General features: G+C 40.7%; 3 protein-coding genes across 9 annotated transcripts in view; 1 reads left to right on the top strand and 2 right to left on the bottom strand.

Annotated features, from left to right (window-relative positions):
• Positions 1 to 15,244: 15,244 nt before the first annotated feature.
• Positions 15,245 to 106,250, bottom strand: LOC118884682 (major allergen I polypeptide chain 1-like). Of its 2 annotated transcripts, XM_036832437.1 has the most exons (5): positions 87,876 to 88,082; positions 87,274 to 87,400; positions 85,663 to 85,758; positions 16,286 to 16,447; positions 15,245 to 15,319 (listed from the first exon to the last, which is right to left on the bottom strand). In XM_036832437.1, the coding sequence occupies exons 2-5, from the start codon at positions 87,305 to 87,307 to the stop codon at positions 15,315 to 15,317; spliced, it is 297 nt and encodes a 98-aa protein (XP_036688332.1). In that variant the 5' UTR covers positions 87,308 to 87,400; positions 87,876 to 88,082; the 3' UTR covers positions 15,245 to 15,314. The 2 variants fall into 2 exon arrangements, 1 of the variants encoding a protein (XP_036688332.1); XR_005017344.1 differs by lacking the exons at positions 15,245 to 15,319; positions 16,286 to 16,447; positions 87,274 to 87,400; positions 87,876 to 88,082 and adding exons at positions 81,423 to 81,458; positions 105,691 to 106,250.
• Positions 28,499 to 115,458, top strand: ZNF181 (zinc finger protein 181). Of its 6 annotated transcripts, none has more exons than XM_036832430.1 (6): positions 28,499 to 28,641; positions 32,341 to 32,467; positions 107,319 to 107,394; positions 111,629 to 111,749; positions 111,993 to 112,091; positions 113,404 to 115,458. In XM_036832430.1, the coding sequence occupies exons 3-6, from the start codon at positions 107,386 to 107,388 to the stop codon at positions 114,888 to 114,890; spliced, it is 1,716 nt and encodes a 571-aa protein (XP_036688325.1). In that variant the 5' UTR covers positions 28,499 to 28,641; positions 32,341 to 32,467; positions 107,319 to 107,385; the 3' UTR covers positions 114,891 to 115,458. The 6 variants fall into 6 exon arrangements, with proteins under 6 accessions (XP_036688325.1, XP_036688328.1, XP_036688330.1 ...); XM_036832433.1 differs by having other exon boundaries at positions 28,501 to 28,641; positions 111,996 to 112,091; XM_036832435.1 differs by lacking the exons at positions 28,499 to 28,641; positions 32,341 to 32,467 and adding an exon at positions 106,433 to 106,723 and having other exon boundaries at positions 111,996 to 112,091.
• A 13,511-nt stretch (positions 115,459 to 128,969) lies between these two features.
• ZNF599 (zinc finger protein 599) overlaps positions 128,970 to 129,396 on the bottom strand; it is a 14,429-nt gene continuing 14,002 nt past the window's right edge. The window contains 1 exon segment of the mRNA XM_036832429.1: positions 128,970 to 129,396. This exon segment is cut by the window's right edge and continues 789 nt beyond it. The gene's annotated coding sequence lies outside the window, so the exon portion shown is untranslated.

Here is a 129,396-nt window from a genome sequence, read left to right as displayed (position 1 = left end):
ACAAGATATGTTTTAGATATAGATTTTATAGGAAATCTGGTGGATTTGATATGAATGATGAGGGAAGGGGGGAAATCTAGGTTCTGGGGTACCATTTATTGAGATGGGAAAGACTTCCTCATGGTTAGAAGGACGCAGGTTATTTGTGGGGAAATTAGGAATTACATTTTGGACTTTGGACAAGCTAGATCAGAAGTATCCGAGAGCATCCAATAGGAGATTTCAAATAGGCTGTTAGTTATGAGTTTGGAACTCATAGATATGGACTGAAGATACAAACTTGAGAGTTAATACCGTAAAGACGGTGTTTTAACTTAATAATATCCATGAGATGATACGGGGAGAGAAAGAGGAAAGAGAAGAGGGTAGGTAGCAAACATCTCTTGTGCACCACTTTGAATCATGTCAACCTCACCTGTTACTCTGGCCGCTGCTGAAACTACCAGTTTCATGAAAGTTTAGACCATCTCTGGATTAGGAAATGCTTTGCGTGGCATCAGTAGTATTCCAGCCAGCATCCCCTCTGGCCAAGGACTCATTTTACAACAAATGTAGTGTGCCAGTTGTCTCATGCTTATTGAAGTTACTGGTCTTACCATGTTTCCCCTCAACCAGAAGCAGTTGGTTTGATAGTAGATTGCATGGCCTTTTGAAGAGTCAGATATACATGATGCTAGCGCGGTAGTAACACCTTGTGGGGCTGGCACAGTGTCTGCCAGGATGCAGTGTATGCTCTAAATCAGCAATCAATATATGAATAACCAATCTACTGACTGGGGGAGGAACGTCAACACTTCTTGGGGTCTTCTTGCAGGTTTCTTTTCCACATAGCCTGGATTCAAGGGTCTGACAATTAAGGATTGGCTGCTCTCACTATTACCCCAAATGATCCAATAGCAACTTTTTCTTTTTGCTTTCTGTCCCTGCAACTTTGGGATTTAGAAGTTTTAGTTCTCAGGGACTTCCCTGGCATTCCAGTGGTTAAGACTTCGCCTTCCACTGCAGGGGTTGTGGGTTCGATCCCCGGTTGGGGAGCTAAGGTCCCACATGCCTTGGGGTCAAAAAAACAAAACATAAAACAGAAGCAATATTGTAACAAATTCAATAAAGACTTTTAAAAAAATGGTCCACATAAAAAAAAATCTTGAAAAAAAAGAAGTTTTAGTTCTCAAGAGAGGAATACTTTCACTAGCGGACACAGCACTGGTTCTAAGTTGATTCTACTTCTTGCCAACTTTGGTCTCCTATCCTAGTGACCAGGCAAAGAAGAAGTTATTGTGCTTACGGGGGGGATTGGTCTTGATTACAGAGGGAAAAGTAGGTTCCTATTACATAATGAGAGTGAGGAGAAGTATGTCTGGAATACAGGAGATCTCCTGTGGAGATCTCTTGGTGCTCCCTTATATTGTATATGTATATTATCGTATTAGTATACCTTGTATATATGGTAAAATTAATGGAAAATTACAACTCCCCACTACAGACAGAACTGCTGATGGCCCAGACCCTTCAGGAATAAAAATCTGTGTCACTCCACTAGGGAAGAAAGGATGACCAGCTGAGGTGTTTGCTGAGAACAAAAGGCATATGGAGCGGGACAGTGGAAATGTAGTTAGAAATATAAATATTAGCTATGATCACATGAGCAGTTGCAGAAATAAAGACTGTAATAGTTATTAGTATTCCTTGTTTTGATTATGCACGTCTTTGCGTGAACATACTTGTCTCCATAGGGCAAGTTCAGTTATAAAAAGTGAGTGAGGGGAACATTCTGAGAAGAGGCTAGAGGACAGTTTGCTGATGGCAATCGGAGTTCCAAAGAAACAGAAAATGGGCTTTGAGGGGTTTGGAAAGGGTGGGGTCAGACTGGCAATGAGAACTCAGGTGGAGACTGAGGTCAGGAGACCGAACCACAGTGGGTCAGCCCTGCAAGTCTCTAGGATGAGGGAGGACAACCAGGAATGTGGTGATGAGTATGGGCTAGGAGAGGCATACCAACACTTCTTGGGATGTGGCTCTCTGCAGCTAGGTAACAGAGTAAGTTTTCTTTTATGATATAATTTCCTCCAGCTTTCTCCAGGTAAAGGTGTATGGTGGGGAACGCAGGTGCCGGGGAAAGAAGCAAAGCTTGGCCTTTCCTGCACCACCATTGCTGATGTCAGAGCTGAGATTGGAGGGGAAGGATGGCAAGTTTTTATTCCTGCCTGTGCCCAGCAACAAAGAGAGGTGTCCAGAGCAGACCCAGGGCCAGAGGGGCAACCTGTGCTGTAGCAAAGAGGCCACCAAGCGAGGATACTCAAGCGCAAGTGTGAACCATTCTCTATGCCAAGTGTCTGAGTGGAAGGTGGCCCTGAGGCCTGCGGGCGGGTTGAATCAGGAGTTAACCCAGCACCTGCTTGCTGTCAGACATGTGTGTGCTGCGGGATGGAGGGGAGGGGACACTTGGGGAGAAGGCTCCCACTGTGGGCTAGTTGCAGAGTGGTGGTGATCAGTGGTAGGTGAGGGGCCGAGGGGTCAGTGTGAGAACCAAGCAGGGTGAGCCGGGGAACAGAGGCATAGGGGAAACAGGCCTTTCCTGAGGGCCGAGAAGGGGCTGGGGGCTTCTCATATGTGAGGCCCCAGAGGGACCTGGATAGGGAGTTTTCACAACACAATATAACACAGCAGGACATGACACAATGAAACACATTAGAGCAGCACATAGTTCCACTCACCTGTAGCAGAGAAGAAGGGCTGCAGGGGTCAGAGGAAATCATGGGGCAAACTGACTGGTGTTGGGCCCCTCAGCCATGCCCCCGGGTCCATGGCCTTGAGTCACGCACTTCCTTGTGTTGACTGCAGAGCCCCGATCTCCTCGGGGCTGAGAGCGGGAGCTGGCGCTGGAGTCCAGGGGGGAGGTGTGGCATTGACTTCCCTGCCTCTAAGCCCAGGTCATTCTGGGAACTGGATGGTCTTCCAGCTGAGCCAAAAGTGCTGATGGGTATTTCTGGGCACCCTCGGCCAGGCTTCCTGCCTGCCCGGCCAGACTGGCTTCTGCGTGAATCTGGTCATGGGACTGAATGCCCTCCATTTATGGAGCTGTGTGATTTTTCAGCCGGGGGCTGTTGGCCCCTGTGGCCAGGCTGGGCTGTGGAGAAGAGCCCCGGCCTCAAACAATGCATTCCTCACACAGCTCACTTCCTTTGCCTTTCTGTGGCCCGGGGGGCAGGGAGTCGTATGGACATTGAGGGGCTGACCTAAGGATTCTGGGGCAGGAGTCGGATAGGGGCTGTCACGCAGAGACCTCAGTCTGAGATTGGACCCTGCTGACCAGGGAGTGAGCATGATAGCACAGGGGCCCCCCGGAGGGGGCGGGATGGGTGGGGACCCTGGCGAAACCCTGGGGAGGCTGCCACTGGGAGCAGTTCGTTTGGAAGTTTGGGCCTCAGCAGACTTGGCAATCTTTGACTGCACCTGCAGCATTTGCAAGAAGTGGGATAGGCACTTTGTTGTTCCAGCTTCTTGCTTTAAGCTCCTGAAGGGAGCCGAGAGGGTAATCGCATACACATACACGTTCAACATGCACAAAGCATGCCTTCCATAAGAGATGTGGTGTCCAGAGCTTTTACACGCCCGGCTCAAACCCTGCCGGGTTGAGGGCACCAGGCTGAGTGTGGTCATTGAGGAATTCAGTGGCAGCGATTGAGAGAAGGCCATGAAAGAGCGTAGACCACCAGGAACCTGTTAAAGAGTGAGCTTCTGCTTCTCCCTTCCAGAAAAGGAGCGCTGACTGGGGCCAGCACCTTTGTTGTCCCTGCTGCAGCCGCTGGTGCTCATAAAGGTGGCCGACCCAGGCTGCTGGTCCACTGGCCAGGTGCCACCTTGACCTCTGCCATTTGCTCCAGCTGTCAGTTTCCGTAAGCAGCTCTTTGACCCTCCGCAGTCTAGATTTTGTAGTAACCTAGCTGACTTCCTTCCTTCCCTTCCCAACTTTTGTATGATCTTCTAGAAAAAAAATATTTTTAACATTAAAACAAAAACGTGGTTGCATCAGTGTACATCCCTAGTGGCAGTATATTCATTCCTGCTGCTCTGCAGCACCAGTAGCTGGTATTATAGGACGTTCTAATATTAGCTGCTGGTAGGGAGGTATGCAGTGGTATCTCACTGTGCTTTCAGTTTGCTTTTACTGATGTGTTGAGCACTTCTTCATACATTATTGATAATTTTATGAAATGCCAGTGGAAGTATTTTCCCCATTTATATATTGCATTTTCTTTTCTTTTTATTTTCCCCCCTCTAATTGACTTGTAGCACTTCTTTCTATATTCTGGATAAGAGCCTTTCATTGATTATTTGTTGAAAATATCTTCCCCAACACAGTGAATTACCTTTTAACTCTCTTAATGGTATTTTAATAAACGGAAGTTTAAAATTTAATATAACTGAATTTATCATTGCTACTCTTTAAGGTCAGGGTTTGTGTATGTGTGTGTGCGTGTGTGTGTGTTTTGTATAAAAAATCTTGCTGTTCCCAGGGTCATAAATATATTCTCTTGTATCCTTTCTAAAGGCTTTGTTTTGCCTTTCCCATTGAGGTCTATAATCCATATAGTATTAAATTTTGTGTGTGGTTGTGAGGTAGGAGTCCAGTTACTTTTTCATGTAGACACCTTATTGTCCTGGTACCCATAGGAAAATTTCATCCCTTTCCCACTGCTTTTCAGTGCCACCTTTGTCAAAAAAGGAAAGTGCCTCGTGTAGGAATAGAGATTTACTTACGTGTGTTTTATTTTATTCCACTGTTGTATTTGTCTGTCTCAATGCCAATACCATACAGTGTTAAGTACAAACTAAAGCTTTAGTTCTTGACTCTGGTAGAGAGAGTTCTTCCGTTTTGGCCTTGTTCCAGAGTGTCTGCTGTTTTGGGCCCTCTGCATTTCCATGTAAATTTAGAACCAGCTTGTTGAGTTTGACCTAACCACACATTAAATCTGTAGATCGATTTGGAGATAATTTAAAAAAATTTAAGATATTTAGTATTCCTCTCTATGAAGATGGTACATGTCTCCATTTATTTGTCTTCATTATTTTCTCTCAATAAAGTTTTATATATCTATATCTCTATATATCCATCTCTCTATATCTATATCTAGATCTCTTATTCATTTATTAGTTCATTTATCCTAGGCATCTGTTATTTTTAATGCTGTTGTGAATGTTATCTCCTTTTAAAATGTAATTTTCTAGATGTTTGTGCTGCCATATAGAACATTTTAATTATTCTATACTGACTTACATGCAGCATTTAAAAGACTGTCTAATACTTTATCTGTAGATTCTTTTGGACTTATATAACTATATCTAATACCTGTTCATTTCTTCCTTTTCAATCTACATAGATTATTCTTCTCTTGCATTTGTAGGATCTCTAGTACAATGTTGAATAACAATGGTAAAAGTAGGCATCCTTATCTTCTATCTAAACCCAAAAGAAGGTTTTTGCTTTGTTTTATTTTGTTTTTGACAGCTTTTTATCTTATATTATTATTGTTTGTTTTGGCATAATTTCAGGCTTACAAGAAAGTTACAAAAATATTATGAAGTATTTCTGGCTACCCTTTATCCACATTCAAGAGGATAGCTTTTGGTATTTCACCATTAAATAGGAAGTTTACTGTGGGAATTTTTTCTGGTAGACACTTGTTATTAGATTAAGGATATATTCTTTTATTTCTACTTTCTAAGAGTTTTTAATTTTTAATTATTTTATTTATTTATTTTTTTGGCGGTACCACGCGGCATGTGAGATCTCAGTTCCCCGACCAGGGATCGAACCCGCGCCCCCTGCATTGGAAGCATGGAGTCTAACCACTGGACCGCCAGGGAAGTCCCTCTAAGAGTTTTTTTAATTCAAGAAAAGATGATGAATTTTATAACACATCTTTTCTGCATTTATTGAAATAAACATATACGTTTTTCCCTTAGTTCTGTTGAAGTGATAAGTTACATCAAAGGTTTTTCTAATATTAAACTTACCTTGCATTTCTTGTATAAATTCTCGTTAATCAACATATAGATCCTTTTTTTTAGTCTTAATGTTTTTTAAAAAATATTTATTTATTTATTTGGTTGCACCAGGTCTTAGTTGTGGCAGGCAGGCTTCTTAGTTGTGGCATGTGAACTCTTAGTTGCGGCACGCATGTGGGATCTAGTTCTCTGACCAGGGATCGAACCCAGGCCCCCTGCATTGGGAGCGCGAAGTCTTATCCACTGTGCCACCAGGGAAGTCCCAACATATAGTATCTTTTTGATATGTAATTTCATATACTTGTTAATATTTGGTTTAGATTTTTTTGTCTATGACCTTGAGTAGTTGGATTTTGATGTCATGACACTAGCCTCATTACATTAATTGGGGTATTTAGTGATGTTTTCCATTTGTTCCAAGAGATCTAGTTTCCCCCTTTCCCCAACCTGCTCTGTACCCCAGGATATGGCCTTTTTCGGATTGTGTCACTGGGTTACTTTGTCTTTTGGTTTTTGGTTGATTGGAAGGTGGGAGATATGGCAGGACATTGGAAGGCAAGAGGAAGGTGAGATTGGGTTATTTATTTTTCAGCTGCTTTCCTTCAGGGCTGCAGTTGGCAGTGGCTGCATTCCTCTCCTGGAGGCCAAAGGTCCTTTTCTTCAACTACAGGTATCATTGGATTTTAGTTAGCAGCTTCTTTTCCTTGCCTTTCTTTAGGCATTTTGCTGTTGCTGGCCATGAGTGTTTTTGTTTTTGTTTTTGTTTTTAAATTGGTTTCCCTTGGCGCTGCTCATATCACAGCAATAGGCCATTCATTAAACTCTTCATGAATCCTGTGCAAGTGTCATTTGTTTCCTGCAGGGATACCGACTGATACCCTATTTGTCTATTCTTTGGAAGCATTTGTACAATACTGGAGTTATTTCCTCATTGAGTGTTTGCTGAAACTTACCAGAAGAGCCGTCTGCATCTGGGATTTTCTTGTGAGAATTTTTAAAAATTTAATTCAATTTTATAAATAGAGGACTGCACAATCCTCAGCAATGGTCTCAGATTCTGATTGGCAATAAAACTCACAGACACAATAGGCATTCATCTGACACTAAATTTACTTACATTTATGAAAGGATAAAAGGGCATACTACATGCCCAGTATTTTCAGTTTTATTCTGGGGTCCAGCAGTGGTCTAAAGTTCCATACCACCACACAGGATGATATCTGTTTGGGAGTTAAAGCCAAAGTGCATGTGGTTCACCTAAGCATATTGCAACAGTATTATGCTGATCCAGAACATCTAACAAAATAGGAGGACAGCTCCTGTGTGCTTTCACTGCATGGGGTACAATCATTTGTAAGATATATATCAATTGCCCACTTCAGTTCAAGGAAGTCATTGCCTAGCTTTCCAACAGCCTTTATATCATCCTAATCATACAGTCATTCAGTATCTATATACCAGTCATAGCTCTCCCTGTTCAGGTACAGTCCCCAAATAAAAGATTTCCCACTAAATAATATCTCAGACACAACATTTCTCATTTATCTAAGCACATTTTAGGGAGCCAGTGCTGAAGGAAGGTAAAACCAGTATCATCTTCCCAGGACTGGTTCTATGGAAAGATCCTAGGACAGCTAGCACTTTGCCCATAAGAACTATTTGGGGTTTCTCTTTCTTCTCATGTCAGTTTTTGGGATGTTTTTCTTGGAATTTCTATGTTTTATCTAAATTTAAAAAATTGTTATAAAGTTTTCATAATATCTACTTATTTTGATGACTAAAGGGTCTTTAGTGAAGTCTCCTTTTAAATGAATAATATTGCTTATTTGTGCCTTTTAAATGTCCCCATCCCCACAGTTTTGTCAGTTTGTGGTAGATTAAATTATTGCTCAAAAACATTTACTTTGTCTCTGCAGCTACACTGCAGCCGTACACTTCCTCACTCCATTGATACTAGGCTCAGCTATGTCATGTGATTTGAACAATGGGATGTGAGCAGATAATAGGCAATCAGTTGCTTCAATATGATTGTACAGTTGGTCTTTCTTCTCACATCTCTGTCATCACTACGAGACTATCTTTCCCCTGGTATATGCTGGTTCTTTAGCTTGAGCCCTGGAATGAGCAGGTGTAGATCAGACTCGAGCCCAACCTGCAGGAGGAGCCAAGTCCTGTGAGACCCATACCTTGAATGGGTATGGTCCAGCCAAGCCCACCTTTAATCAGCTGAAATTCCAGCCAAACTACAGCCCACGAGTGATCATAAGTGATTCATATTTTAGTCCATTGAACTTTGGGGTTATTTGTTACACAGTAAAAGCAATCCACTCTAATCATTAATTTCCATAGATATGAGGATTTTCTCAACATTTTTTGCTATTGATTTCTATCATCATTGCATTGCTCTGGATGATTATATGCTCTGGATGATTTTAAAATACTTTGAAATTTGAGGCTTACTTTATATCCTTAATACATGGTCAATTTTTATACTATCCTACATATGCTTGAAAACAGGGCATATTAACTATTACATGCTGCATTCTATGTGTCTATTAAGTTGTTTCTAATTGTTTTTTTTTTTTAATTTTATTTATTTATTTATTTACTTATGGCTGTGTTGGGTCTTCGTTTCTATGCGAGGGCTTTCTCTAGTTGTGGCAAGCGGGGGCCACTCTTCATCGCGGTGCGCGGGCCTCTCACTATCGTGGCCTCTCCCGTTGCGGAGCACAGGCTCCAGACGCGCAGGCTCAGTAGCTGTGGCGCACGGGCCTAGTCGCTCCGCGGCATGTAGGATCCTCCCAGACCAGGGCTCGAACCCGTGTTCCCTGCACCGGCAGGCAGACTCTCAACCACTGTGCCACCAGGGAAGCCCTCTAATTGTATTTTTAAACCTTGCTATATTTAATTAAATTTTGTTGTTTAAGTAGCTTTATTGAAGTGTAATTGACATACAGGAAGTACATATATTTAAAGAGTACAATTTGTAAATTTTGACAGTTGTGGAAACTGGAAAAACCACCATGATCAAGATCCATTACTTCTTTTTTTTTTTTTTTTAAGCGAGATTTTTTTTTTAAAGGTATATTTATTTATTTATGGCTGTGTTGGGTCTTCGTTTCTGTGTGAGGGCTTTATCTAGTTGCGGCAAGCGGGGGCCACTCTTCATCACGGTGCGCGGGCCTCTCACTATCGTGGCCTCTCTTGTTGCGGAGCACAGGCTCCAGACGTGCAGGCTCAGTAATTGTGGCTCGTGGGCCTAGTTGCTCCACGGCACGTGGGATCCTCCCAGACCAGGGCTCAAACCCGTGTCCCCTGCATTGGCAGGCAGATTCTCAACCACTGCGCCACCAGGGAAGCCCTGTTTGTTTTTTTAATACTGAGCAGCATGAGCTGTTTCTATATTTTGGAGATTAATCCTTTGTCCATTGATTCATTTGCGAATATTTTCTCCCATTCTGAGGGTTGTCTTTTTGTCTTGTTTGTAGTTTCCTTTGATTTGCAAAAGCTTTTAAGTTTCATTAGGTCCCGTTTGTTTATTTTTGTTTTTATTTCCGTTACTCTAGGAGGTGGATCAAAAAAGATCTTGCTGTGATTTATGTCAAAGAGTGTTTTTCCTATGTTTTCCTCTAAGAGTTTTATAGTGTCTGGTCTTACAGTTAGGTCTTTAATTCATTTGGAGTTTATTTTTGTGTATGGTGTTAGGAAGTGTTCTAATTTCATTCTTTTACATGTAGCTGTCCAGTTTTCCCAGCACTACTTATTGAAGAAGCTGTCTTTTCTCCATTGTATGTTCTTGCCTCCTTTGTCATAAATTAGGTGACCATATGTGCGTGGGTTTAACTCTGGGCTTTCTATTCTGTTCCATTGATCTATATTTCTGTTTTTGTGCCAGTACCATACTGTCTTGATTACTGTAGCTTTGTCGTATAGTCTGAAGTCAAGGAGCCTGATTCCTCCAGCTCCGTTCTTTTCCCTCAAGACTGCTTTGGCTATTCGGGGTCTTTTGTGTCTCCATACAAATTTTAAGATTTTTTTTTCTAGTTCTGTAAAAAATGCCATTGGTAATTTGGTAGGGATTGCATTGAATCTGTAGATTGCTTTGGGTAGTTTAGTTATTTTCACAATATTGATTCTTCCAATCGAAGAACATGGTATATCTCTCCATCTGTTTGTATTATCTTTAATTTCTTTCATCAGTGTCTTATAGTTTTCTGCATACAGGTCTTTTGTCTCCCTCGGTAGGTTTATTCCTAGGTATTTTATTCTTTTTGTTGCAATGGTAAATGGGAGTGTTTCCTTAATTTCTCTTTCAGATTTTTCATCATTAGTGTATAGGAATGCAAGAGATTTCTGTGCATTAATTTTGTATCCTGCCACTTTACCAAATTCATTGATTAGCTCTAGTAGTTTTCTGGTGGCATCTTTAGGATTCTCTATGTGTAGTATCATGTCATCTGCAAACAGTGACAGTTTTACTTCTTCTTTTCCAATTTGTATTCCTTTTATTTCTTTTTCTTCTCTGATTGCCGTGGCTAGGACTTCCAAAACTATGTTGAATAAGAGTGGTGAGAGTGGACATCCTTGTCTTGTTCCTGATCTTAGAGGAAATGCTTTCAGTTTTTCCCCATTGAGAATGATGTTTGCTGTGGGTTTGTCGTATATGGCCTTTATTATGTTGAATTACATTCCCTCTATACCCACTTTCTGGAGTGTTTTTATAATAAATGGGTGTTGAATTTTGTCAAAAGCTTTTTCTGCATCTATTGAGATGATCATATGGTTTTTATTCTTCAGTTTGTTAATATGGTGTATCACATTGATTGATTTGCGTATATTGAAGAATCCTTGCATCCCTGGGATAAATCCCACTTGATCGTGGTGTATGATCCTTTTAATGTGTTGTTGGATTCTGTTTGCTAGTATTTTGTTGAGGATTTTTGCATCTATATTCATCAGTGATATTGGTCTGTAATTTTCTTTTTTTGTAGTATCTTTGTCTGGTTTTGGTATCAGGGTGATGGTGGCCTCATAGAATGAGTTTGGGAGTGTTCCTTCCTCTGCAATTTTTTGGAAGAGTTTGAGAAGGATGGGTGTTAGCTCCTCTGTAAATGTTTGATAGAATTCACCTGTGAAGCCATCTGGTCCTGGACTTTTGTTTGTTGAAAGATCTTTAATCACAGTTTCAATTTCATTACTTGCAACTGGTCTGTTCACATTTTCTATTTCTTCCTGGTTCAGTCTTGGAAGGTTATACCTTTCTAAGAATTTGTCCATTTCTCCCAGATGGTCCATTTTATTGGCATAGAGTTGCTTGTAGTGGTCTTTTATGATGCTTTGTATTTCTGCAGTGTCCGTTGTAACTCCTTTTTCATTTCTAATTTTATTGATTTGAGTCCTCTCCCTCTTTTTCTTGATGAGTCTGGCTAATGGTTTATCAATTTTGTTTATCTTCTCAAAGAATCAGCTTTTAGTTTTATTGATCTTTGCGACTGTTTTCTTTGTTTCTATTTCATTTATTTCTGCTCTGATCTTTATGATTTCTTTCCTTCTACTAACTTTGGGTTTTGTTTGTTCTTCTTTCTCTAGTTGCTTTAGGTGTAAGGTTAGATTGTTTATTTGAGATTTTTCTTGTTTCTTGAGGTGAGATTGAATTGCTATAAACTTCCCTCGTAGAATTGCTTTTGCTGTGTCCCATAGGTTTTGGGTCATTGTGCTTTTGTTGTCATTTGCTTCTATGTATTTTTTAAATTTCTACTTTGATTTCTTCAGTGATCTCTTGGTTATTTAGTAGTGCAGTGTTTAGCCTCCATGCATTTGTATTTTTTACACTTTTTTCCTGTAATTTATTTCTAATCTCATAGTGTGGTGGTCGGAAATGATGCTTGATATGATTTCAATTTTCTTAAATTTACCGAGGCTTGATTTGTGACCCAAGATGTGATCTCTCCTGGAGAATGTTCCATGTGCACTTGAGAAGAAAGTGTAATCTCTTGTTTTTAGATGGAATGTCCTATAAATATCAATTAAATCCATCTGGTCTATTGTGTCACTTAAAGCTTGTGTTTCCTTATTAATTTTCTGTTTGGATGATCTGTCCGTTGGTGTAAGTGAGGTGTTAAAGTCCCCCACTATTATTGTGTTACTGTCGATTTTCTCTTTTTAACAGCTCTTAGCAGTTGCCTTATGTATTGAGGTGCTCCTATGTTGGGCGTATATATTTTTATAATTGTTATATCTTCTCCTTGGATTGATCCCTTGATCATTATGTAGTGTCCTTCCTTGTCTCTTGTAACATTCTTTATTGTAAAGTCTATTTTATCTGATACGAGTATTGCTACTCCAGCTTTCTTTTGATTTCCATTTGCATGGAATATCTTTTTCCATCCCTTCACTTTCAGTCTGTATGTGTCCCTAGGTCTGAAGTGGGTCTCTTGTAGACAGCATATATATGGGTCTTGTTTTGGTATCCATTCAGCAAGCCTGTGTCTTTTGGTTGGAGCATTTAATCCATTCATGTTTAAGATAATTATCGATATATATGTTCCTATTACCATTTTCTTAATTTTTATGGGTTTGTTTTCATAGGTCCTTTTCTTCTGTTGTGTTTCCCACCTAGAGAAGTTCCTTTAGCATTTGTTGTAGAGCTGGTTTGGTGGTGCTGAATTCTCTTAGCTTTTGCTTGTCTGTAAAGCTTTTGATTTCTCCATCGAATCTGAATGAGATCCTTGCCGGGTAGAGTAATCTTGGTTGTAGGTTCTTCCCTTGCATCATTTCAAATATGTCATGCCACTCCCTTCTGGCTTGTAGAGTTTCTGCTGAGAAATCAGCTGTTAACCTTATGGGAGTTCCCTTGTATGTTATTTGTCGTTTTTCCCTTGTTGCTTTCAATAATTTTTCTTTGTCTTTAATTTTTGTCAATTTGATAACCGTGTGCCTCAGTGTGTTTCTCCTTGGGTTTATCCTGCCTGGGACTCTCTGCGCTTCCTGGACTTGGGTGGCTATTTCCTTTCCCATGTTAGTGAAATTTTCGACTATAATCTCTTCAAATATTTTCTCGGGTCCTTTCCCTGTCTCTTCTCCTTCTGAGACCCCTATAATGCGAATGTTGTTGCGTTTAATGTTGTCCCAGAGGTCTCTTAGGCTGTCTTCTGCTATTGATTCCTTCTAGTGTATTTTTCATTTCAGTTATTTTATTGTTCATCTCTGTTTGTTTGTTCTTTAATTCTCGTAGGTCTTTGTTAAACATTTCTTGCATCTTCTCGATCTTTGCCTCCATTCTTTTTCCGAGGTCCTGGATCATCTTCACTATCATTATTCTGAATTCTTTTTCTGGAAGGTTGCCTATCTCCACTTCATTTAGTTGTTTTTCTGGGGTTTTATCTTTTTTTTTTTTTTTTTAAAGAAATTCACGTTCTTTTATTTATTTATTTATTTATTTATGACTGTGTTGGGTCTTTGTTTCTGTGCGAGGGCTTTCTCTAGTTGTGGCAAGTGGGGACCACTCTTCATCGCGGTGTGCGGGCCTCTCACCATCGTGGCCTCTCTTGTTGCGGAGCACAGGCTCCAGACGCGCAGGCTCAGTAATTGTGGCTCACGGGCCCAGTTGCTCCGTGGCATGTGGGATCTTCCCAGACCAGGGCTCGAACCCGTGTCCCCTGCATTGGCAGGCAGATTCTCAACCACTGCGCCACCAGGGAAGCCCTCTGGGGTTTTATCTTGTTCCTTCATCTGGTACATAGCCCTCTGCCTTTTCATCTTGTCTGTCTTTCTGTGAATGTTGTTTTTGTCCCACAGACTGCAGGATTGTAGTTCTTCTTGCTTCTGCTGCCTGCCCTCTAGTGGATGAGGCTATCTAAGAGGCTTGTGCAAGTTTCCTGATGGGAGGGACTGGTGGTGGGTAGAGTTGGGTGTTGCTCTGGTGGGCAGAGCTCAGTAAAACTTTAATCTGCTTGTCTGCTGATGGGTGGGGCTGGGTTCCCTCCCTGTTGGTTGTTTGGCCTGAGGTGACCCAACACTGGAGCCTACTCGGGCTCTTTGTTGGGGCTAATGGTGGACTCTGGGAGGGCTTACACCAAGGAGTACTTCCCAGAACTTCTGCTGCCAGTGTCCTTGTCCTCATGGTGAGCCACAACCACCCCCCGCCTCTGCAGGACACCCTCCAACACTAGCAGGTAGGTCTGGTTCGGTCTCCTATGGGATCACTGCCCCTTGCCCCGGGTCCCGATGCGTACACTACTTTGTGTGTGCCCTCCAAGAGTCTCTGTTTCCCCCAGTCCTGTCGAATTCCTGCAATCAAATCCTGCTAGCCTTCAAAGTCTGATTTTCTAGGAATTCCTCCTCCTGTTGCTGGACCCCCAGGTTGGGAAGCCTGACATGGGGCTCAGAACCTTCACTTCAGTGGGTGGACTTCTGTGGTATAAGTGTTCTCCAGTTTGTGAGTCACCCACCCAGCAGTTATGGGTTTTGATTTTATTGTGATTGTGCCCCTCCTACCATCTCATTGTGGATTCTCCTTTGTCTTTGGATGTGGGGAATCTTTTCTGGTGAGTTCCAGTGTCTTCCTGTTGATGATTGTTCAGCAGTTAGTTTTGATTCTGGTGCTCTCGCAAGAGGGAGTGAGAGCACGTCCTTCTACTCCGCCATCTTGAACCAATTAGCTCACCCATTATTTTACTTTGGCCTCACCACAGCCTTGGAGATTGGAGGTATTTCAATTTTGTAAGTGGGAACCAGAGGCCCAAAGGAGGCCTGTAATATGTGCACAGTCACACAGTGAGTTAGCCAACCTCATCTCCCCAGCAGTGGACGGGTGAGGGAAGCTATGTCATCTTTGGCAAACGTTTTATCCCCTCTGAGCCTCAGTTCCTTCCCTTGTAAGACTAGGATGATTACTCCTATCCCTCAAGGTTGCTGGGAGGCTCGAATTTGTTCGATAGTGCACGTGACCTGTGGGTCCTGGTCACAGAAATGATCAGACACTCTGGCTGATGTAATTATCATTACCCCTCCCCCTCCCATTGAATTTGTGGAGGAGCAACATCTGACAGCATTAAAATCCAGCTGCAGTTGGAAGGCACTCTGATGGTCTCCACTGTGGGCACATCCTCCCTCTCCCCCAACTCCAAAGCCCAATCTCCAGTGAGTAAGCACTCTCCTGTGAACTGCAAGGATTTTATTGCTGGAATCCTCTAATCAGACACCTGGACATGGCAGGCTGCTGACACTACTCAGTGATCAGGCAAGTGGCTTCCTTGGGGTTCCTGGCAGGGACAGCTCCATCAACACAAAGGACTTGAGTATATTTATCCTGCAAAGAGAAGGTCAGGAAACCTGGTGAGGCCTCTGGGGTCCCGGAGACATCAAGCTGCACTGAACACTGGGGAGAGGGCTGCAGGCTTATTTGGAGGGTAGCCTCTGGATCTGAGCAGGTAAAGGTGGATGCCTCCCAATGAAGCTTCCTCCAGTGGAACAGAGAAGAGGGGTCTCCCTGGTGGGTTGAGGGCAGTCTGGGATAGAGTGGGGGAGGCTGCTGAGGACCACCTGGCAGGGCTCCACAGTGGCCCCTGGGAGTCTCCAGGGATGAGCTGACCCCCGTCTGTTTCCCCCCTCTGCCCCTTGGACACCTGCAGCTGAAGCAGTGGCTTGTTCCCACCACCTCTTGGGGCAACAGAGGGAGGATTCACTCTGGTCCTCCACTCTGGGCATCCCAGGCCTGGGGAAGGCAGGAGTGGAGCTTTTGGACTCAGCCTCCTCTTATGGCATTTGAGGCACAGAATGGCCCTTTGGGGTGCAGGGAACAAGGGCAATGTGGGTTTTAGGTGGGATGGAGTAGGGGACTTGAGGCACTAAGGGAAAGGAACTGACGTTTGGAGAAGGCAAGGACTCAGTGTTAATGGTTTGCAGAAGATGCAGGTCATGGGCTGGAGAGGCTGCCATCAGGGAGGCCAGTGCTGAGGGCCTGACACCAAAGCCAGGTGGTGCCACAGAGACAGGAAGGCCTAGTCAGGGCCAGCTCAAGAGCTCCAGGGCTGGACTGAGTCTTCCTACCCGAGCCTCTCCCGTGCTGTGCGCGTCTGCCGCATCCTCTCTACCTCCTCATTCATGAGGCTCTTTCTCCTCCCAGGTTCCCAGGGAAGGGCCCTGGTGGAGAGGAAATGAGCTCCCCCACCTCGCACTGCCCTGAGCAGACCCCCCTCACCTGCCCCAAGACAGGTGCCAGAGGCACAGACACGCACAGCCGGACCCACCAGAACACCGAGAGTGTTTTGCCTACCCTCCTCTGTCAACTTCCGGTCAGCGCAGCTCTTCAGTTGACTGGCAGTGTCCAGTACCAAAGGGTCTGTTTCATACTGTCTCACATTTGCCATATAGTCCTCAGGGGTTCCCGCCACGAACAGGCTAAGAGTCTCCTTCAAGGCAGGGCAAATGTCGCAATCTGAAACACAAAGATAAGGTGACCCTCCCTGGAAAGGCACCCATCAGAGCACACTCTTCCCTTCCCCCTCCCGACATGCTCAGTGCTGCCCTGGGAAGGTGTCAGAACGCTTGGGGAACCCGTGTCCCAGCCACTCACTTCCGCCCGAGATCGGGAGCAAGGCAGTGCAGAGCATCAGGAGAGCTCCAGCCCGCATCATGGGGCAGGTGGCAGGTGATCCCACCCACCTGGACCCCCTTTATACCTGCCCTGGGCCCCACAGCGGGGCCCAAGCTTGTCTGACACTTCTTTTTCCAGGAGGTACTGCCAGGCCTCTCCCAGGCCACAGCTTGGAGTTGCCCGGGGCTGCACAGGGAGGGGCTGTGTGTGACAGCAAGATGCTGGTCCTTCGGTCCACAGAGCGCACTGGCTCAGCCTCCCTCCCATCTGGGGGCTCTGTGGGAGGGTCAGCTGACACGGGAAGCTGAACAACTGAAAATCCCCAGGTTGACCAGAAAAGGGGCAGAAATGGTCCCAAATCAGGCCTCCTGAATGATGGCCCATGGCAGCCTGTCACAACTGCATGTGACTTTGAAAACAGTCTGGTCTTGATGTTATGGGTTTTTCAGGAAGCTCAGTGCTTACAAATGGTCTCACAGGTAGTAAGTGCCAGGAAGGCCAGGGCACAAGTCCTGAACCCTTGGTCAGGCTCTCTGGTGGCTCCTTCCCTGCCCTGCTTTCATCACAGTGTCCTTGATCTTGTCAGTGGCCTCTGTTGAGCCACTCTCCCGAATTTGTTTCTGGAGCCCCGAAACCTCCCCTACATGATGGCCCAGAAGTTCTAGTTTTCTTGTTGATCAAGTCCTGCCACCTGGTGACTTTGACAGTGTTACCAAACTCAGGCCTGGCTGCTCACCGCTTGAAAGCCAATACTCGAGAGGTTGGAAAGGAAAGTTTGCTTTATTCCAGAGGCCAGCAATCAGGGGAGAGGACAGATTCCTGTCCAAAGGGCAACTCCTAACTGCCGATCAAGGCGCAAGAGCTTTTAAGTGGGGTTTAAGGGGTGTATAGGCGAGGGAGGGGGCAGAGTAGCACAGTCAGGTCTGACAGTCATCTTGAAATTGGCAATGCAGTGGTCTGATCACCATCATCTTGATTGTTTTAAGTACAGTTAATCTTCAGTTCCAGGATCAGTTTGTTCCCATTTCCTTGAGGCCTGTTCTCAGAATTGTGTGAAATGGGGCAGCTTGTGTCGTGGCTACCATCTGGTCATCATGTACTCATCTTCCTCCACCTGGTGGGGCTTTAGTATCTGCAGAACAGCTCAAAGGATATGGTTCTGAATATTATCTATAGCCCCTGAGGAGTAACTTGAGGACTAGACTTTGTTTAATGACTAAACGATTATTTTGTCTTGTGTAGAGGCTTAGAGTTTAAAGTATAACTAAGTTCTAAGGCCATGGGGGTGGTTACAACAGCACCTCAATCTACACAGGAATATTTTCCCCAACCTGCTTCTTCTCTTGAGTGTCTCTGTACTGTTCCCCCCATCACCTCTCCAGAGCTCTGACTTCAGGAAAAGCCAAGCCCCTTCTAGGCCCACAGTCCCTGGGCCATTCGCACAACCAGTCCCGCACCCCCGCTGCCTCTGTGAACTTATCCCTGCCTTTCTTTCCTCCCTCAGTGACCTCCTTTCTGCTTCTTAACCAGCCCGAGTATGCTCCTGTAGCAGGGCTTTTGCATGTGCTGCCCTCCCTGCCTGGAATGCTCTTCCTCCCAGTGGCTGCATGCTTCGTTGCCTCATTTCTCAGGTCTGTTCAAATATCACACGTCAGAGAAATTTCTCCATACTCTTTTTTTAAAAAATACGTTTATTTATTTATTTATTTATTTTTGGTTGCGTTGGGTCTTTGTTGCTGTGCGCGGGCCTTCTCTAGTTGAGGTGAGCGGGGGCTACTCTTTGTTGCGGTGCACGGGCTCTAGGCACGCAGGCTCAGTAGTTGTGGCTCGCGGGCTCTAGAGCACAGGCTCAGTAGTTGTGGCGCACGGGCTTAGTTGCTCCGTGGCATGTGGGATCTTCCCGGACTAGGGCTCAAACCCATGTCCCCTGCATTAGCAGGTGGATTCTTAACCACTGCGCCACCAGGGAAGTCCTCCCCATACTCTTGATCCCTTACATCAAAGGCGCTGGTCCCCTCCTTCCCCCCATGGCACTCTCTTTTTTCCCCCTACTTCATCTTCCTCCATAGCACTTTTGCCATTGGTTGATTGTCTTTCACTCCCTCTTAGATGCGTAAAGAGCTGCAGGAGAGCGAGAGCTTTGCTGTGTGTGCTGCTGCATCCCCAGGACTAGGACAGGGCCCAACACTCAGTGGGTGTTTCACAATGTTTGTTAGAATAATGGAAGGAATATTCCATTTCTCTGGAGTTGATAAACAAGAATATTTTTACTTCTATTTGCCGTAGATGTGCTTATGAATATTGCCTGGGATTAATTAAATTAGGTGAAGGTTTAAAATATTTTGATAAGTCAGAATTAAGTAACTTTTTGTTGGAGGCCCCTGGCTGGCCTTTTCTCTGAGTCACCTTTGGCAGAATAAGGTTTGCTGAAGCCCAGATTTGAAGTTGGGACACAAGTTGTGTGACCACAATCAGAACCTTATGCCAGATAGGATTCACATCTGGTAACTGCTCTTGGCAAGGAGGCACCAAGTATTGAGCTCCAGCTGTCAGCTGGTCTCTGTGGAGCCCTCCCTTGCCATGGCTACTGATGCCTGGGGGCCATACCTCTGAAGGTCACCCCATGAGGGGCTCAGGTGGCTGCAGATGTACCTCAGAGTTCCTGGGCAGGAACGTGAACACCATATGGCCCAGGCTGCACGTGCTTGCCCTTTGTCTGTGTGGGGCAGGACTTCAGTGTGGTGGGACACCTGGGCACGGGTCACAAGCCTCCTGTCCTTCAGAAGACACTGCCCTCCATCCCCTCCCCAGCTCTGTGAGATGAGGACGCCAGTAGCTTGGAGTGCTGAAGTAACACAGGTTGCTGCTATGGATCCAGCCCAGTGCCCTTCCGAGGATGCCACAAGACCATCTGAGACGTCCCTGGATGGTGGGGACATTTGGTGAGGTCAGGGCAAAGTGCTGAACAAGGTCAAGAGAGGAGTTGCAGCAGATGTAGCCCTTTCCTAATGCAAGCTTTTTTAAAATAAAATTTTAATTTGGGATAATTTTAGACTTATAGAAAAGTTGCAAAGATTTGTTGAAACTGAGAATCAACATTGGAACATTACTGATAACTAAACCCTACACTTTATTTGGATGTCACTAGGTTGTCCACTAATGTCCTCTTTGGGTTCCAGGATCCAATATACAACCTACACACACTGCATTCATTGTCTTGTCTCCCCAGTCTTCTCTGCTCTGTGGAGTGACTCATTCTTTCCTTGTCTGTCATGGCCTTGGCAGTCTTGAGGAGGACTGGCCAGGTATTGTAGAATGATCCCCAAGCTGAGTTTGTCTGCTGTTGTTCTCATAATGTAGACTGGGGTACAGACTTTGGGTTTTGAGAACACCACAGAAGTTAAGTGCCCTTCCCATCACCTTTCATCAGGGTATATATGGCAGCAGTATGTCTTACCACTGGGTATATCAGCCATGATTACTTGACTAATGTTGTGTTTGCCATGTTTCTGCACTATTTTCCCCTTCCCCTGCTGTTTTCTTTGGAAATGAGTTACTAAGTCTAGCCCACTCTCAGGGAGGTCAGGGCAGTAAGTTCCCCCTCCTGGAGGGGATAATCTACATATATGATTCGGGATGTTTCTGTAGGGAATGTTTGTCTCTTCTCCCCCATTTATTTATTTAATCATTTATTTATATCAGTATGGACTCACACATATTACTTTATACTTTAGGTTATCATCTAATATTCTGTTATTTATTTTGTTGGTCAAACTGTTTCCAATTTGGACATTGGAAGCTTTCTCAGGCTTCCTTCTGCTAGAGTTTTCAAGGACCATCTCATCTTGTTTGCACCAACAAACTGCTTTCCTAGAGTGGAAAGTTGAACTTGACTCTTGAGAGAGTTTTCAGCATGTGGAGGGGCACCTCTGGTGGACCCAGCACTCTGGGCCTTAGGACTCCCATCCACAGTGGCCTGTAAGGCTGTGGGCCTCAGAGTCTCTGATGCAGGAGTCAAACCCCACAAACCCACAGCTGTTTACTGATGCTTCTGGATAGGCTATGCAGTCCAAGCACCTCTTGGGACCAGGTGCACTGATGGAGGAGGGCGAGACAGCCAGGAGAGGGGGCAAGGCTGGAGCCACTGGGAGTCAAGAGCGTGCCCAGGAACTTGCTCCCTTAAGGGTCTGAGAAAAGCTGGCAGCACGATCAAAAATGACAGAACTACCGGCCCCTAAGAAAACCCACGTGGCCACAAGTCCTGTGACTTCCCTGGTAGGGAGTGATTCAGAGCCCAAGGCTGGTGTCCGCCAGTCCTCGGGGCCCAGTCCAGAGACTGCAGCAGTTAAGATATTTAGGGGGCTTTGGTAAGGTCCAGCTCCTCATTCTTATCTCCAGGACTTAACCTTGGGGAAAAGGTAAGGATGCTGGATGACTCCCTGTAGTGGTGTAGACCTGTCCTTGACCCTCCTGTGCTTTCCTCTCCGCAGTTCGGGAGAGTACTGCCTTTGGAGCCCAGATAGGCTGGGGGGAAGGATGACCAGGAAAACAGGTGATGGCTGGGGCTGGGACAACAGAGCATTTGGCTCAGAATGGAGTCCCTTAGAAATGTCAGCTCCAGCTGTTCTTTGGCAAAGATACCACCACGTCTTCTCCAGGAGCTGTGCTCTCAGAGTAGGAAGGGCTTCCCACACTAAACACCCGCGAGGGCTGAGGGAGCCACCTACGCCAGGTGCCTGCCCACAGGCCTGTGGAGCTCCCGGGAGGGGTGTGGGCTGGGCTCAGGGAGCTAGTGGTTTATAAAGCAGCAGAAACCCTGCCCTGAGCAGAGCATCCCAACGCTGACACGATGAAGGGAACACTGCTTGTGCTGGCCTTGCTGGTGACCAGAGAGCTGACCTTTGAGACGGGTGAGGGTAGGAAGGAGGGTACAGATGGTCTTCCTGACCCTTGCCCCATGCCATCTCACTGCATCCTTCCATAGTCATCTCCAGGCAGCTTCTAGGGACAGATTTAGAGGGCAGCTGGCAGATCAGTGCCCAGGAGTCCTGCAGAAACCCCCTGAGGCTTTCGGTCTTTGAATGCAGGGGGAGGTCATTAGCTGTGCACACTATGAGGGATAGTTAGTTGGGGGTAGTGGTGCTTATTGGAAGGGAAGAAGCAGGCAGGCTGGTATGCCTGGGGGCAGTGGTCAAGGGCAGAGGGGTCGCCAGTCCTAGCCCCTCTAGCTGCTCCCTTCTGCTGGGAGTGCCTCATAGAGAATGTTTTCTGTCTGGGATATAACAGTCCTGGGAGAGGGTGGATCTCAGTGGGAGGTGAGTCTGGAAGCATTGGACATGTGAGTTACTATCAAGTGGTGGGGAAACGGGAGCCGCCTACCCCGGTGATTCCTTTGATGAAGTGTTTTCTGTCTGTGCTTTCAGCGGAAGCTTGCCCTATATTTTACGGAGTGGTTAGCACCGTGGTCCTCGGAAAGCAGGACACTGTTGGACCTAGCCCTCGAAACCGTCGGCACTACTGAACGGGAAAAAGCAGCCATAGAAAAAAATCCAGGATTGCTACAGTGAGCTGGGATTTCTGGACAAGCTCAAGCCTCTGAAACTCATGGTAATTTACTCTCCCCATCCGCCACCCTGACAACCACATGCAGCATATTGCAATATGCCACGTGGTAATAGACCGTGCAGTCATGGGTTATGTGAGAGACAAGAGCTATAAACAATGAAACACATAAACCTTTGCTCCACCCTACGGCACATATGATATGCAACCACAGGCCACCTGCACAGCGAGCCTCTTCTGCTACCGAATGTGTCCACAGCATGCCAATTAGCTCCCACACAGCAGCGGACTGATATCAACGCAACATACCAAGTGTGTTGACACGTGATTTTTTTCTTGGTGAGGGGAATTAGCATTGGAGGAGCAGAATTTTAATCTTTGTCAGGAAAGGAAGAATTCAGCTCACACGCACTAGGAGTCCTGTCAGAGCTCTTTTAGGAATATTGAAAATGACCCCCTGCCTTTAGACTCTTTTCCCAGGAAGGGACTCCCTTGGCTTTGTAAGGTTTCTGGCTTGTGGCCACTTCACTTCCTCTTGTGCCCACTTTGATGGCTATTCCTCTGGCTCAGAGCCCCACTTCCACCGACATTGTCTCAGTGCCTACAGGCCAGAATTCCACTCAGGTGTTTTGGGGCCTGAGGCTCCTGAGGCAGCTTCTAGCTTCATGCAGCTGCTCAGCTGCGCTAGTAATGTATCTCCTGAGGAAAGATCTTTCTTTCGTTGTTGTTCTTGTCATACCTCATACTACCAGATAGGTAGTCTGCCTTTTACCCTATTTTCCTCAAAATGTTGATACTGCATAGCGAGACGTTTTCCCATAAAGCAGAGTTTCTTGCACTAATATAAGCACACAGGGCACATGGGGTTGTTTACAACACCTGCATGCACCTGCATGACAGAAGGGGCTCAGGTGCAGGAGATGTGGCACAAACCCAGCCTCCGCTACCTTGCTCCTCCCTCAGGACCAGCCCCTGCTACGCCCTGCAGAACCCTTGTCATCTCCTCTCCTCCCTGGCATGGCTCGTTGCTCTGTCTCCATCCTGACACCTGTGCACAGGCGATTAGGGAGCCATCCTCCTCCTGGCCTGCCTGATGGCAGCCCCCTCTCCACTGGTGGGTCTGTGGGCCAGAGGTTCTTGCTGGGGATGCAGCTGAATCACTGAGGGTGAGGTGTGAGGTGATCCTGGGGAGACAGGGTCGCCCTGCTGTGGGCTCAGGTCCTGTCCCTCCTCATCCTACTCCCTCCCAGGGTTCCATCCTCCTCAGCGACGAATGTGTTAACTTTACAGTGTCCACGGCGATGGATGATATTCTAGGAGACATTTGTAAACTGCTCCCTTTGGGGAGATAATCTTTGCGAGTGATGCCTGGTCTACGCTTGGTCTTCCTGCCCTGTTCTCCTTATCAGCTGCAGCTAGAATCCAACACCTGTCCCCACCTGACTCTGATAAAATAACTGCCGCTTCGCTCAGTGTGCCCATCGTCTGCGTGCTGTGTGGGGAGGATGTGAGGCCCAGCAGGAGATCTTGAGAGATGGTGAGAAGTGACACATGTGGTCATTGAGAGCATGGGGACCGGAGTCAGAACCAGGGTAAGCCTAGGCTCTGTCCTTGGCAAGCTGTGGCACCATGGGCAAGTTTGCTGTAACTTTCTCAGGCCATTCTCTCATCTGCGAAATGGGGATTGTGTGTGAAGATTAAGCAAAATAACACATATCTAACCCCCGACTTCACCAGCCTGGAAAGAAAAGTGTTGTCCGGGGCCACAGATAGCATATCTCCCACTCTGGCCTTTATCACAGTTGCAGAGTTTCTAGTCCTTTAAATGTCCCTCCGGTTATTGGAGGGCGACTCAGGAGATGACCTGAGTAGGCTCATCACAAGTCCCCTCTTTTTCCCAGTGGCATTCGCCATTTTCTACTTCTTAGGTGGATGTCTTCTGAGGACCCTGACCTTTCTTCAGGGACACTTAGTACCACTGCTGTCCTTGGGTTCTGCCACTGGGACCAGGACCCCCATGAAGTCTTGGGCCAGGAGGAAGGGAGTGGATGGAAGAAGCTAACCCAGAGGCAGTGTTGTTGTCATGGAAAGAGCTCAGGCTCTGAAGTCTTAATTGCAGGATGTGCCACATGGGGCACGTGTCCCGAACCCTCCGAGCCTACTTCTAAAAGCATGAAGTGAGTAATTGCGTTACCAGTAGGAGACTTGTGAAGCTACAAAGAAGGGACTAGGTTTCACCTCTCTCTCCTAGGGTCTAGGGCAATGTCAGCTACAGTGAGCATGGCCCACAAAAAGAGTGGCATAACTGGTAAAATCTCTCTACTGTCTGGCCAGGTGAGCAAAATAAGGTCACATGCCAGGAGCTGAACTTGAGACTTGGGGCTAAGAGGCCAGGGCCTTGAGTCCTGGCTCTTCTTTGACCTGATGGCTGAACTTAAGCATTTAAATTCACCCGTTTGTCCATTCTACACCTTGATTTTACATCTGCCAAGTGCTGGATGCTCTGCTAGGCTTAGTATTAAGTGTTCAGGTCATCCTAAAAAGATGTAAAATTTTGTTGAAAAGTACAAAATAAAATTTGAACAGATAAAGAGCTAAATCATATCCTTGTATGAGATGAATTGACATTTTAGAAATGTCATCTGTTCCCAAACCCATCTAAATTAATCTTTGTTCGAATGAAGATTGACTTAATATTTGCCCCCCAAAATAAATGCTTGAAGTCAACCAAGGAAATTTTGAAAAGCAGGAGCTGTAAAGAGGATTGTTTTCACTGGGTAGTGCAACAGAAGTATAAGTCTCCAGCTAATAAATACTCTAGCTTTAGTGGAGGAATATTTAGGTGGTCATTGTGACAGAAGAGAAAACACATGGATAGAGTCAAACATAGTTTAAGATATAATAATAACAATTTATTGAATCATGAAGAAAGAATGGATTTTTAAAAAATGGCATTGAGGGGCTTCCCTGGTGGCGCAGTGGTTGAGAATCTGCCTGCCAATGCAGAGGACACGGGTTCGAGCCCTGGTCTGGGAAGATCCCACATGCCGCGGAGCAACTAGGCCCGTGAGCCACAATTACTGAGCCTGTGCGTCTGGAGCCTGTGCTCCGCAACAAGAGAGGCCGCGATAATGAGAGGCCCGCGCACCGCGATGAAGAGTGGCCCCCGCTTGCCGCAACTAGAGAAAGCCCTCGCATAGAAACGAAGACCCAACACAGCCATAAATAAATAAATAAATAAATAAATAAATAAATAAACCCAAAGTTAAAAAAAAAAAAAAGATGTAACACTCAAGATTTCAGCTTTAAAAAAAAAAAATGGCATTGAGAAAGATGGCCAAAGATTAAAACAATCGAGATGGATCTACCAAGCCTTTTCCTATGGATTTATGTGGATTAACGATTTAATTAACATTGCTCCAATAGTTAATTATTCATCAGTCACAACTGGTTTCTCTGTCTCTCTGTCTCTGTGTTTCTCTCTCTTTCAGTATGACATTCATGATATCATAAATACTTTGTCTCCTGGGGCAGAATATACAATGGAGAAAAGACAAACTCTTCAGCAAGTGGTGTTTGGAAAGCTGCACAGCCACATGTAAATCAGTGAATTTAGAACACATGCTCACACCATACCCAAAAATAAACTTAAAATGGCTTAAAGACTTAAACATAAGACATGACACCATAAAACTCCTAGACGAGAACATAGGCAAAACATCCTCTGACATAAATTGTACCAATCTTTTCTTAGGTCAGTCTCACTAGGCTATAGAAATAAAAGCAAAAATAAACAAATGGGACCTAATCAAACTTACAAGCTTTTCCACAGCAAAGGAAACCATAAACAAAATGTAAAGACAACCCACAGCATTGACATACATACACTACCAAATGTAAAATAGACAGCTAGTGGGAAGCAGCCACATAGCACAGGGAGATCAGCTCCGTGCTTTGTGACCACCTAGAGGGGTGGGATAGGGAGGGTGGGAGGGAGATGCAAGAGGGAGGAGATATGGGTATGTATGTGTATATATAGCTGATTCACTTTGTTATAAAGCAGAAACTAATATACCATTGTAAAGCAATTATACTCCAATAAAGATGTTAAAAAAAAAAATAAAGACAATCCATAGGCTGGGAGAAAATACTTGCAAACAATGTGACCAACAATGGCTTAATTTCCAAAACATACAAACAGCTCTTACAACGCAATAACAAAAAACCAAACAGCCCAATCAAAAAATGGGCAGAAGACTTAAATAGACATCTCTCCAAAGAAGACATACAGATGGCCAATAGGCACATGTAAAGATGCTCAACATTGCTAATTATTAAAGAAATGCAAGTCAAAACCACAATGAGGTACCACCTCACACTGGTCAAAATGGCTATCATTAAAAAGTCTACAAATAACAAATGCTGGAAAGTGTGTGGAGAAATGGGAACCCTCCTACACTGTTGGTGGAAATGTAAATTGGTGCAGCCACTATGGAAAATGTTATGGAGGTTCCTCAAAAAACTAAAAATAGAATTACCATATGATCTAACAATTCCACTCCTGGGCATATATCTGGACAAGACTATAATTCGAAAGTGTTCATAGCAGCACCATTTACAATAGCCAAGACATGGAAGCAACCTAAGTGTCCATCGACAGATGAATGGATAAAGTAGAAGTAGTATACATATATACACACAACGGAATACCACTCAGCCATTAAAAAGAATGAAATAATGCCATTTGCAGCAACATGGATGGAACTAGAGACTATCATGCTAAGTGAAGTAAGTCAGAAAGACAAAGACAAATACCATATGATACCATTTATTTTATTTTATTTATCAATTTTTAAAATTTACTATTTATTTATTTATTTTTGGCTGCATTGGGTCTCTGTTGCTGCCCGTGGACTTTCTCTAGTTGCGGTGAGCAGGGGCTACTCTTCGTTGTGGTGCACAGGCTTCTTATTGCAGTGGCTTCTCCTGTTGTGGAGCATGGTCTCTAGGCACGTGGGCTTCAGTAGTTGTGGCACATGGGCTCAGTAGTTGTAGTGCACGGGCTTAGTTGCTCCACGGCATGTGGGATCTTCCTGGACCAGGGATCAAATCCATGTCCCCTGCATTGGCAGGCGGATTCTTAACCACTGTGCCACCAGGGAAGTCCTATTTATATATGGAATCTTAAATATGACACAAATGAACTTATTCGCAAAACAGAAATAGACTCACAAGCATAGAGAACAGAACTGTGCTTGCCAAGGGGCAGGGGTGAGGGAGGAATCAATTTGGAGCTTGGGATTAGCAGATGCAAACTATTATATATAGACTGGATAAACAACAGGGTCCTACTGTATAGCACGGGAACTATATTCGACATCCTGTAATAGCCATAATGGAAAAGAATATGAAAAAGAATATATATATATATATATATATATACACACATATATATACACACACATATATATATAAACTGAATCACTTTGCTGTACACTAGAAACTAACACAACATTGTAAATCAACTATACTTCAATAAAAATAAATTAAAAACAAATAAACAAACCAAAAAACAAAACCTTTGTCTCCTAATCAGATGCTTGGAGATGGTCTTAGGACATTAGTGCAATTTTCCCAGGTTGCCGCCTCCTGAATAAAGCAATTTTTCCTTTTCCAGCAACTCTTATCTCGCCAGTATCGACCTTTCCAACAGTGAGCAGCTGAATTTGGGTAGGGTACTGGCTTCCTCCAGTTACACTCCTGGGTTGAACACAGTCACTGACTACATAGACAGGGATGTTTACTGTGGGAACGGCAGCAGAGCTCCATACTTGATCACCTGCTCAGTCACCCAACATCCCTCCCCCATTTTCCCCAATATGACCCTGTCTAGAGTTTTCCTCTCTTGTCACTGCCCAAATATACTGTAGCCCATAAAATCGACTTCAGCCCACATGTATTTGAAGAGAAATAAGATAGTATTTATTAGCTTCCAGATAATAGGTGGATGCACTGCGTATGGAAATGACAAGCTTTAGTGTGTCTTTTGATTTTGTAGCTTTGTGAAGCATAATACAATGTCTCTAATTATTTCTGTGATCGGTTGCAGAGTACACACCACGGAAATCTTTGTGCGTCCCTTTGAGAGGAGCGAGACCCCATCTCTTTATGGGAACTTCGGGGCACCACTTCCGAGAGCCTATTGCTGGGCATCTTGGCCTTTGCCGAGAGGTCTGGAGAGGGCGCCCCTAGCCAGCGTCCGCGTCTGGGTGAAAACTACATTACCCAGATGTCTCTGCGCTGCGCGTCTGCGGCGCTGGGCCAATGAAGGAGAGCGTCCGAGGAGAAGGACGCTCTCATACTTTGCGAAACCTGTCAAGGAGGGACTTCCGGCGTTCTCCCGGCGGCGGTCATTTTGGTGACCATGGGTCGGCCTGCTTGATCCGGTTCTGGAGCTCTTGGTCCGGCCCGAGGTAAAGTGAGCGGGAAGGGGCGAGAGAAGACGTTGTCTGCAGCTCATAGAGGCGGGTCTGTGGCTCGGAGAGGGCGCCGCCTGGGGTGACTCCGCCCGGGGGCTGGGGTAGGGGCTTGGCTGAGCCCGCGGCGCCCGGGCTTGGTCGCCCGACTCTCCCGGCTTCGCTCAGCCACCGGCTCTCTGGCGGCTGTGCTGAGGGACCCAGCAGAGGTTGATGCTCTGTGCCGCAGGCCTTCACCTGCCCAGACCCCCACCTCCGAATCCTAAAGCTTCGAATGAGGGGTGCCTGCTCGGGTCACTTCAGGTTGTCCCCTTTAAGACAGTGGAGCGTTCCTGGGTGGAGTCCCCATTTCTGACACCCAGTGTAATGAGTAGAGGACTTTTACATGCAGAGGGACCAACATGTGCAGAGCCATGGAGGTGCGATTGAGGAGCATTCGGGAAACCTGGGGCGAGTCTCCTTATGGAAACATTGTGAGCGGATGAGCCCTATGTGGAATGGTAGTTGCCTGAGCAGCTGGGCCTGCATTCTGAAGACGCTGGTTAGCCACGGAGAGTTGTGAGCAGATAGACTAGATTTGAGCTAGAATTCTAAAAGTTTCCTAAAGGATGCTGAGAGATAAAGCTGCGTGCGGGGTAGAGGGTAGGGGTGGGCAGTTGAGGACAAGTGGATATAGGGTGACGTTGTGGAGGCTACTGCAAACAGACCAGAATTACCATGGAGGCTGGACCGGAGAGGTGGCTGTAGAGTGGGGAGAAGTGATCCAATTATGAGAAGTTTTTTTTTTTTTTTTTTAAATTTATTTATTTTGGCTGCTCTGGGTCTTAGTTACGGCGCACGGGATCTTTGTTGTAGCATGTGGGCTCTTAGTTGTGACATGTTTGCGGGATCTAGTTCCCCGACCAGGGATCGAACCCAGGCCCCCTGCATTGGGAGTGCAGAGTTTAACCACTGGGTCACCAGGGAAGTCCCTATGAGAAGATTTTAAAGGATAGAAAAACTAGCATTCACTCAGCCCTCTTTCCCCATTTTTAACTAGGTGTTTATGAAACAACCACTCATTTCAACACTGAGAGATCAGTATTCTAAATGTGTAGGTATAGGTAGGCATTTCAATTCAACACTGAAATGTATGAATTTAACAAGTTTATGCAAACACTTAACATTTGGTTCACACCTTAATATACCATAAAGCAGTATATTAAGACACTAAAAAGTCTTAAATATTACATTTTCTCAAATACTCTAAAGGTTAATATAACACACATCTAAAATTTCAAAATCCATTAAATCATTTGCACTGAAAACATTGACAAAAGCCTTAATTCTGTGGATGGTAGTTATAGCTCATATTTAACACTTGACATACACTAAGGCATATGATACCAACATCAGCCCTATGAGGTTGGTACCATTTTTATGCCCATTTTACAGATAAAAACACTGAGGCACAGGAAGATTGAGTCCTAGTTTAAGGTTACACAGCTAGTAAGAGGCAGCACCAAGGACTGAAGCCCAGAAGTTAAAGTCAGGTCATCTTGCTTCAGGGTAGGCATAGGAGGTTGGATCAGCCCTTGAGACCCCACCATGGATGCCCTTCCTTCATAGTCTCTTCCCACAGGTTTCCATGGCTTCAGAAGCACTTATGAGCAATGCACAGGTGACTAAAGATTGTCTCAGGCCCTCACTCTCCCCATCTCCCACTCATGGTCTCCAGGATGTGTCCTGGGACCCCCTGCTGCCACTCTACTGTTGTCATTGGTTCTGAGGCCTCTCCTCAGACTCAAGACCCTGAATTCAGGCCAGGGGTTATATGGAGGGGTCCCTGGTTTCTGGCCACTAATAGTCTATCCTGTAGAAGGTATTAAATGTTTGGGAATCACCATGTGCAAATGCTTAGAGGTGAGACTGAGTGGCAACCGCAGTTCTCCATTATGTCTTACGGGATCAGAGAGCCGGGGTGCAGGAGTCAGGCCTGAAATGGCAGGCTGAGGAACTGTGCCTCTATTCTGGGGACACTGGGAGCCATGGAAGTTTTGGAGTAGAAGAGGGTCTGAATCAGGTCTAAACAGACTTTCTCTGGTCGCAGAGTGGAGAGCAGACAGTAGGAGCGAGGGAGGCTTCTGCAGTACTCCAGATGAGTGTGGTGACAGCTGGACCAGGTTGGTGGCTGGATCAGGGTAGTGGCTGTGGATGGGGGTTTGTGGATTTGTTTTTAAAGTAGGTCCAACAAAACTTTCTGACTAGAGAGGGGCGTTGTCTAAGTTTTGGCCTTTGTAGCTGGAAGGAAGGAGATGCCATTAACTGGAATGGGGAAATCACTTGTAGGCGTAATTTTCAAGAGGGAATATTAGGAGTTAGATTTTGGCCATGTTGAGTCTGAGATGCAGAGACCCCCCCCCCCCCCCTCAGGTGGAGGCATTGAGTGGACAGCTGGACATAGGTCTGGATTTCAGGGGAAGGATTCAGGTTGGAGACACCACAAGCTGGTGGCCTGTGTGTGGACTGGGGTGGAGCTGTGAGTCATTTAGGAGGGGGAGTCTTCAGATCATGGTGACAGTGTTGTTAGGGGACAAGGAAGAGGAGGGCCAGATTGGAGGACTGGGCCTCTCTCTTGAGCACGTGAATGGGGCTGGTGCACATCACAAAGGCAGATGAGGGAGAGTAGCGGCCGTGTGGGAGGAGGTGGGTGTGGGGGAGAGGTGGGTCTGTAGGGGACCAAGGCTTCCAAGGGGGAGTGCACATGAGGTGGATGTGGGAGCATAGCAGTAATGGAGGTGAGATGGCAGTGAGGCCAAGGGCTACTCCCCCCTCTAAAAGCACGCTAGAGTTTTGTGGTGACCTTTGGTGAGGCCTGCAGGGTTTCGCTCAGGCTGGCAGATAAGCTCAGGGGCAAATGGGTCAGCTGGGAGAGTAGCTAGGCCTGGGCTGGGGGATGGGAGGTTCTGGGTTTTGAATGAGGCTTGAATGGAAAGAGGAAGGCCGAGACTGGTGAAGGGACAGCATGTGTAACACAGCAGTAAAGAGAACTTAAAGTATGTGGCACCTGCATGTGGTTCTAGGTGGCTGAAGCTGAAGCAAGGGAAGGGCATGGTGGAGAGGCCTTTAAAGCAGGGCTAGGGGCTTCCCCTGCCAGTGTGGGCCATCAGGGCTCTGGGGCAGGATGGATCGTAACTGCGTTTGGCAAGCACTCTCCAGATGCCTTGTGCAGAGTGGCATGTGGGGAGGCCAGGGAGATGCCTTTGGTGTGGGCTGAGGTGGAGGAGGTAGCAGTGGTGGTGGGGGGTTGGAAATGTGGGGGAGGTGTTGTCAATGGAGTGATGTGCTCAGTGGAGAGAGCGAGAACTGAAGGTCCCAGGGACTTGCTCCCGGCAGCTTAAAGGAAGAAAACTGAGCCCATGTTTGGTGTATCTGGGAACCCTTGGGGAACTTGCTGGCAAGAGTGGAGGTGGAGACTTTCATGCCATGCCCAGTGCTTGGATGGCATTTATTTATTTGCCCACATGCCTATCGTGGATGTGGGATGGCACATTGATCAATAGGAAAGAGGAGAATCCTGGCACCAGTGGCATCTGGGCCTTGTATATCCCGAGTTTTGGAGCTGGAGAGGAGTGGGGGCAGGGAGTGGATGTTTGGGGGACTGAGGGTCCTGGTGAGAGAGGCTGCTCAAGGACGTTGCCTGCCCCATCATGGTAGGGCACTGTAACCTTTGAGGATGTGGCTGTGGACTTGTCTCAGGAGGAGTGGGAGCTTCTTGATGGGACTCAGAGACTCCTGTACCATGATGTGATGTTGGAGAATTTTGCACTTGTAACCTCACTGGGTAAGTCCTTCACACTCAACTGAGTGTCTTTGACTGGGTTCTTTCCTTCCTTGTTTCTCCAGGGGCCACTCTTTCCTTCACACAGCCAGACTGTGGACATTGCTCCCTTCCTGTGTTTTCTTTCATAGGTGCTGTGGGTGCCAGGCTTGGCTGAGTGTACTTTCTCATCCTCTCCCAAGCAACCCTTCAGCATCCCTGAAGCCTTTCAGGGAAGGATATGGGAGTAGGAAGTCTGCAATGAAACCAGTGGATCCCAAAGACTTGGTCACCCTGGCAGAGTGACTGTCCAGATATATTGCAACTCTCTGCCCCAGTTCTGCCCCCTTCCCTCCAGCTGGCATTTTCTCATGCCTGACTGTGCCAGGAATTGCAGGCACCAACATGGTCATTACTTGTGGGGACCACTGGGCTATTCCTATAAGATACTCCTCCAAGGTTCTTTCTGTAACATTAGTTTTTTTTCCTGTGGTCATGGGGTGGGTTGCTCTGCACCAGTGCTGTCTACTCACCTGCCTTGTCTTTCACTTAGGACTTGCGTCTTCCAGGTTCCATGTTGTTGCCCACCTGGAGTTGCAGGGAGAGATGTGGGTGCCTGACGGGGCAGGCCTGACTCCAGCCATAGCAAGAGGGCCCTGGAAGGGGACTGGCCTTGGGAGGTGGGACCTGAGGGATGGCTCCATGTCAGGACTGGGTTCACATCATACCAGGAACCTCTCTAGTGCCCATTGTTGTTTTCATGCCAAGGTCAGGGGCCATAATTTACTTCTATCTTTTAATCTCCATTCTTTTTTTTTTTTTTTTTTAATTTTTATTTATTATTTATTTATTATGTTTATTTTTGGCTGTGTTGGGTCTTCGTTTCTGTGTGAGGGCTTTCTCCAGTTGCGGCGAGTGGGGGCCACTCTTCATCGCGGTGCACGGGCCTGTCACTATCGCGGCCTCTCTTGTTGCGGAGCAGAGGCTCCAGACGCTCAGGCTCAGTAGTTGTGGCTCACGGGCCCAGTTCCTCCGCGGCATGTGGGATCTTCCCAGACCAGGGCTCGAACCCGTGTCCCCTTCATTGGCAGGCAGATTCTCAACCACTGCGCCACCAGGGAAGCCCCTAATCTCCATTCTTGACAATTTGCCCCTTTATCATTTCTATTCTGACTTCTGGCCAGGGCTAATCCATGCCTGTCTGGCCTTCAGGTCTCCCCTGTTCCTCTCCACTGCTCCCTCGGAAGGGCTCTCCAGCATTGAGCTACACATAATGTATTGGTGAGATGTACACATATTCTAAGCAGTACATGAACACCAGCTACTTGGTTGCAGTTGATTTCCCCTTTTGTTCAGTGCTCATGTCACTAGCAGACAAGCCCCTGCTGAAAGCCATTTGCAGAGAAGTGAGTTGGGAGACCCAGCTTCTCCTTCCTGTACTGCATCCCACCTGTTTCCTTGCCCGTAGTAGACCTCCCCATTGTATGATCTTGCCAGGCTCAGAACTGCACAGCAGACCCTTTGTTACATCACTTCAGCCCCTTTGTCCTCCCAACAGTCCTATGTACTAATTCCTGGGTTTGTAAGAAGTACATTTGTGATAGGGCTGCCCCCTCCCACCAGAGGCTGCATGCTTTCAGATTGTTGGTTTTGAATGAAGGATGAGGAGGCACTTTCTCAAGGCGTGTTACAACTCAGGACTCCCAAGGCAGGTCCAACCACCCAGAAGGCCTACCCTTGTGCGATGTGTGGCCCAGTCTTGAAAGACATTTTGTACCTGGCTGAGCAGCAGGGAATATACCCCAGGCAGAAACTGCACATATGTGCAGCATGTGTGAAACAACTCTGGTATAAGCATTCACCAGCAACAGAAGCAGCACAGTGGAGAGAAACACCTCAGAAGGGTTGAGGACTGGCTTTTGTTTGTTAAGAATTGCAGAGTCCACATGTCAGAGAATCCCTTTATGTATGGGGATGGTAGGAAGGACCTCCTGCCCACCTTGGGCCTTCTCCAGCACCAGACCACTCACAGCAAGGGGAATTCACCTAGAAGCACTGAATGCAGGGATACTTTTCACAATGGAGAAGGGCATTATAGGTGAATGTGGGAAAGCCTTTAGCCACAAAAATAGGCTCGTTGAACACCAAAGAGTTAACTCTGGAGAAAGACCTTATCAGTGCATTTAATGTGGAAAATTCTTTAGGCACAACTCTAGACTTATGGTACACCATAGAGTTCACATGGGTGTAAGGCCTTACGGGCGCAGTGAATGTGGGAAAGCCTACAGCAGAAGTTCCCACCTTGTTTGGCACAAGAAAGTTCACACTGGAGAAAGGCCTTTATAAGTGCAGGGAATGTGGGAAAACCTACAGCAGAAGCACCCACCTTGTTTGGCATAAAAAAACACTGGAGAAAGGCCTTATGAATGCAGCAAATGTGGGAAAGCCTATAGCAGCAAACACACACTTGTTCAACACCAGAGACTATACACTGGAGAATGGCCTTATGAATGCAGTGAATGTGGGACATTCTTTAGCCACAAGTCCAGCCTCATTAAACATCAGAGAAGTCACATTGTAGAAAAGCCTTAAGCTAATGGCCTTTCCTCATTTGTTACCAGAAAGTTCAAACTGGAGAGAGGCCTCTGCAGTGCAGGGTGTTTGCTCTCTCCTTGGTCAACGGGAATGACACCAGGGAGAAGTTCTGAGAGTAGTCTTTATAAAGTAGCCATCAACCAAAAGTTGTATCTCATACATCTGAACATCCACAGTGGGGAGATTTCGTATGAGTGCCGGTTATGTGGGAAGCTCTCAGGACCTGTATTGCAGTTTGGCCTGCTCAAGGCCCTTGCCTGAGTTAAATCACTGCCAGTACCTGTGGCAGAAGCCATCTCGCCTCTGCCTGCTGGCTAATGTGCATCAGGTTACCCAGTGTGCCCAGGGAAGGCAGACCTCTGTACCCACCCCTTCCCTGGAGGAAATCATGAGTGGTCTAAGGCCATTGGAGGCATAATTACATTCACACACTGGGTGTGATTAGAGTTGGGGGGGAGCGAGCTAAAGAGGATGTACCCCATCTGTAGTGCTTCCAGAAATATTCTGCTCACTAAAGCTGTGAGGGATGAGCATGTATAGATATTCTCAGGACTTCTAGATTTACGTTTCTTCTATGGACAAGGTCACTGGCAGAGCAAATAATAAAGCTTTCTGGATTCCTGGGGCTACTTGGGCTGTTTACCTCAAAGCCACTGTTAGACAGGCAAGAAAATGGAGACTGAGAGAAGAGAGATATTGTAGTCCAAGAATGTGACTTTTGTGACTCACAGTCTTTATTGCTTGCTATTCTTTCCTTCCATTGAAGTAGAGGTGTCCTACCAGAGGGTTGAGAATAGTTATGGTCAAGTCAATATGTTTGTCAAATATTCCAGTTTTTCAAGAGAAGCAGGAGATCCAGATTTTTTGAAAGCTCGATTGAGATATAATTGATGGGCAGTAAACTGTGTACATTTAAAGTGTAAAATGTGATGTTTTGTCATATTTATGGGCATATACATATATGATTTAATGATATTTAACAAATTCATCACTCTCCAAGTTACCTTATCCTCCTTTATAATCCCTCCTGTCCTCCCTCCCTAGCTCCCCATTCTCATGTCTTTCACTAAAAACTTCCAATTCTAGAATTTTGTATAAATGGAATAAATAACAAGATGTTTACTCTTTTTTGCCTTTTTTTCCTCCACACATCATAATTATTTTCAGATTTCTCCATGTTGCATGTATGGGTACTTTATTTGCTTCATTAGAGAGTAGTATTTACTTGTATGGATATATCACAATTTGTTTTTCTATTCATCTTTTAATGGACATTTGGACTGATACTAGTTTGGAGTTACTGCAAATAAAGCCGCTATGGACATTCATGTACTAGGCTTTCTCTTGGGTTTGTCAACTTAAAGAAAAACACAACATAAAGGTTGTGAGTTTAAGTTTTATTCAGGGTCTTACTGAGGATTATAGCCCAGGAGACAGCTCTGAGGAACTGCTCCAAAAACGTAGGGGAGGAGCCAGTATATATATGAATTTTTTGGCTAGGAAATACGTGTAGTCAAGCATACATCTTGGTAAAAGATTACTGCTAATCACAAAGAACAGATATCTCAAGTTAATGATTTTAGTGCTTTTCTATGTATGAGACGATGCAAGAATCTGGGGTCACTAAAGTTCTTCCTGAGATATGCATCTAATTATCTAGGGGCCCATTTATCCAAAGCACAGAGTGACTCATTCTGTTTTTTCATCCTGAATTCCCCTCAAGGTACACTGTTGGTGGTGACTGCAGTGGGTTGTGGCTTAACCCCTGTGTAACTGGATGATGAGTGATGCTCTTTGTTCTTTTTTTTTTGTTCATGTTCCAGTACTTAGGAGTAAAAGGCTTGAATGCCTCATTTGTGCCCACAGCATTTTAATTTATGCAGTGACTGAGTGCTAACACAGAGATGTTAATACCATTGAAAGAAGATTTTATTACATTTCCCAAGGGAAAGGGCACATAGGGCTACGTGGAGATCACCACTGTTGGTCAGGAGGCAGAAAAGAGTGAGGGGAAGGCAGAGGCCACAGCCTTTATTAGGGTTTTCGTGGGAGAAGCAAGGCAGAGTAAACAGCTTAGGATTGGCTAGTTTGAATAATGACAGCAGGTTTTGGACTAGAGAACTGGTCTCAGATTGTCTGGTACCTGGCCTTGTGTTGATTTAGGGCAGCGGAAATATTGGCTTTGTGTGTGACTTAGTTGGTGGTTGGGGCTATAATTTGGATCGGTTGGTTTGTGTATTAGAGACGTACTTCTGGCTAAACCCTTTGCTGTCTCAAGAATGGGACAGTCCTGGGAGGGGTGGTCTCTCCAGCAAGCTTTTTAAGATATCAAAAAATACAGAAAATAAAGAACATGATAAATACACTGAGTCAAAGAGTAAGTGGATGTGTATCTCTTTATGAACTGACAAACTGTGTTCCAAGGTGGTTATACCATTTTACATTCCCACCCGCAGTGTATGAGAGTTTTATTTGCTCTATATGCTTACCAGCACTTGGTGTGGTCAGTGTTTTTAATTGTAGCCATTTTCCTTAGGTGTGTAGTGGTATTTCTCTGTGACTTTATTTTGTATTTCCCTAATGGCCAGTGTTTAGAATTTTTACATGCGCTTACTACCTACCATCCCTCTATTTTCTTTGGTTAAGTGTCTGTTCAGATCTTTTGCCTATTAAAATCTTTTTCTGATATATTACTGATTTTTCAGATTTCTTAAATTCTAGATTCAAGTCCTTAATTAGGTATGAGATTTGCCAATACAGTTTTCTAGCCTGTGGCTTGATTTTTCATTCTCTTAACAGTTTTTCCTATGGCAGAGAGTTGTAATGTTGATAAAATAAAGTCCAATATATTGTTTTTTTCGTTTTATTGAACATGTGTTTGGATTGTATGTAAAAAGTCTTTGTCTAACCCATGGTAAGAAGATTCTCTCCTTTGCTTCCTAATGGAGGTTTTCAGTTTTAGGTTTATAATCCATTTTGAGTTAATTATAATGCACTGTGTGAGGTTTGGAGTCAGAGTTCTTTTAAAAAAAAAAAAAGGTATTCAGTTGTTTCACAACATTGGTTGAAAGAACTATCTTTTCTCCACTAAATTGCCTTTACACATTTCTCAAAAATCAGTTGCTCTTATATGTCCTACTATTTTTCTATACTTTTTTCATCTATATTTTTGCAAATATCTTAGTCTTAATATAATTTTATAATATGTCTTGAAATCATGTAATGCAGTCCTTCAACTTTGTACTTCTTTTTCAAATTTCTTCTGGCTATTCTGAATCCTTTGCATTGCCATATGAGTTTTATTTTATTTTTTATTTTAATTTTTCTGTTTGTTTATTTGGTATTAGGGGAAGGGGATATTGTTTGTTTATTTTCTGGATAAGGTAAAAGAACTCTTAAGGTTGAGGTCTTTGTACAAGGGATCTGGCGGGATGGGAGGGTGCAGGTCAGTCCATCTGCCAGGAAGTCCAGAGACTCTGTCGTAGCTCAGACTCAGGCCTTTTTCAAAAATAGGCAGAGAGAGGAGTTCAGCTTTGAGCATAGCAAAACTAGCTGGCACCTCAGTTGTCACCACAGAAGTTTCCTTGACTTGGGCAAAAGGAGTCCTTTTCTTTTCCTAATCCAGGAAATTCCATTAAAACTTTGAGAACTGTGGATGTGTGTGAAGGCTGACATCTTACTTGATATCTTCCTCTGGGAGTAGAGATTTTGTTCCTGAGAGTTTCTGAATTCTGGATGGATCAGGTAGGGAGAAAAAGATAAATGATTCAATTCTGCTTACCTAGGTATAATTTACAAAGTGCTGTAAATCTTTTAAAAAAATTTCCTTGTATCTGCTGGTCTTGGAGAGTCTCCTAGAGAGGCAGGAGGTGGCTGCAGCTCACCCTGGGGACATAGACTCTGGCAGCAGCCATTCCTGGGAGCTCCTTCCACTGCATGGACCTCCAAATGAATTTTAGAATCTACTTGTTCTAATTGGGATAATGAGACATAGTGGATATTTTAAAAAATATGTCTAGTGGGAGGTTCAACATGGCAATGTAGGAGGATTGTGAACTCATCTCCTCCCACAGACACACCAAATCTTCAGCTAAGTATGAAACAATTTCCTCTGAAAAAAAAACCCCAAACTACCTGAGCAGCTCCTACACATTGAGTGAAAGAGAAAATATCCATATGAAAGTGGGTAGTAGAGGCTGAGACACAATCTTGCTATAAACCCCACCCCCAGCATGGTGACTCACAATTGGGAGGGAACTCAAAACCTTGAGCTTTTCCTTGAGGAGAGAAAGATTTGAACAACACATCTGACACCCCAGCTTTTAAGACCTGCACCTGAAAGATAAGCCCCCAAAACAACTAGCTTCAAAAGCCAATGGGGCTTGTGTCCATGAGACCCACAATGCAAGCCAAGAAACAGTTTATAAAGGGCTTGCAAGTATGGACTCACCCACCCAGGGCCCATGGCAGAAGAAGCTGACTGAAAAGTGGACAGACTTTCTGTGAAAGAGGCTTATTTACTTAAGGCATTGGCCTGAGGAGCAGGCATCTAATTTAACACACATCTAAGGGCCTACTGAAATACTCTAAAAATAGAGGCCAGTGGAAGCATCTTTGTGCTCTCCCTCTGACTCACCCCAGCTTGCTGGTATCTCCTGGTAAGGAACTTGTACACTTATCTGGCACCCTGATTTTTGTGGCTGCAGCCCAGAGGACATTTCTAGATCGCTTGGCACTGGAAGGGCTTATGCTTCAGGTCCCACAGGACTGTAATGAACAGAAAGAGTTCTTAATCAGCTGCCACCCCTAGGGCACAGCAGAGATGCAGCAGACTGAGGAGCCTAGTCTTTCTGTGAAAGAGGCCTATTAGCTTATCTTCATAGCTGTGGCCTAAGGGGAAGGCTTCTAATTAAACCCAAATCTAAGGGCTGACTATAGTCCTCTCCAGAAACCTCAGAAGATGGGTGCTATCTTCATGCTCTTCCTCTGCTGCACTCTAGAATGCTGGTATCTCCCTGTGGGGAGCTTGTAGACACATCTGGTGTCCCGGTTTTTGTGGCTGCCACACAGGGATGTACCATGATTGCCTGGCTCTGGTGGCTAGCAGGGCTTGTGTTCATGAGTTTGATGGGATGGTAGCACAGAAACAGTTCTTAACTGGCTGTCACTCCAGGCTCAGTGCAGAGGGAGCAGACAGAAATACCCATCTCTAGTATTCCTTTGAAAGAGGTATATTTCCAAACTTTAAAGGCTGCTATGTGAGAGTCTGGCTTCCAGTCAGCCTGAATCTAGGTGCTGACTGAGATCCTCCCGTTTGGGACTCAGATAGGTATTGGCACACCCTCAACTACTGGAAGCCACTAAAAATGAAGTAGATTGCTTGGACAACCACAAAGGTTTGAGAGAGCAAAGAACTAGGGCAGGGTTGGATGATAAGCCTCATCCCCTCCACAAGATAACTCCTTCAAGACTGAGAGAGGTGGCGGTTTTATCTAATGCAGAGAAACACGTAGAGAGTCAAGGAAAATGAATAAACAGAGGAATATATTCCCAATGAAAGATCAAGATAAAATCTCAGAAAAGATCTTAATGAAACAGAGATAAGTGCTTTACATGATAAAGAGTTCAAAATAATGGTCATAGCAATGTCCACTGAGCTCAGGAGAAGAGTAGATAAAGAGAATTTCAACAAAGATAGATAGGAAATATAAGAAAGTACCAAACAAGAGTCACAGAGCTCAAGAATACAGTAACTGAACTGAAAATACAATAAAGGGGTTCAATAGCAGACTAGATGAAGCAGAAGAAAGGATTAATGAATTTGAAGACAAGGCAGTGGAACTCACCCAGTCAGCACATCAGAAAGAAAAAAGAATGAAAAAGAGTGAAGACAATTTAAGAAGCTTATGGAACAACATCAAGAAGACCAAATTTGCATTATGGGGAATCCCAGAAGGAGAAGAGAGAGAAAAGGGCAAAAAAACTTACTTGAAGTAATAATGGCTGAAAACTTCCCTAACCTGGGGAAGGAAACAGACATTCAGATTCAAGAAGCCCAGAGAGTTCCATATAAGAAGAACTGAAAGAGACCCACACCAAGACACATTATAATATGTGTCAAAAGTTAAAGACAAGGAGAGAGTCTTAAAAGCAACAATAGAAAAACAACTTGTTACATACAGGTGAACTCCCATAAGATTATCAGATTTTTCATCAGAAAGTTTGCAGGCCAGGAGGGAATGAATGACACAATATATACAAAGTACTGAAAGACTGCTAACCAACAATACTCTACAATATGAGTCAAAGTTGTCCTCCAGAATTGTCCTGCAGACAAGTAAAAGCTAAAGGAGTTTATCACCCCTAGACTGGCCTTACAAGAAATGCTAAAGGGACTTTTTAAAAATGAAAGGGTTCTAATTAGTAACAGTTAAATATTTGAAGGTATAAGTCTCACTGATACAGGTAAATATAGTGTAAAATTCAGAATAATGTTGTTAAGGTAGTGGGTCAGTCACTTATAAAGCTAGTATGAAAGTTAAAAGACAAAAGTAGGAAAAATAACTATAACTACAATAATTTGTGAATAGATACACAAGATAAAAAGATATAAATTGTGACATCAAAAGCAAAATGTGGGAGGGAGAGTAAAAATGTAGAGCTTTAGAATGCATTCAAACTTAAATAATTTTCAACTTCAGATATACTGATATATAAGTTGTTTCATATAAGCCTCACTTAAACTATAAAGCAAAAATTCATAGTAAATAAAGAGAAAGCAATAATTGCACACAGCTGCAGAAAATTATCAAATCACAAGTGAAGAGAGCAGAGAAATAGAAAGGAACAAGGCATTACAAAACAGCCAGAAAACAGTTAACAAAATGACAACAAATACATACATATCAATAATTACTTTAAACGCAAATGGACTAAATCCTGAAAATAAAAATAGACTGGCTGAATGGTTAAAAAAACAAGACCCATCTATATGCTGCCTACAGGAGACTCACTTCAGTTGTAAGGACACAAACAAGACTGAAAGTAAAGGAATGGAAAAAGACAGTTCATGCAAATGGAAACCAAAACAAAGCTGGAGTAGCTTTTCTTATATATGACAAAATAGACTTTAAGAGAAAGACTGTAATAAGAGACAAAGAAGGTAATTACATAATGATAAAAGGGTCAGTCCAACAGAAGAATATCACATTTGTAAATATTTATGGACTGAACATAAGAGCACCTAGATATATAAGCAATGCAGTAATAGTAAGAGATTTTAATATCCCACTTTTATAAATGGATAGTTCATTGAGACAGAAAATCAAAAAGGAAACATGGTCCTTAAATGCCACTTTAGGCCAAATGGACGTTACAGACAAATACAGTACATTCCATCCAAAAGCAATAGAATATACATTCTTCTCAAGCACACACGGAACATTCTCCAGGATATATCATATTTTAGGTCACAAAACAAGTCAATAAATTTAAGAAGATTGAAATCATGTCAGGTATCTTTTCTGACCACAGTGGTCTGAAACAAAGAAATTACAAGAAGAAAACTGGGAAATTCACAAATATGTGGAAATTTTAAATCATGCTACTGAACAATCAGTGGGTCAAAGAAGAAATCAAGAGAAGTTAGAAAATTCTTGTGAAAAAAATAAAAATGGAAATACAACATACCAAAACGTATGGGATGCAACAAAAACAGTTCTAAGATGAAAGTTCATAGCAATAAACTCCTGCATCGAGAGAGGGGTTCAAGATGTCAGCATAGGAAGATCCTGAACTCACCTCCTCTCATAGGTAATAAATTTACAGCTACACATGGAATAAATTTCCTCTGAAAAGGACCTGAGAACTAGATGGACAGTGCCTCCATAAAAGAGACACATTGAGATGGATAGGAGAGGCAGAGACAAAGTCTCGCCTGGGACTCCACCCCAGAAGCAGTGACCTACAATCAGGAGGGATCCCCAAAATATGGAAATTTCCCCTGAGAAGTGAAGGGATTGAACCCCACATCAGGCACCCTCACCCTTGAGTCTGGCACTGGAAAGATAAGCCCCCTCCCCCTCAAATGCCTGGTTTTGAAAATCAATGGGGACTAAGTCTAGGAGAACCATAGAACTGTAGGGAATGGAGGAACTGCTCTTAAAGGGCTTGTGCAGAGACCAATTTGTCATGAGAGCCAATGCAAGAGCCAAAATTTGAAGAGTGCCTAGACCATAAGCTAGGGAGACCCACTTACTGATCTTAAAGTGGTTGCTGGAGAGTCAGGAACCTGCTGGGACTTTCTCCAAGGACAACAGTGGCAGGCACCATTTTTGCAATTTCATTCTAACTTGCTGGTGATGGAGGTAGTGGGTGCCGTTTTTGGTGTGCTCCCTCTAGCCTGCTAGCACTTGTGGATGTGCTCCGCCCACCCTGCATTGCAACCCAGCTAGGTGAGTGTCCCAAGGCCCTGCCCACCCTGCACAGCAGCTGTGTTGCAACCTAGCCATGAAAACGCCCTGAACCCCACCCGTCCTGTGCAGCAGCTTCACCACAACCAAGTTGGGCAAGTACACTATACCCCACCCTCCCTGCACAGAAGATGCACTGCAGTTTGGCTGGGCCAACACCCTGCACCCAGCCCATCCCCGATGGCAGCTTCACCATAAATGGCCAGGTGAGTGTATCATGCTTGGTCCTCCTGGTGCAGCAGTTGTGCCTCAACTGGCCTGGGTGAGTGCCTTGTGCCATGCCCACCCCATACAACTGACCTGGGTGAGTGCTTCGTGCCATGCCCATCCCATACAGCAGCAGTGCTACAACCAGATTGGGAGAATGCCTTAAGACCTGCCCACCCCACAGTGTAGAAGCTGTGCCAAAATTGAGCTGGGTTAGTGCACGGTGCCCTGCCTTACCTGTACTGCATGCTCACTGAACTCAGGAAAAGAAGGGACAGAAAGAACAACAAAGTGATAGAAAAAGTCCAGGGACTTCCAGTCTGGGGTGGTCCAGTGGTTAAGACTTCATGCTTCCAATGCAGGAGGCACGGGTTTGATCCCTGGAACTGAGATCCCACATGCTGCATGGTGCAGTCAAAACATTTTTAAAAATTAAAAAAAAAGCCCAAGCAGAAGTTATTACTGAACTGAAAAATACACTTGAGGGGTTCAGTAGCAGACTGGATGAAGAAGAACAAATCAGTGAGCTGGAAGACAAAGCAATGGAAATCACCCAGACAGTGTAGCAAAATGAAAATAGAATTTTAAAAATCAAAGACAGCTTAAGGAACCTCTGGGACAACATCAAACAGAATAACATTTGCATTATAGGGGTTCCACAACAAGAAGAGAGAAAGAACCTGAAAAGTTAATTGAAGATATAATGGCTGAAAACTTCCCTAATCTGGGTGGGAAACAAATTCAGGTCCAGGAAGCCCAGAGAACTCCAAATAAGATGAACCCAAAGAGAACCACACCAAGACACATTTTAGTTACAAAGTGGTAAAGTTATACAGTGATCTTAAAATCAGCAAGAAAAAAAAACAACTTACTATGTACAAGAGAAACCCCATAAGGTTATCAGATTTTTCGTCAGAAACTTTATAGGGCAGAAGGGAGTGGCATGACAGATTCAAAGTACTGAAAGGAAAAATTTTCCAACCAAGGCAAGGTTACCATTCAGAACTGATGGACAGATTAATAAGAGTTTTACAGATAAGCAAAAGCAAAAAGTTCATCACAATTAAACCAGCCTTACAAGAAATGTTAACGGACTTATCTAAGCTGAACAGAAAAAAACACTAATAATAAGAAAACTTATGAAAGTAAAAAATCTTATTGGAAAAGGCAAGTATATAGTAAAGGTAGTGGATCAGTCACTTATAAAGCAAGTATGAAGGTTAAAAGAAAAAAATAGTAAAATTAACTAAAATTACAGTAATTACTTAAGGGAAACACAAAATAAAAAGATATAAAAGGTGTTATCAAAAATATAAAACGTGAGGGTGGGGGGTAAAAATGTAAAGCCTTGGAATCTGTGTAAACTTATATTGCTATCAACTTATCCTACTACATAGGACGTTATATGTGAACCTCACAGTAACCATAAAGAAAAAACTTATAGTAAACATACAAAAGAAAATGAAAAAGGAATCTAAACATAACACGAAAGAAAACCAAAACCACAAAAGAAGAAAGAAGAAAAGAAGAAGAGAGGAACTACAAAAGCAACCAGAAAACAATGAACAAGACAACAATAAGTACATACCTATCAATAATTACTTCAAATGTAAATGGAGTAAATCTGCCAATGAAAAGACATAAAGTGAGGACTTCCCTTCTGGTGCAGTGTTAAGAATCCGCCTGCAGGGGACACGGGTTCGACCGGATCCCACATGCCAAGGAGCAACTAAGCCTATGTGCCACAACTACTGAGCCTGCACTCTAGAGCCTGTGAGCCACAACTACTGAAGCCCGTGCGCCTAGACCCCGTGCTCTGCAACAAGAGAAGCCACCACAATGAGAATTACGCACACTGCAATGAAGAGTAGCCCCCGCTCGCCACAACTAGAGAAAGCCCATGTGCAGCAATGAAGACCCAACGCAGCCAAAAATAAATAAATAAGTAAATTTATTAAAAAAAAGACAAAGTGGCTGAATGAATAGTAAAGAAAGACCCATTCATGTGCTACCTACAAGAGACTCACTTTAGAAGTAAGGACACACATAGACTGAATGTGAAGGAATGAAGAGAGATATTCTATGCAAATTGAAACCAAAAGAAAGCTGGTGTAGCTGTGTTCATAGCAGACAGAAATAGACTTCAGAACAAAGACTGTAATAAAAGACAAAGAAGGGCACTACATAATGATAAAAGGGTCAGTCCAGCGAGAAGATATAACATTTATAAACATATATGCACCCAACATAGGAGCACCAAAATATATAAAGCAAATGTTAATGGACCTATAGGGAGAAATCAAAAGCAATCCAATAATAGTAGGGGATTTTAATACCCCAATTGCAGCAATGTACAGATCATCCAGACACAAAATGAATAAGAAAACACTGACCCCCCCCAAAAATAAATAAATAAATACATAAATAAATAATATAAAGAAACAAAAAATTGACCTTAAATGACATGTGACTTAATAGATATATACAGAACTCTCCATCCAAAAGCAGCAGAATACACATTCTTCTCAGGTACGCACAGAACATTCTCGAGAAGTTATCAAATGTTAGGCCACAAAACAAGTCTCAGTCAAGAAGACTGAAATCAAATCAAGCAGCTATTCTGACCACAGTGGTATCAAACTAGAAATTAAATACAAGATAAAAACTGGAAAAACCACAAAAACAGCATGTTGGAGATTAAACAACACGCTACTTAACAACCAGTGGATCACTTAACAACTTACAGGAGAAATTCAAAAATACCTAGAGACAAAACAGAAATACAACACACCAGAATCTATGGGATGAAGCAACAGTAGGTCTAAGTGGGAAGTTCATAGCAATACAGGCCTACCTCAAGAAACAAGAAACAAGAACAATTTCAAATAAACAATCTAGCTTTACACCTAAAGGAACTAAAAAAAGAAGAACAAATGAAGCCCAAAGGTAGTGAAGGAAAGTAAAAAACAATGATCAAAGTGGAAATTAATAAAATACTGACTAAAAAGAAATTAAGAGCTACATTTTTGAAAAGATAAACAAAACGGGAAAACTTGAGCTAGACTTACCAAGGGTGGGGGGAAGAGAGGACTCTAAATAAAATCAGAAATTTAAGTGGAGACATTACCACTGATACCACAGAAATAAAAAGGATCATACAAGATTACTACAAACAATTATACACTAACAAATTGACAACCTAGAAGAAATAGACAAATTCCTAGAAACATACAATCTACCAAGACTGAAGAAATGAAGAAATAGGTAACCTGAATAGACTGATTACTATAAGGAGATTGTATTAGTAATCAAAAACCTCTCAACAAACAAAAGTCCAGGACCAGATGACTTCACTGGTGAATTCCTCCAAACATTCAAAGAACCTTTAATACCCTTCCTTCTCAAACTCTTCTGAAAAATTGAAGAGAAGGGAGTGCTTCCAAACACATTTTATGAGACCTGCAATACCCTGATACCAAAACCAGACAAAGACACCAGAAGAAAAAACTATAGGCCAATCTCCCTGATGAACCTAGATGCAAAAATCCTCAACAGAATATTAGCAAACTGAATTCAGCAGTACATTAAAAGGATCATACACCATGATCAAGTGGGATTTATTCCAGAGATGCAAGATGGTTCAACATCCACAAGTGAACGTGATATACCACATTAACAAAACAAAGGATATACCTATGCTCATCTCAGTAGATGCTAAAAAAGCATTTGATAAAATTCAGCATCTATTTATGATAACTCTCAAACAAGTGGGTATAGAGGGAATGTAATTCAACATAATAAAGGCCATGTACGACAAACCCACAGCAAACATCATTCTCAATGGGGAAAAACTGAAAGCATTTCCTCTAAGATCAGGAACAAGACAAGGATGTCCACTCTCACCACTATTATTCAACATAGTTTTGGAAGTCCTAGCCATGGCAATCAGAGAAGAAAAAGAAATAAAAGGAATACAAATTGGAAAAGAAGAAGTAAAACTGGCACTGTTTGCAGATGACATGGTACTATACATAGAGAATCCTAAAGATGCCACCAGAAAACTACTAGAGCTAGTCAATGAATTTGGTAAAGTTGCAGGATACAACTTGCACTAATGATGAAAAATCTGAAAGAGAAATTAAGGAAACACTCCCATTTACCATTGCAACAAAAAGAATAAAATACCTAGGAATAAACCTACGTAGGGAAACAAAAGACCTGTATGCAGAAAACTATAAGACACTGCTGAAAGAAATTAAAGATGATACAAACAGATGGAGAGATATACTATGTTCTTGGATTGGAAGAATCAATATTGTGAAAATGACTATACTACCCAAAGCAGTCTACATATTCAATGCAATCCCTATCAAATTACCAATGGCATTTTTTACAGAACTAGAACAAAAAATCTTAAAATATTTATGGAGACACAAAAGACCCTGAAGAGCCAAAGCAGTCTTGAGGGAAAAAAAACGGAGCTGGAGGAATCAGACTCCCTGACTGCAGATTATACTACAAAGCTACAGTAATCAAGACAATATGGTACTGGCACAAAAACAGAAATCTAGATCAATGGTACAGGATAGAAAGCCCAGAGATAAACCCACATACCTATGGTCACCTAATCTATGACAAAGGAGGCAAAAATATACAATGGAGAAAAGACAGCCTCTTCAATAAATGGTGCTGGGAAAATGGGACAGCTACATGTAAAAGGATGAAATTAGAACACTTCCTAACACCATACACAAAAATAAACTCAAAATGGATTAAAGACCTAAATGTAAGGCCAGGCACTATAAAACTCTTAGAGGAAAACATATGAGAAACACTTTTTGACATAAACCACAGCAAGATCTTTTTTGATCCACCTCCTAGAGTAATGGAAATAAAAACAAAAATAAACAAATGGGACCTAATGAAACTTAAAAGCTTTTGCTTTTGCTTTCCTTTTGCAAAGGAAACTACAAAGAAGATGAAAAGACAACCCTCAGAATGGGAGAAAATATTTGCAAACGAATCAACGGACAAAGGATTAATCTCCAAAATACATAAACAGCTCATGCAGCTTAATATTAAAAAAAACAACCCAATCCAAAAATGGGCAGAAGACCTAAACAGACATTTCTCCAAAGAAGACATACAGATAGCCAAGAAGCACATGAAAAGCTGCTCAGCATCACTAATTATTAGAGAAATGCAAATCAAAACTACAATGAGGTATCACCTCACACCAGTTAGAATGGGAATCATCAGAAAATCTACAAACAACAGATGCTGGAGAGGGTGTGGAGAAAAGGGAACCCTCTTGCACTGTTGGTGGGAATGTAAATTGATACAGCCACTATGGAGAACAGTATGGAGGTTCCTTAAAAACTAAAATAGAAGTACCATATGACCCAGCAATCCCACTACTGGGCCTATACCCAGAGAAAACCATAATTCAAAAAGACACATGCACCCCAATGTTCACTGCAGCACTATTTACAATAGCCAGGACATGGAAGCAACCTAAATGCCCATCAACAGATGAATGGATAAAGTAGATGTGGTACATACATACAGTGGAATATTACTCAGCCATAAAAAGGAACGAAATTGAGTCATTTCTAGAGACGTGGATGGATCTAGAGACTGTCATACAGAGAGAAGTAAGTCAGAAAGAGAAAAACAAATATCGTATATTAACGCATATATGTGGAACCTAGAAAAATGGTACAGATGAACCAGTTTGCAGGGCAGAAATTGAGACACACATGTACAGAACAAATGTATGGACACCACGGGGGGAAAGTGGCAGGGGGTGGTGGTGGTGGTGTGATGAATTGGGAGATTGGGATTGACACATATACACTGACATGTATAAAATGGATAACTAATAGCCTGCTGTATAAAAAAATAAATAAAATTCAAAAAAAAAAGCTGAAAGTCTGATTTCTGGGGTACTATAAATATATATGTATATGTATAAATTATTTCTATATATAGATACTAAAATATCCATATAGATTTATAATTTAAACTGATTATTAGGTGCTAGGCTTTCTGGTAGGAATCTGTGATACAATGGTGAACAAGAGCAAGTATATCTCTGCCTTTGTAAATCTGATAGGGTAACCAAATCTAATCTAATTATGCTGTGTTATCCAATGGAAAAGCTTTGAAAAGTTTTTAAAAAGTGCAATGAAAAGAAACACCAAATCTGGGGATAGAGAGGTAATGTTACTTTGTACTTGCTTTTTATGTGGATACTTGAATCATTTTATGATAAAAAAACAAACAATGAAAACCTAGTTGGGTCCAGCAGTTTCAAGTACAGATAAAATCACTTGGAAAGGCTCTTGACAGAAAGTCACACAGAGTCTTCAGTGATTTGAAAAAAATCTATGTTTGAGATGTAGAGAGTTAGGGAACGTGTGATGGGAAGTGAAGCAATAACTGTATGTAATGACTGGATCTGAGAGATAATGTGGGAACAGTCAAGAATATTAACCGTAGTCCTAAGAGTAGTACAAGCCAATTAGAGGTCTAATCAGAAGTATGAAATCACAACATTGTAAATCAACAGTAAAAATTTTTTAAAAAGTATGAAATTAGTATCTCTCCTTATTATAATTTACTAAGTATTCCATTTAAAATACCTTACATATGTGGTAAAAGCTTATATGTTTACAACTGTCAATGCTGACACCAGAACCACCTGGAACATACTTGTAGTTGAAAACTTGGGTTTATGAAGACACACACTATGTAGGACCATGGGGCATCTGACTAAGGGTATTAGAAAGACCTAATTTTGGGAAGGATACAAAGAAGCAGGTGTATTTTATTTTTTCCTGCTTTATTGAGATATAATTGACATATAACATTGTGTAAGTTTAATGTGTACAATGTGTTGATTTGATATACGTACGCATTACAAAATGATTACCACCAAAGTGTTGGCTAACACCGCCATCATGTCACATATTTACCATTACTTTTTTGTGCTGAGAACAGTTAAGTCTATTCTCCTAACAACTTTCAAGTGTATGATACATTATTGTTAACTGTAACCATGATCCATAACTTATTCATCTTCTAACTGGAAATTTGTACCCTTTGACCAACATCTCCGCATTTTTCCAATCCCCAGTCTCAGGCAACCACCATTCTACTCTGTTTTTATGAGTTTGGCTTTTTTAGATTGTACATAATACATGAGGACATATAGTATCAATATTCGTCTTATTTGTCTCTGTCTTATTTCACTTTAGTATATCCATCCATATGGTCACAAATGGCAGAATTTCCCATTTTCTCATGGCTGAATAATATCCCATTGTATGTCTATACCACATTTTCTTTATAAATTTATCTGTTCATGGACATTCAGATTGTTTTCATCTTAGCTGTAGTGAATAATCCTGCAGTGACCACGGAAATGCAGATATCTCTTCAAGATCCTATTTTCACTTCCTTTGGATATATACCCAGAAGTGGGATTGCTGGATCATATGCTAATTCTATTTTAATTTTTTTTTTTTTTTTTTTTGGCCATGCTGCGTGGCATGTGGGATCTTAGCTCCCTGATCAGGGATCGAACCCGCATCCCCTGCAGTGGGAGTGTGTAGTCTTAACCACTGGACCACCAGGGGAGTCCAATTTTTAATTTTTTGATCCCCCCCGTACTATTTTCCAAAATGGATGCACTGATGTACATTCACTCCAGTAGTACACAATGGTTCCCTTTTCTCCACATCCTCACCAACACTTGTTATCTCTTGTCTTTGGATGATAGTCATTCTAACAGGTGTGAGGTGATATCTCATTGTGGATTTGATTTGTATGTATCTGATGTTTAGTGATGCTGAGCATATTTTCATGTACCTGTTAGCCATTTGTATATCTTCTTTGTAAAAATGTCTATTCAGTTCCTCTGCATTTTTCAGGTTGTTTGTTTTCTTTCTATTGAGTTGCATGAGTTCTTTATATATTTTTTAGTGATATCTTTTTAAAAAATATTTATTTATTTTGGCTCTGCTGGGTCTTAGTTGTGGCATGTGGGATCTTCGTTGTGGTATGCAGGATCTTTAGTTGCGGCATGCAGACTTCTTAGTTATGGCATGCTGACTCTCAGTTGCGGCATGTGGGATCTACTTCCCCAAATAGGGATTGATCCCGGGCCCCCTGCATTGGGAGCGTGGAGTCCTACCCACTGGACCACTAGGGAAGTCCCTCTTTATATATTTTTTATATTAATCCCTTATCAGATACAGATATATGGCTTGCAGTTTTTTTCTCCATTCTCTAGGTTGCCTTTTTATTTTGTTGATTTTTTTTTCTGTGCAGAAGATTTGTAATTGTTGTAATATTACAGTTGTTGATTTTTGCTTTTGTTGCTTGTGCTTTTGGTGTGATATCTAAAAAATCATTGACAAGACTGATTTCAAGGAGTTTTTCCCTATTTTTTTTCTGGGAGTTTTATGGCTTCAGGTCTTATATTTAAGTCCTTAATCCATTTCAAATTAATTTTTGTGAATGGTGTAAGATAGGGATCAGTTACATTCTTTTGCATGTGAATATCCAGTTTTCCCAACACCATTTATTAAAAAAACAGTACATTTGCAATTGAGTATTCTTGGTTCCCTTGTCAAATATTAGTTGGCCACATATACATGGGTTTATTTTTGGGCTCTTTATTCTGTTGCACTGGTCTATGTGTCTATTTTTATGCCATTACTGTACTGTTTCAATTATTATAGGTTTGTAACATATTTTGCAGTCAGGAGTGTGATGCCACCAGCTTTACTTTTTTCTCAAGATTGCTTTAGCTGCTTTTGTGGTTCCATATAAATTTTAGGATCCCCCCCTGCCGGGTTTATAAAGAATACCATTGGAATTTTGATAGGGATTATGTTAAATCTGTAGGTGGTGGGACTTCCCTGGTGGTCCAGTGGTTAAGAATCCGTCTTCCAATGCAAGGGATGTGGGTTCAATCCCTGGCTGGGGAACGAAGAGCCCACATGCTGCAGGGCAACTAAGTCTGCGTGCTGCAATTACTGAGCCCATATGCTCTAGAGCCTGTATGCCACAACTACTGAGCCTGTGAGCTCTGGAACCGTGCGCCACCACTAGAGAGAAGCCCGCGCACTGCAACTAGAGAAGCCTGTGTGCCACAATGAAGAGCCCGTGCACTGCAATGAAAAGATCCTGCATGCCACAATGAAGATCCTGCATGCTGCAACTAAGACCTGACACAGCCAAATAAATAAGTAAATATAAAATTATCTAAAAAATCTGTAGATGGCTTTGGATGGCATGGGCATTTTCACAATATTAACTCTTTCAATCCATGAACATGGGATATCTCTCCATTTGTGTGTCTTCTTCAGTTTCTTTAATGTCTTACAGTTTTGGTGTACAGGTATTTCACCTCTTTGGTTAAATTTATTCCAAGTAGTTTATTGTTTTTGATACTATTATAAGTGGAATTGTTATATGTCATTTTCAGATATTTCATTGTTAGTGTATAGAAATGCAACTGATTTTTATATGTTGATTTTGTATTCTGAAACTATCCTGAACTTGTTTCTTAGGTTTGACAATAAGGATTTTCCATACAAGATCATGTCATTAGCAAAGAGAGACAATTTTACTTCTTCCTTTCCAATTTTTTAATAAATTTATTTATTTATTATTATTACTATGTTTTGGCTGCATTGGGTTTTTGTTACTGTGCGCGGGCTTTCTCTAGTTGTAGTGAGTGGGGGCTACTCTTTGTTGCAGTGCGCAGGCTTCTCATTGTGGTGGCTTCTCTTGTTGCGGAGCACAGGCTCTGGGCGCGTGGGCTTCAGTGGTTGTGGCTCGCAGGCTCTAGAGCGCAGGCTGAGTAGTTGTGGCACATGGGCTTAGTTGCTCTGTGGCATGTGGGATCTTCCCAGACCAGAGCGTGAACTCATGTCCTCTGCATTGGCAGGCGGATTCTTAACCACTGTGCCACAAGGGAAGTCCCCTTCCTTTCCAATTTAAATACCTTTTTTTTTTCCTTGCCAAATCACTCTGCTTGGACATCCAGTACTATGTTAAAGAGGATTGGTGATAATGGGCACCCTTGTCTTTTTCCCTGATCTTAGAGCAATAGCTTTTAACCTTTCACCATCGTGTATAGTGTTAGACGTGGGTTTGTCATATATTGCCTTTACTACGTTGAGGTATGTTCCTTCTGTACGTAATTTGTTGAGAGTTCTTATCATGAAAAGATGTTGATTTTGTCAAACGCTTTTTCTCCATCTATTGAGATCATCATAGAATTCTTTTCTTTCATTCTGTCAATGTGGTGTATTACATTTATTGATTTGTGTATGTTGAATCATCCTTATATCCCAGGGATAAATCCCACTTGATCATGATATATGGTCCTTTTACTGTGCTCTTGAATTCAGAGGCTAATATTTTGTTGAGAATTTTTGCATTTATATTCATCAGGGATGTAGGCCTGTAGTTTTCTTTTCTTGTAGTGTCCTTATCTGGCTCTGGTATCAGAATAATGCTGGCCTTGTAAAAATGAGTTTGGATATATTCCCTTCTCTTCAGCTTTTTGGAATAGTTTGAAAAAGATTGGCATTAATTCTTCTTTAAGTGTTTAGTAGAATTCACCAATGACATCATTTGGTCCTGGGCTTTTATTTTGGGCGAGTATTTTGATTACTGCTTCAATATCCTTACTCATTTCTAGTCTCCTCAGATTTTCTATTTCTTCTTGATTCAGACTTAATAGCTTGTATGTTTCTAAGAACTTATTCATTTCATAATTTGTTGGCATGTAATTCTTCACTGTAGTCTTCATAGTATTTTGTGGAATCAGTTGTAATGTCTCCTCAATCGTTTTTAATTAGTTTGAGTCCTCTTCCTTTTTTCCTTGTTAAGTCTACGTAAAAGTTTGTCAGTTTTATCTTTCAAAAAAATCGACTCTTGGTCTCATTGATTCTCCATTGTTTCTGTATTTTACATATTCACTCTGTTCTTTATCTCCTTCCATTTGCTAACTTTGGGTTTAGTTTGTTCTTTTTCTAATTCTTAGAGGTGAAAAGTTAGATTGTTTATTTGGGATCTTTTTTCTAATGTAGGCATTACTCACTATGAAGTTCCCTCTTAGCACTGCTTTTGCTGCATCCCTTAGTTTTGGTATGTTGTGTTTTTATTTTCCTCTTTTTCAAGGTATTTTTTCAAATTTCCCTTTTGTTTTCATCTTTGGTTATTTTAGATTATATGTTTAACTTCCACATGTTTTTGAACTTTTCAGTTTTCTTTCTGTTATTGATTTCTAGTTGATACCTTTGTGGTCAGAAAAGGTACTTGGTATGATTTCAATCTTTTTGAATTTGTTGAAACTTGTTTTATGACCTAACATATTATCTATCCTGGAGAACATTCCATGTGCACTTGGGTATACACATTCCATGTGTATAGTTCAAATCCAATGTTTTCTTACTGATTTTCTCTCTGGATTTTCTATTCACTGTTGAAAGTGGGGTTGAAGTCCCCTTCTATTATTGTATTGTTGTCTATTACTCTTTTCAGTCTGTTACTATTTGCCTAATATATTTAGGTTCTCCAATGTTGGGTGCATATATATTTACAATTATTATATCCTCTTAATGAATGAACTGAACTGTTTACTATTATATAATGAACTTCTTTGCTGTTAAACTTTTTGAATTAAGGTCTGTTTTGTCTGATATAAGCATAGTTACCTGTGCTGTCTTTTAGTTTTCATTTGCCTGGAATATCCTTTTCCATCCCTTCACTTTGAGCCTATGTGTGTCCCTGAAGATGAAGTGAATCTCCTCTGTGCACCTAGTTGGATCTTGATTTTTTTTTTTTTATCCACTCAGCCATTCTGTGTCTCTTGATTACAGAATTTAATACATTTATATTTAAAGTAATTATTGATAGGGACTTGCAGTTGCCATCTTGCTTGCAGTTGTTTTCTGGCTGTATTGTAGTCCTTTCTTTTTTCCTCTCTGTTGCCATGCTTTGTGAATTTACGATTTTCTATAGTGGTATACTTTGAGTCCCTTCTCTTTATCTTGTGTTTATCTACTATAAGTCTTTATTTTGTTACCTTGAGTGTTATGTGAACTATCTTATTGCTGTAACAGTCTGTTTTAAGCCAATGACAACTTAACTTTGATTGCATAAAAAAACTCTACCCTTTTACTCCACCCAACCATCATTATGCTTTTGATGTCACAATTTGTATCTTTTAATATTGTGTATCCATTACCAAATTTTTGTAGCTACAGCTATTTTTAATGCTTTTGTCATGTAACCTTTATACTACAGTCAAGTGTTTAACACACCACCATGTTACAATATTAGAGTATTGTGACTGTTAACTATATACTTACCTTTACCAGTGTGTAGTACTATTTTCATGTTTTTCTGTCTCTACTTAGCAACTTTTTTGTTTCAGCTTGAAGAACTCATTTCAGCAGTTCTTGTAAGGCAGGTCTAGTGGTCATGAACTCCCTCAGCTTTTCTTTTTTTGGTAAAGTCTATCTCACCTTCATTTCTACAGGACAGTTTTGCTGGGTAAAGTATTCTTGGTTGGCAGTTTTTTTCTTTCAGCACTTTGAATATATCATCTCATTATCTCCTGGGCTGAAAAATTCTGCTTAGATATCACTGATAGACTTATGGGGGTTCCTTTTTTTTTTTTTAAGTGTTATATTCTTTTAAAAATATCTATCTATCTATCTATCTATCTATCTATCTATCTATCTATCTATCTATCTATCTATCTATCTATCTATCTATATTTGGCTGCACCAGGTCCTAGCCAAGGCATGCGGAATCCTCGCTGCTGCATGTGGGGTCTTCTTTGCAGCATGTGGGATCCTAAGTTGTGGCGTGTGGGATCTTTTAGTTGCGGCATGTGGGATCTTTAGTTGTGGTATGAGAGCTCTTAGTTGCGGCATGTGGGACCTAGTTCCCCGACCAGGGGTAGAACCCAGGCCCCCTGCATTGGGAGTGCAGAGTCCCAGCCACTGGACCACCAGGGAAGTCCCTGGGGGTTCCTTTATATGAGAGAAAATTTTTTTCTCTTGATGCTTTGAAAATTCTCACTTAGTCTTTGATTTTACACAATTTTATGGTATTTTGGAGATGACTGTTTTAGAGTGAAATGTTTTGGTTTATCTATTAGCTTCATGAACTTGGATGTCAGTATCTCTCCCCAGGTTTGGGAAGCTCTCAAGACATTATTTTTTTTAAAGAGTCTTTCTTTCTCTCTCTCTTCTCCTTCTAGTATTCCAATGATGCATAGATTGCTTCTCTTAATGGTGTCCCATACGTTCTGTAGTTCTCAATCTTCTTTTTCATCCTTTTTTATTCTTTTTTTCTCTTTCTCCTTCTGATAGGATAATTTTAAACAATCTGCCTTTGAGCTCACCAGTTCTCTCTTCTCCTTATGCTATTTTGATGTTAAAGCTCTCTATTGAATTCTTCAGTTCAGTCATTGTATTATTCAGCTCCAAAACTGGTCTTTTTATTTAAAGCTCTCTATCTTTGTTGAACTTCTCATTTTGTTCTTGTATTGTTTTCCTGATTTTGTTAAACTGTTTAACTGTTCTCTTGTAGCTCTCTGAGCATCTTTAGATCAACTATTTTGAATTATTTGTCAGGCAATTCATGTAGCGCCTTTTTTGTGTGAGTCAGTTATAGGATGTTTACTGTGTTCCTTTGGTGGTATCATGTTTCCCTGATTCTTCATGATCTCTGTAGCTTTGCATGGGTGTCTGTCCATTTGAAGAAGAAGTCACTTCTTCCAGACTTTATGGACTTTGGAAAGAACTTCACCTGCAGGTGGAGGCATGCTGGAACATGTTGAGACCCTGGTTCTAGTGCTGCATGGCATGAAGTGTGAATATGTATGTTGTCTCTGGGTCTGGGTGGGAGTGGTGACTCTGGCTCAGGCTGCTGGGGTACAAGGCATCAACAACTTCATGGTCATTGGTGAGTGATGTAGGGGGTCCACAGAGGCTGCAAGGAGTTTTGGGGTCCTCAGCAGCACCTCCAGGTCCAGTGGCTAGGGAACAAGGCACAGAGCAGTGGTAGCCAGAGCTGGTGTTGTGTATATGCTTACCTGTGGGGGCCAGCTGCAGGTGCATGTAAACTGTCAGGGGCCAGTTCCAGACACATGGGTAGCGGTGGGGGCCAGGGTCAACTGTAAAGGCCAGGGTCAACTGTGAGTGCACTGGCAATGTGCACAACCAGGGCTGTTGTGTCTTGCCGTGGGTGCATGTAGTAGAGGCTTGGGGTTAAGAGTTAGGTTGGGGGTATGCAGGCATACAGCTGGAGGGGCTAGCTGAAGGTGAATCCAGTAGTGCAGGTCAGTGACATGAGATAGGGTCAAATCTGAGGCCACAAGGAGCTGTGGAGGCCCTGGCTGTTGACATGCACTACTGTGGCTGCAGGATCTCCCCAGCCATGTGCCACAGCACTGGAGGCCAGTAATGCGGGTTTGGGCCAGGCAGTGCATGTACAAAGCTTCAGGAGGCTAGCTGTAAGTAAGCCCAGTGGTGTAGGCCTGTAACAGGAGAGAGGGCCTAATTCAGGCCTACAAGCAACTGTGGGGGCCTTGGCTGTTGGCATGCCCTTCTGTAGCTGCAGGATCTTGCTACAGGTGTGCACAAAGCAATGGAGACTATTGATAGCTTTCAGGCAGGCAGTGTGTAAGTGCACAGAAGGAAAGGCTAGCCCTGCGCATGTACATGGCAGTAAAATTCATTTTTACTTACCTGATTGGACCCCTTCATTAGCCTATAATTTTTCTTAAGACAAACTTCAGAATTCTTGGTCTATCTCCAGAACCATCTGTTGATTTTCTTTCCAGTTTCATATCGTGCTGTCCTACCCATGTCTCTATTATTCTCAAAACACATCAGATTTCTACCATTACCCTGAGGCTGCACAAGACTTCCATGAGATTCTTCCAGTTGGTTGTCCTAATGTCAGAAGCACCTGAACTATGCTTAGAAAATCCATCACAAACTTTCATAGTGAGAGGCTTCTTTCAGATCTCCAAACAAAAAATTTTCCTCTACCACACTATTTCAGAATTTCGTGAATTTCTTCATTGAAGAACCTAGCATAGTTAATTCGAGTAATCTTTATATAATTAATTATATGCATAATGTTAACGTGTACATCTGTTATAGGATTTATGAGTTCTGGGACATTATTTCTCCATCCACTGTTCATTGAATCACAGATTCCTAGGGAGAATCTGAAACTCCTAAATATTAACAGATGATGGAAAGAATGATTGAATGCCCTTTGGAGAACAGAGTCATACAGTTACAGTTTCACTGTCCAGGAAGCAAAGCAAAACTGAGAGACATGGGTATCACTGACGATGACTATAAAAGGGCCAAATGTTGAGAAACATGAAGCAACAAACAAGATATGTTCACCACTCACTGGCCTAAAATAACAATAGAGTCCTCTAAACAGTCAAAATGAAAGAGGGTGAGGAAAAGGAAGCAACACCTCACTAGGTATAAGATGATGTGTGTGGCTCTGTTTTCATGGCTAGGATTGGGGGAAGGGCTGTTTTTTTGTGACTGGATTGGACTCATGGCTTCAACCTATGTAGGACGAAGACCATGGTGACACTACCCCAGATGATGGGGCCCAAACACATAGTCAATTGTAGAGACTATAACTGTAAGTAGAGGGCTTAGAAATCTGTCTGGAAAGAGTAAGGAACATACCCATAATTTATTATTACACTTAAGCTTCGGCTGTTCAATGTACTACTTTCATAGGAACAAAGGTATTTACCAAGAGATTAAAGATCCAACAAAGGAAATAAAGGAAGCCAATGCACTTTTGGGAGCCGGTCTGAGCTCCATCCACCTCAGTTTACTGGGGAAAAGCTTAATGCCCTGGGAGCCACTCATGAGGCTGGTTGTGCTGAGGGGCACCCCTGTGCCCACTCTGAAAATACAAGTTGTCATCCTGTGTCATCCAGGAAATATTTCGATCCAAATGCTGCCACTCTCTGAGGCTACCTTGCCTTGTGTTCATGTCACATATATTCTTTCCACATTCCTTTTTCTGCCTTTTATAGTATTGACTTAGGTCTCTTTTAATATTGCATTTTATCAAAAAATTTTTGATACACTGTTTTAAAAATGAAGTGGTTCTCAACAGGTGACTGTGTTGCCCCCAAGGGGACATTATCAATGTCTGTTGAAATACTTATTTACTTATTTAAAATTTAAAATTGTGGTAAGACTATTTAACATGAAATACACCTTTAAAAAAAAATTAATTAATTAATTAATTTATTTTGGCTGTGTTGGGTCTTTGTTTCTGTTTGAGGGCTTTCTCCAGTTGCAGCGAGCAGGGGCCACTCTTCATCGCGGTGCGCAGGCCTCTCACTGTCGCGGCCTCTCCCGTTGCGGAGCACAGGCTCCAGATGCGCAGGCTCAGTAGTTGTGGCTCACGGGCTTAGTTGCTCCGCAGCATGTGGGATCTTCCCAGACCAGGGCTCGAACCTGTGTCCTCTGCATTGGCAGGCAGATTCTTAACCACTGCACCACCAAGGAAGCCCTAGATACACCTTCTTAACAAATTTTTAACTCTTAACAAATTTTTAACTGTATAATACAGTATTGTTGGATCTAGGTACAATGATGTATATAGTAGATATCAAGAATTAATTCATCTTGATGAACTGAAACTTTATGCTCATTGATTAGTAACTCTTCATTTCCCCCTCCCCCCAGCCTCTGGCAACCATGATTACACTCTTTGATTGTATGAATTTGACTATTTTAGATACCTCATACAATAGTGGAGTCATATAGCTTGTTTTTCTGTGATTGGCTTATTTCACTTAGCATAATATTCTCAAGGTTCATCCATGTTGGCACATACTGCAGAATTTGCTTATTTTCTGAGGCTGAATAATATTCTGTATTTTATTTATATAAGAAACATTTATATACTTATATACACATTTATATATTTAATGTAATATTATCCATCCTAAAAAATGTGATAGGCTAAATATCTAATATGTTATATCATATAGTTATATTATAAAATTACATTGCATATATGTATATTTTCTTTATCCATTCATCTGTCAATAGGTTGTTTTCACACCTTGAATAGTGTGAATAATGCTATAATGAACATGGGAGTGAAGATATCTCAATACCCTGATTTTGACCCTTTGGGATAAATACCCAGAAGTAGGATTGCTGGATCATATGGTAGTTCTATTTTTACTTTTTTGAGGAACCTCCACCTTGTTTTCCATAGCTGCTCCAACACTTTGAATTCCCGCCAATAGTGTACAAGGGTTTCAATTTCTCCACATCCTCACCAGCTCACCAACACTTCTTGTCTTGTGGTTTTTTGATAATAGTCATCCTGACATTTGTGAGGTGATATCTCCTTGTAGTTTTTATGTGCATTTACCTGACGATTAGTGATGTTGAGCACCTTTTCGTATATACCTGTTGGCCATTTGTATGTCTTCTTTGGAGAAATATCTATTCAAGTCTTTAGCTAATTTTTAAATCAAGTTATTAATTTTTTAAAACTGTTGCTCTGTATATATTTTGGATATTAACCTCTTATCAGATATATGATTTGCAAATATTTTCTCCTATTCTGTAGTTTGCCTTTTCACTCTATTGTTTCCTTTGCTGTACAGAACTTTAGTTTGAAGTAGTTCCACTTGACTATTTTTGCTTTTGTCACCCATGCTTTTGGTATCATATCAATGAAATCATTGTCTAGACTAATGTCATGAATCTATCCCCCTTTTTCTTTAGGAGTTTTACAGTTTCAGGTCTTATGTTTAGGGGTTTGTGTTTGTTTCTACAGTAGATCTCCAGAACTTACTTATCTTGTATATCTGAAACTCTGTACCCTTTGACCAACATCACCCCATTTCTAAGCCCCTGGAAACCACCATTCTGTTCTCTGCATTGGACTATATTATCTTTTTTCCCCAGGTTTACTGAGGTATATTTGATAAAAATTTTGTATATTTAAGGTGTACAACGTTATGTTTTGATATATGTATACATGTGAAATGTTTACAAAATCAAGCTAATATTTCCCTCATCTCACATAGTTACCATTTTAGTGTGTGGTGAGAACACTTAAGCTTTACTCTTAGCAACTCTCAAGTACACAATATTATTAACTATAGTCACCGTGGTGTACCTTAGATCTCTAGCACTTATTCATACTGCATAACTGAAACTGTACCTTTGACCATTATCTCTTCATTACCCCCAAACTCCAGCACCTGGCAACCACAATTCTACCCCCTTCTAAGTTTGACTTTTTTAGATTCAACATACAAGTGATATTATACAGTATTTATCTTTCTCATTTTCGCTTACTTCACTTAACTAAATGTCCTCCTGTTTCATCCATGTTGTAGCAAATGGAAGGATTTCCTTAGTCCTTAAGGCTGAATAATATTCCATTATATATAGGTTATATATTGGAACTGATTTTTTATATTGTGTGAAACTTCCTTATTCTGCATGTGGATACCCAGTTTTCCCAACACCATTTATTGAAGAGTCTGTCCTTTTGCCATTTTGTGTTCTTGGCACCACTGGCAAAGATCAGTTGCCTGTAAATGCATACATTTATTTCTGGGCTCTCTATTCTGTTCCTTTAATCTATATGTCTGTTTTAATTCCAGAACTATACTGATTTTATTACTATAGCTTTGTAGTATGTTTTGAAATCAAGAAGTATGATGCCATCAGCTTTGTTCTTGTACAAGATTGCTTTGGCTATTCAGGGTCTTTATGATTCCATATTAATTTTAAAATTATTTCTTCTATTTCTATAAAAAATGCTATTGGAATTTTGATTGGGATTGCATTAAATCTAGGCATTTTAATATTAATTCTTCCAATCCATGAACACAGGATAAATTTCCATTTGTTTGTGTCTTCAATCTTTCACTTAGTTTTTACTTTCACTCTATAGTTTTCAGTGCACAGATCTCTCACCTCCTTGGTTAAATTTATTCTAGGTATTTTTTGGTTTTGATGCTATTGTAAATGGGATTTTCTTTTTCAGAATGTTCATTGGTGTATAGAAATTGAACTAATTTTTGTATATTAATTTTGTATCCTGCAACTTTACTGAATTTGTTTATTAGTTCTAACAGTTTTTTGGTGGAGTCTTTAGGACTTCTATATATCATATTATGTCAACTGGAGATACAGTTTTTCTTCTTTTCCAATTTGGATGCCTTTTATTTCTTTTTCTTGCCTAATTGCTCTGGCAAGGACTTCCACTACTTTGTTGACTAGAAGTGGTGATAGTTGACTAGAAGTGGGGATAGTGGGCACCCCTGTCTTGTTCCTGATCTTAGAGGAAAAACTTTCAGCTTTTCTAACTGAGTATGTTGTTAACGGTGGACTTGTAATATAGGGCCTTTACTATGTTGAAGTAAGTTCCTTCTATATCTAATTTGTTTAGTCTTTATCATGAAAGAATGTTAAATTTCATCAAATGCTTTTTCTGCATCTATTCAGATGATTATATGCTTTTCTTTTTTAAAAATTTTTTTTTAAATTTTAACTTTGGGTTTATTTATTTATTTATGGCTGTGTTGGGTCTTCGTTTCTGTGCGAGGACTTTCTCTAGTTGCGGCAAGTGGGGGCCACTCTTCATCGTGGTGCATGGGCCTCTCATTATCGCGGCCTCTCTTGTCGTGGAGCACAGGCTCCAGACGTGCAGGCTCAGTAGTTGTGGCTCACGGGCCTAGCTGCTCCGCGGCATGTGGGATCTTCCCAGACCAGGGCTTGAACCCATGTCCCCTGCACTGGCAGGCAGATTCTCAACCACTGCGCCACCAGGGAAGCCCGATCATATGCTTTTTATCACTCATTTTAATGTGGTATATCACACTTTTAAATTTGCATAGGTTGAACATCATTGCATCCTAGGGACTGCCAGGCAAGTCCTGTAGTTTTCTTTTCTTGTACTAACCTTATTTGACTTTGGTATCAGTTTAAAACACTGGCCTCATACAATGCATTTGGAAGTGTTTCTCCTCTTCAACTTTTTGGAAGAGGTTGAGAAGGATTGGCATTAATTCTTTAAATGTTTGGTAGAATTCACTAGTGAAGCCATCTGGTCCTGGGATTTTGATTACTGATTCAATCTCCTTACTCATTGGTCTGTTCAGATTTACTATGTCTCCATGATTATTCATGGTACATTGTATGTTTCCCCAAATTTGTCCATTTCTTGTAGCTTATCCATAATAGTTGGCATACAATTGTTCATAGTAGTCTCTTTTGATCCTTTTCATTTCGTTGGCATCAGTTGTAATGTCTCCTCTTTCATGTACAATTTTCTTTCCTTGAGTCTTCTCTCCTATGTTCATGGTTAGTCTAGCTTAAGATTTGTCAATTTTGTTTATCCTTTCAAAAAGACAACTCTTAGTTTTGTTGATCTTTTGTTGTTTTTCTAGTTTCTATTTAATATATTTCTTCTCTAATAATTATTTCCTTCCTTCTGCTAATTTTGGCCTGTGTTTTTTTCTTTTTTTTAGTTCCTTGAGGTATGAAGTTAGACTTTTGAGATCTTTTTTCTTAATGTAGGCATTTATTGGTATAAACATCCCTCTTAGAACTGCTTTTGCTGCATCTCATGACTTGGTATGTTACATTTCCATTTTTGTTTGTTTCAAGGTATTTTTAAATTGCCTTTTTGATTTCTTCTTTGAGTGATTTTTCTCAAGAGTATATTGTTTAAATTCTCCATTTTTCAGTTTCTTTCTGTTACTAATTTCTAGTTTCATAAAATTGTGGTCAGAAAAGATACTTGATATGATTTTAATCTTATTAAATTTCTTAAGACTTGTATTTTGGCCTAACATATGATCTATCCTGGAGAGTGTTCTGTATGTATTTAAGAAGACTGTGTATTCTACTGCTGTTGGATGGAATGTTCTGTATATGTCTCTTAGGTTCAACTGGACTGATAATTGAAATCTGCTGTTTCCTAATTGATTTTCTCTCTGAATGATCTGTCCATAACTGTGAGGTATGAAGTCCCCCAACTATTATTGTATGGCTGTCTATTTCTCCCTTCAGACCTGTGAAAGATTGCATATATTTTTAGGAGCTCTGATGTTGGCTATATATAAATTTTAAATTTTTATATTTTTCTTGATAAACTGACCCCTTCATCATTATGCAGTGACAATCTTTGTCTCTCTGACAGTTTTTGACTTAAAGCCTATTTTGTCTTACATAAGTGTAGCTACCCTCTGATCATTTTTGGTTACCATTTGCATGGAATATCTTTTTCCAATCATTCATTTTCAGCCTATGTCTGAGTAATTATTGATAGTAAGGAGTTACCATTGTGATTTTGTTGTTTTCTGACTTTCTAAAAGTCCTTTTTTACTTCCTCTCTTCCTGTGTTCCTTCGTGACTTTTTTTTTTTTCCTTGATTGTGGTATGCTGTGATTCCTTTCCCTTTATGTTTTGAATTGACTGGAGGTTTTTTCTTTGTGGTTACTATGAGGCATACATAAAACATAGATATAACATCTATTTTAAGCTAATGATGACAATTTCAGTTGCATGCAAAAATTTGTAACATTTCACTTCTGCAACCCACATATTATGTTATTGATGTCACAATTTACATTTTAATATTGTTTATCCATTATCAAGTTACAGTAGTCACAGTTATTTTAATAGTTTTGTCTTTTACCTTTTATACTAGACTTAAAAGTGATTTATGCATACCATCACTATATTGGCATATTCTTTTTTCCAGTTTTATTGAGACATAATTGACATACAGCACTGTATAAGTTTAAGGTGTACAGCTTGGCTTTCATATATTGTGAAATGATTACCACATAAGCTTAGTTAATACCCATCATCTTACATAGATACAAAAAAAAGTTTTTTCCCTTGTGATGAGGACTCTCAGGATTTACTCTAACTTTCAAATATACCTACAGTGGTGTTAACTACAGTCATCATGTTGTACATTACATTTCCAGTACTTACAACTGGAAATTTGTAGCTTTTTGTATTAGAGTATTCTGAATTTGACTATATATGTGCCTTTATAGTGCGATTTATACTTCCACATTTTTATATTATTTAAAAAAATTTAACACTTATTTATTTTTGGCTGTGTCAAGTCTTAGTTGCAACACGTGGGATCTTCATTGTGGCACATGGGATCTTTCATTGTGGCGTGCAGGCTTCTCTGTAGTTGAGGCGCACGAGCTCAGTAGTTGTGGCGCGCAGGCTTAGTTGCATGTGGGGTGTTAGTTCCCCGACCAGGGATTGAACCCGCGTCCCCTGCATTGGAAGGTGGATTCTTTACCACTGGACCACGAGGGAAATCCCTAAAATTTTTATTGAAGAACTCCATTAGGACTTACTGTGAAGCAGTTCTAGAGGTTTGTTGTTTTCTTTTTTCCTCCTGGAAAAATCTTATCTTGCCTTCATTAAAAATTTTCTGACATATAACTGACAAAAAATAAATTTATATATATATTATATACTTTAAATATAAATATGTTTAAAGTATACAAAGTGATTATTTGATATAAGTACACACTGTGAAAATATAACTACAATCCAGTTAATTAACACATCCATCACTTTTTTTGGTAAGAATGCTTAAAATCTCCTCTCCTAGCAAATTTCATGTATGTGATACAATACTATTAACTACAGTCACTGTGCTGTACATTAGATCCTCAGAATTTATAATGGAAAGGGTACAAACGTTTCTGAGAAGAAACCCACGACATTCCTCCAGAATCTCTTGTGTATAACAAACTGCTTTTTCTTTGCTGCTTTCAAAAATCTCTGTCTTTGATTTTGACAGTTTGATTATAAAGTGTCCTGTTGAAGTCTTCTCTGTGTTGAAACTGACTGGGGAACTCTGAGATTCATTTATCTGGATGGTCCATATCTCTCTACATATTTGGGATGTTTTCACCCATTATTTCTTTAAATAAGTTTATTGCCACTTCTCTTCTCCTTCTAGAAGGACTCCCATAATGCATATATTGGTTCTTAAAGTGCCATAGGCTTTCTTCACTCTTTATCATTCTCTTTTCTTCCCCTCCCCCAACTGTATAATTTCAAATGATCTGTTTTTGAATTCAGTGGTTCTACTGCATGATCAAATCTTCTGTTAAAGCTCTCTATGGAATTTTTGATTCATCATTGTATTCTCAGCTCCAAAATATATGTTTGGTTGTATGTTAAAGTTTCTGTCTCTTCATTTAACTTATTTTGATTATGTATTGTTTTCCTGATTTTGTTGAGTTGTTTTAGCTTATTCAGTTTTTTTGAGATGATTATTTTTCAATTCTTTGTTCATCAGTTCATAGATCTCAATTTCTTTTTGACTGGTAACTGGAAAATTATTGTCTTCCTTTGGGGGTATCATTTTCCTATTTTACTATCTCTGCCTATACTCTGCATCCCACCCTTTTCCATCCATTCATTCATCTATCTTCCCATTTGTCAGATAGAGGCAATCCCTAGCTGCATTGTCTTCCTGGCTCTCTACTGTAAAACCCCAAGACGACATTTGGCTTTGTCTGGCCCACATCTGGGCTGCTGAGAACAGTTGGAGTCATCAGGTGTCTAGATTGGCACCACTAAAGAGTAATGCTCTTGCCCCTCTCCTGCTTCCTTGCACAGCTCAGTCAGTTGATGTGTCTCTAAGCCCCTCCTCAGCCCGACAGTCTCTTCCAACTACTTACTTTTGCATTATATCCCACACGTTCCATCGAATTCTTCATGCATAAGAAGGAAATCATGATCTTGCCTACTCCTCCATCCTCCACAGTATCAGTGGATGGCCCTGTTTTTCAGAGAGTTGAGAAGGTGGGACCTTGTGCAAACTCGTAACACTCTGCCTCCATCTAACCCAACATTCAGCCATCATCATCATGCTTATTTTGTTTTCCATATTGCATGAATCCATCACCTTTACCACCTCCATGGGTTCCACCACGAACATCCTGGTTTAAGCTCTCATCATCTTTTGCCAAGACGATGCCAAAACACTTCTAACTGGTTGGCTCACATCTGCTCTGTTTCTTCTGATCAGCTCTCTCTCCTGCACCAGCTCCGCCATCCATGCAAGCATTGATCCAAACATTCACCACTCACTCCCTGAGCCACTGATGTCTCGGCATACAACCTACTTCATGGCCTTCTTTCTTGCTGCTCAACCTTACAGGTCATCTCTATCTGTCTCATACCTGTAGCTTCCCTTCCCAACTTTGTGGAAGAGGTCTCGCCCCCTGCCGTGGGTACTTCCTGCACCAGAGACTAAATCACACCTTCTGCAACTTCGGAGGCTTCTCATGCTTCCTTCTAGAAAGGTAACTGGTATTTAGACTCTGTCACCATAGATTAGCTTTGACTGTTCTTGACTTGATGTAAATGGAGTCCCACAGTTTATTCTGTCATGTCTGTCTTCTTTTGATCTTCGTTATGCCTGTGAGAGTCATTCTTGTGGTTCTATATAGTTCAACTGTGTTTTTTCTCCGTACTCAGCAGTATCTCATTGTAAGGATGTCCATTCTCCCGTGATTGCCGGTTTTTTTTCCTATTTCTGATATTATGAACATTCTTGTTCATGTTATTTTTGGAGATATATACTATGTATATATAATATAGTACTCATTTTTGTTGGGAATATACACAGAGAGGAATGACTGGGTCTTAGGGTATGTATATGTTTAGCTTGAACAGAAACTGCTGAACAGTTTTACAGAGTGGCTGCACCCTTTCACGCTCCCAAGAGCCATGTGTGAGAGTGCCCATTGCTACGCATTCTCATCAGCACTTGGTGTCTTCCTCTTTCCTTTCTGAGGCCCAGTGGTGAGGTGGCTCAGAACCACAGCACTGAAACCATTCTTGATGAGGTCATAGCTTTTACCCTAATTGCCAAATGTAAGAACAGTACTAACGATAGTGGATAATGGCCCATGATATACTGAACATTCAACCTGTGCCAGGCACTGTGCTAAGTACTTTACAGGTGTGGTCTTGTTAACCCTCATGGCAGCTGGTGAATTAGGAACTGGGCATCTCCCAGTGTTTCAGGTTAGGAAATGGTGATTTACAGGTGGTTAATAACTGTCAAGATGATTGCTTGGTAGAGGCAGGGTTTGAACTGAAGTGACAGTCTTCACCACCACGCTGTACTTGTTTTTGATGCAGTGGAAACCTGTTCCACTTTTCTGCACCTGGGCTTTGGTAGCACTTGGTTCCAGTGGTCCCTCTTTTCCAATTCTGACTGTATTGTTCCCTGCCTCTTAGTCTGATTGTCCCCTCAATATTGGCTTTGCCTGGTGAATTCCCTGGCAGTTCACTGGTTAGGGCTCTGTGCTTCCATTGCAGGGGGCATGGGTTCAATCACTAGTTGGGGAACTGGGATCCTGTATGCTGTGCAGCACAGCCAAAAAAAAAAAAAAAAAGGGCTTTGCCTGGCATCTCATGGCCCTTTCTTCTTTTAACTGTAATTAGTTTCCCTGAATGCTCCACCTCTACTTAGTTCTTCAGCTTCAACTCATGCATGTTGTGTTCCATGTCCATGCTGTGATATAGACAGGATAGTTAACAGGTATTCATTGCTTTCTGGTCCTTGCACTGTATTAAGCACTGTAGGTGCAGTGTTTCAACTCATCCTCACAGTGATTTTTGAGAGACTCTATTTATACTGATTTGTAGGTGAGGGGGCAGAAGCTTGTGGAAGTTGAATGGCTTGCTGAAGGGCAGAAAACTAGCAAGGGGTTGTTGCTAGGATTTGTTCCTGGGCTGATTCTCCCCAGGTACCATGATGTCAAACACAATACACTCTGTTGGCTTCTAAAATTTGTAATTGACTACAGGTGTATAGGTTTATATTAATCATAAACCTTAATGACACACTTTCATTTGTCAGTGCACTGTCATGTTTATTTTTAAACTTTTTCCAGTCATTTATTTTCTCTATAAAGATTATAGTGAACATCATCAGCCAATGCAAGAACAGGAGTATTACCAACCAATATCCTACCTCTATCTATACATTTCTTCTTTTTCCAATCCTCTCTTTTCCTGAATTACTGTCTTGAACTTGCTTTCATAATTTCATTACTTTACAGTGGGAGTGTTTTGTATTATAAATTGAATTTCTTTTGTAGATGTGGTGCATTTCAGATTTTGTTTCTTGTGTTAGATTTGTTATTTTGCATCTTTCAAGCAATTTGTTTATTTCATCTAGTTGTCAGTTCATCCCTTGATTTAATTATTACATCATACTTGCTTGTAAGTATATTTAAAGAAAATATAGTTTTCTGTTTTTTAATTTCTGATAAATAGTATCATTGTTGATTGCTATGGCTTGAACATGTCCCCTACATGTTGAAATCCTCACATCCAAAGATGATGGTATTAAGAGGTAGGACTGTGTAAGTCATGAGGGTGGAACCCTCCTGAATGGGATCAGTGTTTTATCAAATAGGCTCCAGAGAGATCCTTCGCTCCTTCCACCATGACAGCGAGAAGGCACCAGCTATGAACCAGGAATAAGGGCCTCACCAGAATATGACCATGCTGGCACCTTGATCCTGGGCTTCCCAGCTTCCAAAACGCTGAGAAACAAATTTCTGTTTGTAAGCTACCCAGGCTGTGGTATGTTGTTACAGCAGCCTGAATGAACCAAGACATTACTGTAGCCTTCTGATACATGCTTTAAAAAAATTCAGTGTTAAATAACTAAGAATCACAATCTGTGCACTATAGCTTTCTTTCTTCTTAAAATATTCTGTTACGCCAGTATATCACAATGTATTTATCAATTTTTGTGGACATTCACCTGCTTCCATAATTATACCCATAAATTCTGACTAGATTATACTGTTCAGTTAAAGACACTCACTTGTTTCCTTTTTATTTATTATTTTTTTGTGGTCACCCACCTTGCTGCTATATGCATATTCTTTTTTTAAAATTTTATTTTTTATACATTGGGTTCTTATTAGTTACCTACTGTATACACATTACTGTGTATATGTCAATCCCAATCTCCCAATTCATCCCAACACCACTAACCCCCACCCCTGCTTTACCCCCTTGGTGTCCATACGTTTGTTCTCTACATCTGTGTCTCTATTTCTGCCTTGCAAACCAGTTCATCTGTACCATTTTTCTAGATCCCACATATATGTTAATATATGATATTGGTTTTTCTCTTTCTGACTGACTTCACTCTGTACGAGTCTCTAGGTCCATCCACATCTCTACAAATGACCCAATTTTGTTCCTTGTTATGGCTGAGTAATATTCCATTGTATATATATACCACATCTTCTTTATCCATTTGTCTGTCGATGGGCATTTAGGTTGCTTCCATGACCTGGCTATTGTAAACAGTGCTGCAGTGAATATTGGGGTGCATGCGTCTTTTTGAATTATGGTTTTCTCTGGGTATATGCCTAGTAGTGGGATTGCTGGGTCATATGGTAGTTCTATTTTTAGTTTTTTAAGGAACCTCCATACTGTTCTCCATAGTGGCTGTATCGATTTACATTCCCACAAACAGTGCAAGAAGGTTCCCTTTTCGCCACACCCTCTCCAGCATTTGTTGTTTCTAGATTTTCTGATGATGCCCATTCTACTGGTGTGAGGTGACACCTCACTGTAGTTTTGATTTGCATTTCTCTAATAATTAGTGATGTTGAGCAGCTTTTCATGTGCCTCTTGGCCATCTGTATGTCTTCTTGGAAAAATGTCTATTTAGTTCTTCTGCCCATTTTTGGATTGGGTTGTTTGTTTTTTTGATATTGAGCTGCATGAGCTGCTTGTATATTTTGGAGATTAATCCTTTGTCAGCTGCTTCGTTTGCAAATATTTTCTCCCATTCTGAGGGTTGTCTTTTCGTCTTGTTTATGGTTTCCTTTGCTGTGCAAAAGCTCTTAAGTATCATTAGGTCCCATTTGTTTATTTTTGTTTTTATTTCCATTACTCTAGGAGGTGGGTCAAAAGGGATCTTGCTGTGATTTATGTCATAGAGTGTTCTTCCTATGTTTTCCTCTAAGAGTTTCATAGTGTCCAGTCTTACATTTAAGTCTTTAATCCATTTTGACTTTATTTTTGTGTATGGTGTTAGGGAGTGTTCTAATTTCATTCTTTTACATGTAGCTGTCCAGTTTTCCCAGCACCACTTATTGAAGACACTGTCTTTTCTCCATTGTATATCCTTGTCTCCTTTGTCATAGGTTAGTTGACAATAGGCGCATAGGTTTATCTCTGGGCTTTCTATCTTGTTCCATTGGTCTATATTTCTGTTTTTGTGCCAATACCATACTGTCTTGATTACTGTAGTTTTGTAGTATAGTCTGAAGTCAGGGAGTCTGATTCCTCCAGCTCCGTTTTTTTCCCTCAAGATTGCTTTGACTATTCAGGGTGTTTTGTGTCTCCATACAAATGTAAAGATTTTTTCTTCTGGTTCTGTAAAAAATGCCATTGGTAATTTGATAGGGATTGCATTGAATCTGTAGATTGCTTTGGGCAGCATAGTCAGTTTCACAATATTGATTCTTCCAATCCAAGAACTTGGTATTTCTCTCCATCTGTTTGTGTCATCTTTGTTTTCTTTCATCAGTGTCTTATAGTTTTCTGAGTACAGGTCTTTTACCTCCTCAGGTAGGTTTATTCCTAGGTATTTTATTCTTTTTGTTGCAGTGGTGACTGGGAGTGTTTCCTTAACTTCTCTTTCTGATCTTTCATTGTTAGTGTATAGGAATACAAGAGATTTTTCTGTGCATTAATTTTGTATCCTACAACTTTACCAAATTCATTGATTAGTTCTAGTAGTTTTCTGGTGGCATCTTTAGGATCTTCTACATATAGAAGATGACATGTCATCTGCAAACAGTGACAATTTTACTTCTTTTCCAATTTGTATTACTTTTATTTCTTTTTCTTCTCTGATTGCCATGGCTGGGACTTCCAAAACTATGTTGAATAATAGTGGCGACAGTGGACATCCTTGTCTTGTTCCTGATCTCAGAGGAAATGCTTTCAGTTTTTCACCACTGAGAATGACGTTTGCTGTGGGTTTGCTGTTTATGGCATATGGCCTTATTATGTTGAAGTAGGTTCCCTCTATGCCCACTTTCTGGAGTGTTTTTATCATAAATGGGTGTTGAATTGTCTCAAAAGCTTTTTTTGCATCTATTGAGATGAGCATGGTTTTTATTCTTCAATTTGTTAATATGGTGTATCACATTGATTGATTTACGTATATCCCTGGGGTAAATCCCACTTGATCATGGTGTATGATCCTTTTAATGTGCTGTTGGATTCTGTTTGCTAGTATTTTGTTGAGGATTTTTGCATTTATATTCATCAGTGATATTGGTCTGTAATTTTCTTTTTCTATAGTATCTTTGTCTGGTTTTGGTATCAGGGTGATGGTGGCCTTGTAGAATGAGTTTGGGAGTGTTCCATCCTCTGCAATTTTTTGGAAGAGTTTGAGAAGGATGGGTGTTAGGTCTTCTCTAAATGTTTGATAGAATTCACCTATGAAGCCATCTGGTCCTGGACTTTCATTTGTTGGAATTTTTTTTTTTGTATAAATTATTTTTTCCTTTTATTTATTTATTCATTTATTTTTGGCTGCATTGGGTCTTCGTTGCTGCATGCGGCCTTTCTGTAGTTGCAGCGAGTGGGGGTACTCTTCGTTGTGGTGCACGGGTCTAGGCACGCGGGCTTCAGTACTTGTGGCATATGGGCTCAGTAGTTGTGGCTTGCAGGCTCTAGAGTGCAGGCTCAGTAGTTGTGGTGCATGGGCTTTGTTGCTCTGCAGCACATGGGATCTTCCTGGACCAGGGCTCAAACCTGTGTCCCCTGCATTGGCAGGTGGATTCTTAACCGCTGCGCCACTGGGGAAACCCTGTTGGAAGATTTTTCAGTTTCAATTTCATTACTTGTGATTGGTCTGTTCATATTTTCTATTTCTTCCTGGTTCAGTCTTGGAAGTTTATACCTTTCTAAGAATTTGTCCATTTCTTCCAGGTTGTCTGTTATATTGGCACAGAGTTGATTGTAGCAGTGTCTTATGATGCTTTGTATTTCTGCGGTGTCTGTTGTAACTTTTTTCATTTCTAATTTTACTGATTTGAGTCCTCTCCCTCTTTTTCTTGATGAGTCTGGCTAAAGGTTTATCAATTTTTTTCTTAAAATTTTTATTTATTTATTTATTTATGGCTGTGTTGGGTCTTCGTTTCTGTGCGAGGGCTTTCTCTAGTTGTGGCAAGTGGGGGCCACTCTTCATCATGGTGCGCGGGCCTCTTACCATCAGGTTTATCAATTTTGTTTATTCTCCTTAAAGAACCAGCTTTTAGTTTTATTGACTTTTGCTATTGTTTTCTTTGTTTCTATTCCATTTATTTCTGCTCTGATCTTTATAATTTCTTTCCTTCTACTAATTTTGGGTTTTGTTTGTTCTTCTTTCTCTAGTTCCTTTAGATGTAAGGTTAGATTGTTTACTTGAGATTTTTCTTGTTTCTTGAGGTAGGACTGTAGCACTATAAACTTCCCTCTTAGAACTGCTTTTGCTGCATCCCATGGGTTTTGGATCATCATGTGTTCATTGTCATTTCTCTCTAGGTACTTTTTGATTTCCTCTTTGATTTTTTTCAGTGATCTCTTGGTTATTTAGTAACGTATTGTTTAGCCTCCATGTGTTTGTGTTTTTTAAGTTTTTTTGCACTGTAATTTATTTCTAATTTCAGTGTTGTGGTTGGAAAAGATGCTTGATATGATTTCAGTTTTCCTAAATTTACCAAGGCTTGATTTGTGACCCAAGATGTGATCTATCCTGGAGAATGTTCCCTGTGCACTTGACAAGAAAGTGTAATCTGCTGTTTTCGAATGGAATGTCCTATAAATATCAATCAATTAAATGTATCTGGTCTATTGTGTCATTTAGAGTTTGTGTTTCCTTATTAATTTTCTGTCTGGATGATCTGTCCATTGGTGTAAGTGAGGTGTTAAAGTCCCCCACTATTATTGTGTTACTGTCCATTTCCTCTTTTACAGCTGAAGATAAACGAATTCAGCGAGGTAGCAGGATACAAGATTAACATACAGAAATCGGTTGCATTTCTTTCACTAACAAACAATGAAGTATCAGAAAGGGAATGTAAAAAACAATACCTTTTTAAATAGCACCAAAAAAGTAAAATATCAATACTTAGGAATAAACTTGACCAAGGAGGTGAAAGACTTGTATGCTAAAAACTATAAAACATTAATAAAGGAAATTAAAGAGGATTCAAAGAAATGGAAAGGTATCCCATGCTCTTGGATTGGAAGAATAAATATTGTTAAAAGGGCCATACTACCCAAAACAATGTACAGATTTAATGTGATCCCTATCAAATTACCCATGACATTTTTCATAGAACTAGAATAAATAATCCTAAAATTTATATGGAATCACAAAAAGACCCAGAATTGCCAAAGCAATCCTGAGAAAAAAGAATAAAGCAGGAGGCATAATGCTCTCAGACTTCAGATAATACTACAAAGCTACAGTATCAAAACTGTGGTATTGGCACAAAAACAGACATATGAACAGAATGGAGACCCCAGAAATAAACCCACACACCTATGGTCAAAAAGACAGTCTCTTCAGCAAATGGTGCTGGGAAATTTGGACAGCTGCGTGTAAATCAATGAAGTTAGAACACACCCTCACACCATACACAAAAATGAACTCAAAATGGCTTAAAAACGTAAAGATAAGACATGACACCATAAAACTCCTAGAAGACATAATAGGCAAAACATTCTCCACAATAAATTGTACCAATGTTTTCTTAGGTCAGTCTCCCAAGGCAATAGAAATAAAAGCAAAAATAAACAAATGGGACCTAATCAAACTTACAAGCTTTTGCACAGCAAAGGAAACCATAAATAAAACAAAAAGACAACATACAGAATGGGAGAAAATACTTGCAAATGATGTTACTGACAAGGGGTTAATTTCCAAAGTATACAAACACCTCATGCAACTCAATATTAAAAAAAAAAGTCTTAAGTCCTCAGTAGACATTTCTCCAAAGACATACACATGGCCAAGAGGGACATGAAAAGATGCTCAGCACTGCTAATCATTACAGAAATGCAAATCAAAACCACAAAGAGGCATCACCTCACACCATTCAGAATGTCCATCATGAAAGTCCACAAATAATAAATGCTGGGCATGTAAATTGGTGCAGCCACTACAGAAAACAGTATGGAGGTTCCTTAAAAACTAAAAATAGAGTTACTATATGATCCAGCAATCCCACTCCTGGGCATATATCCGGAAAAGATGAAAAATTCTAATTTGAAGATACATGCACCTCAATGTTCACAGCAGCACTATTTACAATACCCAAGGCAGGGAAGCACCCTAAGTGTCCATCAACAGATGAATGCATAAAGAATATGTAATATAATATACAATAAATATAGACACATACACAATGGAATATTACTAAGCCATAAAAAAGAACAAAATATTGCTATTTGCAGCACCATGCATGGACCCAGAGAATATCATACTTTTAGTGAAGTAAGTTAAACAGAGAAAGGCAAATAGTACATGGTATCACTTACATTTGGAATCTAAAAAATAACACAAATGAATGTGTTTACAGAACAGGAACAGACTCAAAGACATAGAAAACAAACTTATGGTTACCAAAGAAGAATGGGGGTGGGATAAATTAGGAGTATGGGATTAACACATACACACCATATATATAAAATAGATAAACAAGGACTTACTGTACAGCTTTGGGAAGTATATTCAGTATCTTGTAATAATGTATAATGGAAAAGAATCTAAATGGAATATAACTTAAATATAAATCTGAATTACTTTGCTGTACACCTGAATCTAACACAATATTGTAAATTAACTACAGTTCAATAAAAAAAAAAAAAGAACTACCTATATGATCCAGCAATCCCACTTCAGAGTAATATCCAAAAGAATTGAAAACAGAGTCTTGAAGAGATATTTGTACACCCATGTTCATAGTAGCACTGTTCAAAATAGCCAACAAGTGAATATCTTTTATTGAACAGTGTAGTATAGTCATATATTTTAAGATATAATTATAGAAACAGATGAATGTCCACCCAAGTGGGTAAATACACTGTGATTATTGATGTAATGTTTTGATAAAAAAACAAAAAACAAAACAGGAACACTCTCTAAGGGCTGACCTCAGCAGAGGAAGATTTTAATAATCAAGTGGATATAGGATGACTCATTTTTTGGATACCAGACAGCTGCTCTCCATCATCCTGCCCTGCAGATTTCAGACTTACTAGTCTCCAGAATCATGAGGTAATTTCTCAAAATAAATCTCCCTCTAATGTATTCATTTAGACACATTCTGTTGGTTCCGTTTTTCTGGAGAACCCTAACTAACAAAATTACTTTTTAAAAAATTGAGATAAAAGAATTAATTCTGAAGAAGTTACATATTTAACATATCGTGTGTCCTCATTTATGAACACGATGACTTCTCCATTTGAGGACATAGCGAGAAGGTGGCTCTCTGAAAGCTAGGAAACTGAACCCCATAGAAATCTTTTTTTTTTTTTAAAGGAATTCCTTTATTTTTATTATTTATTTATTTATTTTTGGCTGTTTTGGGTCTTCGTTTCTGTGCAAGGGCTTTCTCTAGTTGCGGCAAGCGGGGGCCACTCTTCATCGCGGTGCACGGGCCTCTCACTATCGCAGCCTCTCGTTGCGGAGCACAAGCTCCAGACGTGCAGGCTCGGTAGTTGTGGCTCATGGGCCTAGTTGCTCTGCGGCATGTGGGATCCTCCCAGACCAGGGCTCGAATCCGTGTCCCCTGCATTGGCAGGCAGATTCTCAACCACTGCACCACCAGGGAAGCCCCCTGAACCCCATAGGAATCTTGATCTTGGACTTTCCTGACTCCAGAACTGAATGTAGAAATGACACAATATGTGGCACAAAAAGTAAAGTAAACAACTAGTGACAGTGAGAGGAAACAAGATGGTGGAGTAGAAGGACCTTGTGTTCAGCTCTTCTCATGAGCACACCAAAATCACAACTAACTGCTGAACAACCATCAGTAAAGATGACTGGAACCTACCAAAAAAAAATTCTACAGCCAAAGACACAAAGAAGAAACCAGAGTGAGATGGTAGGAGGGGCACACTCACAATATAATCAAATCCCATACCTCCCAGGTGGGTGACCCACAAACTGGAGAATACTGGAAGATAATTATATCACAGAAGTTCTGCCACAGAAGAGTTCTTAGCCCCACGTCAGGCTCCCCAGCCTGAGGGTCCAGCATCAGAAGGAGGAGCCCCAGAGCATTTGGCTTTTGAAGGCCAGCAGGGCTTGAATGCAGGAGCTCCACAGGACTGGGGAAAACAGAAACTCCACTCTTGGAGTGCACACACAGTCTCATGTACACTGGGACCTAGGGCAAAAGTAGTGACTTCACAGGAGTGTAGACCAGACCTGCCTGCTGGTCTTGGAGGGTCTCCTGGGGAGGCAGGGGGCAGCTGTATCTCACCTTGGGGACGTACACACTGGGGGTGGAGATACTGGTGAGTATTCATCTACATTAACTTGTCACTGAAGGCAGAAGTCTTTCTGGCGTCATTAGCACCAAGACCTAACCCTACCCAAAAGCCTGTAGGCTCCCATGCTGGGATGCCTTAGACCAAACAGCCAACTTGGTGGGAACACAGCCCCACCCATCAGCAGATAGGCTGCCTAAAGACTTCCTGAGTCCACAGCCACCTCTAGAGACACCCCTTGACATGGCCCTGTTCACCAGAAAGCCAAAACCCAGCTTCACCCTCCAGTGGGTAGGCACCAGCCCCTCCCACCAGGAAGCCTGCACAAGCCTCTTGACCAGCCTCACTCACCAGGGGGAAGTCCAAAAGCAAGAAAACTATGATCCCTAAGCTTGTTTAACTAAGTCCTCAAACACAGGTCAGAAACTACCCTAGGACCAGCTGTCCTCTGGCCCTTGGGTGATGAGAGGGGAGTGTACTGCTGGGACAAATAGTCCATCCCCTACAGAGGGCCACTTCTCCAAGGTTGAAAAACATAATGAACCTAACACACACATAAAAATACAAATAGAGATTCAGACAAAATGAGACAGCAAAGGAATATGTTCCAGATGAAGCAACAATAAATAAACCCACAAGAACAACTAAATGAAGTGGAGATGGGCAATCTACCCGAGAAGAGTTAAGAGTAATGATCGTAAAGATGACCCAAGAACTCGGGAAAAGAAAGGATGCAGAGAAGGTTAAGTTACAAGAAGTTTTTAGCAAAGAGTTAGAAAATATAAAGAACAACCAAACAGAGTTGAAGAATACAATAACTGAAATGAAAAATACACTATAAAGGGATCAACAGCAGAATAAATGAGGCAGAAGAATGGATCAGTGAACTGGAAGAGAGTGGTGGAAATCGCTGCCACAGAACAAAGAAAAAAGAAAGAAAAGAAATGAGGACAGTTTAGAGATATCTGGGACAACATCAAACACACTAACATTCACATTATAAGGGTCCCAGAAGGAGAAGAGAGAAAGGGCCAAGAAAATACTTGAAGAGATAATAGCTGAAAACTTCCTTAACATGGGAAAGGTAACAGTCACTCCAAGTTCACAGGAAGTGCAGAGTTCCATACGGGATTAATCCAAGGAGGAACATGCCAAGACACATGGTAAGAAAGAAAATATTAAAAGCAACAAATAACATACAAGGGAATTCCCATAATGCTATCAGCTGACTTTCAGCAGAAACTCTGCAGGCCAGAAGGGAATGGCATAATATATTTAAAGTGATGAAAGGGAAAAACCTACAACCAAGAATACTCTACCCAGCGAGACTCTCGTTCAGATTTGATGGAGAAATCAAAAGCTTTACAGACAAGCAAAAGCTAAAAGAATTCAGCACCACTGAACCAGCTTTACAACAAATGCTAAAGGATCTTCTGTAGGCAGAAAAGAAAAGGCCACAACTAGAAACAAGAAAATTATGAAATGGGAAAGCTCACCAGTAAAGGCAAACATTAGGTAGGAAATCATCTACACACAAACTATGGAGGTTAAAAGACAAAAGTAGTGGGACTTCCCTGGTGGCACAGAGGTTAATCTGCTTGCCAGTGCAGGGGATATGGGTTCAAGCCCTGGTCTGGGAAGATCCCACATGCCGTGAAGCAACTAAGCCCATGTGCCACAAATACTGAGCCTGCGTGCCAAAACTACTGAAGCCCACGCATCTAGAGCCTGTGCTCCACAACAAGAGAAGCCTGCGCACTACAATGAAGAGTAGCCCCCGCTCACTGCAACTAGATGAAAGCTCGCGCGCAGCAATGAAGACCCAACGCAGCCAAAAATAACTAATATATAAAATCATTTTAAAAAATCCTTTTAAAAAAATAAATAAAAATAAAGTTCTTGGTGAAAATGAAAAATCTGTCTTTTATTTTTACTTAAAAACCAAACGCACTTTTTGGCCAACCCAATATATATAATAAAACAGGAACAAGACTCATAGAGAAGAAACTAGTGGTTACCAGTAGGGAGTGGTAAAGGAGGAGGGGCAAGATAGTCGTATGGGATTAAGAGGTATAAACTACTATGTGTGAAATAGATAAGCAACAAGGATATACTGTACAGCACAGGGAAATAGAGCCATTGTTTTGTAAGTACTTTAAATGGAGTATAATCTATAAAAATATGGAATCACTATGTTGTACACATGAAACTAATATAATATTGTAAATCACCTATACTTCAATTAAAAAGTGGCTATGTCTGGGCTCTCTATTCTATTCCACAAGAAGATACACAATGGCCAAAAAACACTTAATGAGGAGTTCAACCTCAGTGGTAATGAGGTAAATGCCAGTGAAGACCAGAGTAAGAAACCAGTTAGCACCTATTCAACTGGCAGAAATTATAGAGCCCAAAAATATCATATGTGGGACAGAATGTGGTCTATGAAATCTTGCATTCATCGCTGGTGAAGTTAACAAATTGGTAAAGTCACTTTAGAAAACACTGGGCAACATCTTGTAAAGTTGTTTTCGATCATCCGGTCATTCCACTCATAAAAAGAATTACAACTAAAACTCCTGCACATGTGTGCAGCAAGGTGGGTGACCACCAAAAAAAAAAAAAAGAAAAAGGAAACAAGTGAGTATCTTTCATTGAACAATGTAGTATAGTGAGAATTTTTGGATATAATTATGGAAATAGGTGAATGTCCACAAAAATCGATAAATACATTGTGATATATTGATGTAACAGAATATTTTGAGAAGAAGGAAAAAAAAAACCTACAGCTCACACACAGTGATTCTTAGTAATTTAACACTGAATTCTTTAAAAGCATGTATCAGAAAACTACATCAATGTCTTGGTCAGTTTGGGCTGCTGTAACAACATACCAAAGCCTGGGTAGCTTACAAACAACAGAAATTTGTTTCTCACAGTTCTGGAGGCTGGGGAGTCCAGGATCAAGGCGCCAGCGTGGTCACATTCTGGTGAGGGCATTCTTTCTGGTTCATAGCCAGTGCCTTCTTGCTTGTCCCCATATGGTGGAAGGGAGAGGGATCTCTCTGGAGCCTATTGGATAAGACACTGAACGCTCATGACTTCTGCACCTCCCAAAGGCCCCAACTCCTAATACCATCATCTTTGGAGGTGAGGATTTCAACAAATGAATTTGAGGGGTACACGTTCAAACCATAACAATCAAGTATGATAACCATTTATCAGAAGTTAAAAAACAGAAAACCATATAATACGCTGTTTAAGCATGCTTACAAACAGGTATGATACGATTTTAATTAAACCAATGAATTGACAACTACATGAAATAGACAAACTGCTTGAAAGATGCAAAATAACAAATCCAGCACAAGAAACAGAAAATCTGAAAGCCACCACATCTACAAAAGAAATTCAATTTATAATACAAAACACTCCCACATATAAAGTAATGAAATTATGAAGACAAGTTCAAGACAGTGATTATCTTTGTCAGGAAGGGAGAGGATGGGAAAGGGAAGAAATATATAGATCAAGGTAGGATATTGGTTGGTAATACTCCTGTTCTTGCATTGGCTGATGGTGTTCACTATAATTTTTTTTTTAAATCTTTTGGCCGCGCTGCGCGGCATGTGGGATCTTAGTTCCCCGACCAGGGATTGAACCCACATCCCTTGCATTGGAAGCGTGGAGTTTTAACCACTGGACCACCAGGGAAGTTCCCACTATAATCTTTTTAGGGGAAATAAATAAATGGGAAAAGTTTAAAAATAAATTAAACATGATAGTACACTGCCAGATAATGAGTGTGTCATAAAGCAAGGTTTATGATTAATATAAACCTATAAAACTGTAGTCAAATATAAATGTTAGAAGCCAACAGAGCATTGTGTTTGACATCATGGTACCTAGGGAGAATCAGCCCAGGCTCAAATCCCAGCAACACCCCTTTGCTAGTTTTCTGCCCTTTAGCAAGCCATTCAACTTCCACAAGCTTCTGCTTCCTCACCTACAAATCAGAGTACAAGTAGAGTCTCAAAAATCACTGTGAGGATGAATTGAAACAGTGTATATACAGTTTTTACAAGCACCAAAAAGCAATGAATACCTGTTAACTATCCTGTCTATATTACGGCATGGATATGGGACACAACATGCATGAGCTGAAGAACTAAGAGTAGAGGTGGATCATTCTGGGGGACTAATTACAATAAAAAGAAAGGGCCATGAGATGTCAGGCAAAGCCAATATTTAGGAGGCGATCAGAGTAAGAGGCAGAGAACAATCCAGTTAGAATTGGAAAAGAGGGACCACTGGGACTAAGTGCTACCAAAGCTGAGCTACAGAAAAGTGGAACAGGTTTCTGCTGCATCGAAAACCAGTACAGCGCAGTGGTGAAGACTGTCACTTCAGTTCAAACCCTGCCTCTACCAAGCAGTCATCTTGACAGTTATTAACCACCTGTAAATCACCATTTCCTAACCTGAAACACTGGGAGATGCCCAGTTCCTAATTCACCAGCTGCCATGAGGGTTGACAAGACCACACCTATAAAGTACTTAGCATAGTGCCTGGCACAGGTTGAATGTTCAGTATATCGTGGGCCATTATCCACTATCGTTAGTACTGTTCTTACATTTGGCAATTAGGATAAAAGCTATGACCTCATCAAGAATGGTTTCAGTGCTGTGGTTCTGAGCCACCTCACCACTGGGCCTCAGAAAGAAAAGGGGAAGACACCAAGTGCTGATGAGAATGCGTAGCAATGGGCAGTCTCACACATGGCTCGTGGGAGCGTGAAAGGGTGCAGCCACTCTGTAAAACTGTTTGGCAGTTTCTGTTCAAGCTAAACATATACATACCCTAAGACCCAGTCATTCCTCTCTGTGTATATTCCCAACAAAAATGAGTACTATATTATATATACATAGTATATATCTCCAAACATAACATGAACAAGAATGTTCATAATACAAGAAATAGGAAAAAATTAAAATGCCAATCACAGGAGAATGGACATACAATGAGATACTGCTGAGTACTGAGAAAGAACAGAGTTGAACTATATAGAACCACAAGAATGACTCTCACGGGCATAACGAAGATCGAAGGAAGACAGACGTGACAGAATAAACTGTGGGACTCCATTTACATCAAGTCAAGACAGTCAAAGCTAATCTATGGTGACAGAGTCTGAATACCGGTTACCTTTCTAGGAGGAAGCATGAGAACCCTCCAAAGTTGCAGGAGAAGGTGTGATTTAGTCTCTTGTGCAGGAAGTAGCCACGGCAGGGGGCGAGACCTCTTCCACAAAGTTGGGAAGGGAAGCTACAGGTATGAGACAGATAGAGATGACCTGTAAGTTTGAGCAGCAAGGAAGAAGGCCATGAAGTAGGTTGTATGCCGAGACATCAGTGGCTCAGGGAGTGGTGCATGTTTGGATCAATGCTTGCATGGATGGCGGAGCTGGTGCAGGAGAGAGAGCTGATCAGAAGAAACACAGAGCAGATGTGAGCCAACCAGTTAGAAGTGTCTTGGCATCATCTTGGCAAAAGATGATGAGAGCTTAGACCAGGATGTTCGTAGTGGAGCTCACAGAGGTGGTGGAGGTGATGGATTTACCCGATGTGAAAAACATAAAATAAGCAGGATGATAATGGCTGAATGTTGGGTTAGATGGAGGCAGAGTGTTAACGAGTTTGTACAAGGTCGTTTCCCACCTTCTCAACTGTCTAAATGACAAGACCATCCACTGATACTGTGGAGGATGGAGAAGTGGGCAAAATCATGATTTCCTTCTAAGGTATGAAGAATCTGATGGACCATGTGGAATGGAATTGAAAGGTAAGTATTTGGGAGAGACTCCATCGGGCTGTGAAGGGGGCTAGAGACACACATGAACTGGCTGGGGAGTGCAAGGAAGCAGGAGAGGGGCAAGACCATGACTGCAGTGGTGCCAGTCAACACACCTGTGACTCCAACTGTTCTCAGCAGCCCAGATGTGGGCCAAACAAAGCCAAATACCATCTTGAGGCTCTACAGTAAAGGAGGGCCAGGAAGACAGTGCAGCTAGGGATTGCTTCTGTCTGACAAACAGAAGGATAGATGAACAGGTGGAAAAGGGTGGGATGCAGCCTATAGGCAGAGATGGTAACATAAACTTTTTTACTGAGTCTAGGAGGACATGTGAGAGATTATGCATTGTGATTGTTATTATTACATGAAAGATCCTAACAGCTGACTTTTTTTGAGCTCGTAACTATAACTCAGGCATGGTGCTAACTAATTTCATGCATCAAACAGCCCAATGATGTAAACAAAATTACATCTTCAAACAGCCCAATGAGTTAGAAATTATTATCACTTTCATTTTTCAAGAGTAGGCTGAGTGCAGCAGACTGGTTTGATGTAAACAAAACCCAGAAACCCATCTGCTCTTCTCCTTGGATACAGAGCTAAACCTCAGTTCCCAGCTGCATCGAAAGAGGGACATAGACTCACAGACATAGAGAACAAGCCTGTGGCTGCCAAGGGGGAGGGCGGGGTGGGGGAGGGATGGATTGGGAGTTTGGGATTAGTAGACGTAAACTGTTATATATATGTATAACTGAATCGCCTTGCTGTACACCAGAAACTAACACAACATTGTAAATCAACTATACTTCAATAAAATAAATTGAAAAAAAAAGGGATGGCCAACTGCCGAGTTTTGTCAACAGAGTGTGAGGGGAAATAATGTAGGTGTGACTTCCATACTTCCTCTCATTTCCCCTCTACCAGTGGAAGGATGCCAAGGTGACCATAAAGCCAGACAGGCGACACCTGGGTCTCTGAATAACCGTGTGATACGATCTCACACGCTGACCCACACAAACCCTGCCATGAGTGAGAAAGATCCTTTTCATGTGTTGAGCCACTCAGCTGTTGGAGATTATCTGTTACTGCAGTGAACATTAACAGCCTAAATTAGCTAAAGGAGGCCCGACAAAATCATGCAACTTCCCTATTGCCACTGGGCTGGTGACCGGCAAAGGCAGGTTTTAATACCAAGCAGTTGGAGCCCAGAGCCTTGCCTGTATACATAAAACAGGTTCTTTACCCTGTGGCAGAAAAGAATGTGTTGAGGTGGGAGGACAAAGGGACTTCAAGACAAAGAGCTCTACACTGACCCAGGCACCCAAGGAGGCCACAAGAAGAAGCTTCCCACGGAATTCCAGAGGCAGTGGTCCCCTCAGTTAAGGTTGCCATGACCCCTCCTGCCCAACACTTGGCCACCCACCTGGACAGGCACTTTGGGAGAGGCTTCTCTTCACCACCCACAGCTCCTGCCTGTGCTTCAGTGGGTGGATTAGGTCTGGTTTGGGAACCGGATATCCTGTTTGTGGAGAAAGAAATAAGATATTCGTATTTTAGCAAAGACGAAAAGAAATGTTTCAATCCTGTCTGGGACTTTGAGATGGAGAGGAGACCTCGGAATGAGGCTGCTCTTGTCCAAACTGATCTGTGACCTGGGAACCAAAGCCAAGAACGTTATCATTAGGCCCTAAAGGCTGAGTAGGGTAGTGCTAGCTGTCTAGGCTGATCCATCTCCCTTGACCTCCATCCTAGAGGACCCCCCAAAACTGTCCAGATGCAGTCATGGGACCCAGGTGCACCAGTGTTCATGGAACACTGCTAATAACTGCCTTCCTTGACACTGACCCACTTTTTATTTAACTTTAATACATGTCTTCACAAAGGGAATCTTGTGTCCATATAAGAAATGGAAAAACCAGTTTCATTTGCCACAAATGCAAAGTTACTGCAAGAAAATCAAAACAGAACTATCGATGAACTCATGCTGCCTGCTCAGGGCTGTGAGTCTGAGGCTGTCCCTTCTGGTGAAGAGAGAAATTGCCAACAGTCAAAGGGGCATTAAAGACAGCATGAAACAGCAACAGGAAAAACAAGAGAAAAAGGAATGGCCTTCTCTGATTGTCCATCAATGCCACTTGCCATGTTTGTGCACCCTCTAAAATGATCTCCCATACCACGAGACAATCATGGCCCAGACCTGAGTACACAAGGGATGAGCATGTAAGGCATCAGGGGCCAAAGAAGCCTTTTAAAGGAGATTCTGTTTTTTAGAATGACTGCCAGTAGGACTCACACAGATGCCTCCTGATGTCCTGTCTGCTTCACTCACTTGCTGAACAACATGCCATTCCCCAGGGGTTCTGCTGACTGGGCTATAAACCAATCAAGCTTGGCCACTCAGTCTCCATCTTGTAGGAATCTGGAGAAGGAACAAATTAGGGCCAGCCTGTGCTGAGCACTGGAGTGAGAGTTAAAAAGAAGTGTGGGCTTGGGTGGCTGTTTCCTGCCACTAGAACACCCATGCAGACAGCCAGATGTAGAGAAAGATAGATATATGAAAAAAAAAAGTACAGCAAGAAGTAGAGACAAGGAATTGAGGGGTTTCTTAGATCAAGGGCAGGGGTGACCACTTCTGGCTATCAACTTGCAGCAGAAAAAGCCAATCTGCTGAGAATGGCACAAGGAGACCCACAAAGAGACAGAAAGATCAGAAGACAGCAAGGCCAGTATCTAATCAGGATTTCTTCCATTTCCTGACTTTAGTCTCTCACGGTGCCTGACTGGACCTCCTGCCCCTCAGTATTACAAGGCACCCATATTTCCTCCAACAAATCCTTCTCCTCTGCCCTCTGAGCCGTTTTGAGGGGAACTATGTTTCTTGCTCCAAATTCCTTGTGGCAGACACAGGAGCCTGAACAGAAAACCAATACACGTCAGGGCCATGGGGAGGAGGGAGAGTGTCCTCGGAAGCCTCCTGAAAAGGGCAGCATGAAAGAGGCTGTAGGTCCCCACAGAAAGCGCAGTGAGGCCTTACCCAGAGAGGTCAGGAGCCCACAGGTCTCCAGCATCACCTCCCAGTACAGGCTCCTCTGGGCAGCATCCAGCTGCCCCCACTCGTCCTAGGTAAAGGTCACTGCCACGTCCTTGAAGGTCACGGATGCCTGGAAAGTCAAACAGAGGTAGCTTTCTTGGCCCTGGGACAGACAGATGTGATTAGAGCTCAATGTTCAGTCGTTGGTAAAGGACCAGAAGGCCCCAAGGCCAATATCACTCAGCACTTCCTGGCAGCCCAGCTCTGTGTCAGGCTCCAAGGGGAGGCAGCCACTGCCTTTGGGCAGAATGTGACTGTATTAGAACCAAAGGTCTTCTATGCTGAAATCATTCACAAAAGACATAAAACGATGCCAAGGCCATGTGGCCTGAGAGACATAGACAGCAAGCATTCTGGTAATGAAGAGGAGGGAACAGATGACAATGATCATAATACTAATCAGCAGTTGAGCATAATACTAATCAGCTGGTCCTCACCATGTGCCTACACCATGGCCTTGAAGTCCCTGTGCGAGCGGGGCCAAGAGGGGCAGCAACCGAGACGGGTCCTGTGGGCTTCCTCTAACCCCCCCCACAAGGTCTTACAAGGCGCAGAGGTGGTTCCCGCCTCTTTAGGGTGATTCTCTGGAAAGTTGTGAGAGGTCGCCGGGCAAGGGAAGCCTATGAGCACAAAACACACGTTTCAAAAGAACTAACGCCCCCAGGACGCCGGAAGTCCAGGAAACAACACAGGAAACGCCCGTTTTACGGTCCCTATTGGCCCAATTCTTACTGCTTCCTCCCGGCACAGACTTCTGGGTAGTGTAGTTTCTCTCCTGCAGGCAGCCTGGCCAAGAACCGGAAAGCCTTCAGGGAACCCTGGGTGGGGCGCTAGGAAAAGATGGCCTGAGGCTCTTAGGAAGGGGCGGGGCCTCGCACCTTCTTAAAGGGGAAGCACACAGATAACTTCAAAGATTTCAGATGCTCCAAAGGTTACAAACCTAATTGGATACACCACACCAAACTATGACTCAGAAAGTGTGTATCTGCATCTAAGAGGAAATATATGATATCTAGCTACTCTTCAAATACATGGAGATTGAAGCCTTAGAGTTGGTCCTGTGGACCAAAAAAAAATGCACAACAGAGAGTTGTGAGTTAAGTTTTATTCGGGGCAAAATGAGGACTTTAGCCTGGGACACAGCGTCTCGGATAGCTCTGAGGAACTGCTCCAAAGAGGTGTGTGTGTGTGGTGGGGGGGGGAGTCAGTATATATGTGGTTTTGGTGACGGGAGATACATGCAATCAAGCACACATTTTTGCAGAATGTTGCCACTAGTCCTGAGGAGCAGATGTCTCCATTAATGATTTTAGTGCTTTTCTAGATATGAGAAGATGTAAGAAATTGGGCTGATAAAACTCTCCTGAAAATATCTAACTATCTAAAGGCCTGTTGTGCCAGTTTTTCCTAGAGCACAGAGTGCCTCATTCCTGATCTCTGCTCTGGACTCCTCTCAAGGTGTGTTGAAAGTCAGCAACTGCAGTGGCTAGTAATCTAATCCTTGTAGAGGCAGATGGCTAGTGACAATTTTTATTTGGCAGTTTTGTAAATTTCAGTATGTTTTGTTAGGGTTAAGTGAGAAAAGTTTCCAACAGGGATGGAAAGATGAAGGGGAGGGGAGGACTTTCAGAGGCTCTGAAGCTGGTGAACATGGGTGGCACTCTGCCTCTGGTTGCCTCAGAAAACGTCTGTCCTGTTGGTATAATCAGTGATGTGTCCAACCCAGCAAGCAACATTATTTTATCCAGATGCTGTTTCCTAATCCACATCCTAAAACACATTCAGTTTCTTTTAGGAATCTGGAAAGGAAAGCCACTTACAAAATGTCATTTCCTGGGCTTCCCTGGTGGTGCAGTGGTTGAGAATCTGCCTGCCAATGCAGGGGACATGGGTTCGAGCCCTGGTCTGGGAAGATCCCACATGCCGCGGAGCAACTAGGCCCATGAGCCACAACTACTGAGCCTGCGCGTCTGGAGCCTGTGCTCCGCAACAAGAGAGGCCACGATAGTGAGAGGCCCGCGCACCGTGATGAAGAGTGGCCCCCACTTGCCGCAACTAGAGAAAGCTCTCGCACAGAAACGAAGACCCAACACAGCCATAAATAAATAAATAAATAAATAAATAAAATTAAAAAAAACCCATTAGAAACAACTATTCTAAAAAAAAAGTCATTTCCTGCCCGGAAAGAAGCTGACACAACCCCTGCAAGTGTGCCAAAGGGGCCTCTGAAACCTGAGACAAATATTTGTGACTTCAGGGTCTCAATTCCTTACTAAGAAGTGATTATCGCTTCACCTGAACATAATTTCACAAACAGTAGTAACTGCATGCAGAGTGAGAGTATCACTGAAACACACTTGTAAATTATTTAAATTTCTGAAAGTCATTAATAATAATTAAGAATCCATTCAAAGATAGTGGCAGAAATACCCCTGGGAAAGCACACTGTGAGAAGTGAAAAAACTTAACATCTTAAGGAACTTTGAGCATAAGAAACTGAAGTCTGAGGAGTAATAGTATGAGAAGTAATAGCCTGTGCTATCCTACAAGTTATGCCACACTTGAGGATTTCTCTTCAAAACGTGTGCCTTTTTTATTCTTAACACACTGAGGCAAAACCCACTAGAAGAAAGTGGTAAAGAGGACATTTGGAAGGATTTTCCAGAGCGGTGAAAATGAACAGGAAGGGGGGTTGTTGTCATGTTTATTCACTGCTCTAACCAATGTTCAGTGAGCAAATAATGGATTTTTTGGCACTATCATCAGTGTATGGGAGACAAAGGAAAGAAGAGACACAAAGAAACCTGCCCTCGTGATACTTACATTCCATTTGAGAACGACAGGCAGGAAAAATGAAAAAAAAAAAAGAAATACTAAATTAAACAGTATGTAAAAGATGGTAGACAAAATGGGAAAAAGGAGAGAAGGTGAGGGTGCCAAGAAGGTGGTGGAACAAATGTTGAGTCAGGGAGTAAAGGAGAATAATTTTTCAAGTAGAAAATATGAATTAATGATGCCGTTTTAAAAAAGAGCTTATGTAGGTGTAGATAGAGTAGGAAGCAGCAGGATTTTCTCTCCTCACATAGACAACAATTTCAGCAGAATCTGTCTGATGTAAGTATTTTGGAACTCTGTAGTCTACTGCAGTCAAATTCCATAAGAAAACTTGGGCGTAAATCGTGGTTAATGTTAGTCAATTTCAGCCCTTATCACAGTAGCAGCTACCAGTCCTCCACCTCCAGCCCTGTGACAGACCACTGTGCACGTGTTCCTGGAGCAAGCTATGTATAGCTTGTGCGAACCAGGGCAAAAAGAACCCTGGCCTCGAAACATCAGGGATCTGTTCTTTGATTCCTGTTCTTGATCAGAGAGGAGCAGACAACTGAGGGGTGTGAGGTGCATTGTTCTTGCACCTCCCCTCATTGTTGAGCCCCTCCCACTCTGGCTGATGTGACTTCTGGGAGGATTTAAAGGGCTAGAACCCTTTTTTCCTCCCTTCAGTTTTCTCATTTTCCCACTTTGGGAGCTAGAAATCAAGGACTAGGACAGTGAAAAGCAACTTGCAAATATGAGAAAAATTAGAAAGTGATGAGGGAAAGGTGCAGGCCCAGAAAGCACCTGAGAAGACTTAAAGTTTAAACCTCAGGTGATCCTTCCCACAGAGTTAGCCTACAAAATCAAAATAAAATAAGCAAAAATAGCAAGCCCTGGAAAAAGGGGAGAGTCTGATTTCCAGAATTACCAGATTATTAGATTTAAATGTCCAGTGTTCAACAACAACAACAAAAAAAAAAGAAAGAAAGAAAGAAAGAAAGAAAGAAAGAAAAAACAGAGCCAAAGAGAACTGCCAGATACTATGTAGAAGACTAACACACGTTACAGGACTCCCAGAAAAGGAGAGAGAGAAAGGGGTAGAGAGAATATTTGAAGAAACAGTGGCTGAAATCTTTCCTAATTTGATGAAAGGCATAATTATAAATATCTCAGCTCAACAAACTCCAAGTAAGATGACTGCAAGGAGACCCACCACAGGACACAATATAATCAAATTTTGAAAGACAAAGACAAAAGAGAGAGTTTTGAAAGTAGCAAGAGAGTAGCAACTTATCACATGCAAGGGATCAACATTAATATCATCAGCTTATTTCTCATTAGAAACTTTTGAGGGCCAGGAGGCAGTGGGCCAATACATTAAAATGCTAAAACAAACAAACAACAACAAAACAAACACCCACACCATCAACCAAGAATCCTCTATTTGGCAAAACTTGGAGCCAAGAAATTAAGACATTCCTACATAAATAAAAGCTGTGGGAGTTTGTTACCACTAGAGCTGTCCTGTGAGAAATGCTCAAGGGAGTCCTGCAGTCCTAAAATAAAGGGAAACTACACAGTAACTTGAAGCCACATGAAGGAGTAAAGATCTCAATAAAGGTAAATACATGGGAAATTATAAAATCTAGTATTATTGTAACACCAGTTTCTAACTCCACTTTTTTATTTCTACATTACTTTTTAAAATTATTAGTCTAAAACTAGGACTTTTGTAACTCTGCATTTTGTATTCTATATATCTTAAGATACTAATGTACTTTAAAGAATTATTAGTTTATATTTTTAGTCACACAATGTAAAAGATATAATTTTATGATATCAAACACCAGGGTTGGGGATGGAGTTGTAAAACAGCAGAGTTTTTGTATGTTATTGGTTAAGCTGGATAAATTCAAATTGGAATGTAATGACTTTAGTATGTTAAATGTAATCCCATGGTAACCACAAAGAAACAGCTATAAAATATATACAACAGAAAATGAGAAAAGAATTTAGATGTTTCACTACAAAAAATTGACCCAGCACAAAAGAATATAGTAATGCAGGAAATTAGGGATAAAAGAGCTACATCTTTGTTTTCTTTAAGTTATGTAGAAAACAAAAAGCAAAATGATAGAAGGAACAAGATAAAACCCTAGAAGAAGAACTTACTGAAGTGGAGATAGGCAATCTACCCCATAGAGAGTTCAAGGTAATGATGGTAAATATGTGTAAAGAACTTGGGAAAAGATTGGATGAACAGAGTGAGAAGCTAGAAGGTTTTAACAAAGAGTTTAGAAAGATAAAATAAGAACCAAGCTAAGAGGAAGAATACAAGAGACTGATATGAAAAATACACTAAAAGAATAAACATTAGATTAAATGATACAGAGGAATGGATCATGAGCTGGAAGACAGAGTTTACTGGAAATCACTGAAGCTGAAACAGAAAAGAAAGAGAATAAACGAAAGTGAGGACAATTTAAGAGACCTCTTGAACAACATCAAGCATACTAATGTTCTCATTATAGGGGTCCCAGAAGGAGAGAGAAGAGGAGAAAGGGGCATAGGAACATATGTGAAGACATCATAGTCGGAAAACTTCCTTCCTAACCTGGGAAAGGAAACGACATCCAGGTCCAGGTAGCACAGAGAGTCCCAAAAAGGACAACCCAAAGAGGACCAAACCAAGACACACTGTAACTAAAAATGGCAAAAATTAAAGATTGAAGAGAGAATATTAAAAGCAGTAAGTAGGGAAAAGCAACAAGTTACATACAGGAGAACTCCCATAATGCTAACATCTGAACTTTTCAGCAGAAATTCTGCAGACCATGAAGAGAGAATGGCATGATATAGTTAAAATGATTGGAAGGGGAAAAACCTTCTGCCCAGCAAGGATTTCATTCATATTTGGATGGAAAGATCAAAAGTTTTTACAGAGAAACAAATGCTGAAAGTGTTCACACCACCAAGCCAGCTTTACAAGAAATGTTAAAGGGACTTCTCTAACTAAAAAAGAAATGGCCACAACTAGAAACATGAAAATTATAAAAGGTAAAATCTCATTGTAAAGGCAAATATATAGAAAAGGTAGTAAATCAACCACTTATAAAACTAGTAGGGAAGGTTAAAGACAAAGTAGTAAAAAAAATCTATATCCATAATGAGTAGTTAAGGGATACAAAAAAACAAAAAGATGTAAAATATGATGTCAAAACATTAAAAGTGGTGGGGAGAGTAAAAATGCAGGGTTGTTAAAGTACATTTTAACTTAAGACATCAGCAACTTAAAATAATTATATATGTATATTGCTATCTAGTTACAGCTAAAGATACAGATATAAATTGTTATATGTAAACATCACAGTAACCACAAGCCAAAAATCTATAATAGATAATACATACAGAAAAAAGAAAGGAATTCAAACATAACACTAAAGATGGTCATTAAAGCACAAGGGAAGAGAACGAAGAAGAAAGGAACAAAAATAACTGCAAAAAGAACCCAAAAAACAATTAATAAAATGGTAATAAGTACATACCTATCAATAATTACTTTAAATGTAAATGGACTAAATGTCCTCATCAAAAGACATAGAGTGGCTGCATGACCCATATATAAGCTGCCAAGAAGAGACTCACTTCAGACCTAAGACGCACACAGACTGAAAGGGCATAGAAAAAGGTATTCCATGCAAATGGAAATTAAAAGAAAGCCAGTGTAGCAATATTTATATCAGATAAAATAGACTTTAAAACAAAGACTGTACAAAGACAAAGAGGATATCACATAATGATCAAGGGATCAATCTAAGAAGAAGCCATAATAATTGTAAATATATATTCACACAACATAGGAGCATCCAAATACATAAAGCAAATATTAACAGACATAAGGGGAGAAATCAACAGTAACACAATACTAGTAGGGGACTTTAACACCCCACTTATACCAATGGACAGATCACCCAGACAGAAAATCAGTAAGGAAACACTGGCCTTAAATGACATGTTAGATCAGGTGAATGTAATAGCTATATGGAGAACATTCCATCCAAAAGCAACAGAATATAAATTCTTTTCAAGTGCCCATGGAACATTCTCCAGGGTAGATCACATTCTAGGCCACAAAACAAGCATTGGTACATTTAAGAAAACTGAAATCATATCAAGCATCTTTTCTGACCACAATGCTATGAGACTAGAAATCAACTATAACTAAAAAAACCACTGCAAAAACCACAAACACATGGAGGCTAAAAATATGCTACTAACAACCTATGGGTCACTGAAGAAATCAAAGAGGAAATAAAAAAATACCTGGAGACAAAGAAAATGAAAACACAACACAAAATCTGTGAGACACAGCAAAAGGAGTTCCAAGAGGGAAGTTTATAATGACACAAACTTACATCAGGAAACAAGAAAAATCTCAAATAAACCACCTAAACTTACACCTAGTGGAATTAGAAAAAGAAGAACAAACAAAACACAAAGTTAAAGAAGGAAAGAAATCATACCTCTCAGAGCAGAAACAAATGAAATAGGGACTAAAAAACCCACAGTAGAATACATCATTGTAACTAAGAGCTGACTCTTTGAAAAGATAACAAAAATGGTAAACCTTTAGCCAGTATCATCAAGAAAACATGAGAGAGGGCACAAATAAATGAAATCCGAAGTGAAAAAGGAGAAGTTACAAATGATACCACAGAAATACAAAGGATCATAAAAAATTACTACATTTATATACATTTATATATTTAGATACTAAAATTATATGCCAATAAAATGGATAACCTAGAAGAAATGGACAAATTCCTACAAATCTACAATCTCCCAAGACTGAATCAGGAAGAAATAGAAAATATGAAAGAACCAATTACCAGTAATGAGATTGAATCAGTAATAAAACAACTCCCAACAAACAAAAGTTCAGGTCCAGATGGCTTCACAGTTGAATTCTACCAAAAATTTATAAGACAGTTAACACCTATCCTTCTCAAACTATTCCAAAAAATTTCAGAGGGTGGAACACTCCCAAACTCCTTCTATGACACCAGCATCACCCTGATACCAAAACTAGACAAAGATATCACAAAAAAAGAAAATAACAGGCCAATATCATTGATGAACATATATGCAAAAATCCTCCACAAAATATTAGCAAACGGAATCCAACAGTATATTAAAGGATCATACACCATGATAACTAGGATTTATCCCAGGGATGCAAGGATGGTTCAATATCCACATATCAATCAATGTGATAAAACACATTAGCAAACTGAAGAATAAAAACCATATGATGGGCTTCCCTGGTGGCGCAGTGGTTGAGAGTCTGCCTGCCAGTGCAGGGGACACGGGTTCGAGCCCTGGTCTGGGAGGATCCCACATGCCGCAGAACGACTAGGCCCATGAGCCACAGTTGCTAAGCCTGCGCATCTGGAGCCTGTGCTCCGCAACAAGAGAGGCCACGATAGTGAGAGGCCCGCGCACCGCGATGAAGAGTGGCCCCCACTTGCCGCAACTAGAGAAAGCTCTCGCACAGAAACGAAGACCCAACACAGCCATAAATAAATTAATTAATTAATAAATTTAAAAAAACCCAACCATATGATCATCTCAGTAGATGCAGAAAAAGCCTTTGACAAAATTCAACATCAATTTATGATAAAAGCTCAACAAAGTGGGCACAGAGGGAACATACCTCGACATTATAAAGGCCATATATGAAAAGTCCACAGGTAACATCATACTCAATGGTGAAAAGCTGAAAGCATTTCCTCTAAGACCTGGAACAAGACAAGGATGCCCACTCTCACCACTTTTATTCAACATAGTATTGAAATTTCTAGCCATAACAGTCAGACAAGAAAAATAAATAAAAGGCATCCAAATTGAAAACGAAGAAGTAAAATTGTCACTGTCTGCAGATGACACAATACTACACAATACATAGAAAATCCTAAATATGCCACCAAAAAACTACGAGAACTCCTCAATTAATTTGGTAAAGTTGCAGGATACAAAATTAATATATAGAAATCTGTTGTTTCAATATACTGATAATGAACTAGCAGAAAGAGAAATTTAAAAAAACAGTTCCATTCACAATCACATCAAAAAGAATAAAATACCTGGGAATAAATCTAGCTAAGGAGGTAAAATACATGTACTCAGAAAACAATAAGACACCGACGAAAGAAGTTTAGGTTGACAATGCATATGGAAAGATATATTGTGCTCATGGATTGGAAAAATTAATATTGTTAAAATTTCCATACTACCCAAGGCAATGTACAGATATAATGCAATCCCTATCAAAATACCAATGGCATTTTTCACAGAACTAGAACAAAATAGTCTAAAATTTGCATGGGGACTTCCCTGGTGGCACAGCGGTTAACACTCTGCACTCCCAATGCAGGGTGTCCGGGTTCAATCCCTGGTCAGGGAACTAGATCCCACATGCATGCCGTTAACAACTAAGAGTTCACATGCCACAACTAAGGAGCCCACGTGCCACAACTAAGGAGCTGGTGAGCCTCAACTAAGGAGCCCTGGAGATGCAACTAAGACCCCATGCAACCAAATAAATAAATAAATATTTAAAAAAATGAAATTTGTATGGAAACACAAAAGAACTCACAAAGCTGAAGGTATCAAGCTTTCTGATATCAAACTATACCACAGAACTACAGTAATCTAAACAGTATGATACTGGCACAAAAACAGACACAGAGATCAATGAAACAAGATAGAGAGCCTGGAAACGAACCCACACTTATAAGGGCAATTAATGAATGACAAAGGAGGCAGGAATATAAAATGGGGGAAAGATAGACTCTTCAATGAGTGGTGTTAGGAAAACTGGACAGCTACATGCAAAAGAATCAAACTGGACTACTTTCTCACACCATATAAAAAATAAATTCAACATGGATTAAAGACTTGAATGTAAGACCTGAAACCATAAAATTTCTAGAAGAAAACATAGGCAATATGTTTTTTTACATTGGTCTTAGCAATATTTTTTGTATATGTTTCCTCAGGCAAGGGAAATAAAAGCAAAAAAATAAACAGTTGAGACTACATCAAACTAAAAAGCTTTTTCACAGCAAAAAAGCCATCAATAAAACTAAAAGACAACCTACCAAATGGGAGAAGATACTTGCAAATGATATATCCAATAAGGGGTTAATATCCAAAATGTATAAATAACTCATATAACTCAAAAATAACAACAACAAAAACAAACAACTCAAAAAATGGGCAGAGGAGTTGATTTGACATTTTTCCAAAGAAGACATACAGATGGCCAACAGGCACATGAAAAGATGCTCAGCATCTCTAATCACCAGGGAAATGCAAATCAAAACCACAATGAGATGTCACCTCACATCTGTCAGGATGGCTATTACCAAAAAGACAAGAAATGACAAGTATTGGAGAGAATGTGGAGAAAAGGGAACCCTTCTGCACTGTTTGTAGAACTGTAAATTGGTGCAGCCACTATAGAAAACAGTATGGAGATTCCTCAGAAGAAATTAAGAATACTATCATATGAACCATCTATGTTACTTATGGGTATTTATCCAAAGAATGTGAGAAGACTAATCAAAAAAGATATGCAAACCCCCATGTTCATTGCAGCATTATTTACAATAGCCAAGACATGGAAACAATCTAAGTGCCCATCAAAGGATGAATGGATAATGAAGATGTGAGATACACGCACACAATGGAATATTCATACTACTCAGCCATAAAAAGATGAGACCTTCCCATTTGGGACAACATGGATGGACCTTGAGGGTATTATGCTAAGTGAAATAAGTCATACAGAGAAAGACAAAGACTGTATGACTTCACTCCTATGTGGAATAAAAAAACTAATAAACAAAAACATAATAAATGAACAAACCAAATCAAACAAAAACAAATACATAGATACTTAGAGAACAGAGCAGTGGTTACCAGAAGGCACAAGGGGGAGGGAGGGCAAAATTGGTAAAAGGGATCAACTGTATGGGGACAAAGGGAAAATAAATGATTGCATTTATATGAAATTCCCAGAATAGGCAAATCTATAGAATCTTAAAGTAGATTAGGGTAGGGAGGATGGGAAGATTGGGTAGACTGGAAAATGAAGAAGCATATAAGATGCCTTTCTTTCTTCCTTTCTTTCTTTCCCTTCCTTCCTTCCTTTCTTTCTTTCTTTCCCTTCCTTCCTTCCTTCCTTTCTTTCTTTCTCTCTTTCTTTCCCTTTCTTCCTTCCTCCCTCCCTCCCTTCCTTCCTTTCTTACTTATAAAGTACCTTCAATACCCCAGTACTGATCTTCATGTTGGAGGTGCATTGGTGAAAAGAGACCTGTATTCTTTCAGTAAGTTTCAATCAAGTGCTTGCTGACAAATAATAAACAAACCAAAGTGAATTACCATAGGAGTAACAAAAATTGATGAGTGTTGGGTGAATAATTAAAATAGGATGGTATACAGAGGGACTAGATGGCACCTGCAGAGAGAGTGGTGAGGAACGACCCATTTGAGAAGGTGACAATAGAGCAAGGATCTAGAAGACAAGATAGAACAGCAGTGAGGTCACGAGGAGGAGCCTCCAGGCAAAAGGCTTGTTTAAAGTCTTAAAGATGCATAAATGTGGCTTATGAGAGGTAGAGAAGGCAGGTCACTGAATTAACATGTGTGTCTTTGTGAGCAAGGAGAAGCATGGAAGGAGGCAGAGCCAGGTCAGGTAGGCCTGTATAAACCAACAGAAAGAATTTGGATTATATTCTTTGAGAGATTAGAAGATATTAAAAGATGTTACAAAATGGAATTCTATTTATGTAGTTTAAAAATCATCTAATTTCTGTATAGAGAGGGGACTAGATGGATGCAAGCGTGAAAGCATAGGACTGGCTAAGCAGTCCTTGCAGTGCTTCAGGTGAGAACCGGATGCAAATAAATGAAGGCTGAGGCCCCATCACTTTGAGGCAGCATTGAAAACAACACTGTCTGCTGGAATGAATGTGCAGGGAGGGTAAGTGAGGACAAAAGGGATACAGGAAAATGTCTGGATGTTCAGCTTTGTCTGGTGGGTGGACGGCGATTCCATTTGCTAAGTGTGGGGGCTTGAAAGAGGAGGAGAATAAGGAGAAAAGCAAGACCTCTGTGTGGGCCCCATGAAGCATGTGGAGTTTGAGTTGACAATGAACCACCAAAATGAGCTGGGAGGTAAAGAGCTGGATGTATGGATAGAGAGTTCCAGGGAGAGGCAAGGCTGGGTTATAGATAGACTTGGGAGTCTTTTTTTAAAGGATGAGTTATAAACACATGGAAATGCAAAAAAAAAACATATGTAGGAAATGTGGAAATGGAGGCCAAATATGGTCTTGGGTCCCTTTAACATTTAGAGATCAAAGGAGAGATGAAGAACAAGCAAAAGAAACTGAGAAGCAGCAGCCACTAAAATAAAAATTAAGAAAAATGTAGTGTCATAGAATCAAGAGAAGAGATTGAAGAATGAGGAAGTTGTCAATTGTGTCAAATGCTAACAGGTCAAGAAACATAGTGACAGAAGAGGGACTCTTAGATTTAGCAATGTGGAGATCACTTTGACCTAGCGAAAAGCAGTCTCAGGAAAATAATAGGAATGTTCTCTGATAGGACATAGTTATGGAGAGATTGTGAAGTGAAAATTAAAGAAAATTAACACAGAAAAAATTTCCAAGCAGCTTTTCTACTGAGAATAGAAGTGGGTGTACTTGCTGGAGGGGGTTTTGGGAAAAGAGAGGGTTTTAAAAGGTGAACTATTCTAGATATCTAAGCGTATCTGAAAGATGATGGAAAAGATCTAGTAAAGACAGAAAAAAAATGTTGATTAAAGAGAGAGAAGGGACAATGGCAGGAAGCACATGTGTTCCTATGGATATTATTGTCTAGGGGTCAATAAAGGTTATTCTTAAGAAAGAATTTTCTAATAGTGATGACCCAGAGTAGTAAAGCTTGAATTATATCAGTAGAGCATGGTGACAGTTCATAGAATAAGCTCAGTGAGATGGCAGGTGTGTTTGTCAGGATTCTCCAGTGAAAACAGAACCAATAAGGGGTGTGCGTGTTTGTGTGTGTGTGTGTGTGTGTGTGTGTGTGTGTGTGTGTGTGTGTAGATTAGATAGGTAGATACTTAGTTAGATAGACAGAGATAGAAATACTTATTTTAATGGATTGGCTTACACAACTGTGGGGGGGATGGCAAGCCTGAATTCTTGCCAGCAGGCTGGAGACCCAGGGAAGAGTTGATGTTGCAGTTTGAGTCCGAAGGCAGAATTCCTTCTTCCTCAGGGTATCTCAGTCTTTTTCTCTTTGGATCTTTGACTGGTTGGATGAGGCCCACCCACATTATGGAGGTAATCTGCTTACTCAAAGTCTACAGATTTAATGTTATATGTTAATCTCATCTAAAAAATATCTTCACAGCAACATCTAGACTAGTGTTTGACCAAAAATCTGGGCACCATAGCCTAACCAAGTTGACACAGTAAAATTAACCATCAGAGCAGGGTACATATAACATTTATGAGTACCAACTTTATGTCGTCACAGAGGACATAAGACAGATAAAAGAATGTTACTGGGATTCCTCCTTCACTGAACACTGACGAAGGTGCTGTGGCAGAGCGGGTTCTGGAAATAGGACTGAGTTTAAGCTGGCAGGATCCTCTGACAGTGGAACCAAACTGGGGGTGCTCTAAAACTTAGACCAGGGCAGCTTCTCAAGGGCACTGATGAAGAACATTATCCTCAACTTCTTTCTGACAATGTCCTTGTGTCCTTTTCCCCACTTAGGGAATGTGCTGAACCAAAAGATGCCTCGGCCCCCCCTAGTAGGTACAGATCACTACAGCCTCAAAAGATGCACCAGAGGAATCTTTCATGCCTTTAGTGTTGCCTTCAGGAGCATTTCTTAAATGACAGGGACCCACTGGCAGCTCACAGGAAACACCCTTATTTCTGTTTGTGGCCCTAAATCCCCACTCAGTACAGGTAGCCCAGAGCCCCACATGCTCTTTCCCTCTTACAGTTTGGATGGAAGAGAATACACTGAAAAGGGGTTCCAGAAACAGGTAGATCCCTTCACCAGTTACCTGAAATCTTGGAACTAGATTCTAAAAAGCTCCAGACTTCCTCCTAAGGACGAAACATGGAATAGAATAACCTTCATAGAGGCACTCTGTTGGTATGTATTAAAGAAGCCTAGAGACAGGTAAATTCTTTGACCAGTAGCATAGAAGATTTACCACTTAAAAAAACCAAGTACATATGCAATGATGTATGTACAAGGATATTCTTCACAAATTAAGTAAAAACTTGAGCACAAAGCAATGTTCATCAAGGGGAGGGCATTATAAATCTATTACTGTTATGACTCCTGATATGGAACTGTGGACATTCGAATGATAATGTAGGTTGTATGTGCTAGTATTGAAGACATTCACAATGGATTGAGTGAAAAAGAATATGAGCGTATGTGTAAAATAAATCTGTATTTTAAAATAAATGATACCTTTCTCTCAATAGATTAGCATGATAAGTCACTTCTATGGGAAATAGAATGAGTTAAAATTTTCTTTTCTAAATTTTGCAATAGTTTATTGAAGTTTTGTAAAAAGAACAGTGACACTTTACTTCCATCCACATACTTTCCCAGACTAACATACATATTGGACTTCACCTCCCATAAGCCATTTTGTTTTTTAGAAATCATGCAAAATCAACAAGTAGGAAAAACTTGAGCTCTCTACCTAGTAAGCCCCCGAGGGTATTCTCAGGCTTAAAGTCTAAATGAAATCCCTTCTTATGGAGCTAAAACAAGACTTATTCCAATTCCTCCATAATCTAAGAGGGAGGAAAGGAAGTGAGATGGGCACCCTCCTCCCCATCATAGCCACAGACAGTGCCCTTGATACCTGTCCTTAGTTTTCCTCAGGGAACCCAGCCAACCTATCAAGCAAAGGCTTCATACTATTGGTCAAACATATGCACACCTGACACTTCATACTGAAGTGCCTGGTGTTACCTGATACTAGTCACATAAATAATCAGAGACGTGGGATGTCAGAGGTCCTCTTGGACAGAAGGAGAGAACACAAACGTCTTGTTGGAGGCTCTGCACAGGTTCTACATTGGGCATTCCAGGGTCAGGCTTAGGGCAGATTGGGAATGGACAGGTCTTCAAACCAGTGACAGGAGAACTAGGACTAGGCTCTTGGATTTAAAACTTTGGTCCATAGTGGGATGTGTAGGCTTATTACAAAGTGATAGATGGAGAATGAGCCAGGAACAAGGACAAAGATTTCTACCAGAGGTCTCAGCAGGAGTTTCTCCCTATGGCAAATACATATGATTTTTTTTGATGTCTCTGGAAGCTTAGAGTTTCGAACTTCCTTATCACCCTGAGTCTTGGAACAGTTTCAGCATCAACATGAACTGGCTTTTCTTCTCCCAGTTCGTATTCTTTTTTTTTTTTTAAATAAAATTTTATTTATTTATTGGCTGCATTGGGTCTTCATTGCTGCGCGTGGGCTTTCTCTAGTTGCAGTGAGTGGGGGCTACTCTTCGCTGTGGTGTGCGGGCTTCTCATTGCTGTGGCTTCTCTTGTTGTGGAGCACGGGCTGTAGGCACGAGGGCTTCAGTAATTGTGGCACGTGGGCTCAGTAGTTGTGGCTCATGGGCTCTAGAGCGCAGGCTCAGTAGTTGTGGCGCATGGGCTTAGATGCTCCACGGCATGTGGGATCTTCCCAGACCAGGGATGGAACCCTTGTCCCCTGCATTGGCAGGCGGATTCTTAACCACTGCGCCACCAGGGAAGTCCCTCCCAGTTCATATTCTAAAATGCGCCCTTGAACAGATAAATTCCAATAGCAAAATCATTTATTGTAAATATTGCCTAATAGAAAAGGGAACGAAGGCAGCTCAGGGCTAGTGGAAGGGCGAGGGTTCAGTATGGCATGTACAGTATTTTTCTGTCTCCTTATTGATCTCTCTTGGCCCTATTTTCTTTCTCAAGTGACTGGCATATTTGTTTAAAACTGGTTTACTTATGTCTGAGTCCCCACTCCATCTGCCCCTGGATTTCTCTTTCTTAGTCTTGCTGTTCATCAGAGTGCCTCTATTCTTTCTCTTAAAAATGCAAATCATAGAGCACTCACGTTAGGGGTTCAGCTTTGAAGTAATGTTCCTTAAGCACTGGTCATAAATAGCTACTGAAATAGAAGCTATTGAAATAGCTTCTCACCTCTGCCCCCAGTCACATCTAGTCCTTTAATGTTAACCCCCCTTCCCCATGAACTTAATTTATGTCCCAAACATCTGAGGAAGCATAATGGGAAGGCTTCATAATTCTTCCAAGAAGCTCATGAGGAAAAGCAGCAACAATGAGGAATTCCTATATAAGATTTTCTGGAAGGAGTGAGCAGGGACTTTATGTCTTAGATTTAGTTTAAAGTGGTTCCAGAGTGGTAGTAATCCCAGATCTTGTCTGAAAATAAAACTAAATAATCTCTAGAAAAGAGAGGCACTTTCATCCAAGGATATTGGGGAGCCCAGTAAAATCTCTTTTCAAGGACTGAGTGGCACACAGATAACCAACCAAAAAAGGAAACAAAGCAAACTGAGTAAAGAAATTAAAAAATAAATTTACAAAGATTCATAAGATCCTCAATTATTGGTATTATCAAATGCATATTATGAATCAACTGTGCCTACCATGTTACAAAAATCTTTGAAACACTGAAAATTAAAAAAAAATCCCCTGGAAAGGGAATTATGAACGTTAGATAAATAAGAATAAATCACCCAGATTGCAATACAGAGACTGAAAGATGGAAATCACAGAGAAGGATAGAATGGAAAAACCTACCTAACAGCTAATGGGAGTTCACAAGAAGAGGAGAGGAGAAGAGGCAATGTATGGAGAAGAAAAATTTGCTGAGCACAAGAAGATGGCACTTCACAGATTCAAACTGCTCAACAATCCCAAGCAGGAGAACAATCAAAGAATTTCACACTCAGAAACATTATGCAAAAACTGTAGGAAACATATTTGGTTACTGAATCCAGTTCAATGCCTGGGGTTCTCAGGGGAAAAATTTTAATATCCTAGTCTCTGCATTCTCCCTTTAAAATCTTGCATTTAGTATGGAGGTTCCTTAAAAAACTAAAAATAGAACTACCATACGACCCAGCAATCCCACTACTGGGCATATACCCTGAAAAAACCATAATTCAAAAAGAGTCATGTACCAAAATGTTCATTGCAGCTCTATTTACAATAGCCAGGACATGGAAGCAACCTAAGTGTCCATCATCGGATGAATGGATAAAGAAGATGTGGCACATATATACAATGGAATATTACTCAGCCATAAAAAGAAATGAAATGGAGGTATTTGTAATGAGGTGGATGGAGTTAGAGTCTGTCATACAGAGTGAAGTAAGTCAGAAAGAGAAAAACAAATACAGTATGCTAACACATATATATGGAATCTAAGGAAAAAAAAAAAAAGGTCATGAAGAACCTAGTGGCAAGATGGGAATAAAGACACAGACCTATTAAAGAATGGACTTGAGGATATGGGGAGGGGGAGGGGTGAGATGTGACAGGGTGAGAGAGTGTCATGGACATATATACACTACCAAATGTAAAACCGATAGCTAGTGGGAAGCAGCCGCATAGCACAGGGAGATCAGCTCCGTGCTTTGTGACCACCTAGAGGGGTGGGATAGGGAGGGTGGGCGGGAGGGAGATGCAAGAGGGAAGAGATATGGGAACATATGTATATGTATAACTGATTCACTTTGTTATAAAGCAGAAACTAACACACCATTGTAAAGCAATTATACTTCAATAAAGATGTTAAAAAAAATCTTGCATTTTTCTGTGTAACTTGTATTTTAATATTAAAAAGGTCATTGTTCTAAAAGAACATTGACCAAGAGATGTGCAATTCTCAGAGAAGGAAATACTAAAGCCAACAGACACGTGAAAAGATTCTCAATGTTATTAACAATAAAAGAAATGCAAATTTAAGCCACAGTGAGTTATAATTTGACACCTAGCAGATTTGTAAGATTTGAAACCTTCACAAAAATCAAGTGCTGACACCAACAGTTGCCAACCAAAATAACTATAAACTATGGCAGGAGTACAAATTGGTACAACTTTGAAAAAGATGTCACTGTTTAATAAAGACATAAATGGGAATATACTTGGCACTGGCAAATCTTTCCTTGTTACATACTCTAAGCCTTGAGAGGGATCCAGCTGATGCCACAATGTTTTTAAAAACCACTGCTGCTATAGGGACTGAATACCACACTCACAAGATATACCAAGGTGGAAGCATTACCTCGTGAATCTTATGCATATAAGTACTTGACATATCCAAGAAAATTCATAGTGATACTATTTATAATTTTTTAAAAAATAAGTAAAATTTAACTTATTTAAAAAAGAAAGTAAAGACAACAACACAAACTCACACCAACAGTAGAATGCTCTGGACTGGATACATCTTTGTCCAGGGCCCGTGTGGGTTGGCTGGGCAAAGTCAGAGACTAAGAAGAGCTTCTGGGGCCGGAGGAGGGTCAGAGGAGTGTTTTTTCCCAGGATTGAGGGTCTTTGTCCTCAGTGCCCTCACTCGAGTCCGATAATCCTGAGTCCTTCGAGGACATGTAATGCACATCACAGCGGCGGTCACTGTCGTAGCGAAGACGTGAAGTGACACTCCGGGAAGTGTCATTGGTCCGCGGACAGCTAATGTTGTAACAGCCCGGACACAGGGCATTTGGGGAAATACAGTCCTGGGCAAGTGGGCGCCAAATACTCAAGACCTATACGAGCTGGACAGCATAGCACCAAAGTTTTGGATGAGAGGAGACCTTAGGCTGGTAGAGGCCACTTCTTGTCCCGCACTAGCAAGGTTGCCCTTCTCCGGGCAGGACAACATCTGTGCGAGTAGAGGAAGACCCGAAAGACGTTTCGCGGCCGCATCATTTTCTGGGAAGTGTAGTTTCGCGGTTCGGGTGCCATTGTCTTCACAGTGCATGTAGACGGCTGCCGTTGGTTCCGGGAAGCAGAGTTCGCCAGAAACGACTGTTGTCCTCCCGGTACTTAGCGAGTGTCCCCGGTGGCGTAGCCCTGCTGTGTAACTTCTCACACAGCCCAGGCTGTGGTCTCGCGGTGCGCCGAGATCGCGCGGTCGCAGAGCCTCCTGGGAAGTGTGGTTTTTCGGGAGGCGACCATGCGACGCACCGGCAACTTTTGTCTCTGACGCGGAGGAGTCTGAGAAGTGCAGCAGGCCGTGGAGTCCGCTCTTGGCCCGCCCCGCGGTCGTTTCCGGCCCTGCTGCGGAATTCTCGGTCCTGGAATCGCGGAGGACTCTGGGCAGCGCAGTTCCCGCGAGGCGGGCGGCCATTGTCCGCTGCAGCGACCCGGCGCGTTAGGTACACGGAGGTGCCCACTGTGGACTGCCGCGCCCGGCTTCGGTGCCGGCGGGCTCCGCTGAGGAGTAAGGCAAGTGTGGGTCCCGGGAGGGCGGCCGCGGGCCTCGGGCTGATGGTACCCGGGCGCTGGGCATGGCAGCCACAACGTCGCTGGTCCCAGGGTCTGCCCCCCGGTGTGAGCCCAAGCAGGCCCCTAGCTTCTCTGGGCCTCTGTCATGCTTTGTAAAAGGGGAGTAAGGATGGCGCTTACCTCAGAGCTGTTGCGAAAAGGAAAAGGGAGAGCCAGTGTGCGTTGTACGCACTGAAAGAAAATGCCATCTACATTTTTTAAAAAATCCAGTGTGTAAACCTTGAACAAATTGCTTCAATATCGCCGAGTTTCAGTTTTCTCAGAGTTTAAAAAAAGAAATCTGGAATAATGTGAATGCCTACCATGCATAGTGGTGAAGATCGAAAGAGCTCTTATTTAACAGTGTTATTACTGTTGTTTTATGGGTTTGTCACTTATGTATATGATAGTTGATTTACACGCAAATGGCACCTGTCTAGGGAAAGGTTAGAGCCCTAGAAAGTGATTCCCAGTGTGATTCTCCATGCAGGTGTGTCCAGAGCTGCAAGATAAGCCTGATTTTTCATGACTGCTTTTTCCTGTTCTGCCTTCTCAGGCACTGCCCTTCTATAAGAAGAGAGCCTGGAAAGAGGACTGTGTTGACTTTTGGAAATTGCAGAGTCATGTTTCAGGTAAGTTGGTATGTCCCCAAATCTTCCTGAAACACCTACTTATCAGGACTCTTGAGTGTTTGCTTTGCCTCTCCTACCAGTTCCCACCTCACAGAGTCCTTTTAGGCACTGGATCTATGATTCCTTTCATTATAGCAAAGGATGGAGACTGCAGAACTCCAAAGTACTGTTTTCTCTCAGTGCTCCTGTTTTCTACCAGTTTTCTGCTAGAAGCCTCTGAAGAGTCTTGAGCAAAACTTTTTTTTTTAATTACAATTCAAAGTTGAAGTTTGGAATTATTTGCTTTGTAGTTGTCAAAAGTATATCATGTGGTCTCAATTAATGGTGTATGTCAGTCCTTTCAGTTCAAGTCAAGAGAGGTTTGGAGTCATCCTTGAGACCTCCCTTTCTCTTATACCTCAAATTCAGACACTCTAGTTGGATCTAAAATATACACAGTATATCTACACAATCTGACCATTGGTTACCCTATCACTGCCACTACCACTGCCACCCTGGTCCAAGCCACTTATATCATTGCAGTAGTCACCTTGCTGGATTCCCTGCTTCTGCCCTTGACCCTCTTCAGTCTCTTCTCAATACAGCTGTCATAGAGATCCTCTTGTTATATAAAATCCTGTCATTCCTCAGCTTAAAACTCTTTGGTGGCCCTAACTCATAATAGAAGTCAGAGTTGTGTCGTGACATAAAAAGTTTTGTACAGTTAGGCTCTCTTATTACCTCCCTGATCTCATCTTCCTTCTCTGTCTCTTTGTTCCCTGTGAGCTCCAGCCACACTGGCTACTGCCTCCAGGCCTTGGAATTTGCTGTACCATCTGCTTGGAATATTCTTTCCCTGGATATACACAAGCTTGCATTCTTACCTCTGTATCTTTGCTCAGGGGTTACTTTCTTGGTAAAGCCTCCCTGAACACCTATTTAAAACTGCAGTCACCTTCTCTCGACTGTCACTTCCACTCCTCCATCACTTGTTTTTTCATAGCACCTATCTCACTAGCTGATACACTATGTGTTTAGTATATGCATACACTCATTGTTTGTCTCCTCCCCCTGGAAGGGATTTTTTTTCTTTTTTGTTGACTGTTTTATCTTTAGTGTCCAGAGTGGTATCTGGCATAAAACAGATGCTTAGTAAATAGCTGTTGAGTGAAGGAGTGATGAGAAAATGATGGGACAGAATCATGGCGTGGAAGTGAAGCCTGCACAGGAGAAGGTATGAGTGGCAGATGTACGTGTTGGGCAGAGTCTGTTTCTTGGGAATATTAGATAATTAGAATTGAAAGAACTTTTTTTTTTAAGTAAAGGCTAAAGTGAACTAATGGCCAAAATCATTCATGGATTCATTTTCTAAACACTTAATGAAGTACCTGTTAGGAAGACTCTTACATAGGTTTGGGTGTACAGTGACATGCAGGATTTCATGATCTCATGCAGTACTGTCCAAGAGAGCTTTCTACAGTGGGGGAAGTGTTCTATTTGTGTCCTGTCCAATATGGTAGCCACCAGTGCCATATGACTATTGAGTACTAGAGTGGCTGAGGAACTGAATTTTTAATTTTATTTAAATTTAATTTTAATTAATTTAAATTTATATAGCCAAATATGGTGGCTACTGTACTGAGCAGTACAGGACTGGTAGAAAAGTAAGAAAGCATAAGAAATTAAGGTATTTACTTAATATCCTAAGTTCTGGGGACAAAGATGAATTAACATCCCAGGCTGCTCAGGCAGTTGAAGGGGAAGAAAGAGTTGAAGCATCCCTGGGGAAGCAAGGCTGGAGTTGTTTCGGTGTCTCATAGAACCAGGGCGGCAGAGGTAGAAGTGAAGTTATACCAAACTGAGAAAACACCTTGTGTGTAGGTAGAGAGGCCTGAGAGAGTCTTTTAAGGAAGTGCAAAAGTTTTGTACAGCAGTGGTTTTCAAGTGTTTTTGTACAGCAGTGGTTTTCCCACTCATAGGGGACATTTGATAATGTCTAGAGACATTTTCAGTTGTTATAACTGGGGGTGGGGGTGGTTAAGGGGAGTTGCTACTGGCATCTAAAGGGTGGAGGCTAGGGATCCTACTAAACATCCTAAAATGCACAGGACAGCTCCCACAATAAAGAATTGTCCAGCCTAAAATGTCAGTAGTGCCAAGATCAAAGAGTAGCTATTAGATTATGTGGGATTTCTTCTCTAGACTATTAATACAATGATATTCATTAATATCAAAACTTAAAATGTAAAATATCTTTGCATTGGTGGAATAAAACATAGTGTTTTATTCATTTAATATAGTGTTGATTTTTTAATTTGGCTTATCAGTTGGGATTTGTAAAAGCTAATCATTTAAAGACCACTGTGGGGGAATTCCCTGGCGGTCCAGTGGTTAACTTCACCTTCCAGTGCAGGGGGTATGGGTTCAATCCCTGGTCAGCGAGCTAAGATCCCACATGCCTCGTGGCCAAAAAAACCAAAACATAAAACAGAAGCAATATTATAACAAATTCAATAAAGACTTTAAAAATGGTCCATATCAAAAAAAAAAATCTTAAAAAAGAAAAAAAAAAAAAGACCACTGTGGAAAATAGGAAAAGATGGAAATTTTCTCAGTTCATATGATAAGGCTAGCGTAACCCTAATACCTGGCTAAGAGTAAATACAAATGGAAAAAAGGATTTTCCCTGGTGCCAAAAGAGAGAACTTCTCCCCCTCCCTTTTCTTAGAGTGTTTCCTTGAGAAAAATCTGTAATTGTATATCCTTTCCCTGTCCCTTTGAGATGCTTGTTCATCTTTTTCAGAGCTAAATAAGCCTCTGCGAGTTTTGCAAAGCATTGAAGTCTTTCTTAAGGGCCTTGGAGCCATCTCTTCAAAATGGAAACATGAAGGAAGATGCACCCCTATCTCCCTATCTGTATGAGAGTTTAGCCTAGACTCCTGGCTCCAAATTCTAACTACTTGCTTGTCATAAAGATATGAGTTTAAAAATTTTTCTTTGGGGTAAAGGCAGTTAACACAGATGACTACCCCAATTACCAGGTGAATTTAGGATGAAGTATGTGTAGCAAATGATGCTTTCAAGTCCTCTTACCTAAGGACAAGTTATCATTTACTTTGAAAACATGTGTAATGGATTGTATCTGCTTGAGTTTACAAAAGGGTGAAATTTCCTTCTGTCCTTGGAGTCTCATTAGTGATTACCTGTGAAGTGCATTACAGTCTGGTTTAATGCTTATTCAGTAATAAAACTGTTGTTTTTTTTACACTGTAGAGAGGATTTTCTGCTTGGTAGATTTGATTTTTAATTATTTCCCCAACACCTGACAAAGGTAAATTCCCTCTTTAAAACCAAAGACCAGTGTCACTGGTGAACACATGTATTAATAAAATATTCAAATAAAGTAATAGAATATTGAATCTACACTTGGAGTGAAAAATTTACAATAGCCAAACAATGTCTTTTTCACCAGTGAAAGGTAATAATAATGACATTTTAAATGCATACTTTTTTTGCACATATTTTAATTTGACTAACCAGTAAGCTATTATTAAACATTAAAAATTTTTCTAAAATTTTGCTATTTTAAATAATACTGTGAATGAGTACTATTGGGAAGAAATCTATTTTCTTAGAATATTTTCCTTGAAATGTGTCTTCTTTTTTTTTTTTTTTGCCCTTCCCTTAAGGTTCTATTCAAGGACTACCTATGGCATGAAACCATCCTTCAGTCTTCTTGCCCAGGGGTCTCAAATTATTTTAATTATAGATTATGAATATGAGGTTTAATTATGTACCATAAATGTTTCTGCTTTTTGTTTATAAATTGGTTATGTATGTGGTTATGAATGTGTCTATCTTTAATATAAAGGTGTCTTTTTATTATGAACCTATTGGATTCTTTCTTTTTGAACCTTAATTCATGTTTTATTATTTACCTGGCACGTAAACTATAAAAAACACAGCTAAACACTTGACTATATGCCAAAAGTTGAATGCTGATTTTGAAAAATTTTATAATTCTATTCCCTACTCTCCTGAAGCAGAGCTCTTATATTTATCTCTTATCCTTATTGTATAACTATGCCAAGCACATAATTATCCAATTATTACTTAACTTAGATCAGATTCCTGATCATTGTCACAACTGCTGAATCTTGTTCCCTTTTCTTCCACCCCAGGGTAATTTTACCCCTTAACCAGTGACAAAAGAGGCCAGGGCTATGGTTGAGCCTAAATGTGTTTGCTCTTTCAGGTGACATTTAGTGATGTGGCCATAGACTTCTCTCATGAAGAGTGGGGATGGCTAGATCCTACTCAGAGGAATTTATACAAGGATGTGATGGTACAGAATTATGAGAACCTGGTATCTCTAGGTAAGCATATCTCTGCCTCCACCCCAATGAGGGAGATCTTTCTTCTGCCACTCCAAATTGCTAGAGATCCTCCTTAGTAAATGTTCTGAGGAAATGTATAGCTCTGTTGTGTCCTGCCTGAAGCTTATCTTCCCGTTTCAGTGAACATCCTTCAGACCTTTCTTCGGTCCCTTTTTTGATGACAGTCTCTCCTCCATGAAGGCCACAGCTTAAACAATGTTTGTTCTATATTTTTCCTGTAAGCAGGTCTTTCCATACCTAAGCCATACGTGATTGCTTTATTGGAGGATGGCAAAGAACCTTGGATGGTAGAGAAAAAGCTGTCAAAAAGTTTGTTTCCAGGTAAGTCATGGTGAATCAGGCAAAGGAGATCTTTGTTTAAAGATGCTTGTAGAAAGTATGGAGGCATTTTAGTATATTTTAGGGATACTGTCATCAGAGATGCCAAATATAACAAAATTGAGGGATCCTTAGCTTAGATTTCAAAACAACCATTCCTCTATCCTAAATTATTATTTTTCTGTATTACTCATGTCATCTCATCAAAAGTGGAGGGTTTTGGCATCATAATCATTCAAATTGTTATTTATTTGAAATGAAAATAAGGCAATTATTCTTTTTGAGTCCACTTAAGGAAAAATATACAAATGGTTTTAGGCTGAAAAAGCTGTCAATTAGATGGAAAATCACTTTTCCCCTAAGGCAGAACTTCAAAGAACAAATATGAACGTAAGTGTGTTAGAGGAAGTAAGGGATGGATAAGAAGGTTTCTGAGAACAGTATTTTCTTTCTTTTTTTTTTCTGGCTGTGTTGGGTCTTCATTGCTGCGTGCGGGCTTTTTCTAGTTGCGGTGAGCAGGGGCTACTCTTTGTTGCAGTGCACAGGCTTCTCATTGCGGTGGCTTCCCTTGTTGGGGAGCACGAGCTCTAGGGCACGCGGGCTCAGTAGTTGTGGCTCGCGGGCTCAGTAGTTGTGGCGCAAGGGCTTAGTTGTTCTGCGGCATGTGGGATCTTCCCGGACCAGGGCTCAAACCCGTGTCCCCTGCATTGGCAGGTGGATTCTTAACCACTGTGCCACCAGGGAAGTCCAGAACAGTATTTTTTAATGTCAATAAATATGATTTCACACAGATCCTACATAAACTCACAAAGCTTAAACCTTTCTGAGCCATAAAGAGTATTTAGATTATTTTGTTTTCATTGTAGCTGTTTAGCACAGTGCTATAAATTCTTCATATTAAGCATACTAATCTGACAGCAAATTTAGATTAATCAAACGTTGGAGAACCAAGGCTGTGTGAGATAAAATGTAGTCTTTCACATAAGTATAGGCACGAAATGTTGGCTTGGGATCCAGAATGCCTTCTGCATTTTCTTTCTGATAGTTTCCTTTTTTCCCCCAAAACTGATTGCCTATATTAACCCATTTCCCTTATTATACTCTGTTCCTGCCTCTGTGAGCTGTCTGTATTCTCCGTGCTGCATTTGAACTTTGTTCAGAAATCATTGAATATATGAGAGTTGTCAGAGCCATGTGTCTTGGGGGTTAGAGGGTAATGACTTTATTTTTTATCCAGTTCTCCTATTTCTACCATAGAAGTTTCTTTTCAAGAAGTTCAGAAAAAGCAGTGTTTTGCTGTCTTGATATATTACAGATTGGAAATCAAGATGGGAAAGCAAAGAATTATCAACGAAGGAAGATATTTATGATGAAGATTTTCCCCAAATGGTAATAATGGAAAAAACTATAAAACAAAGTCATGAATTTTCAAATTTTAACAAGGACTTGGATTGTATAGAGAAGTTGGAGGGGAAGTGTGAAAATCAGGTAGAACATTTCAGACCAGTGACCCTCACCTTTAGAGAAGGTCCCACCAGGGAAAGTGTTTACAAATGCAATATGTTTAGAAGCATCTTGCCTTTAAAGTCTATTCTTTCTGAACCACAGAGAATTTCTGCTGAAGGGAAGTCACATAAACATGATATATTTAAGAAGAGCTTACCAGCAAATTCAGTTATAAAAAATGAGAATATCAGTGATGGAAAGAAACTTTTGAATTCTAATGAAAGTGTGGCAGCCTTCAGCCAAAGCAAATCTCTTACCCTTCACCAGACTTTTAATAGAGAGAAAATCTATACATGTAGTGAATGTGGGAAAGCCTTTGGGAAACAATCAATCCTTAATCGCCATTGGAGAATTCATACAGGAGAGAAACCCTATGAATGTCATGAATGTGGGAAGACTTTTAGCCATGGCTCATCCCTTACTCGACATCAAATAAGCCACAGTGGAGAGAAACCTTACAAATGTATTGAATGTGGGAAGGCCTTTAGCCATGTCTCATCACTTACTAATCATCAAAGCACTCACACTGGAGAGAAACCATATGAATGTATGAACTGTGGAAAGGCTTTTAGTCGTGTTTCACATCTCATTGAACATCTGAGAATTCATACTCAAGAAAAACTCTATGAATGTCGAATATGTGGGAAGGCCTTCATTCACAGGTCATCTCTCATTCACCATCAGAAAATTCACACTGGAGAGAAACCTTATGAATGTAGCGAATGTGGAAAAGCCTTTTGCTGTAGCTCACACCTTACTCGACATCAAAGAATTCACAGTATAGAGAAACAATTTGAATGCAACAAATGTCTGAAAGTCTTTAGCAGCCTCTCATTTCTTATTCAGCATCAGAGTATTCATACCGAAGAAAAACCCTTCGAATGTCAGAAATGCAGGAAATCCTTCAGCCAGCCTGAATCACTGAATATGCATTTGAGAAACCACACTAGATTGAAACCTTATGAATGTAGTATATGTGGGAAAGCCTTCAGTCATAGGGCATCCCTGTTTCAACATCACAGAATTCATACTGGAGAGAAACCCTATGAATGTATTAAATGTGGGAAGACCTTCAGCTGTAGTTCAAACCTTACTGTACATCAGAGAATTCATACTGGAGAAAAGCCATATAAATGTAATGAATGTGGGAAAGCATTTAGCAAAGGCTCAAATCTTACTGCCCATCAAAGAGTACATAATGGAGAGAAACCCAGTAGTACAATAAGTGTGGAAAAGCCTTTAGGCCATATAAATCACTATACATGTGAAAGATCATATAAGAGAGAAACTGCATAAATGCAGAATTTGTCATAATATACTGTAGCCATAGATCCTCCCTGATTCAAAATCAGAAAATCTGTACTGGAGAAAATTCTTATGAATGTAATGAATATGGGAAACTCTTTAGCAATGATACAAGCCTTATTGTCTATCACAGTTCACACTGTAGAGAGACTATATGAAGGCAATAAATGTGGGAAAGACTTTAGCCAGCATTAATTCCTTAATTGACATAAGTAAATCCACACTGGGGAAAAACCCTTTACATGTTACAAGTATGGGAAAGACATTAGGTGATATGAATCTCTTAAAAAACATTAAACTCATACAGGAGAGAAGCAATATGAATATAAAAATTGCGGGAAGTCCAGTTAAAATGCATCCCTCATAAATAAAATTTAAAAAAAAATGCATCCCTCATTTTACATCAAAGAACTCACACTGGAGAGAAAGCTTATGTAAGAAATGTAGCAAAGTGTTCACTAAGCACTCTTAGCTTGCTAGACATCAGAAGATTAATACTAGAATAACCTGAAGGATTTAGGAATTATGTGTAAGTCTTTCTTTGCAATGATGCTAATTTGTAAACAATTCTACAGAAGAGCAAACAAGCATATTATAAATGAATATGCATATCTTATAGTAGCAGCATGCATTTTACTCAAGAGTCCTATGTAGAAATTATCTTTAGCTAATGGGCATGTGAAGATATTTAGTCACCCAGTGGATCCAATAAATGTTATAATTGAAAATTAAAGTTGCAACAGAAGTAAAAAGTGTGAATACAATTTTTGGTCTCTAGTAAAATCATTTTGTATATATTGAACTCTTTCACTGACACACTGATATTTCTTACAAAATTTTCCACTACTTTCCTCTTGAAGAATTAGGATCAGCTTTCCTATATAGCCTTTAGTGGGAGACTAACAAGCCTAGAAAAAAATGGCCTGATCTCTGAGCTAAGAATGTCACTATTTTGGTAAGGATAATCCACGGTCCATTTCCAGTTGGCTTAATTGACACGTTTTAATTTTTACAAGTGCTGTGAGAACATAACCAAGAAACTATACGTACTATGAGGGATTAGAGCAGAGAGGATGTGCTTTTTAATCCAAATCCTAAGGAATGAGTCCTAATTACAGTGACCTTCCATAACTGCAGATTCTGCATGTGCAAATTCAACCACTCCCAGTTGGAAAATGTTTAAAAAAAGTTTTTATCCAGGAAGTTCTAAAAAGAAAAACTTGAACTTACCGGCTGCAGGCAGTTATTTACATAGTATTTACATTGTGTTTACAACTATTTACATGGCATTTACATTGTATTAGGTATTATAAGTAACCTAGGGATAATTTAAAGTGTACGGGATGATGTGCCTAGGTTATAGCAAATACTATGCCATTTTATGTAAGGGATTTGGAGCACCTGCAGATTTTGGTATCCGTAGGGGGTGAGGGAGTATGTTGGTCCTGGAACCAGTTCCTCGCAGATGCTGAGGACAACTGTATGTAAGGCACACACGCTCTTGGAGTTCATTCTAGGCAAAGCAGACAAGCAAGTTCTATCATGTTTTCTGCAGCTGGAATACATTATTCAGTGTCTAGTTTCAAGTTTTGTGGCTTTGAGGTACTACTGCTGGCAGCAACACTAGTAACAGCAGCAGTCATTTCCCCATCCCTTGATCATTGTTATGGGAGGTTGGAATTTAGTAGTCCAGAGCTGTTCCCATTACTTCTCCAGCCTGCTCACCAATTTTGAGAGCACCAGTATCCTGCAACATATCTTCTTAAAATATTTAAGAGTGTTTTTGTTTTCTACACTGAACCTTGACAGATAATTATAGTTTATAAGGGGGATGGCTTCAAATATAAGTTTCAGATAAGAAATGGAATAGCCTTACTGGCTTCACAGTTTCCTATCTTGTGACTGGAAAGGTGATACAGATCAGCAATTAGGATTGTATGGACACAGTAAGTAAAGGGCAGTTATATAGTTTATATTTCAGATTATGTTCTCTATGGCATTTGATAGTTGTAAGACATTATTTTAAGGAAGAATATTATATTGCTGATATAATTCTGGTATGGAATGAGTGATAGGGTTTCCAACTTTAGACAAAATATTCTCCTACTCTGGTACATATGCTACTTTTAACAGAAAGCTAAGAGGTGAAGGCACATAGCAATTCTCACCAGATGTAGTGGGTTTGGAATGGGATGGTGAAGTTTTAATATTAAGCGGAAGTTTATCTTTCCTTTGATTTAGTTATAAGATTTATTTTGACATTCTATGGCATGTTGAAGGATCTTCGAGAGATTTATAATTAAAGGAGTATGGGATGGTACCAAACAAGGATAAGAACATCTATAATTATGGATAGACTGGCCCCTAGAAGTATATTTAGTTGTGCAATAATGGCGGTAGCTTTTTGTTTCTCCCATGCTCTGTCCTCTGCTCTCCTAAGCACTGATACAGCAAAGATGAAGTAGTCCTTTAATCCCCCAGATTTTATTCGCTTCACTACACATAGTTTTATGCCATCTTGTTATTTTGTTATGAGGATTCATCCAAATACACTTTGTCATTTAAAAAGCATGAGCATACACAAGATAATGTTTTACAATTCTTGATTTAAAGTGCCTTCACAATAATACTGAACTAGGAAAAGAAAGCCAGAGACTTAAATATTTAAGATAGTGAAGGTTTTAAGAAAGCAATAAGAGTATATACCTGAGATCATAATGATGTTATAATGTCACCAATGGAGAATCATGCTCATTCTTATCTCTTAACCATTTCTTGATGTGTATGAAGAGCATAGGCTCTGGAGTCATGTTACCTGGGTATAAAACCAAGTTACGTGTATACTGGCTTTGTATGACCTTGGACAAATTGCTGCACCATGCCTCAGTTTCTCCATCTGTAAAATGATAATAAGATCTCAGGATTATTATGAAGATTAAGTGGGTTAATTGATGTAAGATGCTTATAATGCCTTGTACCTCAAAAGCACTAAAATAAATATTAGCTATTAATTTCATCATCATTATCTTCACATGGTTGCTTCATCGTTCTGGTCTCAAATGTCACATCTTCTAGTGGGTCTTCCTAATCACCTGTCACCCATCTACTTTTTCACCTTTTGGGGGGCTCTTACAAGACACTCCCATTTGCTTCCAACAAGTCTTCCTTTGGTATTTGAACCATCTTGCAGGGGAATATATTTATTATCCAAAATACTCTGAGGAGACACAAAGGACACTGGATAGGAAAAAGTGAGATAAGAACACAGCAGGGCTGCAGGAAGGTGGGAGGGTGTACTACACATGTGTTTTGGAGAAAGAGCAGAATGAAGGAGGCCCCAGGTCCCTGTGGAGGAGAAGTGAGGCTTTGCCCAGTGAGACCAGAAGCCTAAAGGTCTTCAGCATCACCTCTCAGTACAGGGTCCTTTGGACTGAGTGCAACTGCCCTCAGTGTTCCTGAATAGAGTTTACAACCATGTTATTGAAGGTCACTGATGCCTGGAAAGTCAGAGTAGCTTCAGTAGCCTTGGGCTAGTCATATGTTACTGGAGACAATTGTGCAGTCATTCATAAAGATCCTGAAAGAACCAAGGCACACATCACTGAGCACTTTGTGGGAGACTAGCTCTGTGTTGGGCACCAAAGGGGAGTCAGATACTGCCTTTTAAACAGGATGCAATTGTGTTAGAGAAAAAAATGCCTATAATTTCGTTGATGAAAGACAATGACAAGGCTGTGTGGCTTGAGGGGCACAGAAAGTAAGTTCTGGCATTAAAGATGAATAGGGAAAAAATTATAATGGTAACAAACAATATCGCTAGCAGCAGTATTTGAGTCTCATGGCTGTATACAGTGCACTGTGTACCTGCACTGTATGCTGAGAACTTTGTATGCAGCATTCAAGCAATTAAATATTCCCAGCTCTGGACCCAAATTCCCAGGTTTGAGTCAGCCTATTGGTACTGACACTTGCTTTTCATTAATCTTAGAAAAGTCACTTCATTTCTCAAGCTTTGATTTCAGCATCAAAACAAAAATAATTCCCACTTCACCAGGTGGGTGTGAGAATTTATTTATTCATAAAGCAAACAGTGGAGTGACTGGCACATGTAAGTTGTTTGGTGTGTTTTTCTTACTTTTATTAATCCTCCCACAGACTATTAGGCAAATGCTATAATCTTTTCTATGGCAGTCAGCAACCTGAGACTCAGGCAGTACTAGCAAATCTCCCAGAGTCACACATCTCAGGAACACAGGCTGAATTTGAACATCCAGTGAAAGACATACAGTTGCCTCCTGGCAGTATTGTCTCTCAGAAGATCAAGGTTCTCTTTGCAATCTCACAGGTCCTCTCATGCCTCCTTGAACAAAAAATATTCCCTTTGACCATGTGGTTCACTCAGCCTAGAATGTTTCCAATATCTATCAAGTTCACCTGACAGAAGGACTACTGCCTACCTTACAAAGTTCACTTTAGGTGTCTGACAATAATTCCTCAGGCAAAAATGGAGAAAATGAGAGATAAAAAACTAATAAGGCATTTGAAAACAAAGAGCAAGTTGGCAGAAGTTCCTCCTTTCCAGTAATTACTTTAAATGTTAATGGATGAAACTCTCCAATCAAAAGACAGAGACTGGCAGAATGGATTAAAAAGCCAAACATGATCCAGCTACATGCTGTCTATGAGTGACTCACATTAGATCCAAAGACACAAATAGGTTGAAAGTGAAACAGTGGAAAAAGCTCTTTTATGCAAATAGTAACAAAAAAAGAGCTGTGGTGTCTATACTAATATCAGACAAAATAGACTTTAAATCCAAGATTACAAGTGACAAAGAAGGTCATTATATATTAATAAAATGTCAACACAGCAAGAAGATATAGCAATTATAAGCATTTACACATCTAATAACAGATCCATCAAAATATATAAAGCAAACATGGAAAGAATTGAATGGAGAAACAGTTCTACATTAATAATGGGAGATTTCAATACCCCACCTTCAATAATGGATAGATCAACCACATGGAAAGTAAGTAAAGAGACAGAGAACTCAAGTCAATAAACCAACTACATCTAACAGATAAATGACACTCCACCCCCAAAGTTCAAAATACACATTCTTCTCAAGTGCATGTGAAACATTCTCCCAGGATAGATTATACATTAGGCCACAAAACAAGTATCAATAGATTTTAAATGATTGATATCATCATACAAAGAAACTTCCCTGACTACAGCCGAATGAAATTAGAAATTAATAGGAAAACTGGAAAATTCACAAATATGTGGAAATTAAACTGCACACTCTTAAACAACTGCTATGGTCTGAAAATTCATATGTTGAAATCCTACTGCCCAATGTGATGGTATTAGGAGGTGGGGCATTTGAGAGGTGCCTAGGTCAGGAGGGTGGAGCCCTCATGAATAGGATTAGTGCTCTTATGAATGAGAGCCCACAGAACTTTCTAGCCCATTTTGCCATGTGAGGACTCAGTGAGAAGTCTGCAACCAGGAAGACAGCCTGACAATTCTGGCACCCTGATCTCAGACTTTCAGCCTCAAGAACTGTGAAAAATAAATTTCTGTTGCTTATAAGCTACCCATTCTCTTGTATTTTCTATAGCAGGCTGAATGGACTAAGACAACAATCCATGTGTCAAAGAAGAAATCACAAATTAAATCAGAAAATACTTAAAGACTAATGAAAATGAAAACATAACATACCAAAATTTATGGTACACAGCAAAAACAGTGCTAGGAGGGAAATTTATAGCAGTAATCACCTACATAAAAGAGAGATCTGAAATCAATAACCTGACTTCACACCTTCATGAACTACAAAAAGGACAAACTAAACCAAAAGCTACAGAAAGTAGGAAATAACAAAAAACAGGGTAGAGATAAGCCAAATGGAAGAAGAAAAACAACAGAGAAAATCAATGAAACCAAACGTTGGCTCTTTGAAAAGATCAACAAAATTAATAAACCTTTACCTAGACTGACAAAGAGGAAAAGAGAAAACACAAATAACCAAAATCAGAAATGAAAATTGAGATATTACCACAAACCTTACAGATATAAAGAGGATTATAGTACAATATTGTGAACAACTATACACCAACAAATTAGATAACCAAGCAAAAATGGAAAAATTCCTTGGAACAGAAATTACCTATACTGACTCAAGAAAAAATAAAATATTTCAAAAGACCTATAAGAAGTAAAGAGATTGAATCAATAATCAAAAACCTCCCGACAAAAACAGTTCTGTACCAGACTGCTGCACCAGTGAATTCTACCAAACATTTAATGAAGAATTAACACCAGTGTTTCTCAAACTTCCAAGAAATTGAAGAGGAGGAAACACTCCATAACTTATTCTATGAGGCCAGTATTTTTCTGATACCAAAGCCAGATAAAGACATCACAGGGAAAGAAAATTACAGACCAATATCCTTTATGAATATAGATGTAAAAATCCTCAACAAAATATTAGAAAATTGAATCCAACAGCATATTAAAAGGTTTACTCACCACGACCAAGTGAAATTTACCCCAGCAATACAAGGGTGGTTCAACATAAGAAAATCAATGTAATCCTTCCCACTAATAAAATGAAGGAAAAAACCCCCACATGATCATCTCAATTTATGCAGAAAAGGCATTTAACAAAATCCAATGAACTTTCAGGATAAAAATGCTCAGAAAACTAGGAATAGAGGGAAAATTCCTCAATATGATAAAGTTATTTGTGAAAAAACCTACAGCTAACATCATACTCAAAGGTGAAAGACCGAAAAATCAGAAAAAGGAAGGAGACCTGCTTTCACAGTTGCTATTAAGCATTGGACCTGAAGTTCTACCCAGAGCTATAAGACCAGAAAAAAAAAGTCATCCAAAGTGGAAAGGAAGTTGTAAAATGATCTCTGTCTCTCTCTCTTTTTTTTTTTTGCAGATGACATGATCCTCCTATACATTAAAAATCCCAAAGAGCTCACAAAAAATAATAAAGTTAATAAATGGATTCAGCAAAGTTGCAGGGAAAATCAATACCCCAAAATCATTTGTGTATCTATAGAATAGTAGTTAACAACCCAAAAAGGAAATTAGGAAGCTCCTTCTATTTACAACAGTACCAACAAGGATAAAATATGTAGTAATAAATCTGACCAAGAAGGTGAAAGATTTGAATGCTGGAAACTAAAAATACATTGCTGAATGAAATTAAAGAAGACCTAAATAAATGGAAAGATGCCTCATGTTCAAAATAAAATAGGAAGACTTAGCATTGTTAAGATATCAATATTACCCAAAGAGATAACAGATTTAATGCAATTCTTATCAAAATTCCAACAGCCCTTATTGCAGAAATGGGAAAGCCAATCCCCAAATTCATATGAAATTGCAAAGGACCCCAAATAGCCAAAACAATCCTTTAAAAGAATAAAGTTGGAGGACTCATATTATCCAACTTCAAAACTAACAGTTGTGGCACTATATAAGGACAGACACACAGACCAATGAAATAGATTAGAGATCCCAGAAATAAACTCTCACATATATGGTCAATTAATTTTCAACAAGGATGATAGACCATTCAAGGGGAAAGGACAATCTCTGAAAAAACTGCAGAGGAGGAAAACACTTCCTCATTCTATAATGCCAGAATTGCCTTGATACCAAAATCAGACAAAGACACCATAAGAACACAAAAACACAACAAAACTATAGACCAATATCCCTTATGAATATGGATGCAAACATACTCAGAATACTAGCAATAGACACTTCTCCAAAGAATATGTATAAATGGCTAAAAGCACATGAACAAATGGTTAGCATAATTAGTCATTAGGGAAATGCAAATCAAACCTCAATGAATTGCTTCTGGCCTTTGGCTAAGATCGAATGCAAAACGTGAGATACCAGTTAACACTGCCAGGATGGCTAGAGTAGAAAAAGAAAGAAAGGCAAGTAAGTGTTAGTGACGTTGTGGAGAAATTGGGACCCTTTGTGCATTGCTTGTGGGAATGTAAAATGGTACAGCCATTGTAGGAAACAGTATGGTGGTTCCTCAAGAAGTTAAATATATTTATAGAATTATCATATTTTTAAGCAGTTCCAATTCCAGATATACATTCAAAAGAGTTGAAGCAAAAATAAAACAAAAAAACAAAAATTAAAAAAGAGTTGAAAGCACGGACCCAATTGCTTAGGACTCAGATAATTGCTCACGGATGTTTATAGCAGCATTATTCACAATATCCATAAAGGCAAAAAACAACCCAAATTGTCATCAACAGATGAATGGATAAACAAAATGTGGCATATACATACAATGGAATATTCTTCAACCTTAAAAGGAATGGAATTCTCTACAGGCTACAATATAGATGAACCTTGGAAACATTATGCTAAGTGAGATAAGCCATACACAAAAGGACAAATGTTTTATGATTCTATTTATATGAGATACCTAGAATAGGCAAATTCATACAGAAAGTAGAATATAGGTTACCAGAGACTGGGGGCAGGGTGGGAAGGGGAGTTATTGTTTAATTGATACAGAGTTATTGTTTGGGATGATGAAAAGTTTCTGTAAATGGATAGTGCTGGTGGATGCACAACATTATGAATGTATCAATACTTAATACTATTAAATTGTACATTTAAAAATGGTTATAAAATGGTAAAATTTATATTATATATCTTGCAATAAAAATGAAAGGAAAAACCCCCCCAATACACAATACATAGCTAGCCTTCTTTATTCTTGGGAAATTAGATGCTACATCTTTGATTCTAGCATAAGTATGCAAAAGGGAGAAGCCCAAGCAAAGTATCTAAATCCCATATAAAATCATATATATTCAGTGTAATTTCAGAGTGCCACAAACCATACTGCTAGCTTTTATCTCCAAAGAGATACTTTTGTAACTGAGCTAACCTATCTCTATTAGGACTCACTAGTAGACAAGTTAATGGAAATTACACACCAAGACTGAACATGAAAAGAAAGAGAACAAAGTTTGTAAGTGCTCACCAATTACACTGAGAAAAATCTGACTTTCTAAAAGGGTGGCAGGTTCCAATATGTAATGACATTGCTTAATTGTTTATAATTTTATTTCTCCTTTAAAATTATTTTTGTAAGAATAATAGTCTCATACAGGATTACTCATTAATAATTAGTATTTATATGAGAAAACAACCAAGTCTGCAACCATTTGTTGATGACCTTAGTTTGCTATATTATGATTTAAATTTTGTAATTGATATGGAAGATAACAACCCATTTCCTAGTTGTAAATCATGTGAGAATTGAGGCAGTAAAAATAAGGCCCAAGACAAGGACACAGGAAATGTTAGGATAATATGTGAATTTTTAAATAATTGAATGAATGGGTAGTTTACAACATGTGGCCTCTGGACCAGCAACATCAGCATCACCTGGAAACCTGGGAGAAAAGCGAATTCTCAGGAGATTGTTCCTGGCAGAGAGGAACATCTGAACATCTGATAACTAGATAGACTGGGCTTTAGGGAGGGAAAGAAGGTCTGTTGAGTAGAGGTAGTTTGGGGTGGCTGGGAGTATATTCATCAGAACAGAGCGGGGAGGGATTGGAGCATAAGGTATCTTTCCTGACATAACAGAGGTCTGGATTTCATCCTAAGAACAAAGGGGAACCTGGAAACAAAGGGGCACCCTCCTCATGCACCGGGAACAAGTGCTGGGCATGGCTATGGTACACTGAAAAGTGGATCCCACCTCCAGGAGTTACTGTTGCAGGCACCCAGCTTCTACTGCAAGGTCTTCCAGTTTCTCCAAAGAAGCCCAGGCTCAGAGACAGTGTAAAACTGCACAGATTCTCCATGGTGGAAACTGATTCATATTTTTTAAAAAAACAAACCCTTTGGGGAGCCTTAACCTACACCTCTAGGCCACATGTAGACTCCCAGGTAGTACCTGGTTAAAGACAGAACTGAGGGGCTTGGTCCTACAAGCAATCCAGTTATGCTTCCATATATCAGACCAATGCAAATAGAAGAAACATGGATAGATTACTATTTGTAACTGTACAAATAGTGTAGCCTTGATAAGGTTTCATTTTATTAAAACATAACAGCTGATGACAGTGATCACTTGAGCCCCTAGGAGACATATATGAGGGTAGACCCACAGGTGCCTAAATGCAGAGAATTGAGAGAGGTCTTGATGGTCCTTCTGAGGACTCCACCTTTCACAGGCATTGTCAGAGTTGTCAGTTTACAATTTGTTTATGTAATTCTTTTTGCAGGAATGCCAGTCTCCCTACTAGAATATTTAAAGAAATACAAAAATATTCCCAAATCACAATGTCTGACATCCAATCAAAAATAAACAGTGATACACAGGAGCAGGAAAATATAACCCAAAATGAGAAGAAAAATCAATCACTTAAAACAGGCACAGAACATGAAAACATGCTCATCATCACTATTAGAGAAATGCAAATCAAAAGTACAATGAGGTACCACCTCACACTGGTCAGAATGGCCATCATTAAAAAGTCTACAAATAATAAAGGCTGGAGAGGGTGTGGAGAAAAGGGAACAATCTTACACTGTTGGTGGGAATATATATTGGTGCAGCCACTATGGAAAACAGTATGGAGATTCCTCAAAAAACTAAAAACAGAGCTACCATATGATCCAGCAATCCCAATCCTGGGCATATTCCCAGACAAAACTATAATTTGAAAAGATACATGCACCCCTATGTTCACAGCAGCACTATTTACGATAGCCAAGACACAGAAACAACCTAAATGTCCATCAACTGATGAATGGATAAAGATGTGGTGTGTATATACATATATATATATATATATACGTATATATATATATATATATATACACACACACACATATATATATATATACATATATATATACACACACACATATACATACACACACACACACACACACACTGGAATATTACTCAGCCATAAAAAAGAATGAAATAATGCCATTTGCAGCAACATGGATGAACCTAGAGATTATCATACTAAGCGAAGTAAGTCAGAAAGACAAATACCATTATGATACCACTTATATGTGGAATCTAAAATACGACACAAATGAACATACCTACAAAACAGAAACAGAGTCACAGACATAGAGAACAGACTTGTGGTTGCCAAGGGAAAGGGGGGGGGGGGGAGGAGGGAAGGATTGGGAGTTTGGGATTAGCAAATGCAAAGTAGTATATATAGGATGGATAAACAGCAAGGTCCTACTGTATAGCACAGGGAACTATATTCACATCCTGTGATAAACCATAATGGAAAAGAATATGAAGAATATATATATGTATTACTGAATCACTTTGCTGTACAGCAGAAATTAACATTGTAAATCAACTATATTTCAATAATATAAAAAAAAGGTGCAGAATGACAGATAGTAAAAGTAGAAGACATTAAAACAGAAAAATTTATTCCATATGTCCAAGAAGCTAGAAGAAAGAATGAACATGTGAAGTAGAGACATGAAAGACTTAAGGAAGACCCTAATCCAACTAAAAGAGATAAAAACTATAAATTATGGAATGAAATACACTGGATGGGATGAAGGGGAGAGTGGACATAGCAGAAGAAAAGATTAGGAAACTGGAAGATGTAGCAGTAGAAACTATTCCAATGAGCCAAGAGAAAAAACAAACAATATAACAAAAATTCATCAGTGATCTTTAATAAGCAATCCTGATTATTTGTGAATTCACCTATTCACTGAAGTTTATTTGTAACTCCCAAATCAATACTCATAGCATTTTTGCAGTCATTGCAGACATGTGCAGAGTGATAAAAATTTGAGTTGCCCATCATGCATGTTACCAGCTAAGGTCAAACACGGTGTCACTCTGCCTTCTGTGTCAGCTTTCATATTATAAAGTGTCCTTTTCACAATCTCTTTAGTGCCACACTTTTTTGTATTTTTGTGCTTTTTTGGGTGATTTTGCTGTTGAAAATGGCCCCCAAGCACAGTGTTGAAGTGCTGTCTAGTGTTTGTAAGTGCAAGAAGGCTATGATAGAGAAAATACATGTGTTAGATAAGCTTCATTCAGTCATGACTTATGCAGCTATTGGCTGTGAGTTCAATGTTAATGAATCAACAATACGGCACATCCAAAACTAGGAAGAGGAAATTCACCAGTCTCTACATGTGGCCACTCCAGAAATGTTAAAAGTGTCAGGGGAAACACTGACTGAAACTGCCTGCCCTGGCCAGGCAAGATAGTAGCCACTTGTATGAGTTACAACAGGAGGTCCTGGTAAGGAACACGGAACTAACAAGCTACCACCAACTGGAAGAATTCAGGAAAGGTCAAAAGGAGAGGAGACACCAGTCCATATGTCCTTCAAACCTCCCAGAATCCTTCTCACTGGAATCCATCTTGGCTGAGCAATGCGTGTGCCAACAGGAAGGACCCTGAATCAGAATGACTGGCCAGAGACAACCCAGAAACTAACCCCATTTCCATAAAACCCGAGACTGCAAGCCACATGGCAGAGCAGTTCTCCTGGTTTCCCTTACCCTGTTGCTCTCCACCCAGGGAACCCCTTCCCAATAAACTCTCTTGCTTTGTCAGCATGTGTGTCTCGTCAGACAATGCATTTCCGAGTGTTAGACAAGAGCCCACTCTCAGGCCCTGGAAGGGATCCCCCTTCCTGCAACAAAAGTAACATCTATAGTAGTGTAATGAATCTAAGAAAAAGATGGAAAAGTGGCAAAAGCTGTGGATTCATGAGATGAAGACCGATTAAAAAAAAACAAAAACCATACAAGACAGCATTGAAAATACCCACTCCAACCTAAATGATCTTTTCATACCCCTAAATACTGTTATCCAACCTCTCAATCAGGACATAATAAAAGCACAACATGAGGGAGCTTTTTAGCAAAGCTCTCAGCACCAACAAAGAAACCACCATGGGACTTCCCTGGAAGTCCAGTGGTTAAGACTGTGTTTCCACTGCATGGGGTGCGGGCTCAATCCCTGGTCAAGGAACTAAGATCCCACATGGTGCATGGTGTGGCCTAAGTAAATAAATAAAAGAAACCACCATGATAGACTACTGGATGTCCGTCACTATATGCACTGTTATTGTGTTCGCACAGCTTGGGATAATAACAAGCAGACTACTATCATTAACTGTTAGGAAAATGCTTGGCCAGACTGCCTGAAAAATTTCAAAGGCTTTGAAGGTGTTACAGAAAATATAAAGGACAGTGTCAAACACATAATGCATATCACATGGCATATAAGTAAAAAAGGCTTCAATGACATGACGGAAGACGTGGAAGAAATTTTGGCAGAGAAGGAAGTGGAACCCACCAACAAAGACCTGGAAGAGATGGCAAAACAAGGCAACAACCTCTCCTTTGGTTTTCCTGGGTTAAGCCAAGGTCAGGAGATTAATCCACTCAGTGCACTGCCCCATCACACATCCTGCAGTTCTATCAAAATCAGCGTTTTAGTTAATGTTTTTAATTTTGGTTAATTTTTAATTTTTTCTAGGACTTTCTTTGCATGACTGTACTGTAGAGCAGTGTACTGTATAGTGTTTACATGTTTATTTTATGTGAGTACTGTATATGTGTATTGTTTGTATGATTGAGTGAAAGAGTTAAAGCAGTACAATAACAATAGAATACACAAAAATGATATAATTAAAATATTTTTTATTATAATGAAATATTGGATGTAACTTATAAGAAACATTTATTAAATAAGGTGTCTTTAAAAACAGAAAAAAATTCCATAAAAGATTATGTATTGGGACCTCCCTGGTGGCGCAGTGGTTAAGAATCCACTGCCAATGCAGGGGACACAGGTTCAATCCCTGCTCCAGGAAGATCCCACATGCCGCAGAGCAACTAAGCCTGTGTGCCACAACTACTGAGCCTGCGCTCTAGAGCCCGCGAGCCACAACTGCTGAGCCCACATGCCACAACTACTGAAGCCTGCATGCCTAGAGCCTGTACTCCGCAACGAGAAGCCACCGCAATGAGAAGCCCACACACTGCAACGAAGAGTAGCCCCCGCTTGCCGCAACTAGAGAAAGCCCGTGCACAGCAACGAAGACCCAATGCAGCCAAAAAAAATGTTTTTAATAAATTAAAAGATTATGTATTGATTGATGAAAATGTGAACAGAGGCTCACAGGAACCTAAACCTGTATTGCCACTAGGAGCAATGGTTCAATATTCACTAGTTCAGTGTTTGTGGTGAATTTATAGAATATAACTACCATGAATTAGAAGAATTGACTGCATATGTAGGTGTGTATGTATATGTATTTCATGACTCAGGCCTTACATTCAAGGGTAGACGTGACAGTGTTTTGTAACAAAGAACTTTTAATAAATGTTAGCAGAGCTGCCCCAATGGTCCAATTCTCCTGACTGTGGATATATAAGAAAACATAAAGGTGATGAGGCCTTTTGA

Source organism: Balaenoptera musculus, chromosome 19 (genome assembly GCF_009873245.2).
Source record: "Balaenoptera musculus isolate JJ_BM4_2016_0621 chromosome 19, mBalMus1.pri.v3, whole genome shotgun sequence".
NCBI lineage: Eukaryota > Metazoa > Chordata > Mammalia > Artiodactyla > Balaenopteridae > Balaenoptera > Balaenoptera musculus.
The sequence above is the reverse complement of the archived record's forward strand: the minus strand, read 5'-3'. Positions and strand labels throughout refer to the sequence as shown.

Coding starts and splice junctions, on each gene's coding strand:
- LOC118884682 (XM_036832437.1), bottom strand. CDS start 87,307: ATGCTGGAGACCTGTGGGCTCCTGACCTCTCTGG. Junction 85,759..87,273: donor TGGGCTCCTGACCTCTCTGG/GTAAGGCCTCAC, acceptor CTCCACAAACAG/GATATCCGGTTCCCAAACCA. Junction 16,448..85,662: donor CTCCCAAAGTGCCTGTCCAG/GTGGGTGGCCAA, acceptor TTTGTGTTTCAG/ATTGCGACATTTGCCCTGCC.
- ZNF181 (XM_036832430.1), top strand. Junction 111,750..111,992: donor TGAGAACCTGGTATCTCTAG/GTAAGCATATCT, acceptor TTTTCCTGTAAG/CAGGTCTTTCCATACCTAAG. Junction 112,092..113,403: donor GTCAAAAAGTTTGTTTCCAG/GTAAGTCATGGT, acceptor GATATATTACAG/ATTGGAAATCAAGATGGGAA.